The sequence below is a fragment of the Pyrus communis genome, chromosome 11 (assembly GCF_963583255.1).
Source record: "Pyrus communis chromosome 11, drPyrComm1.1, whole genome shotgun sequence".
NCBI classification, from domain to species: Eukaryota; Viridiplantae; Streptophyta; class Magnoliopsida; order Rosales; family Rosaceae; genus Pyrus; species Pyrus communis.
The window spans coordinates 5,772,938-5,905,454 of record NC_084813.1 but is presented as its reverse complement, the minus strand read 5'-3'; the positions used below and the strand labels follow the sequence as shown (position 1 = coordinate 5,905,454).

The following is a 132,517-nucleotide window of genomic DNA, read 5'->3' as shown; positions in this document are numbered from 1 at the left end:
TAAAGCTGCCTCTTTTTCCTCAAATCTTATTTCCTTTTCCTCTTTTAAATTCATGCACTGTTTTTTTTTTTTCTGTTAAAATTACCATTTTCAGCCAACCTGAATTGATTGGGCATACCAATTGGTATCAAAGCCTGTCGATTCAATGGGCAAAAACACGTACTCCACCATTTTTGATCCAGACGCCGTCGCTGTTGTGGCTGATGTTCGTCAAAAACACCTGCAAACACAAGTCGACAACTTGGGTGACTTAATCTCTGCCCTGGAAACACAACACACCCATCTCCAGAAATCTCTCGAAACCTTGACCACCTCTAACACAGCTTTTCAAAACAATATGACCTCATATTTTGTAGCTTTTCAATCCCTAATGCTTGATGAACTCTGACTCCTCAAATCGGGCCCTCTACCTTCCCATACCTCCACCCACATCACCACCCAACACACACCCAACCCCTCTTCATCACCCTTTCAACCTCAACACCAAACCACTTCATCATTTGGTCCCTGTCCCTGTAACTCTAACCCATCCCCTTCATTTCACTCAATTTTTGTGCCATTCAGTGCTCAGTCGTCAAGTATGAGCCTTTTCAACCCACTTTCCCCAAGCCTAGCCTTACTTCCCACTTACACCACCACCCCTCGACCTACCTCTGTTCCCACGACTACAACCAGCCGCCCCAACCCTACCTTTTATCAATATGGCTCTTCCTTACTTTTCACACTATACACCCCATCTTCTTTCTTAGCACACTCACAACCTTTCCACTTAATTCCCTTTACAGCACCCAACTCTTCACCACCCCCCTTCCATATTAAGTAACCCACCTCCCTAGAACCCCCATCCCCATTTTAAAGCTATTAAAATGAAACTGCCACGATTTAATGGAAATGATCCATACGGCTGGTTAACCATGGCAGAACGTTACCTTGACTACTATAAGGTACCCCCTCATCAATGAGTACTTGTGGCTGCTTGCAATTTTGGAGCTGATGCCTCAACCTGGATGAGAGGATTTGAGCAGCGGGTATGATCGAGACAAATGGAGTCTTTTTGTTGAAATGATGCTCCAACGATTCGGGGATGGTGATCTTGCAAATATTGAATCCCGGTTTACCCACATTCAGCAAAGGACCAATGTGGATGATTACATGGCATATTTCACACGACTTTCTTGCCGGGTAACTAATTGGACTGAAAACTAATTGAAACATGTGTTCTTGGGCGGTCTAAAAAAGGACATTCACTACGACATTCTTGCTCTTGAATCGGAATCTTTACACAAAGCTCAGAAATTGGCCAAAATTTTTGAAACTAAGCTTCACGCCAAATGTTATATCCACCACAATTTTCCTCGCCCTTACCCATCCACTAGCATCACTTCCCATTCCTCCATACATAACCCATCACAAAACCACAACAAGGAAAACCTCATTGCCTAAAGACCCCTTTAAGCACCTAACACCAGCTGAGGTGTATGATAAAAAAAGAAAAAAATGAATGTTTTGGTTGTACCAAGCCTTATACCCCTACCCACAAATGCAAAACGTCACTGCTTGTACTGCTTGACATTACTCTGTCTGAGGATGATTCCCTGAAATTCCATGATTGTTGAGATGAAACCACTGTCGACGAAGAACCCTCTTGTCACATGCTTGAGCTTTTTTCAATCCTTGGTATCAGTATAGGTAGACCAATGCGCTTGAAATGCTTAATTTCCTCTAAGTCCATCACATTCCTGATCGATTCCGGAGCCGCATGCAACTTCCTGAATCCCCACATTGTTGAACAACTGGGTTTGCCTGTAGAACTGATCGAGCCCGTGAAATTAACTACCGCATCACATGACCGTTATTCCTCCAAACGTGTCATGGGTGTGACTCTAAAAATACAAGATTATACGTTGTACGGGTCATTCTTCTTACTGAATATGCCGGGTTGTGATCTCATTTTGGGTGCAGAATGGTTGGAATCCTTGGGATTTATTGGTTGTCATTTCAAATAGAAAACAATGGAATTCTCGGTTGGAGGAAAAACTTACACCCTTCAAAGCTTGACACCTTCATCATCCTTGTTCCTACAAGCCACAGGGTGGACCATTTAATGAGCAATCCATACTCTCTCTTAGCCTCCATAACTTCACCAGATAAACCCACCCATGGACACTCATTTTGCCATTATATCCCTCATCCATTAATACAAACACATTTTCGCCACTCTATCAATCCTTCCACCCAAAAGATGAATAGACCACAAAATACCCCTACTGGCAAATACGAACCTTATCAATGTTTACCTATATTAGTATCCCCATTGTCATAAGGCTAAGATTGAAAAACAAGTGTGGGAATTTTTGAATTTGGGTGTCATCTGCCCAAGTTCAAGTCCATTTTCTTCCTTGATTATTCTTGTCAAGAAGAAGGATGAAACATGACGCTTATGTATTGATTATCGCGCCTGGAACACAATAACTATCAAGGACCGTTTTCCTATACCAGTAGTGGATGAACTTCTAGATGAATTAAATTGAGCAACCATTTTTTCAAAACTGGACCTCAGATCCAATTACCACCAAATACGCATGAGCACCAAAGACATTGCAAAGATAACTTTCCCTACCCATGACGGCCACTACGAATTCACGGTAATGCCTTTTGGCTTATCAAATGCACCTGCAATATTTCAATCTTTAATGAATTCTATTTTCCGTCATTACTTACGAAAATTTTTCTTAGTTTTTTTTTATTTTTTATTTTTATGACATACTTGTCTATAATCCTTCAATAGTATCTCACCTCTCCCATTTGGAGACAATTTTCGAGATTTTGTCTAATCATAGCTTGAAGGTCAAACTAAGTAAGAGCTTATTTGGCAAAGAACAAATTGTTTATTTGGGCCATACAAACTCTGGCAGTGGAGTTGTTGTCAATCCATCAAAGATAAAGGCCATTATAGACTGGCCACAACCAATATTGCTCAAGGGCCTTAGAGGTTTCCTTGGATTAACAAGTTATTACCGAGCATTACGGACTAATTGCCAAGCCCTTAGCAAACATGTTAAAACAGGGCAGTTTCTCATGGTTTCTTGATTCCCTTAAGGCCTTCAAAGCATTAAAGTGTGCTTTATCAACAACACCGGTGCTAGCACTACCAGATTTTTCAAAGCAATTTGTCGTTGAAACTAATGCATCATGCAGTGGTATTGGGGCTATTTTAAGCCAAGATGGTCATCCAATTGCATATCTTAGCAAAGCACTTTCAAGGCATACCATTGGCCTGTCCACTTACGACAAGGAAATGCTAGTAATCGTCTTTGTAGTGCAACATTAGCGTCCTTATCTATTAGGCTAGCACTTCCGCATCATCACTGACCATTAACCAATCAAACACTTTCTGGAACAACAAATTACAACTCCACAAAAACAAAAATGGCTGGTGAAATTGTTGGGGTACAACTACTTAGTCGAGTATCGGCCCGGTTCTCAAAACAATGCTCCAGATACTCTCTCCTGCCAACAAGAACTCATGTTCTTAATGGGCCTCTCCACCCCTATATTTGATTGCAATCCTCAGTTGCAATAGTCATATGCGCATGATCTGGAAGTGCAAAAAGTTTGGAACCTTTTAGTTCCAGCCCCCAACCCTTTAATCAAAATGTTCTCAATTATAAATGACGTGCTGCACTACAAGCAATAGTTCTTTGTCCCACTCACATCATAATGGCGACCTAAGCTCTTGGATGAATTCCATGCATCTTTCCAAGGTGATCATTAGGGCTTCCTTCGCACATACAAAAGACTCTCAAGATACTTTTTATGGCCAGGAATAAGGAAGGAAACAAAAAAATTTGTGGCTGAATGCATAGAATGTCATTACCAAAATATTGAGAATATACTCCCTCCTGGGTTGCTGTAGCCCTTGCCCATCCCTGCTGGCATATGGCAGGACATCGGTCTTAATTTTGTCGAAGGGCTCATTCTTTCCAATGGGTACACTGTGATCCTAGCTGTCGTCGATTTCCTATCGAAGTATGGCCACTTTATACCATTGAAGCATCTATACATAGCTGCCTCTGTAGCTGACACTTTTATCAAGGAGGTTTTCTGACTCCATGGCATGCCCAAGTCGATCGTTTCGAATCGTGACCCAATTTTCATCAGTAACTTTTGGCAAGAGTTCTTTAAACACCAAGGCAACAAGCTTTGCCTAAGTTTAGCTTACCACCCTCAAACGGAAGTCCTTAACCGCACATTGGAACATTATCTTCGATGTTTCTCAACAGACAAACCTACCAAATGGTCTTATGTCTTTCCATAAACTAAATGGTGGTATAATACAAGCTTCTAATCTGCCATCAAATTGTCTCCATATCACGCTGTTTACTGTATTGAACAACCAACCATTCACGTGTATATGCTCGGTTCCATGATGGTACACTCGATTGATGTTGCACTACAAGATAAAGACAAATTAATCAGTCTCCTGAGAACAAGTTTGCAGCTTGCACAGAACATAATGAAACAAGTCTATGATAACAAGAGAACTGAGCAGGAATTTAACGTGGGCGACTGGGTTTACCTGAAGCTTCAACCATACCGCTAACAATCAGTGGCTACTCGAACAACAAACAAGCTGGCACCTAAGTTCTATAAACCTTTTCAGATAACTAAGCGCATTGATTCCATAACATATCAACTTCGTCTACCTGCAGACTCCAAAATCCACCCCGTCTTTCATATGTCTCTCCTCAAACAAAAGATTGATAATGCTTCTCCTCCATTGTCATATTTGCCTTATATAGACTCCACTGAGTTTCTACATTGGCAACCAGAAAAAGTGTTAGACAAGGGCATGTTCAAGAAAAAAATAATAATAATAAGGCTATTACAAAATGGCTAATTCAATGGGTTGGCCTACCTACCAAAGACGCCACCTGGGAGGAAGTTGACGACATCTTGGCCTATCACCCCAACTTCATGTCTTGAGTTCAGGCATATTCTCAAGAGGGGGGAGTTGTTAAGCCCATTTACTTGAGCCCACTACATCTCCTTTTGCAACCGGCCCATACCAGCCTTCTTTCTTGAGGTCCAAGTAGCTAGGGTTTTTCCCTTTTATGAAGAGTATAAATATGTAATAATGAGAGCAGAAAATGACCATGAATGAAGAAATAAAATTGCCTCTTTTTCCTCAACTCTTCTTTCCCTTTCCTCTTTTAAATCCTACACTATTTTTTCTATTAAAATTACCATTTTAAGCCAACTAGAACCGATTGGGCATACCAATGTTGGAAGTCTTCTACGACTGTTGGCTCTAAAAAAAAAGGATTCAAGATCAAAGTTCTGATAATTCGAGAAGATGTGGGAACTGAAGTATTATTGTGGTAGACATGGCATAGTCCAGTCCTAGGCCACGAAGCACAGTGGTGACGAGTTCTTTGCTCTGGATGGGGAGTCAATGGTGGCTAGAGAATCGGCCAGGGTTTTAGTGTGTTGCAGGTAATTATCAATTGATTTTACCTGAGAATAATGGTTGTGGAAGAAATCCCATATTTGTTTGGAGGCATCAAGTCCAAAAGTGAGACCAATGACATATATTGGTGAAGGTGGTGGTGAGATAGCTCACCACGAGTTGGTCTTGACAATACAAGGCTATGCAGGAAGGATTTGGTGCAGTGAGAAGGGGAATCAGATTTCGAGGTAGAATCAAATTCTGTGGCTAGTAGAGGAGTGGTGGTGCATGGAAGATGAGGGTGAGAGCTGCTAACGAATTTCCAGAGATCTATGCCAATGAGGAAGGGTTTGATTTTTTTGGAGTCAGTGAAGGTAGTTATGTTCATCCACTTTGAAAAGTTCTTAGGTGTAAGAGAGAGAGAGGTGAGGGAAATAGAGGAGACAGTGACGAAAGTAGAAGAAAGAGTAACCATGATGATTGACAAGGATAATCAGAAATTCTTCATAAGAAGGAAATGAATGGTTGATACCATGCAAAATTATGAAGGATTTGTGATTGATCCTGGGCTATATACAAGGATGACTAACTATATTTAATCTAGTGCTTAATTGTGCATTATATATAATTAGGCTAATGGTAATTACAAATACAGAAAACCATGGTGGAGAAATCAAGGTTATGAATCAGACTTGTTTCTCTAACAATCTCCATGACAATTGTTGATCCAATTTCTGCCGTCTTCTCATTTGACGAAAATGCACCTGCAAAATAATAACACCTAAGATTAAGGCCAAAAGCCTCATGTGCCCACGATGAATGGGGGGCTTTGGCTGAAGAATCTCTGATGCCAAAGTTAGAATTTGAGAGAGAAAGTGTTTAGGAATTTTTAGGGAGAGAATGAGCTTAGCTTTTTGGTAGAGAAATGAGACTATATATAGGGATGTGGCTGGCCCTATTTGGAGAAATAGAGACCGGCCACTTATGGTGGTATTTTGAATATAATTGCAAGATATTATGTCAAATAATATCTTGCAATTAATTTGGTAATTAATCTCAATTTGAAAAGAATAATTGGGAGTTACCTCATGGGTGATGATTTGATAAGGAATGATGAGAGGATTTTGAATAAATACCATTTTGATCACCTTTGACTCTTCCTTGATTGAGTCGTTATTATCCGTTGCATGCGTGTGGGAATCCCGGTGTACCTCGAGGGTAATTTTGTCCTTTTTACCTTAAAGTACACGTGTTGCCTCCATAATTTTCTTGATTGTTTTTGGCTCCACAAATGCCCCTATACCTACTGGGCTGCTCGCAAGAAAAAGCAGCAGGTGTAGAGATCTCCAAGTTTGATGCAGATTCTCACTTGGACTTTGAATTAGATTATTCTATTCTTCTAGGAAAGGGAAATAAATCACCTCCAAAGCCTATTTAAGCCTACCTTAAGTAGGGGATTAAATCAACTTCGGAGTGTAATTATTTATCCCTACTCGGTTGGCAGGGGTCAATAGTCTGCTTGGCATAGGCCGAAGAGATGGTGTGGCAGCGGCCCCAACTTATGCTGCTCGGCTTGACTGAAGCCAAGGGCTGGCTCGGCATTAACCGAGGAAGTGGCGTGGCATGGGCAACGGTTTGGGCTGCCATGTCTGGGCTGCTTGCCAAGAATAAGGAAACTGCTTGAGTTTGATTTCTCAATTGCTATAGATAGAGTAATCAAGGATGAAGCTGCAAAGATCGGAGTTGTTGAAGATAAAGTGTCAAATGAATGAACTGTTGAGTGCGAAGTGGCTGCTGCCCCCTGACCATTTGCTGCTTAGCTGGCCTTTGAGTATTCGATCTTTTGAGGTGTAGCCTTCTCGCATTGGAGAACAGACCCAGATGGGTGTCGGGGAATTAATTTACCTTCTTGCAGTGGAGAGTAATTAGCTTATCCTCTTGCACCGGAGAGCAGATGCAGATGAGTGTTGGGGAATTAGTTTACCCTCTTGCATTGAAGATCAATTGGTTTATCCTCTAGCACTAGAAAGCAGACCCGGATGGGTGTCGAGGAATTAGTTTACCCTTTTGCACTGGGGAGCGATTAGTTTACCATGTAGCATTGGAAAGCAGACCCAGATAGGTGTGAGGGAATTAGTTTACCATCTCGCACTGGAGAGCAATTAGTTTGTCCTCTCGCACTGGAAAGCAGACCCATACAAGTGTTGGGAAATTGGTTTACTCTATCGCACTTGAGAGCAATTAGTTTACCCTCTCTCAATGGAGAGCTTACCCAGATGGGTGTCGGGAAATTGGTTTACCTTCTTACATTGGAGAGCATGGAAATCGTTGTTATGAGTGTAGCTGAGGAAAACCTGATTGCTAAACAACTAAAATAATCCTCAGCCTATGAGGTTTTGTTCGACGATTTACTTGAGACTTCGAACTGCTTGTGAAACCCATGTAAAGGTGTACGTGGGAAGTGCGGTGAGCTACTCCCAGACTTTCTTCAAGTATTACCCCATCATTAAATGTTTCGTCGTGTGCCATTCTGAGGCTTGGTTGGTGATCAGCTGAGAATCTGAATGAATTACAAGCTTTTTCACCTCTAAATCTTTTGCTAGCAGAGGCTGCTAATAAAGCCTTGTCTTCTGCTCCGTCATTGGATGCTTTGAAGTTTTAAGTGCTATGGGCTTGGTGCAATTAGAAGCAATAGGGCAAGACTGGCATGGCTGGGAACCGCGGTGCAAAATCGACACGGTTAGGAGCCTTGGTGACAGATCAAGGGCTACCGGGAGCCGTGGATTAAGTAGGCACATCTATGAGCACGGAGTTAGGGCCGGCTTGGGCTAAGTTGTGCACATCATGAGGAATTGGACCACTAAGTCTGTAATGTTCGGCTACTGTTGATGTGCTGCTCTAGTATTAAATTGTCTAGAGTGATATGAACAAGACATGCCTCTAGTTTGGGTTGGTGTGTCATTTTGGTACTTGTTTGCCCCCAGTGCGCTATTAGGCTGAGTTGCTGTGTTTGCCAGAACAGAAGTAGTTTTGTATCCGCCAGTGTATGTGGGAAAGAAGTAGTTTTGTGGATGCAAATTTCCGCCGTCATCTCCTTTGACATAAATGTACCTACAAAATAATAACACCTAAGATTAAAGCCAAAAGTTCATGTGCCCACGATGAATGAGGGGGGGCCCTTTAGCTGAAGAATCTTTTATGCCAAAGTTATAATTTGAGAGAGAAAGTGTTTAGGAATTTTTAGGGAGAGAATGACCTTAGTTTTTTGGTGGATAAATAGGACTATATATAGGGGTGTGGCTGGCCCTATTTGGAGAAATAGGGACCGGCCACTTATGGTGGTATTTTGAATATAATTGCAAGATATTATGTCCAATAATATATTGCAATCAATTTGGTAATTAATCCCAATTTGAAAAGAATAATTGGAAGTTACCATTGTGGGTGAGGATTTGATGAGGAGTGATGAAAGAGTTTTGAATAAATATCATTTTGATCACCTTTGACTTTTCGTTGATTTGAGTCGTTATTGTTTGTTGCATGGGCGTGGGAATCCCAGTGTGCCTCTAGGGTAATTTTGTCATTTTCACCCTAAAGTACACGTGTTGCCTCCATAATTTTCTTGATTATTTTTTGCTCCACTACAATTACTCAAGTACTTGGACTGTTGACCACTCGAGTTATTAGTCAAATTGGATATTGTGTTAGTTTGTTTGGAAGTTTACACATAGACATTGGAAATTTGTGATCTGTTCTATTTGTTTTCGTCATTGCTAGATATGGAAACCTTGTTCATTTAAAGATGAAGAGCATTTATATGCTTCTTTTAATGCATTCTAAAATGACTTTTATTTAATCTAACAATCACATAGTTTTATTTTTTAGTGATTTAGATATACATTATTTTTTACGAAATACTTAAAAAATAGACGACTATATAGTTGAAATACATTACCAAATATACCCTAAAAAATATGTCTCTGAATCCTAAAGTATACATATAGATAGTTGTGGATATGAAATAAAACTGGCCGAACACTTGTCGATTGTCGGGCACCCTTTAGTCCTAATCTGAAATGAAGTCGACCAAAACTCTTTAATAAAGTTTGAACAACGAATTGATCGGTTTTCTTTGTTTGAACAAATTATTTAATAGGGCGATGACAAAGATTCAAACAAGCAATGGGTTTGGTCTGCCTAATGGCGATAACGTGTAATTTCTCCACGTGTCTGGCTCTGTTTGACTTTGTTTTTAGGGGACGGTTTGACTTTGGTACCATAGCTGCCTGTCTCTGTTTAGTTTTTGCATTTTGAAAGGTTTTGAGGCTTTTCGTTTTCGTGCCGACCATAGAATAGCACCGATATCAGTATCAAGGCGCCACGTGCCTTACGGTATGTATGTTCTCTGCTCGACACAATTAAAAACACCAGGTGGCTCTGATCGGGTACAAATTGAGATTTCTCTGGAACTTTGTGTCCACAATTCAAAAAAGAGAAATTGTAAGTAGACTCTAAAAAATGAAACTTCCTATGAATTATCTTTCACTTTATGTTTTTAGTACAATTCTCGTACTAATAGTAATAACCATTATGCTAAATGACAGAAAGTTCATATATAATCTCACTTAGAGAGACTCTTCTTAACATTTCTCTTCAAGGATTAATAAATTTGGATTACTTATTTTATATCATGTGTGGAACAAAAAAAATCTCAAAAATCATGGAGCTGGCACGTGAATTATTTTTCAAGAAAAACAAGATTGCCCCTATTAAATGAACATAGAGCATTCTCATTCACCACGCACAAATGAGGTAGAGCAGACAGAGATCAACGACTGCTCGAGGCACTCTGCGCGTAGGAAAAGTCAAAGGTAGTTATGATAGGATAATTCCTTATTTTTATCATAAATACATTCCTAAATAGAGAAGACATCTTTCAAGTATGTAATCCTAATTCCATTTATTTATGATATTTACCTAATTACTCCGAGATATTTATTTACACAAATATCTTACAATATTCCCCTTTAAACACAAGCCTATTGCTGTCCACCCCTAAACCCTAGAGAGCGGCCCATTTCCTCCATCTTTCCTATAAATACTCACTTTATCTCCGAAGTTCAAGAGGATTTTTCTACTTGCAAACTTCTAAACACATTTTTTTTTTCTTTCAAAATTCTAACTTTGGCATCGGAGATTCTTTGGCCAAAAGCTCCCATTCATCGTGGGCACGTGAGGCTTTTTGCTTTAATCTTAGGTGTTATTATTTTACAAGTGCATTTTTGTCAAAAAAAAAGACGGCGGAAATTTACATCAACAATGTGGCCCACATTAGTTTATTCCACTGGTCCTTAGACTCCGAACACAGAAATCCGGAGAGAATCTCAGTTCATCCAATACAGTTTGATACAATTTGGAGATTTGCAAGTAGTTAAGAGATTTAAACGATTTGCTCTAGTAAGAATTTGACATTGTGTTTGAGATAAATGACGGACCTTGAACAAGAGTGGAGACGATTTGCTTTTTGCAAGTAATTAAATGATGGTTGTATTGCCAAGGGGTCATTTGATTATTTAACCATAGAGTGAATAAATGATCTTTATACACGGAGTTATTTAGATTATTTGAATATATAGAGTGAAGAAATGGTATAGTGTTAAGGGTTTTTTTTGTACCCGATTGAGAGGAGAATTAACTTTGGATTAAGTTATACCGAAGTTTCTTAAGTTCAGCCCTATTGAAGTTTTACTCGATTGAAAGGAGTCAAATAGAGGGTTATGTTTATGTTTTTTTGTTTGTTTTTTAGTGATGGCAAGGTTGCTTGAATTGAAACACTTGGTCCAAATTGGTTGAGGATTGGTTGGGTGGAGTAAGATTGTGCTTCGAGCCAGTTAAATTCGACTTTTCAGTCAAATTTCAGCCTATATATAATATCGGAATTGGTCCATCATGCTTCAAATATTCTGGGTTGGGGATTGGCCTAATGTTTTGGCTAATCGTAGAAAATAACTTTATCCTCCTCTCTAATGAGAATTTAGATCCTACAAGATGTAACTAAGGATAAAAAGGAAAAGAAAAATCTCCATGAAAGATACAGCTCAAATTACAAGCAATTGAATAGATTGCTTAGGGTTTTCTTAGAAGTACTTTTAAAATGACTGGAAGGGTTTGCTTAGAAGTACTTTTAAAATGTCTGGAAGTACTTTTGGTTAAAATGTTTTTGAACCAATCCTTAGAGCAAGTCCACCACTAACAAATGAGTTGGGCAATAGCCCATTTCCCCCTAGCCCAGCGCCACCCCCACCCCACCTCTAAAAAAAAAAAAAAAAAAAAAATCCATCCCACCCCATCCAATTAGCTGAGCCAAAGTAGAGGCTAGCTTTGAGCCCAACACAAAATGTATTGAGTAAGAAACCGGCATACATGGCGTCAGCATGTGGTCAGCCATGTGAATTTCTTTTTTTGCGGTTAGTGCGTGGGAAACACACACATGTGGGCGGGCGTACCAGCATTAAAAAAATGTCATAATCTTATAGTTGGCCACATGTCCACTTTTGGGTTGTTGGATTTCAATCTTTTTGAAATCTCATGGTCCAGATTAATTAACTTAATAAAAAAATTAAAAAAATTGTTTAAAAATACAGAAAAAAATAAAACGATTTTATTTTTTTTATATAAATACTAATCATCTTCCACAAAAAATTGTACTTTTAGATCACGTGGCGTGACAAGATTAGTTAAAAATCCTATCCGAAATTAAAAATAATTTTATTTATTTATTATTTTATAAAAATTAATAATATTTTAATACGAATTGACTAAGCTATTTAGATTAGGGATGGAGATGCACTTAGGAAATTACTATTCATTGCCGTCAATTACTATTCATTTGGGTGGATTGAATAGACTCTTGCCCAGCTTGGTTTTTAGAGGTGGAGTTGCTCTTAGTAAAATACCCAAGTGGATTATGGAAAAGCATTTAAGTGCTTTTTGCAAGAATGACACTTACAGTGCTTTTGGAAGTTAAAATCAATTTCACCAAAAATGCTTTCCCTCGTCACTTCCAAACTAGCTTTTAGAAAATTAATTCTTTTTTTTTTTATAACTATTTGTACCATCTCTACACGTGTCGGTGGGAATAAGTTATCCTGTACCCCAGCGACAGTGGAGCAAAATCCCGCTTGGTTGTAGCACTACCCCCTATAGTCCTTAATTAGAACTCCCTGTAATTTCCTTGGCCTGAGGATCTGAACTTACCTTGCACTCAAGAATTTTCTAGGATGCATGCAGGGCCAGCAAACAGCATCATCTCCTTGCTGGTAGTTTTGGAGTAATCAACTACAATCTTGAATCTTCCAAACCAGACCGAAATAATCGAGGTCTTCTATAATAAAACTTCACACACTTAATAATAGATGGTTGAGTTAGCGACAATATCGCTAATGTTAGTAGTGAGCCATGCTAGACCTAAAAATTTATCAAGTAATTTTTTTTGAAAATTATACATCCACAACATCAAATCCAAAGTTATATATATCCTTTTAAGGGACTATTGCACTATAAATTTTATAAAGTTTAAGGTAGCTTGGTAGATTATATTAATCAACAATGACTCAAGCTCAGCTGCCAGTTAGTTCTTGGACATATCTATTATCCGCAATGGTTGGACGACTTTTTTCAATAATTTATACGTTTGGAGTTTAGACAGACATATATAGATAAAGTAAGTTAGCCCTTCACATGGAAAGGATATTAGATTTTTAGTACTTATATACATATCGCAGCAGGTAGAATATATATAGATATATATAGTATAATGTATATCTGAGTGACCTAACCTTCTTAGTTCTTTTATTTCCTTTATTAAATATAAATCTTCGTAATTAAGTAGCAGTTCTTACTAAACATATATTCTGACAATTCATGCTGTGAGCTCAGGTCTTTTTCTTCATTATTCTTATAGGATTTCTCATGAAATAATACACAATTCAATCCACGTGATTATTTACTGGTGTGCCAAAACGCTCCTACCACCAAGTGGAATATTTAAAAAGGCACCAAAACATCATGGGAAATAATAAAATCCCTTAATTACATGGCCATGTGCATCTCACGAAACTCAATGACCCAATTTTCTGATATGGAGATGTGCTTGCTGTGCAGCATGCTGGGGGAAGAAGGAGCAAGCAGGAACGCTGGAGGAAGTCGCTTTTGGCACTCTTAAGGTCAACTGTGACACCTTGATGGCAGGAGGAGTTGGATGGATCGTTAGAGATAGCGTCGGGTGGTTTCAGATGGGAGGAGGGAGGGGGATCAGGTTTCCTTGTGCTTCTAGTTTTGTAGTGGAGGCAGAAGCAGATGCGTTGCATGTACGTATTGACTAATAAGGGTTCATGCACGTACGTAACTGTCGAATCAGATTCATCAACTCTCATACCTATGCTAGAAGGTGCCCGGTTGACATGTGTGTCTACTGGAGGTATATTCGGATGGCGAAAGAGTTTCATTTTCCCATTGTCGTTGCTGTAACGATGCAGCATACTCTATGACTTTATGTCTAGAGTCTCACAGACGAGACTCCATCTTTTTAGACTGGCTATATATACGGTTGTTTTGTAATGACTTAATGATACTATTCGAATTTAATGAATAAAACTGCTATTGTTTGAAGAAGAAAACAAAACAAAACCTGTAAAGGCTGTTATTATGAAGTTGATAATCTTACTAAGTATAGTGCCTAGTGGTATGAAATTTTTAGAATAAAAAATTGCATATAGATAATATATCGCACCATTGACATAAAATCGGAACAATCATGTCCCTTATCATCATTACAAATTTACAACCACTAATTCAATCGATTAAAAATAAAAAGAAAGAATCAAACCCATTAGGGAAATAAGCACCATACAATCATTTGATTAATTGCAAATCCACCATAGAAAGCATAACGAAGTACAGTAAGAAGGCAAACCCAGCCATATCCTTTTCTTTAGCCAGAAAAATCAAATCAAGAGGTGATCGATTAGCAAAAATAGAAGGGATTAAGATATAACTAACTAATTGAGCACACAAAAAAAACACTAATTAAGCATCATCACTAAGTAGTAGTGGTGGTGTTGATGTGAAATATGCGACCGCAGCTATAAACTGAGCAAAACGCTTGCAATGCCATCAATAGCAAGAGAAAAACGGCAGCCAGCAAAGCAAGAATTGGCCAGCAACCAACCACATAAACCTTGAAAATTTTTGCCATTTTAACCTTCCATCTACCGTTGTAATACTTGTTCAAATCTTCAATCGCCTGGTCCAAGAATGGCACTTTCGTCAACCGAATCGACTTGCTCATACCATTAAACAGATTGGCCACTTCTTCATCACTCTTCAAACGGTTCAGAATTATACCTTTTTCTCTAAGCAGCTTTGCGTCCTCCTCCGTGTCTATAATCCCGTTCATCATTTCAGTGTAGCGCGTAAAAACCAACTGCCCTGATGCATTTGATGCTTCATAAGCTACCAAGTTTCTCAGGATCACCTCTGTGTTCACATCTAAGCTAGTTGCGGGGAGGTAAAGTGTGACCGTTTTGGGATCAAAGGAGATGGATGAAATGCAACCCTTTGTTGGCACGAAACGGACCCCGGATTCCATAAGATCAGACGCAGAAGGGATTGTAATCTCCTCTACCAATGGCGGTTTGTTGACGGAACTTTCATTTTCCGGTTTGATTTCTTCTTTGTCTTGGGAGGAGAATAAATAAGCAACAGGTTGTTTCAAAAGTGCAAATCCAGGAAGGCTGGAGAGGATTGTCCAAGGCAATTTAAATATCACTTTAATAGGTCCGGATACGAGTATTCTTTTAAGGAGACGTACCGGGCCTTTGTTTAGTTTCGACAGCAGCTTCCATACTTCCTCAAGAAATTGTTTAACGTAATTCGGGCTCTTCGTAGATTTTGACTCCTTGTCTTCTTCTGTGCCTTCACCTTGATCTTCAGCTTCTACAATTTCAGAGGGCCGGCGTTCTAGTTTGGGGGTGATCATTTGGTACACAAAGTCTAGCAAGTGAGCACATTCTGAGACTGTGATCATTGGTAGGTCCTCATCCTTCATCTTGAATGGTGAAAGCTCTTTGCACAATCCCATCAACATTGAAAGCAGCATCTCGTCGGCGGTTTCCAACGATTGGAATCGAAACTCCAACATTTTTCTCAACACAAATAGTGGGATTTGGTTCTCGAGCATTACCAAGTCCCTTAGAATTGCATGGTGTGCTAAGTTCCTGCCTGAATAGTCAACCAAGCGTGACATCTTTGAGGAAACTCTTGTCAAAATCTTCCCTTCTTCGGCTCCATAGAGTTGGATCATCTCTAGCAAGAACGACGCATCAATCGCCATCATCCACCCTAGAGTCTCACCATTGAAATCCAGGTACTTGTGGTAGCAAGCACGAATCCGCGGCTCAAGGTTTATCAATTGGTCAACAAGATTTTGGAACTTAAGGCACTGGAGATTCTTTTGTGTTCTTTTAGCTGCAGCCACTTTGTACCTCTCCATCTCGTAGAGCTCCGGACGCAAATAATGGTAAGGACCAACTGCAACTTCTTGTGGGGTGTAGGAATCAGGATCACTGGCCAAAAGGGTTTTTGGGACACTGAAAACGGAAACAGGGATTTCGCTATCATCGTCGAGCTCTTCTCCGAGTGTTTTTCGGATTTGAATAACCCATTGGAACTCGTTGAAGTTCGAACTGGATTTGGATGAGAAGGTTTGTTGTAGAGAAGACATGTTTATGGTGTTGTTCTAGCTTTTTTAGGATCATAAACTTTTTTGGTGGGTTGAATGACAGTTTCTGATCAGATTGTGAGGAAGTTATGAGAAGAACTAAGGAGAGAGTCCCCATATTAATATTGTCATTAGGGACCTTTAAGAGTGTTTTTGAATTTATCAATTGTGAATGCGTTTTCCTCATGCTTTAATTGTTTAATATATGAAAGTTGTCTTTCACCTTGGTCATGACATAGATCTGAGTTGGCTACGGCATGTCTTCATTATATCAAATTCTAATCCTTCTAAATAATTGGTGTTAGCAAGAGTAGAAAGGATGTAGAGTGACGAGTATGAGAGATTTTTCAGTGTGTCGGAAACACGGTTCGGTATGCCACTGTAATAATATAGTTAGTTGGAAACTTAAAAAAAAAAAAAAATTAAACAATTGCGTTATAACACTTGGTGTGCCGAACCGTATTTCTGACACATTGAAAAATTTCTTGATGATTAAGAATAAATTAGGTCAAAAATTTGAAACCCTTAAATATAATGAAAAATATGTAATAATTCGTCTATTGGTGACAGGGAGTTATATGTTTGTTATTCCCACTTGGTGCAAGTAGGATTAATGTAGTGTATGATGATAGTGCCATGTTACATTTTCTCCATGGGTTTTGGAAATATATGTGTGTGTGTATTTGCTTTGTATTTTGTATACAAAGCAAACCACTTCAAAATTTTGAAACCCTTAAATATAACAAAAAATATGTAATAATTCGTCTATTGGTGACATGGCATGGAAATATGTGTGTGTGTGTATTTGCTTTGTATTTTGTATACAAAGCAAACCACTTCAAAATTTTGAAACCCTTAAATATAACAAAAAATATGTAATAATTCGTCTATTGGTGACATGGAGTTATATGTTTGTTATTCCCACTTGGTGCAAGTAGGATTAATGTAGGGTGATGATAGTGCCATGTTACATTTTCTCCATGGGGTTTGGAAATATATATATATATATATATATGTGTGTGTGTGTGTGTGTGTGTGTGTGTTGCTTTATATTTTGTATACAAAGCAAACCACTTCAAAAATTTGAAACCCTTAAATATAACGAAACCCTTAAGTATAACGAAAAATATGTAATAATTCGTCTATTGGTGACAGGAAGTTATTTGTTTGTTATTCCCACTTGGTGCAAGTACGATTAATGTAGTGTGATGATAGTGCCAGGTTACATTTTCTCCATGGGTTTTGGAAATAAATAAATAAATAAATATATATATATATATATATATATATATATATATATATATATATATATATATATATGTGTGTGTATTTGCTTTGTATTTTGTATACAAAGCAAACCACTCACTTGCCCTCATCATAATCATCGCTAGTTCCGTCCTATTTGGTATTAGAGCCAAGTGAGTGGTAATTGAGTTATCATCTTTATAATCACTGCATTATGTTTATCCTTCAATTTTCATTTACAATTTATCTTATTTGCTAACCTTTTAAGTAGAATTGTTTACTCTCAACCCAAATAGTAAGGCGTGTTCCAAACAATAAGTCCATAGGATTGGCATGAGCGGAGAGAGAGTTTAGCAAATACGCGAGGAAGGTAAAGCTAGTAAGATTTCTATATATTGAAAACCTGCATTTTGAGCATTATGAGTACATTATTTAGATCTAATTCAATGGCCAACACTAGCACCAAATCCAGTTTAATTGGAATTCTATACATAGTAAATGAAGAACAAAATTTAGAATTTCAAACAGATGACAGTGTTGACTTTGGAGATTGGAATATCCCCAAGGTTTCTAGTAAAAACATTTACAAAACGAAACGGTCAGTAGCCTCTTTCAGAAGTGAACATCACATCAAAACAGTTGAAAAAGCTTATTCTCTTAGTAAAGAACATGAAACTAGTCAATTATTCACATTAGAACAAATTAAAACTCGTAGAAAAGATGGTTACAATTACATTCACATTGGTCTAGTCCAAATAGCAGTCAAGCCCTTAACAAGAATATGCCTCATTACCTCTATTTTGTTATGCCTCCGAGATGCAAGATTCACTAACTTCAGTGATAACATTATTGGGATAATTGAGTCAAGTCTTTACAATGGACCAATTCATTTTGATTGTTTCCCAAATCTCAAGATAAGTCTTTCAGATCCCCACATGCTGAAAGCACTCACATTAAACATCAAAACTTATGGGTACCAAGTTCTTGAAGGAGCCCAACCATTAGCCTTAATCTTTAGAGTTTACTACAAAGTTACAGGAACAAACATGAATTTCCAAGCCTTACTTAAAAGTCCTAGAGACCACACGCTCTTGATACAAACCAATCAAGAAAATGCCAACTTCAAAATACCCAGAATTATCAAATGGTCAGATATCTTTCTACCTTCAGATTGGTGCTTGATCAATAAAAGCAAACCAGTAAGCATACAAAATAGCTTTGTCAACCTCGACAACAAAGAACAATATTTTGACGGAATAGTTAAAATCAACTTCAACCCTCCAGCCAGAAAATTTAGTGTCTACTTACACGAGTTAGCCTAGTCACACAAATGTTTAGAGTCAAATAGAAATTCTTTTTCTGGATCCACAACAACTGATATGTTGGGCCGAGATCAAGATCTCATTAATTCCTTAGTCAACAAAAATTTAAAATCAGTAGAAACCAGCTCAGTAGTCACCCAACAAGAATTGATCAATGATTTACTTAACATGAAGTTAAAATCAGTAGAAACAACCTCTCAGGTTACTCATCCAAGATACCAACCCAACACCCAAAATCAAAGAGAACAAACCTCTCCAACAGAATCCGATTTCGAAGCAAGTTAAGTCAACCACCAATTACTAGTCCTAAATTCCCAGAAGAAACACATTTAGGGAAAAATATACAAAAGAAAAAAAATTGGACATTTACAATAAATGGACCAATTTCATGAAAAAATGTAGATTTGAAATATTTTTCTTTGATTTCATTGAAAAACATTACGATTTTGAAAAGGAGTTAGAAGTCATCACCAAAGAAAATTGGGTCAAAGAGGACAAAACCATAGTCTCCTCTACTCACCCTCCACAAGAAACAATTTTAATCACAACCACAGACACACAGGTACCAACCACTCCTTTCAAACTTCCCAAAGAAGATGTAGGAGTCAAGCCAGTCATTGAACAAAATAATTTCACAAACCAGAGTCTACACTCCATAGGAAAATAGCTAGATAAAATAGAAACCAAAATAGATAGACTTTCATATCCCAAATCAACAATTAAGGAAAAACCCTTAGTCAACTTCCCAGAAGCCTTGTCTAGCACAACAGCTTTAAAATCTCCGCAAGTCAAAAAATAGATCAAATGTTACAAGAGTTAAAACAAGAAAAAACATTCAATGTTTTACAACACCCAGATGAATCTCAACAAGAAACAACTTTTGCAATATGGGATTCAAAAGGCGAGAGTGAAATAAATTCCATCAGAAAAGTAGAAGAAGTTTTTCAAAATCTTGAATTAAATCGTATCACAAACAAAAGAGTCAACCCGACAACTCTTACCAAAAAATTGGTATACAAGGCCAACACCTCCGGATATTCAATTTGAGGAAAGAAACATCCAAAACCAATTCTTAGTCTCAGCTGATAAACTCTATGAATGGAACATAGATGGATTATCAGAACAAGAACTTTTGAACAAATTACAACACATCTCCATGGTTGCTAATAGTTATATTACCAATCATAACCTCAATCAAACCCAAGTTGTCTACCTTTTGGTCATTGGATTTACAGGAATGCTCCATTCCTAGTGGGAAAAACATCTTACTGAACAATCCAAAAAAAAAACTTTAGTCATAAGAGATGAAGAAGGAACACCTATTTTTGACAAACGTATCGGAACAGGAATCCCAAATACGGTCAACACATTACTTTTCACTATCATAGAACACTTCATAAGGACACCTAGTAATGTCACCTCCAAGATTTATGATCAACTTAGTAACTTAAGATGTCTAACCCTAAGCGATTTTAGGTGGTACAAAGATGTTTTCATGTCCAGAATCATGCTTAGAGAAGATAGTAATCAACCATTTTGGAAAAAAAAAAATTATTAATGGATTACCAAATCTATTTGCCCATAAAATCATAAACATTTTAGTTAATGAAGAAGGTATCATACCATATCATACCCTTACTTATGGAAATATTATTAATATTATCCAGAAAGAAGGATTGAAAATGTGTATTGATATGAAAATTACAAAACAAGTCAACAAAAACAAGTCAATAGCCAAATACGAATTAGGAACATTAACAATACAGATTACCTCTTATTGCTCCATCCAACAAAAAGAAAAAAAAAATCAGAAGTCTACAATAAATCCCAAATAGGTACTTCAGTAGGAAACACCCCAAACATAACAAATTCAAAAATAAGAATTTTGAAACAAATAAATTTTACAAGAAAGCCAAGTCCAGCAAGTGGAATAGGAAACCCTCAGAAAAACTTCACTCCAAAAATCAAGAACAAAAAGGGAATTGCAAGTGTGGCAAATTCAGTCCTTATGCAAATAAATGTAGAGTCAAGAAAACAATCAACTAGTTGAAAGTCTCTGAAGAAGAGAAAACCCAGTTAATTCAAGTCTTAGAACTCAAAGACACAAACCATAGTCAATCCGAAGATGATTTAGGTTCATCTTCTTCCAGTCAATCCTCAAGTAGTCTCTCATCCCCTGACATTGAGATAGGATGCAAAGATGCTTGTTGTAATAAAATTTCAGTCCTCAATAAAATTAATCAATAAAGTTGAAGACCCTAAATTAAAATCATTTTATCTCAAGAAATTAAAAAAGCTAGTCTATCAAGAAGAAGTCAGTACTAGGCAGCCCCAAGTAACCCCAAAGATCAGTAGTACAACCCTAGAAATGTTCAGTAAAACTACGAAGGAAATTATAGTCAAGGATTTACAAAGATAAGTCAATAAAATCAAAGAAGAAATTAAGTTTCTAAAATTAGAAAACTTAGAAATTCGTTCACAGCTCAGTAACATTCAAACACAAGAGTTTTTTTTGGGGGGAAACGACATCCAATCCTCATCAGACGAAGAACAAAATAATTCTTCATTTGATCAACAATCAAAACCAGAAGAAAATTCAACACATAACTTAGTGTTAGGACTATTACAAAAAAATTAGGATCCAAAAATGGTATTCAAAAGTAAAAATAATATTTGAAGACTTCCAGTTAGAAACCATTGCCTTGATCGATTCAGGTGCGGACTTGAATTGTATTTAGGAAGGACTAATCCCCACAAAATATTTCCATAAGTCAACAAAAATCCTTAGTCCAGCAAACCAGTCTCCGATGTAATTAAAATACGAAATCCCAAAAGCATATGCTTGTCAAACTAATGTTTGTTTCAAAACGCCATTTGTTTTGATAAAAAAAATAAAAAAACATTTTAGACCCAGTCATTTTAGAACTTTCCTTCATAGCTTTCTTATATCCTTTTAGGGTTCATCATAAACACATAACCACAACAATGTTGGGTCAAAAAATCACATTTGAATTATGCACGGAAACAGATCTCAAAAAATTAAGACAATTACAAAAAGATAGTATCTCAAAAACCATCAATCTAGTCACCAAAAAATCACAACAAATTAATTTCTTAAAAGAAGAAATTAATTACAAAAGAATTGAAGAACAATTAACAAAAAAATCTTTGTTACAAAACATTGACAACTTTCAAAATAAACTTGTTAATGAAATTTGTTATGACATTCCCAATGCTTTTTGGCACCGAAAGCAACATATTGTTAAACTTCCTTACAACAAGGAATTTGATGAAAAGAAAATACCAACGAAAGCCATGCCAATTCAATTGAGTCAAGAAGTCATGAAATTCTGCAAAACAAAAATTCAAGAACTTCTCAATAAGGGAATAATTAGGAAAAGTAAATCACCCTGGTCTTGTTCTGCTTTTTATGTCCAGAAAAACGCTAAATTAGAAAGAGAAACTCCCAGGTTAGTCATTAATTATAAACCTCTTAACGAAGTCTTGGAATGGATATGGTATCCAATTCCTAATAAAAGAGATTTAATTAAGAGACTTAGTCAAGTTGTAGTCTTCTCAAAATTCAACATGAAGTCTAGATTTTGGCATCTTCAAATTCATGAGGACGATAAATACAAAACTGCATTTGTCACTCCTTATAATGGAATGTAATGTTATTCGGTCTTAAAAACGCACCCAGCGAATTTCAGAACATCATGAATGAAATATTTAATCAATCCAGTCATTTCTCAATTGTTTATGTTGACGATGTTATCATTTATTCCAAATCGATAGAGAAGCATTGGAAACACTTAAATATGTTTGCTAGGATAATTAAGTCAAACGGATTAGTTGTCTCAGCAACCAAAATTAAGTTATTCCAGACCAAAATTAGGTTTTTAGGATACAATATCCACTAATAAATCATTCAGCCAATAAATAGAGTAATTCAGTTTGCAGATAAATTTCCAAATGAAATTATTGACAAAACCTAATTACAGAGATTTCTAGGATCTTTAAATTATGTTGCATATTTTTATCCGCATCTTAGGCAGCAATACAAACCTTTGTTTGACCGTTTAAAAGAAAATCCCTCATCATGGTCTCATACTCATACTTTCATAGTCAAACAGATAAAGTCACATGTTAAGACGTTGCCCTGTCTTGGCATTCCATCTGCTATTTCATTCAAAATTGTTGAAATTGATGCCTCTGAAGTTGGTTATGATGGTATTCTCAAACAGTCAATTTCTTCTGGATCTCCTGAACAAATTATTCATTTCCATTCAGGAGTATGGAATCCAGCACAAAGTAATTATAGTACTATTAAGAAAGAAATATTATCTATAGTATTATGCATTAGCAAATTTCAAGATGATTTATTAAATCAAAAGTTTTTAATCAGAGTCGATTGCAAATTTGCAAAGCATGTTTTACAAAAAGATGTTCAAAACATTGCATCAAAACAGATTTTTGCATGATGGCAAGCTATATTAAGTATTTTTTTTATTTTGAAATCGAATACATCAAATGTAGTCAAAATTGCATCCCTGATTTCCTAACCAGAGAATATCTGCAGGGGAATAATGATAGCAAGAATACCTGACCAGAGGAGGCTTCCAGCCACTCTACCACCACCACCAATAAAACAAGAATCAAGCCCAAATTCTTCATTGGTCTTAGCCATTACCAACCCATTTACTCCCTTAGGTTCCACAATAGGAAACCTTTAGCCAAATTACCAGTCACCACATCCTAATTACCAAACGGCATTAATCGGTCAATATGATCCTTATTCAACCCCTACATACCAATCATCAACATCCCAACCAGTCAATTATACTAAAACATCACCGTATGTCAAGAAAAATCCCAGTGAATATCTTTTTAGCATCCATTTCAATCTTAATCAGGAACAAGCACCAGATAAATTAGCCAAAAACCATTTTCCCACCTAATTTCCATTATTACCCTACAGCACCACACAAAACATTAAAATATTATCAAGCCATTCTCAGTAAAACAGAGTTCATCTCTATCAAACCACTTTACAATAAAACCCGTGAAAACAAAATTCTTTACCATTCTCTTTACATTGGCCGGTTTTTAACCGAATCAGATTGGGGAATCCCCTTTTACAAAACCAAACATCTTCATACCCAATATGTCCACATTCCCAATAACCATTACAATTACTTTGATTACATTGATGCATGGACTAACATCTTTCTCCATTAAACAGAAGATTTTAGTCATTCATGGTTCATTAATTTTGACAAAAGTTTCAGATTGAATTTTCCTGCATGGTTCCCACAATGATGGTCAATCCACGGCCCAACAACCAGTTTCCTACCAGAAGAACTTATGCAGGTTCTCTCTGCCAGTTTCCAGCAAAAATTTAACATAAGCCGATTCAGTTACAGAATTATATTTCTCCCAATATTCATGGCCAAGCACAAAGTCCCATGGATCATGAAGAGGAATTATGAAGTCGAAACATGTGAGTTTATAGAGTCAAATTAGTCTAGTGGTGGGATAAATTTAACCATCAAAAGACCATTAGTCAGTTCCTCTCCGAATTTCTCATTACTTCACAGCCATCACTGCCAGTCATCTTGGAACAATCATTATCGGACATTAGTCCGTCTTCATCCCTCAAAGGAACAGTCCAGTCTCTCAAATCGTCAACCTTAAATAAGAATAAAGCCACTTAGCTTAAAGATTTAGCACAACAATTACTTGCTGAAGCAGCCATGCTCCACACTGAAAAAGAAGAAGCTTCAGACTCTGAATCTTCAGATGCATCACGGTAACCAGCCAATCCAATAAGTAAAAAAACACAGTTAACCAAGTGGGTCGACTACCAAGATTCGCAAGACCCTTTTGCATAAGATCATGTGAACACAGTTAATTACCTTGTGAAAATTCAGTCATTATGTGAACACAATGACAATTGCCACGTGAAAATTCAATCAACTTTCCAAGTTAGCATGGGAAGAGTTCAGACAATATTCGCATCAATAATTCTGACAAAGCATGGAATCATTCAGTCATCCACACATTCCACAGTAAAAGCAACAATTATTCCAACAAGTTCACTATTCATCAACAGTAAAAGTAAGTCATCATCCATCCGTATTTCAACAGTAAAGCAATCAATCATCCAAGTCTCTTTTCCAAGTCTATATGAAGAGGACTCAGAGGAAGAAAACATCAAGTTAATTTCTACATCTTATCTCAATCAAAATTTCTTTGAGTTCACATTGTATTCAAAGAAAACCAAATTGTAAACAATTTAAATTCTCAATTGTCAAGGATGCCTGCGTGCACCAATATCCTTTTCACCAATCAATTTCTTATTTGTTGACTCAATCGTCAGTAAATTAATTGTAAGTCCCAGTGTAAGTGTTGCAATAAAACTTATTTTCAAATTATTATACATCATTATTTTAAATTAATTACTTTCATAACTACTAATTTTGAATGGCATAAAATTCTTACTCACAGTCAATTCATCGAGTATATCAAATTCTAGGTAAACACAGATGACTCATTCATTTGGTTTTTCTTATTCACTTATAATAGTTGGTTTCATGGTTTATTCAATCCTGGCTATCCACCACATCAAATCTCTAATTCACATAATTTGCATCACTATTACCCTCATCATCATAATCATCACTAATTCCGCCCCCATTTGGTATCAGAGCCAAGTGAGTGGTAATTGAGTTATCATCTTTATAATCACAAATGACGATTATAAAGATGATTTTAATTTTTTGTGAACCGTTCATGCCATGCGATCCACTCATTTGGTATCAGAGCCAAGTGAGTGGTAATTAAGCTATCATCTTTATAATTACTAGTGATGATTGGCATGATTAAAACATGTATAAACAGAGCAACATTTCAACATATTGGATCAAAAAAAAGTGAGGCTGATTGAATTGGAACATCCATGGATGACAGATTATAACATGAAAACATAAAATTAGATTGAATATAGATGATATTTCCATGAAAATAATGAATTAAAATTAATGACGTAAATAGGTTTTGAAAATAAGTTTTTATTAAAACTTACTGAAGATTACAAACTGTGTTGCCTAATGGCAGATAAAGAACTTAAAACAACTGGAGCTCGCAGACATCCTTCATTATATGATAATAAGTGTTTGATTTTTTCTGAAGGTTTTCTTTGTTCTTTTGAATACACAGAGAATTCTGTTTGACTACAAGTCTTGCTTCTTCTGAGAATGAGTTCATCTTTTATGCTGCGAAGAGGAATGATTGGAGACGAGATAATTGAGCCGAGAATCCCGCTTGCATGTGTTGGTAGCTGGAAAAGGCTGGTGAATTATGAAAATTCACTGTGGATTCACGTTGTGTCATCAGAAAAGCTGGATGAACAGTGTTTTGTCTGCTTTTCACTGTTGGTGAATAGTGGCTTGTCAGGAATCTGAAATGATGACTGCTACTGCTGATGATGCTGTTTTGGATACGATCACATGAGAAATTATTACAACTCTGAAATTCAAAATTCAAATGGATCTTGGGCATCTGGAAGATCTGCCCACTTGGCGGGAAGCTAAGACGAAGCGTCCGAAGCGTCTGAGTCTGAATCTGAGCTTCCTCTTTTGTGAAGCATTGCTGCTTCTGCCATAAGTTGTTGAGCCAAATCCAGGAGTTGGGAAGACTTTGAAGATTTCTCTTTTTTCTTCGAACTGGAGGATTTGGAAGACTTAGGTTTTCCCTTAAGAGAGGATGATGGACTGATGTCTGAGAGAGACTGAATTGGTTGTAATTCTGCAAAAATATTATCTATTGTATTATGCATTAGCAAATTTCGAGATGATTTATTAAATCAAAATTTTTTTGTTCGAGTTGATTGCAAATCTGCAAAACATGTTTTACAAAAAGATGTTCAAAACATTGCATCAAAACAGATTTTTGCACGCTGTCAAGCCATATTAAGTATTTTTTATTTTAAAATTGAGTACATTAAAGGCAGTCAGAATTACATCCCTGATTTTCTAACAAGAGAATTTTTGCAGGGGAAAACCTAAGTCTTCCAAATCCTCCAGTTCAAAGAAAAAAGAGAAATCTTCAAAGTCTTCCCAACTCCTGGATTTGGCTCAACAGCTTATGGCAGAAGCAGCAATGCTTCACAAAAGAGGAAGCTCAGATTCAGACTCAGACGCTTCGGACGCTTCGTTTTAGCTTCCCGCCAAGTGGGCAGATCTTCCGGATGCCCAAGATCCATTTGAATTTTGAATTTCAGAGTTGTAATAATTTCTTATGTGATCGTATCCAAAACAGCATCATCAGCAGTAGCAGTCATCATTTCAGATTCCTGACAAGCCACTATTCACCAACAGTGAAAAGCAGACAAAACATTGTTCATCCAGCTTTTCTGAAGACACAGCATGAATCCTTTCATAATTCGCCAGCCTTTTCCAGCTACCAGCACATGCAAGCGGGATTCCCGGCTCAATTATCTCCTCTCCAATCATTACTCTTCGCAGCATAAAAGAGGAACTCATTCTCAGAAGAAGCAAGACTTGTAGTCAAACAGAATTCTCTGCGTATTCGAAAGAACAGAGAAAACCTTCAGTAAAAATCAAACACTTATTATTATATAATGAAGGATGCCTACGAGCTCCAGTTGTTTTAAGTTCTTCATCTGCCATTAGGCAACACAGTTTGTAATCTTCAGTAAGTTTTAATAAAAACTTATTTTCAAAACCTATTTACGTCATTAATTTTAATTCATTATTTTCATGGAAATATCATCTATATTCAATCTAATTTTATGTTTTCATGTTATAATCTGTCATCCATGGATGTTCTAATTCAATTAGCCTCACTTCTTTTTGATCCAATATGTTGAAATCTTGCTCTGTTTATACATGTTTTACTTCCGCACTCTTGATTTTATGGACGGTTTTACCGCCTGATCTAGTTCCGCCCCATTTGGATATATATATATATATAATCTACAGTTTTCTTTTCGTCAACTTTAAAACAAAGTCAAGTCTGCAAAAACGACTATTTATAAACATGTTTAATTAATTGAATGCAGTTGCTATTTAGTAATACGATTTATGACACACCCCGACCGAGATCGGAGCGTGCTGGCCGTCACACAAAGGTGACGTAGCCATGGGCACGTGCGGAAGCTAATAAAGTAGTAATATAAAAGTACGAATAATTAAAAACTAGCATACAAGGTACTAATATAAGTGCTAGTAAGTGAGATACAATTTCAGAGCAAGTCTATAGCAGCCCAAACGAAAAAGACAACAGTAGTACGCCCGAAGGCGACCCTACAATGGGGAGTGTCTGTCAGAAACGCCGGAAAGCCCTCAAGGGAAAACACCGCAACGGCTAAGCAACTAGAACCTGGAGGGGCGCAAAACAAAAGCGTGAGTGGGCAAAAACGAAGCTTTCGAAAACCATTTATAAATTACTTACTAACCCCTCGCCGTAAAACCTGTATACTTCCCAGAAAATATATATACATAATACATATGCCAAATATGCTCAGGGTATATCAATCATGCTCGATAATATGCCATGCCGAATTCTCATAACGATATGCAAGTGCCCAGGTATAAACATAATCAATATCATGTAATCTGGCAGCCGGAGTCACCTACGTGACCTGTACGGCTACATCTAGAGCTCAAATCTCAATCTCAATAACTAAACCTGCCCACGAGTCGGAACCACCTAAAGTGGTCTGTACGACAGGCCTGGGTGTAATACATATATACGCTCTAGTGCTACGATCACGTGAAGGCTGTGCGAATAATCGCGGGTCACCTACGAGTCGGAACCACCTAATGTGGTCTGTACGACAGGCCTATGCACCTAACTTGGATCCAAGCTGAGCGTGTGGTGCGGGAGGTGAACATCACGTGAAGGACTGTGCCCTACTCTGGGCGGGAGCACTAACACCGGGGGTGCAGGTTATGAGCTCTCTAAGCATCTCTAACCACTACTGAAATATAAACGTGACTAACACTTACCTGGCACTTACCTGTGCGTCCACAGCACCCAATATGCATATATATGTATGCCACTACTAATGCGTGCAATGATGCATAAACGATAATAATAACATGCATGGCATAAGGCAAATAACCCTTTTTAAATCAATTTCTGGGAATATAAATGTATATAGGTATATACGGAAAACAAAAGCCCACTCACTGGTATGTAGAAGGGTCGTAGCCCCCCTACCTCGCGTGTGCACGCTCGTCCTCGGGGTACGTGTCACCTAAATGCGAAACAACTATAAAAACGTTAACTTTAAAGCACATAACCAACTTCTCGTAATAACTTCTCATACATTGCTCAAAATGGACAAATGAATATACCAACGTGCTCTACACAACCTCAGGATCACAACCATATTTTTAGAATAATTTTCCTCCGCCGCACTCGCCCCCACGCGCCGGCCAAGGCACGGACCTACGCGCCCCCACGCGCGGCCACGTGCCATGCACACTGACGGTGTCAACAGACGCCGTCAGGAATATTCCGTTAAACTGACGGAATATTCCGTTAAACCTAACTGATGCCGTTAACGGCGTCAGGAATATTCCGTCAACTTTGACGGAATATTCCGTCTCCTTCTCCAATCAGTCCCCGACGCCGGCGCCGTCGCCGGAAAACCTGCAACTCACGATTTCTCGCTCGTTTTTCCACCTTTTTACACGTTTCTTGCACCAAAATCAACCCTAGAGCTAGTAGAACATGTCCCAACAAGTTTTAAGGCCTAAAATTACGAGATTATACCTGTCCAAATCTTCAAAACTCGGCCAACTCCACATCCAACGATCCTGACGTCCAAATTCACCCAACGAGCTACTCCCAAGCTCCTGGGAACCTCACAAACACAACTATAAGCTTCAAATGTCCAAAAACTCACTAAATTAATCTTGCATGAACAGTAACTAAAACGGACATGGCGATATCGACGTGAAAACGTCGAAGTTCTTACCTGAAAATGGTATATTCGTGCTCCCCTCGACCTCACGATCACAACTGCACCCTTGGTTTCCTCGATCTGCTATGGTTTGAGGGGTTTTGGAGTTTGTCCGTACGTTTTCAAAGAGGAAGAAAGGGAATGGGGCTCGGGGAACTCACAGAGAGACAGAGAGACAGAGAGAGACAGTGAGACAGTGTGTGTGTGTGGCCCTAAGCTTGCCAACACCACACAAAACAACCAAAAACAATAATACGAAAACCAGCTAGGGGTAAAAGGGTCATTTCCTATGCACGTTTCCGATATCTCCGGGACGGGATGTCACAATTTAATAGTATTTTTCTTTACTTGTAATTAAAAGGTTTTAGGTTCGATTCTCGCCAAAGGCAAATTTGAACCAAATTAGTGCTAACTAATTGTGAGACCCATTTCCTCCCCCTTATTGTAGATAATATTGTTCGTTAAAAAAATTAATTGAATGTAGTTGAATATAAAAATTAATTGGTGCATATGGTACTCTAAATCAAAAATCAATAATCAATACTTATATCGCCACCAGTTAACTCTTGATCCGTCTAAAAAATAGACTCACTCTTGATCTAATGATAAATCTTTTATCAATATTTAACAGGGTTTTAAAAATTGATAGGTGCTAGTCGGGCTGCGGGCAGGAGCCTAGAGTCTAGGCGGCCTAGACGGATTTATATAAATTTATTATATATCTTGTAAATAAGTGCCCATTTACATCTAAAAAAAACTATACTTGTATGAATAATAAAAGAATAATAAAATGCAAAAATAGAAGTAGAATTATATACATCCATAAAGTTCAATATTTAAAAAACAGTAAGCATATAATCATAATGAGGAGGATTTGGATGATAGACTAAATTCTTATTGTTCATAATCCTCGCATTGGATTGCATATATACTAAATTATTTAACCTTGTTGTACCTAGTTTATTTATTTTCTTTGTATTTATCCCCTTAAAAGTGCTCCAATTCATTTCACTATTGGATGAACTTGTAGTAAATCCATCATTTACAAATTAGGTACACCATTTCCATAAGTATACCACCATGAAACTAAAAAAGAAAAAAGCACACAATTAATCAAAAATTAAAAAATTTTAAAAAAAACTGCCTAGTACCACCTAAGCAACCGCCTAGCTCCAGACCGATTTTTCGAAACGATTTGCCCAAAATCGAGGCGGGCGTTCCCCGCCTAGCGCCTAGGCCGATTTTTAGAACACTGGTATATAAAAGAAGGTTTTATTTTATTTCATTTTATTTCAAAGTATTTAAAAGAAGTTAATTTGATGTGTAAAAGTAAACTTACTCTGGATCTAACTATGACTCTTTTATCAGTATTTGAAAGTTTCAAGTTCAATTTCAATCTCTAGTGATAAAAAAATAAAGTAAAAACCTGATTGATGTGTTCGATTTTTTATAGGTCTGCCAACAATTATTAGTCAACTATCACATTATGTCTCACATTAGTCAGTTTGTATTTAAAAAAAAAAAAAAAAAAAAAAACAACTGATGGCAAGTCATGGTATCCATTTTTTTCGGGCCGGTGAGGCTATATGAGGAATTTCATCCTGTCCATGGCCACAGTCAAGCGGATTCACTAGCTCGGAGTATCGAATCCGAGACCTTCCACATTTTTTATGTTTATTAGGGAGCCGCAATCCGCATTAATTCTAAAATGTTGAGATAATAGTTAGTGTACGTCATATTACTCATTTTTACACTAAATTCATATAAAGTACGAAAAAGGCGTCACATTAGTCATTTATAAAATGTTGAGTTAATAGTTTGTGTAGATCACATTACTTTTTTTGCTTTACAAACGGTAAGATAATTACATTTAAACTACAAAAAGATGCAAATTCAAACTTCGGTGTGGATGATAAAGTACACTGCTCTAATTAATTTGGCTAAACTTATATCTATTTAGGTCATACTACTCTTAATATTTTATAATTGTGGCGTGGGGGGCCTACATTTCATAATATTAGCATAAACCCTATCCTAACTTAATACTTCGTTAACTGGAATCGAATTACATCAGCATGGACAGAAGAGGACAACCATCTTGGTTCCTTCCCTAGCCGTGATTAATGGTTAGTTTAATAATTCTTTTGGCAGATTTGAGTTTAATAACTAAACACAAAGACAGAAGATAAGTCATGTACAATGCCAAGACAAAACACATCCGTTATAACCAAATTCTCTGTTAACTCTCTTTTTTCCATGAAGTTCCATGTTTGCAATTCGAATTACTTTTATAGGTAGCTCAAGTTTGCAATTTTAATTATGACCTTCTTGTAAACAAAGTATGACGTTGTGCCTGGATGCATAAAAAACACTCGAAATTCTCTTAAAAGTTAGAAATTCAGCACGCAAAAAGTATTTTTTTTTTCTCATTTAGTAACTTCTAACAAGAGAAAGGACAAATTCTATTCGCAACAAATAGTGGAGGGGACGAAGACTCCCTACTTCAATTTCTGTCAAAAGAGACGTAATTTCATAAATCTCACTATGATGGGTGTCACAAATTCCATGAGAGGGGAAATCTAGTGCAGCATTTTCCAAACTTCACGATAAAACTCTATAACTGTTCATAGTGTGCACCCGATTAACGCTCCAAGTTTCAATGAGTTGGCAACTTGCTAAAGAGCATGGCTAGTAATATATGACAATATGACTAGCTTAATATTTTCTTTTCAATTTGTATCCTTGTGTAGTATAACAATTTGAGAAATTATTTGAACATTAATGAAATTTGTAATTCTTGTCATTTTCTATTTTATGTATGCAATATCCAAATAATGAAATTTCAATTTACCAAAATTTAAAAAACTAGTGTAAACTGTAAACTCCCGTTATTTATAATTCTTTGAAAATTAAAAGCAATCAATCCATATAAAGTGAGAATTTTCTCAAAAGCTCCTATATTTTCCATTTTCTTAATCTTGAACATTTCCCCTCAAATCCTAAGGCTGGGCACGGCCCGAGTCCACAGGTCTTTTTTTTTTTCTCTCTTCTTCTTTAACTCTCTCGATCGTTACAGGAACCGAACCATCACCTTCTCCACAGAGGGTCTTCGACAATAAGGTCGTCCCCTCCGCTCTCGCCTTCAAGCTCATATCTTCCGTGTCGCCAACGAGATCGAGACCTGCTAAAGATCTTTAAGATTTACTGGGTTTTTTCAATTTGTCTAATTTCTGAGATTTGATGGGAGAATGGTTCCAGACCCGCAACAACGCCTTATTGGACTGCATCTTCCTCATCCTCAAATCCTCTACCGACGGCAACGCCGCCACCACCATCGACTGCCGCCTTAACGGCGACAACGACATCCCCTTGCGCTATAATATCCTCCGCTGACTTGGCCCTCACCCATCTCAGTCTCCAGAGTCCTAAATCCTAACTTCGATCACAACGGCCTCCAAATCCTGACTCTTTTCGACCTCGATCTCGAATTCTCCCAGCTCCGTCCGTTCATTAACTGTCCGACGTTCTTCTTCGTTTCAACAACCATTTCCAGCCTCCAGATCTCGACGCGAGCTACGCTGTCTAGCCATAGTGAGCAACACTGTTGAGTCATGAGTGTTTGATTGCGGTAGGTGCAGAGGAAGCCGAGCATGAGAGACATGAGTTTGGCCTTGGAAATGATCTTGAAGATGGCGTTAAAGGTGGGGCGGGTGTGGTGGAAGTCGGGCTGGCGGCCGGCCCAATCGAAGAACTTGAGGCAGGAGAGGACATCATGGTCGTTGCTACCGTAGCGGAGGACCTTGAGGAAGCTGAAAGTTTCCATGGTTGGGAGAGCCAATATAAGGCGGAAGAAGGGGGCTATAGTGAATAATTACAGACGGTAGGTCCGGGCCCCTTTTTCTATACATTTGGACCCGGCTTGCACCTAAAATTTCAAGGCCCCGCCAGTTTCTGTAACGTAAAAATTGGAACCGGCCCATATCCGTCCCAACCTATAGTTCTTGTACCCGTTTACCCACCCCTATTCTACCCTTCAAAGGAAACTGAATCACAAGCCAAAACCAAAAGAGTTTTGACTTTTGGGGACATTGAATGCAATTAGATTTGGAGAGAAGACATGTTTATGTTGTACTTTCCATTAATGCCATGGAAGAACTTTAACCGAATGCTTATGATCTTAAACAAAACAATGGGGGTGAATGCTTTTTCCTCATGCTTAATTTAATTGTGCTTATCCTTTCAAAAGTCAAAAATTGTCTTTCACCATGCGTAATTGCGCATTGACCGATTCGACGTTTACTAATACCTACCGGCTGCCACCAACCAATGTTGTTTCCTTTCCAATTAATCCTACTTGTGTTTCAAGAACCCTGTGGGAATGGAATGAAAGTTCCATGCTACTATTTCTCCACTGTAATTATTAAATATTCATATGATTTTGTATAATTAAAATGGGCCCTTTGTTTCCCTCGTTTTTGTATCCTGACTTGTTGCGTGTGCAAACTGTAAACATTTTTTGTTTTTGTGTTTGTTTTTGAAATAGAGAATGTACGATTATTTATAAAAGCATGAGATTACGGTAGACCTCTTACTTATGAGTGAAGAAGAATTTTGCAAAACTGTTGTACTGAATGATGAGAATAGTTATTTCATATCTTTTGTTGCTTTTATGTGAAAGAAAAATGTGAAGGAGAGAAGGGTGGGAGAAAACTTGGAAGAATTTAAATTAGTATAATTGTCGTTTCATTTTATTATGTAAATATTGTTTTATTGCAAGGATAATATAAGAAAACTGGTGACATGGTTGGTGTCTTGAGAAAGAGGTTGACAATCTCTCATGGAATTTTATCCTGCCTTTAAATTTTGCTACTTTACATTCCATCTAGATTTAACTTAGTAGTGTTAGTGTTGATGTGAAATATGCGACCGCAGCTATAAACTGAGCAAAACGCTTGCAATGCCATCAATAGCAAGAGAAAAACGGCAGCCAGCAAAGCAAGAATTGGCAAGCAACCAACCACATAAACCTTGAAAAATTTTGCCATTTTAACCTTCCATCTACCGTTGTAATACTTGTTCACATCTTCAATCGCCTGGTCTAAGAATGGCACTTTTGTCAACAGAATCGACTTGCTCATACCATTAAACAGATTGGCCACTTCTTCATCACTCTTCAAATGGTTCAGAATTATACCTTTTTCTCTAAGCAGCCTTGCGTCCTCCTCCGTGTCTATAATCCCGTTCATCATTTCCGTGTAGCGTGTAAAAACCAACTGCCCTGATGCATTTGATGCTTCATAAGCTACCAAGTTTCTCAGGATCACCTCTGTGTTCACATCTAAGCTAGTTGCAGGGAGGTAAAGTGTGACTGTTTTGGGATCAAAGGAGATGGATGAAATGCAACCCTTTGTTGGCACGAAACAGACCCCGGATTTCATAAGATCAGACACAGAAGGGATTGTAATCTCCTCTACCAATGGTGGTCTGTTGATGGAACTCTCATTTTCGGGTTTGATTTCTTCTTTGTCTTGGGAGGAGAATAAATAAGCAACAGGTTGTTTCAAAAGTGCAAATCCAGGAAGGCAGGAGAGGATTGTCCAAGGCAATTTAAATATCACTTTAATAGGTCCGGATACAAGTACTTTTTTAAGAAGACGTACGAAGCCTTTGTTCAGTTTCGACAGTAGCTTCCGTACTTTCTCAAGAAATTGTTCAACGTAATTCGGGCTCTTCTTAGATTTTGACTCCTTGTCTTCGTCTGTGCCTCGACCTTGATCCTCAGCTTCTACAAACTCAGCTTCTACAATTTCAGAGGGCTGGCGTTCTAGTTTGGGGGTGATCATTTGGTACAAAAAGTCTAGCAAGTGAGCACATTCTGAGACTTTGATCTTTGGTAGGTCCTCATCCTTCATCTTGAATGGTGAAAGCTCTTTGCACAATCCCATCAACATCGAAAGCAGCATCTCGTCGGCGGTTTCCAACGATTGGAATCGAAACTCCAACATTTTTCTCAACACAAATAGTGGGATTTGGTTCTCAAGCATTACCAAGTCCCTTAGAATTGAATGGTGTGCTGAGTTCCTGCCCGAATAGTCAACCAAGCGTGACATCTTTGAGGAAACTCTTGTCAATATCTTCCCTTCTTTCGCTCCATAGACTTGGAAAATCTCTAGCAAGAACGATGCATCAATCGCCATCATCCACCCTAGTGTCTCACCATTGAAATCCAGGTACTTGTGGTAGCAAGCACGAATCCGCGGCTCAAAGTTCATCAATTGGTCAACAAGATTTTGAAACTTAAGGCACTGGAGATTCTTTTGTGTTCTTTTAGCTGCAGCCACTTTGTACCTCTCCATCTCGTAGAGCTCCGGACGCAAATAATGGTAAGGACCAATTGCAACTTCTTGTGGGGTGTAGGAATCAGGATTACTGGCCAAAAGGGTTTTCGGGACATTGAAAACGGAAACAGGGATTTCGCTGTCATCATCGAGCTCTTCCTCGAGTGTTTTTCGGATTTGAATAACCCATTGGAACTCGTTGAAGTTCGAACTGGATTTGGATGAGAAAGTTTGCTGGAAAGAAGACATGTTTATGGTGTTGTTCTAGCTGTTTTAGGATCATAAACTTTTTTGGTGGGTTGAATGATAGTTTCTGATCAGCTTGTGAGGAAGTTATGAGAAGAACTAAGGAGAGAGTCCTCATATTAAATATTGTCATTAGGGACCTTTAAGAGTGTTTTTGAATTTATCAATTGTGAATGCGTTTTCCTCATGCTTTAATTGCTTAAGGTATGAAATGTGTCTTTCACCTTGGTCATGACATAGATCTGAGTTGGCTACGGCATGTCTTCATTATATTGAATTCTAATCCTACCTAGTAATTGGTGTTAGCAAGAGTGGAGAGGATGTAGAGTGTTGAGTAGAAGAGATTTTTCAATGTGTCGAAAATATGGTCTGATATGTTATGTATAATAATATAATTAGTTGGAAACTTGAAGAAAAAAAATTTAAACAATTGCATTATAATATTTTGTATACCGGACTGTGTTTTCGATACACTGACAAATTTCTAGATAAGTAAGAATAAATTAGGTCAAAAATTCGAAACCCTTAAATATAACGAAAAATAAGTAATAATTCGTCTATTGGTGACAGGGAGTTGTATGTCTGTTATTCCCACTTGGTGCAAGTAGGATTAAGGTAGCAGTGTGAGAATCATAATCATTGGGATCCATTTCACGTGTAGAAGACCTGTGGGATGACAGTGCCATGTTACATATTCCGCATGGGTTTTGGATACATACATACATACATACATACATATAATATAATATATATATATATATATATATATATATATATATATTCTGCAGTTTTCTTTTCGTCAACTTCAAAACAAAGTTAAGTTTTCAAAAACGACTATTTATAAACATGTTTAATTACTTGAACGTAATTGCCACTTAATACTACGATATAGTAGTATTTTTCTTTATTTATAATTAAAATGTCTTATATTTGATTCTTATCAAAGATAAATTTAAACTAAATTATTACTAATTCATTGTGAGGTTAACCCATTTTCTCTCTCTTATTGTAGATAATATTGTTCATTAAAAAAATTTAATTGAATGCAGTTGAACATAAAAGTTAATTGGTCTATATGGTACTCTAAATCAATAATCAATACTTATATCGCCACCAGTTAACTCTTGATCCGTTTGAAAAAACAAACTCACTATTAATCTAATGATAAATCTTTTATATGTATTTAAAAGAAGTTTTTTTTTTTTTTTTTTTTTGGACAAAGTATTTGAAAGAAGTTAATTTGATGTGTAAAAGTAAACTAACTCTGGATCTAACTATAACTCTTTTATCAGTATTTGAAAGTTTCAAGTTCAATTTCAATCCCTAGTGATTAAAAAATAAAGTAAAATCCTTATTGATGTGGTCGATTTTTCATAGGTCTGCCAACAATTATTACGCAATTATCACACTATGTGTCACATTAGTCAGTTTTAATTTTTTTTTTTTTTTTTTAAATGAGAACAACGGGTAGTAAGTCACATGTCACATCCCAGTCTCAACTCCGTCATAACACGATATCCCAATAGATCACCTATCCTGGGATTGCTCTCGTCCAAACTTACTTAACTTCGGAGTTCCCATGAAACCCGAAGCCAATGAGTTCCCAAAATGTCTCATGCTATATAGAGTTGGGCATGTACATATAAGGCATATCACCCATTCTCTATTAGTCAATGTGAGATGTTACACCACGGTTATCCACTTCTTTCGGATTGGTGAGACTATGAGGAATTTCATCATGTCCATGACCACAGTCAAACAAACTCACTATCTTGGAGTATCGAACCTGAGACCTTCCATATTTTTTTGTTTATTAGGAAGCCGCAATCCGCGTTAATTCTAAAATGTTGAGATAATAGTTAGTGTATGTCATATTACTCATTTTTACACTAAATTCATTTAAAATACGAAAAAGGGCGTCACATTAGTTATTTATAAAATGTTCAGATATAAAATGTTGAGATAATGGTTTATGTACATCACATTACTCTTTTTGCTTTACAAACGATAAGATAATTACATCTAAACTACGGAAAGATGTAAATTCAAACTTCGGTGTGGATGATAAAGTACATTGTTCTAATCAATTTAACTAAACTCATATTTATTTAGGTCATATTACTCTTAATACTTTATAATTGTGGCGTGGAGGGCCTACATTTCATAATATTAGCATAAACCCTATCCTAACTTAATAATTCGTTAACCGGAATCGAATTACATCAGCATAGACTAAAGAGGACAACCATATTGGTTCCCTCCCTTGCCGTGAATAATGGTTAGTTTAATAGTTCTTTTGGCAGATTTGAGTTTAATAACTAAACACACAGACAGAAGATAGTCCTGTACAATGCCAAGACAAAACACATCCTTTATATCCAAATTCATTGCCAACTCTCTTTTTCCATGAAGTTCCATGTTTGCAATTCGAATTACTTTTGTAGGTAGCTCATTTTTAAAAGTCAGAATTTCAGCATAGACGAAACGTATTTTCTCTTCTTTAGTAACTTCTAATGAGAGAAAAGATAAATTCTACACGCAATAAATAGTGGAGGGGACAAAGATTTCCGACTTCAATTTCCGCATAAAGAAACGTTATTTCATAAATTTCACTAAGAAGGGTGTCACAAATTCCATGAGAGGGGAAATCTAGCACACGTTTTTCCAAACTTCACGTGAAAACTTTATAGCCGTGTCATAGTGTGCATCTTGTTAACGCTCCAATTTTCAACAAGTTGGCAACTTGCTAAAGAGCATGGCTAGTAATATATGACAATATGACCAGTTTAATGTTTTCTTTTCAATTTGTATCCTTGTGTATATAACAACTTGAGAAATTTTCCAAACATTAATGAAATTTATAATTCTTGTCATTTTCTATTTTATTTATCCAGCATTCAAACAACGAAATTTCAACTTACAAAATTTTAAAAACTAGTGTGAATTATAAACTCCCGTTATTTATAATTCTATGAAAATTAAAAACTATCAATCCATACAAAGTGAGAATTTTCTCAAAAGCTCCTATAGTTTCCATTTTCTTAATCTCGAATATTTCCCCTCTAATCATCTACCCTACAAAGTAATCTGAATCACTAGCCAAAACCAAAAGAGTTTTGACTTTTGGAGACATCGAATTCAATTAGATTTGGAAGAGAATGCTGGTTGGAGAGAAGACATGTTTATGTTGCACTTTAGATTAATCCTGCCATGAGGAACTTTAACTGAATGTTTTTTTATATTAAACAAAACAATGGTGGTGAATGCGTTTTCCTCATGCTTAATTTAATTGTTCTTGTCCTTTTATAAGTAAAAAATTGTCACCATGCGTAATTGCGCATTGACCCGTTCGATGTTTACTTAAACCTACTGGCTGCCACCAATCAATATTGTTTTCTTTCCATGGTGCGTTTGTTGTATCGGATTATTTCGGATTAGATTAGTTTTAGGGACTAATCTGGATTGGTTTAGACTAGATTAACCTGAACTAACATAGTGAAGCGTTTGATACAGTATCGGACTAAAAAGTTGGATAATAACATATTCTAATATTATATTATTTAATTCATATTTATTAATATTTTATATTATTTAATACATATTTAGTAATATTTTATTACTACTACTGTCTAGTTTTTTCATTCTAGAAACCTCCTATCTCCTCTATTCCCAATTCTTTTTCGCTAATCCCCCTTTTTCTTCCTTATTTTGCTCCGTCCTTCTCCCTCTGTTTCTTCCAAATTTTTATTCGTCCATCTCCCTCTTCATCTTCGTATTTCTCTCCGTTCATCTTCCTCTTTTCTTCCTAATTTTTCTAGGACACAATTGGCGAATCAGAACCCAAATTAGAGTCTAAGTCATTTGGGTATTTATGGATCTGCTTCTCCAGCATCAATGGCGAAGGTCTGCGATCAGGGAGTCTGGACTAGGTGCAGTGTGATTAGAGTGACTGTTGTGCATTTCAGACGCACAACGATTTTTGTAAAAAAAAAAAAAAAAAGAAATTGGCTTTTTTGTTTAGAATTTTAGATTTTAATATGGTTTTGAAAGTGGAAATATTGCAGAATTTTTTGCCTATTTTGCTTCGAATTTTGCCGGATCTGGATTTGGAAATGGTAGATGAAAGGGGCGAAGCAGGCATAGTTTATATATGGGACCTGGGTTACGAATCTTGCGAGGGACAAGTAGATGGGAGGGGCAAAGTGAGGAGGGACGAAGCAAGGAGGAGTTGGCTTAGCAATCCGGCCGATTTTGAGGGGTCTCGTTAAGACCCTTTAGTGAAGTGCTTAGTCCCGTTTAGTTGGGACAAGTCTTATTAAAGCTTGTCCCGGTTTGTATCAAACACAGGACTAGACTACCACTTAGTCCAGTCCAATGTAGTGAATGCTAGTGAGTGCAAACAAATGCACCCATGTTTCACATGTTGCTTCAAGAACCGTGTGGGAAGGGGATGAAAGTTCCATGCACTATTTCTCCACTGTACTTATTCAATATTCATATGATTTTGTATGATTTAAATGGGCCCTTCGTTTCCCTCGTTTTTTTATCCCGACTTGTTGCACGTGTAAACCGTGGAAGAATGTACAATTATTTATAGAAGTGTGAGATTATGGTGGACATTTTACTTATGGGTGACGAAGAATATCACAAAACCATGAAGGGTGGAAGAAAAGTTGGAAGAATTTAAATTGGTATAATTATCATTTCATCTTCATTACGTAAACATTGTTTTTTTAACAAACTTTATTATCTATGTTACGGGGTTGGGGTGTAGGCTAAGCTTCATAATGGGCTAGCAATAATATAGTTCAAATTCTCCTTTGGGAATAATTAAATCTAAGACCTCTCACTTACAAGTAAAGAAAAATAATACTAGACTGTAATACTAAGTAACATTATGTATATATTGTTTTACTGCAACGATAATATAAGGAAATTGGTGACATGGTTGGTGTCTTGTGAAAGAGGTTGACAATCTCATGTGGAGTTTCACGATACTGACCTTGTTTAGGAGCTCGAGTTATATTAACTATTTCAGTCATATAAGATAAATAGTCACCGTATAATACTAGCTAAATTAGACATGTCGTTTGATGCAGTCTCGGATTAAAGATCGACTATTAGTACTGCGTTTGGTACCCTACGGAATAAGTACTACTGCTAATTTTTTTTTTTATAAAAAAATATCCATATTAGTTTTAAGAAAAAATTTGATAATAAAATAATTAAAAAAAATGGAAAAATAATGCGCAAAGGGCTCTGCCCTTAGAGCAGCTCCAGTGGGAGCAACTGCTCGAGGGACAGGCTGCGGAACAGTGCCTGATTGCCAGAGGGAGGAAGTCCAGCGTTGGTTGGCGAGCGAGCCCGAGCAAGCCCGAGCTCCAGGCCGGTGTATTCCTGCCAGCCCAAGCGCCCGAGGGCTGTCTGACGTGGGCTGACGTCGTCGTCCTCTTCTTCGTCATCGTCGTCCTCTTCGCCCTCATCCGCGTCGTCGTCCTCGTCGGCGTCCTCCTCTTCTTCGTCTACGCTGTCGTTAGATTTGGACTCGGACTCGGACTGCGACTCGTACAGCTCCAATTGCTCGGCGGTCAAAGGCTTAACTTCTTTTTCCTCCACAACTTCCTCCATAGCCTTCATCCTCTCAAAGCTCACACAAATTTGCAGAGAAAATCTCCTCTTTGTATTCTTGAGAAAACGAATTGGGATTGGATTTGGGAAATTGAATGAGACAGAGGGAGGGAGGGACGAAAGAGGGGCTGCCAATTGGGATTGGATTGCAAATAAAATTATTTTATAAATAAATAAAATATTAATATTTTATTACCAATTACCGGGGCTATTCAAGTGCAACGGTGGAGATACAAAAGGTGATTACTGTTTATTAATGGTAATTACTGTTCATGAGGTGGATTAAATAGTGAATAGCCAGGGAAAGGGATCCTACGCTGGAAGTGCTCTTAATTTTTCGTTCATCATCTGCACCAAAACCAATTTCGTTTTTCTGCAGACAACACGGATCAGTTATGGGTGTGTTTTCACGGCAAATCGAGGCTCTGTGAAGGTGCGGGTTTCAAGCAGAGACGACGGTCCAGCCACGTCGGCGAGGATTGACAGAGCCCATGTCTCTTGAAGTTTTTGGGAATAGTTAAGATTCTGCTCCAGATTCCGGCGAAAGGGCGGCCGCAGGTCATCAGGTTTAAGATCCTGTCAAGGAAATCGATTAATTGGATTTCCGTAGTGGTGGGTCGTCGCATATTGAGCCAAGAAGCTGTATGAATTTAGAGGAAGCTTCGTCGTCCAACCCTAATTAACTTCACAGAATTTTATAGAAACAGAGAGAAGAAGAAGAAGAACGACGGCTGAACGACAAGAACACGAATGAGTCTTGCGAATGATGCTAGAGAGAGAAACGCGACGACAGAGGGACATAAAGAGCAAGTGGGAGAGTTGTTTCATACCGATTCAACTGGTTTGGTATTGCTAGCTTTGAAAAAAACCTGTTTGTCCTAAGAATAAGCAGCTGTGAAATAAAGCAGTAAAATATTTGCTAAAATTTTTTGTAAAAGTGTTTTTGAAAAAAAAACATTATTATAGTATTTGGTAAACTTTTATGTAAAATAAATATGAAAAAAAATCGGTTTTTCAAAGTTAGGTTTTGCCGCTTCTTGTTTTTGGCTTTTTTTCACCCAAAACTGGGGAAAAAAAATGAAGCCGAATGTTTACCAAACACAAAAACAGTTTCTAGCTTTTTTTTTATACCAGTTTTTTTCAGAATCATCTCAGTACCAAACCAGATCTAATAATCCTTAGGTTTTGGGGGTGGATAAATTAGCAGGTGTGCACCGTATAAAACATATGGGGTCAATGCAATTAATCCGGGTGCTATTTAGTACGAAGTTGTGCTAAAAACTTGGGTCTGTATTATCTATCCTATCCAATCCTTTATTTATTGCTTTTCTCAAAATTTATGCTTTGATTCTTATTGGGTTTTGTGTGTTTTTGTTTCTGTTTCTTGGTTTACCATATAGGATTAATTCATTAACTTGGTTTTCGGAAATTATTGTTCTGCCTAAATTTCTGTCATCTGTGAGTTATGGCTTGCTGTTTGAATTTCTTATTCCTTTTTGAGCATTTGAATTGGTTTTATTTGTGTTTCTGATTTGTTCTGCAACTGGGTTCGTTTCCATTTGCATTTTCGGGGCAGGCCGTGATGGTTTTCGAGGTTAGTTATGGGGTTTTGAACTTGGAAAGTTTCACTTCACTGCTGACGTTATTGCTAAATAGTACTTTAGCCATTGGTTCAATCTCTTTTAGTGTTTTGCTTAATATACATTGTTGGTCAATTTCAAACAATTTGAGCTTCTGGGGTTCTAGTGGATGTATGTCTAACTTTCTTTGTAATGCCACAAGGCCTATATGTTCTCTTTGTTCTATCACCATTACATGGTAGTTTTCTCGTCTGACTTTTCTTTTCTGTGAATAACAAGTCCAACTCGTAAACACTTTAGACGGTGGAAAATTGGCAATCTTTGTTTTGAAATTCCCCCTTTTCCCCTTTCTTGAGTTAACTTGAGTAGTTTTTTGTTTGAATACCTCAGTATTTAGAAACTGATCAAATATTTTTTGCAAATGCTTTCTTCACAGTTTCAGATAGTTATGTTGCCTTATGAAATGGATATTGGTGTTTGAAATTTGTTTGCCACCATTAGTGTGTGAGGTCACATTAAGCACGCATTAGCTACTCGGGTTAGTAGGGCACCCCACACACTATGAGTGGGTAGCAAACAACAAAACTGAGAATCGACTTAGAAGAACATAATCAACCTAAACAAAACACAAGAAATAAAAGATAATAATGAAAAACAAAATTGACACCACCCTTAATTCTCCGAACGACATTTTAATAAATTGAAATATATATCCAGAACTACTTCAACCTATTTGACAAATCGACGTGCAAGACAAAAAGAGAGTAAGGAAAATGTCACACTCAAAACATTGGCAAAACCCCAGCAAGGAAATCTCAAAGGGTAACCAGCTCGAACAGGCATAACACGTTACAAAATCCAAATTGTGAAAGTTCAAGTCAGTTCGTTTCCAGCTTCCCAAACACAAGTTAAGCAAACAAACACACCACAAAAATGCATCGAGGTTAAGCTACAAGAGACCAAATAGGCAAAGTGGTAGAGAGAGAGAGTTACTATAACGACCCACTTCGAAATTTGCGTTATAATTAGTAAAATTAAGAAAATGCCCCTAGTGACGGAAGCATTGACTTTCGTTCGTTGACGTATTAGAATTTTTCATTTATTTTATTCTCGTAGTTCTCATCGACACGAACACGTTAGCGCAATCAGAATCTAGTTTGGAGCTAAAACGAAGCTTTTAAGATTTTTGAACGTTAAGGGCATTTTGGTAATTTCACAAGGGGAGATATTTCCCCACTTTGGGCCTCTACATGGCCGATGTGTGACGATTTCCCACCCCATTTCTGGGGTGTTTTCTTCCCCACCCGTGAACCCTCTCTCTCGAGAACGCTCTCCTTTCTTTCTCTTGTTCTCTCTTTCCTTTCCTTTCTGGCGAGAACACACACACACACACACATAGATACATACACCTAGACAACAACCACCACACCACCATCACCACCACTAGGACTTTTCCATTTTCTCTCTCACCCCTCCCTCAATCTCTATTTTCCTTGCACATACTAGAGCACAGTCACTGTGCTTGCATCTCACCGGCAAGTAGTACAACTAAGGTAAGCCTCTTAGGACCCTTTTAGATCACGTTTTAGGTTAGATATGGGTAATTTTGAGAACCTTGGTGCAGGAATAACTTGGGGAAGCATTCTCCATATTTTCAAGCGAACACTGTTGGTTGCAAGCCATTTTTCGGTCAATCTCGACCATGACACAACCTCATTTTGGTATGAATCTCTTCCTCTCCTGTTAAGCTTCATTTTGGCTTTTGAATCATTGCAAATGGTGTTGATTTGAGCTTGAACAGAGCTCGGGAAGGTTTACCCAGATTTTGACTGAACCCACGACCTAGAATCAGGTCAAACCCGACCCGAAACCCCAAAACTAGCCTAATAACTAGCCTAGCCCAAATTAGATCCAACCTATTTAACATAGGCCCAACCCACTAAACCTAACCTAAGCCCAAATCAATATTGGCCCAACCTATTAGGCCCAAAAACCCTTGGCCTAATCCAGTTACCCATAACCCAACCAAGCTCATTGGGCCGGCGTGTGGCCTACGCATGGTGAGTGTCATGGCCGGCGCGAGGAGCATACACACCTCCGCTGGAGGTAATGTGCTTCGCCGCTGTACCGGTGACTTTTCTAGTGACCCATCTCAGCGCATGGGGGACCTGAGGTCATTTCATAGGTTTTCCGACGTTCCGAATCCAAATTCGTTGTCCGTTTCCTGAAATTCCATCGTTTTAGTAGAGTTTTATTAAATGTACTCTTTTTGTGTATAGGTGCATCGAGTGGAAGTGATCTAGTCCTCCCTAGTTCGAGTGACTCTTTTGTAGTGGAATACTTGTGAATGGACCCCTTCTAAACTTACATATCTTTATAAAGTTTTAGCCTAGCATGCATTACACACTTCATGATTTGAATATGTTTTATATTTTGTTTTCCAGATTTCTATATTTACGGTTTATGAAATAATTATGATTTATCGCAATTACGTTTTATCAAAGGATTATGAATTATTAGATTCTCATATATGAAATTATATGGCTATCGAATATGATTGATATTATGGATTTATGAATACAGTTTATCCTAGATTTTATGAAATAAGGCTTTGAATTTTTGAGCTACTGATTTGGATTTACGAGATGAGATTTTGAGATATGTTTTCGGTACGTATCTAGCGGGTTATCATACAACACATCCACACAATTGGGTATGTAAACGTCTATGGCAATATGACACATTTGAAGAGATTTATGTATATATCTCTTCTCCGGCGTAACCCGGAGTCGTATCATCTTCGAGTGATGGACAAATATTGCCTTCGGGCGAATGAGAAGTTGATGATATACCCCCAGCTTCACTATTCCAAGGCTAGTGTCGGTGTGTGATGTTATGCATCTTCTTCTCCGTTGTAACCTGAAGTCGTATAGCTTCACTTTTGGGTGGTGGACCATGGTTTCTTCACTAGCGTAACCCAATGTCGTACAACTTCACCTTCGGGTGATGGACAGGTACTGCCTTCGGGCAACTATGATACCCCTAGAGAGTACAATATTGATGAGACTTATGGATTTGCCTTTGGGCGGCAATATTCATTTCTGAGCACTATTTTATACGTAATGATTTTGTGAACGTTTGCATGGCATAAGGAGTTTTCGGAAAAACCTATATGTAGCGACGAAGAGTACGACCCGAGTTTCGAGGCATTCCCCCCCCCCCCCCCCCCCCCCCCCGGTGCCCTTGCATCCCTCCACATAAGTATGACTTCTTTTTATGATCTGTTATTATTTGATGCTTTACCTTTCTTTAGCATTTTTATTTAGTAATATGCTTTGGACATACCCGTATATCTTGATTCAGATTTGTGAATGTTGAATACTCTATTCCTTTTATGTTTGAATTGGTTTACAGTTTCTATTGCTTTGTACTGTTGCATCTCCTTATGAATGTTGTTTCTTGCTTAGTTTTTGAATTACTTGTCCTTTCATATCCTCATAGATTCATACACTTATGGCTTTCGTCACCCTTGGGTGTCGGCCAGCACGTGTCATCCAGGTGTCATTTGGATATCTGGGTTGGGGCGTCTTAGTTACCATCAGTCAAAAAAGTAGCACGCATCGTTGGGTGGTAGAGGAGAGGGTTGAGGCAGAGAGGGTTCCTTGTGTGAGAGAAGAGACGATGTAAAATCATATGGAAAACGAAGGTTTGTGTGCTTTAAGAGTGATTCTGTGTAGGAAGGACCACAATAAGCTCTTGACCTTTCTTTTTGTTTTTTTTTTTTTTTAAGAATTGACTTAAAGGGTTCCAAACGTAATCAAAGGGACTTAGGGTCACCTACTACTCGATTTTGATTCAATGATAGAGCAAATCAAGTCTACAGAAAGGGGAATGGGTTTAAATTCTATCAAATTTGACGAAAACTTAACCTAGTTAATTGGAGATTCCATAATCTAGGTTCAATAGGTAAAATGATCAAGTGAAACAGTTGAGACTCAATAAATTGAACACACAAATTCAACTCAAACCTATGGTGATTAATGTGTTATGTGTTGATGTGTAGCATAAACTATGCATTTAATGACATTGCTTTCTTAGCATTAAGAGGAATTTAGGCAGAAAATTCTTAGTCGGTGTCGCCTATGTGAGGGTAAATGTGGGGTCACATTTATGAGAATCGTAAAGAAGCTAAGCTCTCATGAAACCTAGGATATGTTCAAGACCAAAACGAACAAAAACGTATAAACTATTATCTGTTAAGAAGCGAAACATGTGAGGCATATTGTCTTAGTATACTACAACACTAAATAATTCAAGATCAACTATATCCACTAGACCACCATGTCAATTTGATATGTTTTCACTAGGCAAAGTTCAACTCCAAAGCATATCATTTATTCATCCTCTTGGACCATTTAGCATTTAAACTCTTATTTTCTAAGAGATATGGTCGATATGAGATATTTTAACATGCCTCCTCACGTGGGACTCAATTAGTGTGTCAGGTGATACAATCGACACGGTCTAGTGATATTAATCTTCACATTTAAGTGAGAGATCTTATATTTAATTCTTATCAAAGGCAGATTTGAACCACATAATTGCTAACCCTTATTGTGAGGCTAAAAACATCTCTCCCCTTAGACTTAGATAATATCGCTAGTTTTAAAAATTAAAAAAAAAAAAAAAATCATTTAGGACATGACATTGCATCATCTGCAGTCCTCAATCTCAATACCAAGTCAGTTTACTTCAATTTCGTTTACGAGAATCATTTTATAATTGCTGTTCATATTCAAATTATTCAAATATACATATTTATAGAAATAGATTATCAAATTCCTACTGTGTTTAATATACTGTTGTTACATTAGTTTGCATCACTGATTGCTGTTTTTCCAACATCTATCACTCAAAATTACGTTATAAAAGCCACCCCTCAGTGAAAATATATCGTTGACAAAAACAAAGTTAAGTTGTTGACAAAGGCTATTTTGTTAATCAATATAATAGATATTTAATAGTTGAATCTAATGACATATTTACGTACAATGAATAAGAATTAGAATCTATTTGATTTTAGAATTAAAATCTATTTGACTCTTGGTTTGTAACTTAATTGGTTAAGAATATTTACCCTTGCATCCGAGATTCCATGATCGAATTCCGCTATAAATTAATAAATTATCCTATAGTTTGTAAAAAACAAAAATAATAATAATAAATAAATAAAATAACATACAGAGGAGGAAAATGCAAACAAAACCCTATGGGGACAAAAGTTCGAATTATGAAGTACAAAGAGAAAATTAAGGGGGCTATTAATGCGAAGTACAAAGAGAAAAGTAACAGGATTTGGTAATTGGACCCTGAACATAGCGCAGCCAGAGCTTTAGCTTGACAACAATGGCTGCTGCTCCTGCTAGACTCCAACTCGACGCTAAACCCTTCAGCTCCTTTCTCTCTCGCAACCCCATTTCCAAACACACCCTGAAAGTGGGTAGGATCAGTTGCTCCGCAGCCTCACCCTCTAAACGCTACTCCATCACTTTGCTTCCCGGCGATGGCATTGGCCCCGAAGTCATCTCCGTCGCCAAGAACGTCCTCAACCTCGCCGCCTCCATCGATGGTTTCTTTTATTCTGCTTCCTTTTTTTCCTTTCGTCAATTTTATTTCGATTTCACCCCGTTTGGTGTCCGAGAAACGGTGGGAAAATAGAAAAGGAAAAGTCTTTTACTTTTCCCATCTCAGGGTCTATGTTTAACATTTTGAGCTGCTCCGTCTGCTGTATAATCGAATAATTCTGCTGGGAAATTAGTAATTTTATAACATTTGGGTGTCTGTATAACTAAATGTGTTTGCATAAACCAGGGATTGAGTTTAAGTATGAAGAAGTACCTATTGGTGGAACTGCCTTGGATTTGAATGGAGTTCCATTACCTGATGAGACCCTTTTGTCAGCTAAGCAGTCCGACGCAGTTCTTCTAGGAGCAACTGGGGGGTAGGTCGTGATTGTCCTTCTCAATCCGTTTTATTTCTTAGTGACTTTCGTTTTCAAGTGATGTAATTTAGTTAATTTGATTGTTGGTGTTTAAGGTACAAATGGGATAAGAACGAAAAGCATTGAAACCAGAAACTGGGTTGCTTAAACTTCGCAAAGGTCTTAAAGTGTTTGCGAATCTGAGGCCTGCAACTGTTTTGCCGCAGGTGAATATTGAATTTGATTTATTATCTTAAAACTAGTTGTTCTTCATTTCAAATTTGAGGCCTGCAACTGTTTTCATATGATCTGTTATCGACTGAGTAACTATAGAGTTCACATAATTGATTTATTATCTTGAAACCATTGTTTCTATATTTCTAACTTATCATTTTACGTTAATTGCTATTTAAGTTAGTGGACGCTTCAACTTTGAAGAGAGAAGTAGCTGAGGGGGGTTGACCTTATGGAGGTTAGTGTACCAAATTTAAACTAGCGACCAACTTCATGAACTTGCTCGTGTTGAGTTTTTTTTTTCACTTGAATTAATGAAGTCATTCTTGTTTTTGCTGGAAATAGGTATATATTTTGGATGTCCTAGGGGTTTTGGCACCAATGAAAATGGTGAGGAGATTGGCTTCTGTACAGAGGTGTATGCTGCCTATGAGGTAGTTTCCTTTGTTCCTTTCAGAAAGTTATGCGTTAAGTTCTGGTTTTTCTGATGATACTGGCAGCCATAAATGGTTCCTATAAACCCAAAGAATTTCTCTTTATGCACCCCCAAAGACCATTATTCCTATGGTATCACCTCAAGGTCTTTTCTTTTATTTCTATTTCTTTTGGGAAGTGGTTCATCAAATATGCAATAACATTGTGAGTTTGTGTTGACTTTGCTCTGCGAAGGATTCACAAGCATTTCACTGAATTGGGACTACTTGCCAGTTCCAACCATTAGATGATTTCATATTTGAAATTGGAACTTGAAAATTGTTAGGTTTCTTTTAAAAAAAATTCCGCTCAGAACTTTCTGTGAGTTTCAGAACTTTAAATTTTTCTGGCCTGTTGTTATAAACTGTATTCAGAACTTTATAATTGCAGGTCTGTGTATGAGTGGTTATTTAACATGAAATAATCTTCTTGCCAGATTGATCGAATTGCTCGTGTTGCATTTGAGACTGCTCAGAAGTGAAAGGGGAAGCTCTGCGGTGTTGACAAGGCAAATGTGTTGGAGGTACTTTTCAATAGAAGAACTTTTATTTCTTTTGTTTTCCTTTTTCTTATTTGGAAAGTTGTCAGGATTTATTCGAGATTTTGCCACAGTAGAGGCATAGAACATTTTCTTTCTGGTTATAATGGCGTTACATGCTATGAGCCTAGCTATTCTGCTTTACAACTTCCCAATCCATTAGTTGACTCTTTAATTGCTCTCGAACAGATGACAATAAGCTTTACAAGTCAAGCATCATCTTTTGCCTTGAGTTAACCAGTTGTGCCCCTTAGGCACTGTTTCAATAAAATCATTCAATTGTAAAAGGAACTTATGGGTGCTTAACCTGGTTTTTACGAACATATGATGTCTGACCTTTATATTCTAACCTTTTGTAATCCTAATTTGGTTGTTGATTAAAGTGGAACCAAATATTTCATACTTGTATACCCTCATTATTTGTATGTGATACAAAAAGAGGCGCAAGCTGATAACTTTTTGTGCTAAATTCATGACAATCTAAAAACAGTAAGTACCAAGGATAATAAGATATGTGTGATATTTTGGGTCTGATAACACCTCCTCCTTATAAGGTTTGAGGGTGAGTGGGTCCAATTCCTGTTTAGTTTGTGCTATTGGCTTAAAGAAAACTAAAGGGAGATTATATGATTCTACCATTTGTGGTGGTTTGCCTGAATGTCAAATCAGAGTTAAGGATGCACTACTGATAATCAGCTCATAATATGTTCGGGTATTTTGAAACTGTTTGATGGATACACATGCTTGTACAATGTCTTCGATGTCATCATTGATTGATCCAATCAATCAGATTGAGCCTTTCAAGATCTACTAGCCAATCTAATTCACCGAGTTCAATAGTGTTAGGGTTTTAATTAACACAGTGCTGGCTATATTTAGATTTTCCCACAATGCTGTCAGTTATTCTTTGTGAAAAGAAATGCTAGAAAACAGTATGGCAGAAACATGTGTTGTTTTGTGTTTCTTGCCTTTTCTTCTTTCCGTTGCTTAAGTTCTATTTTACATTTATAATGTATATTTAATTCAATGGATATCCAGGCATCAATGTTTTGGAGGAAAAGAATCATGGAAATAGCCTTGGAGTATCCTGATGTTGAACTCTCACACATGTATGTTGATAATGCTGCACTGCAGCTTATTCGTGATCCGAAACAGGTTTGTCTAAGGCCTACTAAGGAGAAAATTTTAGGACGGAAGGAACAAGTTTTTAAAGCGTCCTAAATGATTATTGCTAGTCTCATGATGTTTGCCTATGAAATTGCAGTTTGATACGATTGTAACGAACAACATATTTGGCGATATATTACCTGATGAGGCTTCAATGATCACTGGAAGTATTGGGATGCTGCCATCTGCTAGTCTTGGGGAATCGGTAATGCAAAGTTTTGTCTGTCACTGGTCAAGTTTCGCTCTACATGTGTTAGGAATGTTATTCTGATGGGAATTTCCAGTTGTTTTTGGTGTTCTAAGGGTAAGTTTGAATTCTTTTGATCTGACTATATTAAAATTCCCATTGGTACAGGGTCCTGGACTTTATGAACCCATACATGGTTCTGCTCCTGATATTGCTGGACAGGTTGGTTTGCCTACACATCAAACTATTTCTCTTCGGTGGTACGATGCCATTTATTATGGAATATAATGGTCTAACATGCAGGATAAAGCAAACCCATTAGCGACAGTTCTCAGTGCTGCTATGCTTTTGAAGTACGGTTCAGGGAAGAAAAGGCTGCCAAGAGAATTGAGGATGCAGTTCTAGATACTTTGAATAGGGGGTTTCGGACTGGTGACATATATTCCACTGGAACTGTATGTACATTTTTTATTTTTTCACATGCGCCTTTTTTGTTTCTTTCACTTGGGTTGGAAAACGTGATCGCCACAAAATATTATACTGCTCTTTCCTTTGTTGAAACAAAAAAATGTTATGAGAGCTGCTTTCTATCTTCTCCTTAAGTCCTCGTGAAATAGCATCTCCTCCTCGTAATTTTTGTGCATCCTTTTAAAAAGTCTTTGAGGAAGCAAGGTAACTTATCGTGTTAAAATTCTTTGGTATGATCGTCTTTGAATTAGGTGGAACTATTTAAATTGAATCTACGGGTTCCCTGAGTGAAACGAGTCTCTATAGTAAAATGAAGTAGGAGAAAAATGTGTTTTGTTCTAGTTGTGGTCTACGAGAAGATTCAGTTGAAATTCTTGAATCAAACTTGATGTCTCATTGATTTGTGCAGTAACAGTTGCTTATAATTCAGTGTAAGCTTCTCCTAATATGATTGATTGATGACCATTGATTGCTGATATTTGCTTTATACAGAAATTGGTAGGATGCAAAGAAATGGGTGAAGAGGTATTGAAGTCTGTTGATTCCCAAGTTCCGTCTCCAGTATGAACTGATGCATCGGTCAGCATGGACAAACGAGGGATCGGTAGGGCTATTCTAACATGATCTCTGGAGTGAAGAATGTAAGAAGTAATTTAAAAACAAGAAGTTACTAGGATCACAGATAAAACATAAATAATTACAATAAACCAATCAAACAATTATCTTCCAAAGCGGAGAAAGAAGAAGCCAGGATTGCTAGGGTTTCAACAGGAGTCTTCTACACTCAAGCAGCTGATAATCCTTGCTATCAAATAGACTTTTTAGCACGAGATAGGATAATTTTGTAAGTGCAGGGACCTCCTAATATATAGATGCTCATCCCCTTAATCCGGCCTATTAACTGATTCAAGGAATATTCCAAATCAACTAGGATTTCATTATAGTCCTAAATGGTAATGAATTCTTTGCCAACTAATTAAGGTTTTCATAATTAATTGCACTAAATAAGGACTCCTAAACCTAACCAAATAAGGCTCCATAATTTTCTCAACTATTAAGTCGGATTGACCAAGTTACTTGTATGTCGAGAAATAGTGAGCACATGTTCTTTGACACTCACAACTTAACATTCTCCCACTTGAGTGTCCAAGAACATGATCATTGTTTGGCCAAGTGGTAGGTGATCACTAATGGCACGTTTACGTAAGGGTAATCAGAATAAGGAAAGGGAATTGAATTCTAATTATGGAGTATTCCGGTGTTTACTAAATATTAAGGAATAAAAAAAGTGGTGGAGCCCACACGAAACAAGGAATCCAATTCCTAAAATTGGAGGAACGAGATTCCCTAGTTTTGTGAGGTATTTGAATTCCCTAAAAGCAGTTCCACCGGAGGTGGACTTACCCAGCACCCTGTCCAAAACACAGCCTGGCACCATGTCCAAAACCTCCAGCCCGCAAAACAGCCTGGCACCCAGCCCAAGCCAGGCAACAGACTAGCCCATTTCGGACAGATTCAGAAGCCGGCCTATTGGGCTGGCGCGTGCACAACACTTGCGACTGGGCACGAGTAGGAGACAAGGTTGCAGGCGGCAGGGCCTGCGTCTTAAGCCCACTTGCATTCCAACAGCTGAGGGCTACGTGGCCTTCCTTAGAGTCGTTGGATTTCCAACGGTAAAAAAAATTTAAATTTGACTTTTAAAATGGACCGTCCGATCACAGATCAACGGTTCACGTTTTTTTCACCCAAAAAAAAAAAAAAAAAAAAAAAGGCCCAACGGTCAGAATTTTGACCATTGGCCACGTGCCAGCTAGTTGGCTGTTGGATTTGATTATTTTTCAAATCTAACGGTCCAGATTAATTACAACATTAAAATTTATTAAAAATTAATTAAAAATTGTGAAATTATTTTAAAAAATACAGAAAAATTTTAAAAAATTATTTTTTTTTTCTATAAATACCTAACCTTCATCTTCCACCTTACACCACATTTCAATATTTTCTACACTTTCTACATTTGAATAATTTGTACACTTTGAGAGAGAAAAATGACTTCGTGGAAGCTCATTGAAGATGTTACGTTGTGTGAATGTTGACTTCCACCTTACTCAATTACGGGTAATGAGATGGATAAGCGAGAAATGTGGAGTAAAATTACGAAATCGTTTTGCGATGTACATGGAAAAGATGCCATATCTAGTCAAGGTCTTCAAGGTCGTTGGAAAAAACTCAATGCATCCTTTACTTGTTGGAAAAACGCCATCTCTCATGCTTCTGGTAATCTGCGTAGTGGGACAAGTTTAGCGGATCTGGTAACAATATTTTTATTTATTTATATGCATTCCACCCACATCAATATTTTAATTTATTTAATTTCTTATGTAATTTCTTATGTAATTTATATGCATTCCACGCCCATCAATATTTTAATTTATTTATTGGTGTTACACCCGTATTTTTTAATACTATCTTATCCCACATTTTTATAGACATTACAAACACAAGCATTCTACAATGCAAAGAACCGTAACAAATCATTTAACAAATGGGAATGTTGGCAAATTGTCAAAGATTGCCCTAGATACAAAATTGTGGCAACCGATCCAGAAGTTGTCATGCACAGTATGGGTCTACACAGTTTGCCAGAAGCAGACACGGCCGAACAAGAAGCCAACACATTTGAAGACACGGAAGGGACGCCTGAAGAAGTGCTGGAGACCCAATCGACTCGTCAGTCCCTCAGGCCTCAAGGTAAAAAGGCATCAAAGAAAAAATGTAGTTCTTCCAAAAATGACTACACTAAATATATGGAGGAACTTGCTCGCCAAGGTGAACTGAACATGACATGGGAAAAGGCTAGAGATGAGGAAAAAACTACTGCTATGGTAGCAATAATAGCAGCTACTGAGGCTCGTGTTTTTAGAACTTTATTTAATTTCTTATGTAATTTTTGTACTTTATTTAAATATTTGAATAAGATTACATAAACTCACCAAATAAACATTTTAAAAAAAAAACACCAAATAAAATTACATAACCTCACCATATAAACTTAAAAAAAAAAAAAAAAAAAACACACTAAATAAGATTACTTAAAAACAATACACTTTATTCTTCAACCACAAGCCTTATTTTAATTATCTTCGCCTTCGTGCAATCCCCACTGGTGGTCAATCATGTCATTCTGGTGGGTTATGTGCCAGTATGGCTCTTGCAATGAAGTGTACCGCTGAACGATCAATTCATTGTAACGTTCATCCCGTTCCAACGGCTCGTGTTCCACGGAATCTTCGGTCTGGTCATGAGCATAGTAGATTTGTGTTCTTGAGTTGTTCATCGGATCCGGCTCGTATTCATCGATGACATCATAATCATACTCGTCTTCAACAATCATGTTGTGGAGAATAATACACGTCATCATGATGGATCGAAGAGCCTCGACATCAAACATTCTAGCTGCAGCCTTGACAATCGCCCAACGAGCTTACAGGATACCAAAATAACGCTCGACATCCTTCCTACACCCTTCTTGACACTTTGCGAAGTGTTTCTCTTTTTCACTATGCGGATGTGGCACTGTTTTGACAAATGTTGATCACCTTGGGTAAATACCATCTGCAAGGTAGTATGGTCCCTCATATTTATTACCATTAACCCAATATGTGCATCTTGGCATATTTCCTTGTAGCAGTTCGTCAAACACTGGAGATTGGGCAAGGACATTTAGGTCATTCTGAGCTCCTGGAACACCAAAAAAAGCATGCCAAATCCATGTATCAAAAGAAGCCATCGCTTCCAAAATGATGCTTTTGGCTCATTTTCTGTCGCCATAAGCTCCTTGCCACGCACTTGGACAGTTTTTCCATGTCCAGTGCATGCAGTCGATGCTTCCAATCATGCCAGGGAAGCCTCGCATCTCACCCTTCCTCAGAAGCCTTCACATGTCCCTTGGCGTGGGTTTTCGAAGGTACTCATTGGTGTAGAAGGCTTCAATGGCAGAGCAAAACTGCATCAGAGACTCCAGAACTGTTGTTTTTCCCATCCTTGCGATCTCATCCACTTGATCTGCAGATGCTCTATATGCAAGCATTCGCAAGGTAGCCGTAATTTTTTGCTCAGGAAGAAAACCTAGAACATGAAAAGCATCATCTTTTTGCACAAAATATGGATCATGGTTGCAAACAGCACTCATGATTTTATCGAACAAACTTCGTTGCATTCTAAAACGACGTCTAAAAAGATGATCAGGGAAAACGCTGTTGGGAATACGATAATCTTCCAAGAGATCTTTACTTCGTCTTTCCCTTCTTCTATCGATGTTTACCGCACGTCTAGGTTTGGCTATCTGACCCACAACTTCCATGATACGGCGGGAATGTGAGGCCCTCCACCTTCTATGGTGATCATCCTCATCCTCCTCCATTGCGAATGCCTCATCTCCACCTTCACTTTCGTCAAGATTGACCAATTCTTCTTGTTGTGCCAACAACCTTTTCTGCTGCTCTTGCAACTGTTTATACACTCTCCTTGAAGAAGACATTGTAAGAACTCAAGATTTGAAAACGATAAAGAAGAATTCTGAGCTAAAAAAAAAGGATTGAGTTTAGTGTGAGGATGGATGTAGGGATGTAGGGTTTATATGGACAAAAAAAAAGAAGATGAGGTTCTGGACAATGCCACGTGGCACTACGTGATTGGTTGAAAATCTTATCGAAATCTTGGCTAAATTATTGTAAACAGGAAGTGACACGTGGTGTGTCGGGATTGGTTGAAAATCTTATCAAAAATCTATCTACAAAATAGTACGTTCGGATAATGACACGTGGCGTGACAAGATTGGTTGAAAATTTTATCGAAATCTTGCCTAAATTATTGTAAACAGGAAGTGACATGTGGGTTGTCGGGATTGGTTGAAAATCTTAGCGGAAATCTATTCAAAAAATAGTATGTTTGGATAATGAGACGTGGCGTGACGAGATTGGTTAAAAATCCTATCCGAAATTAAAACTATTTTTTTAATTTATTATTTTATAAAAAAATTATTTAATATTTTAAATGGACTGGGTGCCAGCACATTTTTTTTGGGGTGGAGATGCTTTGGCCTATTACTATTCATAAGGGTCTATTACTGTTCATTGAAGTAGATAAATGGGTTGGGTGCTGGCGCAAAGTCTTTAGGGGTGAAGTTGCTCTGATGGTAAGGGAATCGGGAATGCATCTTTTATTCCTATTATGCCTTCACTTGTTTCTTATTATCCCAACATTGCCCTTCATTTGACACTCATTATGTCATTTTTAAAAAATAAAAAAACCTATTTATATATTTTTATATAGATAATTTTATTATATAAATTTAATTAAGAATTTAATTTAATTAATTAGTATGAAAATAATTTATATATGTAAGGGCAATTTAGTCATCAACTTAGTTTTCATTCCGATTGAAGTGAATTAGTAAACAACTCAACATCATTCTTGCCATCTTTTAATAAATAAATAAAACCCATTTATATATGCTTATATAGATGAATTTTATTATATAAATTTAATTAAGAATTAAATTAATTAGTATGAAAATAATTTATTTATGTAAGGGCAATATAGTAATCAACCTAGTTTTCATTCCGATTGAAGTGAATTAGTAAACAACTTATATGGACTTAACATCATTCCTATTCTGATTCCTGACAGTTTTAGTAAACAACTTTAACATGAATCTGATTCTGATTCCATCTCATTTCAATTCCTCCTCAATCCAATTCCTCTCAATTTGATTACGGATTAGTAAAGGTGCCATGAGTCCCACAAGGTTTGCAACTATACCATTAACAACTTGTCACTAGTAGTTTAAATATAGTATTATAGAAAATAATATGTAATTGCTTCTACATGTTTACTGTATTACCACAAATATCAAATTACGAGCACAATGTTGCCTCACATCATTCGTTAATTCAGGTTGTTAAGCAAACGATCAACTCTTGAACTGAGCCTCATGCAAGCATGGCTCATATTTTCTATCAATTAAAACATAAAAATAAGAGAAGATGCAAATGCAATATACTGTTACAAAATTAGTCTGTTATCAAGATTTATGAATAAAAGTTTACTATTAAACCATTTTCCACTAACAGTTCAATTCAATAAAACAAAAGCAATTTTTAACTCCCATTAATAAACACACATACGTCTTAAACACTCCCACTGATCAAGCATTAATCAAGGATTTATTATTACGAATTTTGAGAATTCAACATCAACTACTAATGTTTTTTTTTTTTTTTTTTTTTTTTTTTTTTTTTTTTTTCTGACTTCATCTCTATGTCAAATATTGCAAAGGAGTGAGTGACTGAAAAACTATATAAAAGTATATGGTCAGTTTTACTCATCTAAAATTTGACAAAAACAGAAAACTTTAACGGAACGTTTTCTTATTTCAACAAAAGCATATAATTCCATAATCATCTTTGGACAGAATCTGATTATATTAGGTTTTCACAGCTAAAATGTAAAATGCAAGGGCAAACGTATATAGTTTCAACACTTTTGAGCAGATGAAGTATATACGATCTTGTCAATTCCATGTTTAACAATTCATTGATTTATGGTTGGACTGAATAAGAAAACACTTTTGAGCATATTAATTATTCATCAATAACATATAAATCACTATTCAATTTCTTGGACAACAAACAAGAATTAATAAACAAAACACTTTTGAGCAGAATATATGTGACATCCTGTCCCGGGATTATTAGAACGCACGTGTGAAATTACATAATTGCCCCTAGTTCATTTTCGTCACGTGTGTTGGTTGTTTTGTGTATTGTGGCAGGTGTTGGGCCACACACACACACACCTGCACACTCACTGTCTCTCCCTACCCTTCCTCTGTCTCTGTCCCGTGTCTCTCTCTCTCTCCCTTCTTTCTTCTTCTTCCTTCGACGTACGAACAAACACCAAACTCACCCAAACCTTAGCAGATCGAGGGAACCAGCTACACCATTGAACTCGTGAGGTCGAGGGGAGCACAGCCATACCATTTTCAGGTGAGAAATCCTTCGTTTTCACGTCGATTCGACAATGGCCGATTTGAGTACTGTTCATGCAAAAATTATTCATTGAGTTTTTGGGATTTCTAAGCTCGTAGGTAGCTTGGTGGTGTCCCAAGGAGCCTAGGAGTGCTTCGTTGGACAATTTTGGACGTCGGGATCACCGTGGTCGAAGTTGGCCGAGTTTTGAGATTTGAGACAGGTATGATCGCGTAATTTTTAGCCTTTAAAAGTAGTATATCATGATTCTACATGTTCTAAGCTTCATTTTGGTCAAAGAATCATGAGAAATGGTTGAGAAACGAAGGAGAAAACAAAGTTTGAAAATTTTCCAGTTTTCCGGCACCGGCGACGTCGCCGGAGTCTCGCCGGAGAAGGAGACGGAATATTCCGTCAATTCTGACGGAATATTCCTGACGCCGTTGACGGAATCTGTCAAAACTGACGGAATATTCCTAACGGCGTCAGTTGACGCCGTCCGTGTGCGCCACACGTGCCTACGCGTGGCCGGCGCGTGTGGCCTTGCCTTGGCTAGCGCGTGGGGGCGCGTGCGGCGGAGGAAATTTTTTCTAAAAATATGGTTGTGATCCTGAGGTTGTGTAGAGTACGTTGGTATATTCATTTGTCCATTTTGAGCAATGTATGAGAAGTTATTACGAGAAGTTGGTTATGTGCTTTAAAGTTAACGTTTTTATAGTTATTTCGCATATAGGTGACACGTACCCCGAGGACGAGCGTTCGCACTCGAGGCAGGGGGGCTACGACCCTTCCACTTATCAGTGAGTGGGCTTTTGTTTTCCGTATATACCTATATACATTTATATTCCCAGAATTTGATTAAAAAGGGTTATTTGCCGTATGCCATGCATGTTATTATTATCATTTATGCATCATCACATGCATTAGTAGTGGCATACATTTATATATGCATATTGGGTGCTGTGGACGCACAGGTAAGTGCAGGTAAGTGGTATTCATATTTACATTCAGTAGTGGTTTAAGATATTTAGAGAGCTCATAACCTGCACCCCCGGTGTTAGTGCTCCCGCCCAGAGTAGGGCACAGTCCTTCACGTGATGTTCACCTCCCGCACCACACGCTCAGCTTGGATCCAAGTTAGGTGCACAGTCCTGTCGTACAGACCACTTTAGGTGGTTCCGACTCGTAGGTGACCAGCGATTATTCGCACAGCCTTCACGTGATCGTAGCACTAGAGCGTATATATATATTACACCCAGGCCTGTCGTACAGACCACTTTAGGTGGTTCCGACTCGTGGGCAGGTTCAGTTATTGAGTTTAAGATTTGAGCTCTATATGCAGCCGTACAGGTCACGTTAGGTGACTCTGGCTGCCAGATGTTATGCTATTGATGTGATTTATACCTGAGCACTTGCATATCATTATGAGGCTTTGACATGGCATATTGTTGAGCATGATTGGCTTACCCTTGAGCATGATTGGCATATTTATACATACGTATATATGATTATTTTCTGGGAAGTATACAGATTTTACGGCGAGGGGTTAGAATGTATTTTTGATAAATGGTTTTCAAAGAGCTTTGTTTTTGCCCACTCAAGCTTTTGTTTTGCGCCCCTCCAGGTTCTAGTTGCTTAGCGGTTTCGGTGGTCTCCCAGAGGTTTCTTCCGGCTTTTCTGACAGACACTCACCATTGTAGGGTCACCTTCGGGTGTACTTTTGTCGCAATCTTCTTTTGGACTGCTGTAGACCTGCTCTGAATTGTGTTTCACTTATGCTAGCACTTGTCTTAGTATTTTGTATGCTAGTTTTTAATTTATTCGTACTTTTATATTACTACTTTATTAGCTTCCGCACGTGCACATGGCTTCGTCACCTTCGTGTGACGGCCAGCACGCTCCAATCTCGGTCGGGGTGTGTCAATATACTCATTAACCCTTCTTGAATTTCCTGCAAGATTAGTTGCATATATATATATATATATAACAATAAAATATAAACAAGTATCATAATGTACGTTTTATCTACCAAAACCATGATCATTAAGCATACAAAATTAATGAATGTGAAGCCCATAATACATTATTTCTCCCACTTAGACAAACACTCAAAATTGCAAGATTAAACACTAGAGAAATTGGTTTTCATATAACAAAATATAGGCTCGTGTTAATGTCTAATTAACAACCAAAATGCAAGTAAGTTGAATCAATAGATCAAATCCATAAACGTTTCCTAAAAGTAGGTTAGAATTAAAAAGTTCCATAAATAAATAAAAAACTTATGCAATGACTACAAATTTTCTTTTATTTTAGTGCATGAGAGAAAACTCACATATGTGTTAAAAAAAATATTAGGTCATAAAAAAAATGAAACCCAATAAGAGAATCCAAACTCAAAATTTATGTTTTAATTCTAAAAGAAAGTCGATTAAAATAAACACTTAGTTTAGATATCTCGATAACATCAATTGTTTTTAACAATAATTTTAATCCAATTTAGAACTCAGAGAAAATTAAGGCAAAAGATTTACAAATTTACCTATTCATTCTCGATTCTACAAGATTCATTAAGGAAGTAGTCAAGGTGTGGATGATTAAATCAACTGCAAATTGCATGATTGTTACACCTTTGGGTAGAAACAAATCATGCAAAGTAAATACCTGCATAGCTAGCCAAAGCATAAAACATACAAAATACATGTACTTTCAACAACTTTGGCCAGATGAAAATATGTTAGAAGTATTTTATGATTTGCTATAATACTAATTTATAGTCGATGAGTGATTTCCAGAAATTCCTTATGGGACAAAAGTACTCACCATATAAATTAGAATTCTGATTTTTCAAAACAATCATTTAGAACAATATTAAATAATCCATTTTATTGGATTATCAATGATTCTCAAAATATTCAATCAGATAAAGAGTATGTCGTTATTGACATTGAACAATAAAGTTCTTGAAAGAGGAAACATGATTATTCAGTTATTCGATAGGGACCAAATGATCAATTAGTAAACTGATGCCACTTTCTAATTTTTTTCTCAAAAGACAATGATCATCATAGTCAAAATTGCTGACCAAATAAAACATTAGTTTGAGCAAAATAAACCAAAACACTTTTCAACCAAAATTTAATTAGTATTACTAAATAAAATTCATTACTATTGAGAATTTGCATAAAATAAGGACAAATTGGTACAATAAACTTGTCAAATAATCAGTATTGTTAAATGTTCACAAATCAGTGAAAACAATATTTAAGAACATAATCAATTGTTTCAAGTCCTAATATTCATCAATATGTACCACCTTAGTTTGTAAATTCACTAAAAATTCAATTCTTATTACATTGTCATGAAAAGTTTCTTATGTGAACTAGACATATATGGCTACTTTTTCCCAAAATTTTATGATTATTAAATTTTTACAATTGAGTAAAAAATTAATTCGAAAAGAGATGTGCTGCATAAACTGCAGAAAATCTGTGATGCAGACCTAAGATTAAAAATTCACTAAATACTCATTTTTCATTCAATATGCATGAAAATTTCCAGAAGTGAAGTAGATACATAAGGCTGAAATATCACATAATTTTTGAGATTTTATAAGTGGACTAAAAATAAAATCGAAATGGAATGTACAACAGAAATTCTGCACTATATACCCGATACTAAAAAATTCACCAATAATTCATTTTGCAGCCAATTATCGTGAACATTTCCAGATTTAAGATAAACATATCAGTGTATATCATACTAAAATTTCATGAAATTGGGAGTTGCATAGGTATATCAAAAAATATCACAAACAGACAATGTTGCAGAAATTTGAAAAATTTCAGTAGCATAATCTCCTTTTAAATTTTACAATAATTTAATTTCATGTCAAAATGATGCGAGAACTTTTAATTATAAAAAACATATACTAACATAGCATGATAAAATTACATAATAATTCACAATTGACCAAGAGTAGTTTTAAAATAACCTTTAGCATGTCCATAATGTATCAAAATCTGCCTTTAAGATAAGAAAACAATTAAAAAAATGAAACCAAAATGGCCACGGCATTAATATGTGTACATAGATCAAGCTCCTTACGATCGCAAGATCTGGGAATTGAAAGGGTTCTCAAACCTTTCTAATTTCTGCAGACTGAGTTCACACATTCATCTAAGATATGAATGAACATGTGTGCCTGCATAAAACATGTTAGTGCTATGGTATCCAAGTCAGTATCCATATTCTCACCTTTGAACGGGATATGCTCATTAGGGGTTTTGGGCGAGTCCTAGGAAACCCAGCACTAACACTACCATTCAAATTAAAGCAAGATATGCAAATCTCGTGAAGCTCTACCCAAAATAAAGCATGGCAAATAATTCATTATGCAAGACTTGGGAGCAAGCTTTTCATAATTGAGTTCAAGCTCGATGCATAAACCCTAGTACATGGGTAATGAACCATGGCTGCTTCAATCATGACGGGGAAATCTTCAGCATACTGGAGCTCTCTGATCCTTCGACCAAACAAATTTACTCCGTCGGAGATATCATGTGATAGAAAAGGATAAAAAGTAATGGCATGATATTAGAACGTTACCATTATATTCAAAACCAACCATGATCAAAATTCCGAATCCTAGACAAGTTGAGAGGCTTTGATACCATATGTAAGAAGTAAATGAAAAACAACAAGTTACTAGGATCACAGATAAAACATGAATAATTACAATAAACCAATCAAACAATTAAAGGGAAATAAACTTATCTTCCAAGCTAGAGAAAGAAGAAGCCATGACTACTAGGGTTTCAACAAGAGTCTTCTACACTCAAGCAGTTGCGAGTCCTTGCTATCAAATAGGGTTTTTAGCACAAGATAGGATAATGTTGTGAGTGCAGGGACCTCCTAATATATAGACTCTCGTCCCTTTAATCTGGCCTATTAATTGATTAAAGGGATATTCCAAATCAATTAGGATTTCATAATAGTCCTAAATGGTAACAAATTTTTTGTCAACTAATTAAGGTTTTCATAATTAATTGCACTAAATAAGGACTCCTAAACCTAACCATATAAGGCTCCATAATTTTCTCAACTATTAAGTCGGATTGACCAAGTTACTTGTATGTCAAGAAATAGTGAGCACATGTTCTTTGACACTCACTACTTACAAAGAAGTCATTCTGGACGTCGGAAAAGAAAATTCGAAGCCCTCATCTAGTACGATGTTCCTTTGTTCGTAATTTGGAGGGCTTCTTTTATTCAGGTGAAATAAGCCCATTTTACTGTCTTAGAAATTTTATTTTATTTTACCTTTGGGTTGCATTGGAGGGTTGACACACCTCGACCCGGAATGTCCACTATGATTCCGAATTGAGATGTGCTGGCAGACACCTGGAAGGTGACAAAGTCATAAAGTGCAGTGATGTGGAAAATGTGAATAAATTTAAACCTAAAAGTGCCTAAATACAAGAGTGAGCTATGAGCGGGAATGAACCAAATTCACACGTGATGACAGAGTATAAGTACAGTACAGTAAAATAGGATGAGAAATTATACCATCGAAGGTAACCGTCTACCCCAAGATTTGCCAACAATCCTCGTGGACACGAGAGCACAACTACTAAAACTTGGAGGGACGAAAAATAAGGGTGAGTGAGCCTGAAAATAAAGTTTTATAAAAAAAACCTTTCTGAAAACATCATAACCACTCGCCGTAAAACAAGTATAGTTTTCATAATATACTTACTATGTATAGTATAAAAATACTTACCGTAACTTGCGAAATTTCAAGAATTCATTACGGCATAATATTCCGACAATAATATAAGTAAAAACAGGTGCTTAATAATCTATGCTAGCACACTAGTCGGAGTCGCCTAATGTGACTTGTACGACTGAACTAATTTGCTCATCCATCTATACTAACACACGAGTCGGAGTCACCTAATGTGACCTGTACAACAAGACTAGATGTAATAATATACGCTCTAGTGCTACAATCACGTGAAGACTAATGTTATTCGCTGTCACATACGAGTTGAAATTGCCTATTGCAATTTGTACGACAGGACTAGCATCTACTTGGATCCAAGGCGAGCGTGCGGTAGTGATGTGGAAAACACGTGAAAGACTAGCATAGCCCTGGGCTGAGCACTAACACCTGGGTATAGCAATGATGAGCAGACTATATGAATATAAGCATGCCATAACCATTCAATAATTTTAATCAACATACTATCATAGCTGTAAACATAATTATGACATCAATAATCATACCATACCTGTGCATCCTGTAGGATGTAGCATATTTCATAAGTTCTGTCATTTCACTAATTCTTATAAATTTTAGTCAGATCCAGACATACGTAAGGAATTCTTTTTCAATTGCATAAATGGAAACTATCAATCACACACACACACACACACACACACACACACTATAAAAAGGAAAAGACCCACTCACCTGAAGTCCACGTTACAACTCCCAAGCATAAATATCGAGGCGTCACGAACGATCGTCGCCTAGAACCAATATCAAATCAGGTCTTAGAATTCTTATCAATAGAACACGTAGCTTACCTAAAACACATCCCCAAGGATGTTCTAGAATGATTTGAAAGCCATTTACCAAAAATCAACCATCGGTCAAATGTCGACGGTAGGGTCCACAACCCTACATAACTCGATCTGAAAGATCCGCATCTCAGATTTTCACAGTACAGTAGAAACAATTTTTTTTTAAAAGCACAACAATACCAAAGCAACAGTTTTTTTTTTTCGAAGCCAAAATTAGTTTCAATAAGAGCGCTTTCAGTTATTTTACGAGCACTTCCAAACTAGCTTTTAGAAAACTAATTCATTTTTTTTAAACTATTTGTACCATCTCTACACTGTCTATGGGAATAAGTTATCCGGTACTCCAGCGACAGTGGAGCACAATCCCGCTTAGTAGTAGTATTACCCCCTATTGTCCTTAATTAGAACTCCCTGCAATTTCCTTGGCCTGAGGAGCTGAACTTATCTTGCACTCGAGAATTTTCTAGGATGCATGCAGGGCCAGCAAACGGCATCATCTCCTTGCTGGTAGTTTTGAAGTAATCAAGTACAATCTTGAACCTTCCAAACCAGACCCTCATCGAGGTCTTCTATGATAAAATTTTACGCACTTAACAATAAGTGGTTAAGTTAGCAACAATCGTCAATGTTAGTAGTGAGCCATGCTGAACCTAAAAATCTATCAATTAATTTTTCGAAAATTATACATCCACTGCATCAAATCCAAAGTTATATATCTTTTTAAGGGAGAAATGCACTATAAATTTTATAAAGTTTTAGGTAGCTTGGTAGATTATATTATTCAACAAAGACTCAAGTCTTAAAATAGGGAAGGATTGTAGAATATTTCAAGAATATATATACATATGCCTATTATTTATTTCAAGAATATATATATATATATATATATATATATATATAAATATAATAGGCATATGTATATGTGTGCGTTTTGAGTTAGTAGAAAAGAGTTGGGTTCTTTGCCCAATAATTACATCTTTTCAAGAAAAGCCATGCAGCTTTTCATTATGGCTAACAGACATACCCATTGACCAGGTATCTAACCGCATGCTTTATAACGTATATGACCTTTGGGTAATTGTGTTTTGTATCAGATATGTCTATTGGATATACTACTGCAATAAGTTGTATCCCATGGTGAAAAGGCATACTCAAACCAAATGATGTGTCTAACGAGTGCAATACTCCCTCCCAATATATTGGTAAAATTGGCATAAGAGAAGAATCATTCAGAAATTTGTTGTCTACATAATTTCTTTGCTTTCTCTTCTCTCTCCATCACATTCATATAATTTTTTTCTAGTTATTTATAAGGGAATACAATTCAGTTTTGCTAATCGAATATTTCATACATTGTTGTATCCTGAAAGTGATTTGCCAAAGAACCCTTTAGCAAACTCATTCGAGTGAGGACAAATAACACTTTAAGGAAACGATTCAAGTCGTACCTCAAAATCATCATTCGAATTATTCTCCATAATTCTACATTTACTCTGACATCAAGCTCAGCTGCCAGTTAGTTCTTGGACATATCTATTGTCCGGAATGGTTGGACGACACTTTTCAATAATTTATACATTCAGAGTTTAGACAGACATATATAGATAAAGTAAGAAAGCAAACCCAGCCATATCCTTTTCTTTAGCATGAATAGAAGGGATTAAGACATAATTAACTAATTAAACACACCCAAAAAAAACTAAATTAAGCATCACCACTAAGTAGTAGTGGTTGTGTTGATGCGAAATGTGCGACTGCAGCTATATACTGAGCAAAACGCTTGCAATGTCATCAATAGCAAGAGAAAAACGGCAGCCAACAAAGAAAGAATTGGCCAGCAACCAACCACATAAACCTTGAAAAATTTTGCCATTTTAACCTTCCATCTACAGTTGTAATACTTGTTCACATCGTCAATCGCCTGGTCCAAGAATGGCACTTTCGTCAACCGAATCGACTTGCTCATACCATTAAACAGATTGGCCACTTCTTCATCACTCTTCAAACGGTTCAGAATTATACCTTTTTCTCTAAGCAGCTTTGCGTCCTCCTTCGTGTCTATAATCCCGTTCATCATTTCCGTGTAGCGTGTAAAAACCAACTGCTCTGATGCATTTGATGCTTCATAAGCTACTAAGTTTCTCAGGATCACCTCTGCGTTCACATCTAAGCTAGTTGCGGGGAGGTAAAGTGTGACCGTTTTGGGATCAAAGGAGATAGATGAAATGCAACCCTTTGTTGGCACGAAACGGACCCCGGCTTCCATAAGATCAGACACAGAAGGGATTGTAATCTCCTCTACCAATGGCGGTATGTTTACGGAACTCTCATTTTCGGGTTTGATTTCTTCTTTGTCTTGGGAGGAGAATAAATAAGCAAAGGGTTGTTTCAAAAGTGCAAATCCAGGAAGGCTGGAGAGGATTGTCCAAGGCAATCTAAATATTACTTTAATAGGTCTGGATACAAGTATTTTTTTAAGGAGACGTACCGGCCCTTTGTTTAGTTTCGACAGCAGCTTCCATACTTCCTCAAGAAATTGTTTAACGTAATTCGGGCTCTTCGTAGATTTTGAATCCTTGTCTTCGTCTGCGCCTTCGCCTTGATCCTCAGCTTCTACAATTTCAGAGGGCCGGCGTTCTAGTTTGGGGGTGATTAATTGGTACAAAAAGTCTAGCAAGTGAGCACATTCTGAGACTTTGATCTTCGACACGTCCTCATCCTTCATCTTGAAGGGTGAAAGCTCTTTGCACAATCCCATCAACATCGAAAGCAGCATCTCGTCGGCGGTTTCCAACGATTGGAATTGAAACTCCAACATTTTTCTCAACACAAATAGTGGGATTTGGTTCTCGAGCATTACCAAGTCCCTTAGAATTGCATGGTGTGCTGAGTTCCTGCCTGAATAGTCAACCAAGCGTGACATCTTTGAGGAAACTCTTGTCAAAATCTTCCCTTCTTTGGCTCCATAGAATTGGAGCATCTCTAGCAAGAATGATGCATCAATCGCCATCATCCACCCTAGAGTCTCACCATTGAAATTCAGGTACTTGTTGTAGCAAGCACGAATCCACGGCTCAAACCTTATCAATTGGTCGACAAGATTTTGGAACTTAAGGCACTGGAGATTCTTTTGTGTTCGTTTAGCTGCAGCCACTTTGTACCTCTCCATCTCGTAGAGCTCCGGACGGAAATAATGGTAAGGACCAATTGCAACTTCTTGTGGGGTGTAGGAATGAGGATCAATGGCCAAAAGGGTTTTCGGGACATTGAAAATGGAAACAGGGATTTCGCTATCATCGTCGAGCTCTTCCTCGAGTGTTTTTCGGATTTGAATAACCCATTGGAACTCGTTGAAGTTCGAACTAGAATTGGAAGAGAAAGTTTGTTGGAGAGAAGACATGTTTATGGTGTTGTTCTAGCTTTTTTTAGGATCATAAACTTTTTTGGTGGGTTGAATGACAGTTTCTGATCAGATTGTGAGGAAGTTCTGAGAAGAACCAAGGAGAGAGTCCTCGTATTAATATTGTCGTTAGTGACCTTTAAGAGTGTTTTTGAATTTATCAATTGTTTTCCTCATGCTTTAATTGTTTACCATATGAAAGGTGTCTTTCACCTTGCTCATGACATAGATCTGAGTTAACTACGGCATGTCTTCATCATATCAAATTCTAATCCTTCTAAGTAATTGGTGTTAGCAAGAGTAGAGAGGATGTAGAGTGATGAGTAGATGAGATTTTTCAATGTGTCGAGAACACGGTCCCGTAATGCCAAGTGAAATAATACAACTAATTGGCAACTTGAAAAACAAATTCAACTAATTGCATTATTACACTCAGTGTACCTAGCCGTATTCTCAACACTCTGAAAATTTTCTCAAAAAATACGAATAAACTAGGAAAAAAGTTCAAAACACTTAAATATAATGAAAAATATGTAATAATTTGTCTATTGGTGACAGTGAGTTATATGTTTGTTCTGCCCACTTGGTGCAAGTAGGATTAATGTAGACAAGGGCTCCATTAATGCGATTAGTGTGTGTGACAATCATAATCATTGGGCTCCATTTCACGTGTAACCTGTGGATGATAGTGCCCTGTGGGATGATATTCTGCAGTTTTCTTATCGTCAACTTCAAAACAAAGACAAGTCTACAAAAAGGACTACTTATAAACATGTCTAATTAATTGGATGCAGCTGAAAATAAAATTTAATTGGTGTATATGGTACTTACTTAATCAGTAATCAATACTTCTATCACCACCATCTAACTCTTGATCCATCTAAAAACAGATTAACTTTTGATCTAATGTTAATTCGTTTATCAGTGTTTGAAAGAAGTTATTTTGATATGTATAAAAGTAAACTAACTCTTGATGTAACGATGTTAAGATAACTCTTTTTTATCAGTATTTGAAAAAAGTTCCAAGTTCAATTTCAAGCCATAGTGATTAAAAAATAAAGTAAAATCCTAATTGATGTGGTCGATTTTTTATTTTTTTATAAGTATGCCACCAATTATTACGTAACTATCTCATTATGTGTTATATTAGTCAGTCTAAAATGTTGAGATAATAGTTAGTGTACGTAATATTATTAATTTTTTTACACTAAATTCATCTAAACTACTAAAAAAACGTCACATTAGTCATTTATAAAATGTTGAGATAATAGTTCGTGTACATCATATTACTCTTTTTACTTTACAAATAATAAGATAATTACATTAAATTTATGTAAACTACAAAGAGATGTATATTCGAATTTAAGTGCAGATAATAAAGCATACTACTCTAAACTCATATCTATATACGTCATATTAATCTTAATATTTTATAATTATGACGTGGAGGGCCTACATTTCATAATATTAGCATAAACCCTATCCTAACTTAATAATTCGTCAACTTGGATCAAATTACATCAGAATAGACGAAAGAGGACAACCATATTGGTTCCTTCCTTAGCCGTGAGTAATGGTTGGTTTAATAATTCTCTTGGTAGGTTGCAAGCTGATGAGTCTGCTTGACTGTGGTTAGGAAGATGCTGAAATATCTCTGTGAGTTTTTTCGATCCCCGAAAGAGGTGGATAACATGGTTTGACACTAGTTGTCCCTTTTTTTTATAATAAATAAATAAATAAATAATAATTCTTTTGGTAGATTTGGGTTTAATAACTAAGCAAAAAGACAGAAGATAAGTCTTGTACAAAGCCAAGACAAAACAGATGAGGTCTAACCCCTTATAACCAAATTCTTTGCCAACTCTCTTTTTCCAGAAAGTCCCTTGTTTGCAATTCGAATTACTTTTATAGGTAGCTCAATTTTGCAATTTTAATTATGATCTTCTTGTAAACAAAGTATTACACTGTGATTGGATGCGTCAAAAAAGCACGAAATCCTCTTAAAAGTCAAGATTTCAGCAGGCGAAAGCTATTTTATCCTGTTTAGTAACTTATAATGAGGGAAACAACAAATTCTACACAAAAAAAATAAACAATGGGGGGATGAAGATTCCTTTCGCAAATTCCACGAGAGGGGAAATCTAGCACGCCATTTTCGAAACTTCATGTTAAAACCTTATAGTTGTGCTACACTGTTCACCCTGTTAACACTCCAAATTTCGACAAGTTCGCAACTTGTTAAACAACATAGCTAGTAATATATGATACTATGACCAGTTTAATGTTTTTTTTTTTTTTCCAATTTGTATCCTTGTGTAGTATAAAATTTTTAGAAAATATCAGAACAATGAAATTTTGTAATTCTTGTTATTTTATTTTCTTTAACTAGCCAACATGCAAACAATGAAATTTCAACTTACGAAATTTTAAGCACTAATGTAAATTGTAAAATCATTTGTAATTCTATGAAAATTAGAAATTCTCTGTCCAAAGACAGTTAGAATTTTCTCAAAAACTCCTAATACTTTAGATTTTCTTAATCTTGAACTTTTTCAAAATCCTTATCACTAGCCAAAAGAGTTTTGATTTTTGGGGACATTGAATGCAATTAGATTTGGAGAGAAGACGTGTTTATGTTGTACTTTCCACTTATCCTGCCATGGAAGAACTTTGACCGAATGTTTATGATATTAAACAAAACAATGGTGGTGAATGCGTTTTCCTCATGCTTAATTTAATTGTCCTTATCCTTTCAAAAGTCAAAAATTGTCTTTCAGCGTAATTGCGCATTGACCCATCCGACGATTACTAATACCTACCAGCTGCATCCAACCAATATTGTTTTCTTTCTAATTAATCCTACTTGTGTTTCACATGTTGCTTCAAGAACCCTGTGGGAATGGGATGAAAGTTCCAAGCTACTATTTCTACACTGTAATTATTCATTATTCATATGATTTTGTATGAATAAAATGGGCCCTTTGTTTCCCTCGTTTTTGTATCCCGACTTGTTGTGTGTGTAAATTGTGAACATTTTTCGTTTTTTTGTTTTTTGTTTTTTGAAGTGGAGAATGTACGATTATTTATAAAAGCATGATATTACGGTAGACCTTTAACTTACAAGTGAAAAAAAAAATATCGCAAAATTGTTGTACTAAATGATGAGAATAGTTATTTCATATCTTTTGTTTTTTTATGTGAAAGAGAGAAGGGTGGGAGAAAACGTGGAAGAGTAACAAACGATATTATTTCCACTAAGGGGGTGAGTTTAGCTTCATAATGGGCTAACAATAAAGTGGTTCAAATTTGTCTTTGGCGAGAATCAAACTTAAGATCTCTCACTTACCAGTGAAGAAAAAGACAACTAGATAATATAAGAAAATTGTTGACATGGTTGGTGTCTTGAGAAAGAGGTTGACAATCTTTCGTGGAGTTTCATTCTGCCTTCAAATTTTTCTACTTGACATTCCACTGTAAATTTAACTTCTTAGTTGGAGATTAAGAAGCCAAAATCACGAACCTTACAACCCTAATCAAACATATATAATAGGAAGGGAAATTTTGTTTAAACCCATATTTTGTATCTCAACACCCAACTTACTTTTTATGTCCACATTGTATTTGATTTATCTATCATTATATATTTACACCCAATATTATTTCTGAAACCGCCCTTACTTATCAAAACTCAACTCAATCAAACTTCTTTTTACACCCAACTCAATCTACTTAAAAATAAAAAATAAAACCCTAACCAGTCCATCATCTCCAGAGAGCAAATTGTCACATCCCGGCCCGGGCAGGACCACTTCCCGGGCCCGACTCCACCGTAGCACGATATTGTCCGCTTTGGGCCCCCAGCACACCCTCACGGTTTTGTTTCTGGGAACTCACACGAGAACTTCCCAGTGGGTCATCCATCATGGGAATGCTCTCGCGCGCTACTCGCTTAACTTCGGAGTTCCGATGGAACCCAAAGCCAGTGAGCTCCCAAAAGGCCTCGTGCTAGGTAGAGAGGGGAATATACATATAAGGATCACACCCCTGGGCGATGTGGGATGTCACAATCGACCCCCCCTTAGGGGCCCGACGTCCTCGTAGGCACACATGCGGTCAGGGTTAGACTCTGATACCAAATTGTCACATCCCGGCCCAGGGGGGACCACTTACCAAGCCCGCTCCACCACCATAGCACGATGTTGTCCGCTTTGGGCCCTGACCACGCCCTCACAGTTTTGTTTCTGAGAACTCACACAAGAACTTCTCAGTGGGTCACCCATCATGGGAATGCTCTCGCACGTTACTCGCTTAACTTCGGAGTTCCGATTGAACCCGAAGCCAGGGAGCTCCCAAAAGGCCTCGTGCTAGGTAGAGATGGGAATATACATATAAGGATCACACCCCTGAGCGATGTGGGATTTCACACAAATCCCCTTCTTTTTCTCTTTAAAAAATCCTTCCATCTCCCATGGTTGTCATTCTGCACCCCCATCTACTCCTCCGTAGTCATCTAAACCTCTTCCTTTTCCTTTTCTTCATCATTTGACATCTCTAAATTTCTAGAGCACTAATTGGCTTAATAATCGATATGAGCTTCTGGTTAGAGTGTTTAATGAGTTTGGTATGTATCAATTAAACGAGAATCTTCTAGCCTCTATATTCCTATATGTGGTAGAAAAATGGGTACCTCCATGATAACTTTTGGTAGATCAATGAATATTTTTAACCGTGGATATTTATTGGATACCAAAGTTGCGGACAACAATTCACATTACATTGAAATGTGGCTAAAAAGTATATCGCCTTGCACATTTTATGGGCAAACTCATAGCTAAGCAGTTTTATTGTGGAGCAAAACTTCGGGAATTGATCTAACATGGATGTGTAATTGAGTTTATGCATTTTAATGATTAAACTGATAAATATTTCGACCATATATGGATTTAATATCGTAGTATCTTTTAGCCTCTATATGCCACAAAATTTGCGGACAAAAATTCACAATACATAGAACTATGGTTAAAAGGTATATCGCATTTGCACGTTTTATAGGTGAACTCATAGGTAAGCAATTTTTATTGTTGGCCAAAACTTCAGGAATTGATCTAACTTGAATGTATAATTGAGCTTATGCATTTTAATGATTAAATTCATAAATATCTCGACCACATATGAATTTAATATCATATTGTCTTTTAGCCTCTATACTGGTATCTGTAACAAAAAAATGGGTACCTCCATGAGAACATTTTGTAGATCGATGAATATTTTCAATTTGGATATTTATTAGATACCAGAAATTATAAGTGTATTCGTGAAAGTCCAAGTCAATACCACGAAAAATATTTGTTAAGACATATTTAGGAAACTATTATTAGCACTCCAAAAATCTCATTCTACACTCCGCACAAATATATTTTTCTTTCTAATTATAGAAAGTTTGGAGTGCCAAATGAGATTTTTGGAGTGCTAATAGCAATTTTCTATATTTATATACCTTTTATTTTAGTTTGGAAGTTGACTTCCTTTTTTTTTTTCTTTCTTTATCAAATTGGGAGTATCACTGACTGTGACCCTGTGCAACTAATTATTGATTCGTTTTGAATAATCAACATTATTTCTTACAATGTCTTGGGTGTACGAATAACAAAAGGAAAACGGTCATGATACAAGCTGAATAGTAGTAATACTAATTAGTAAACAACTTGTGCATGATGTTTGCTTATAACCAAGTGGCATGAAGGGAAAAATGTGTAGGTTTCATCCATGACTTGGAATAGTATTAGTAAATGCATGATGTTTGCTTATAACCAAGTGGCATGAAGGGACAAATGTGTATGTTTCATGCATGATTTGGAATAGTATTAGTCGTCGGGAGATTTTGCATCAATTTGTTTTTGTTTTTAATATGTATATATTAAGTTCTATTTTAATGGGATTGCTCACCACCCCTAAGTTGTGATAATGCCTTTATTTATCGTTGTTATGTGAGTTTAATTAAAATTTGAGATTGTGTTCATCCACTACATACATTTCGATTTTTTTATTTTTTATTTTAGTCGAGCGATAGCTTTAGTAAGTTAGATGTTAGATTAGTCACTAACAGAATTCAAACTGACACACCCCGACCGAGATCAGGGCGTGCTGGCCGCCACGCGGAGGTGACGTAACCATGTGCACGGTGCGGAAGCTAATAAAATAGTAATACAAATAGTACGAATAATTAAAAACTAGCATACAAAGTAATAAAACAAGTGCTAGCGTAAGTGAGACGCTAAGTTCAGAGCAATAAGTCTACACCAGTCCAAAAGAAAAATGATTCGACAACAGTACACCCGAAGGTGACCCTACGCTGGTGATCGTCTGTTAGAAATGCCGGGAAAGCCCTCTGGGAAACCACCGAACCTGCTAGACAACTAGAACCTGGAGGGGCGCAAAGCAAAAGCGTGAGTGGGCAAAAACAAAGCTTTTCGAAAACCATTTAGTAAAATACATTCTAACCCGTCGCCGTAAAACTTGTATACTTCCCAGAAAATAAACATATATACGTATGTATAGATATGCCAATCATGCACAAGAATATGCCATGCCAGAACCTCAGAATGAAATGCAAGTGCTCAGGTATAAATCATAACAATAACATATAATCTGGCAGCCGGAGTCACCTAACGTGACCTGTACGGCTGCATCTAGAGCTCAAATCTCAATCTTAATAACTGAACCTGCCCACGAGTCGGAACCATCTAAAGTGGTCTGTACGACAGGCCTGGGTGTAACATATATATATATATATATATATATATATATATATATATATATATATATATATATATATATATACGCTCAAGTGCTACGATCACGTGAAGGTTGTGCGAATAATCGCGGGTCACCTACGAGTCGGAACCACCTAATGTGGTCTGTACGACAGGACTGTGCACCTAACTTGGATCCAAGCTGAGCGTGTGGTGCGGGAGGTGAACATCACGTGAAGGACTGTGCCTTACTCTGGGCGGGAGCACTAACACCGGGGGTGCAGGTTATGAGCTCTCTAAGCATCTCGAATCGCTACTGAATATAAACATGAATAACACTTACCTGGCACTTACCTGTGCGTCCACAGCACCCAATATGCATATGTATATATAACCAATTGATAATGCAACTAACGATGCATAAACAATGATAATGTAATGCATGGCATATAACTAATAAACATTTAAATCAATTTCTGGGAAAGATATAGTATATAGGTATATACGGAAAACCAAAAGCCCACTCACTGGTATGTGGAAGGGTCGTAGCCCCCCTGCCTCGAGTGACCACGCTCGTCCTCGGGATACGTATCACCTATATGCGAAATAACTACAAAAACGTTAATTTTAAAGCACATAACCAACTTCTCGTAATAACTTCTCATACATTGCTCAAATTGGACAATTGAATATACCAACGTGCTCTACACAACCTCAGGATCACACCCAAATTTTTAGAATAATTTTTCACCACCGCGCGCGCCCCCACGCGCCGGCCACGCGCAGGCACGTGCCTGGCACGCTGACGGCGTCAACTGACGGCGTAGGGAATATTCCGTCAGTTCTAACGGATTCCGTCAACGGCGTCAGGAATATTCTGTCAGACTTGACGGAATATTCCGTCTCCTTCCCCGGCGAACCTCCGGCACCGTCGCCGGCGCCGGAAAATCGCGAAAACTTTAAACTTCGATATCTCGTTCGTTTTTCATCCAAATTTCATAATTTTGGCACCAAAATGAAGCCTAGGACTAGGGGAATGCAACCATACAACTTTTAAGGGTTAAAAACCATGGAATCTCACCTGCAAAATCGATCCAACTCCGGCCAACTTCGAACCCAACGATCCCGACGTCCAATTCCTTCAAACGAACTACTCCGAGTCTCCTTGGGACCCTACCAAGCTAACTACAAGCTTCATTTTCCTTAAAACGTGAGAAATCACGTGTGCATAAATAGTACCCAAATCAGACATCGTCGAATCGACGTGAAAACGATGGAGTTCTCACCTGAAAATGGTACGGCTAGACTCCCACGAGCCTCACGAGCTCGAATGTGTACTCAGTTCCTTCGATCTGTGGAGATTTAGTGTGCTTGTGTGTGTGTCCGTACGTTTTCGAAGAAAAAGGGAAGGAATGGGGCTCGGGACAGTGCAGAGAAACAGGGAGAAAGGTGGTGGTGTGTGGGAATATGTGTGTGGCTCCAAACATGCCAACAAAACCCCAAAACAAACAATAAACGTAAGGAAATCGAATCAGGGGCAATTTCTTCTTTTCACACGTACGTTAAAACGATTTTGGGACGGGCTGTCACAACCTACCCACCTTAATAGAATTTCGTCCCGAAATTCCAAATACCAACCCCTAATGGTCAAAGAACAACCGAGGATACATATCCCTCATCCGATCTTCTGTTTCCCACGTAGCTTCCTCGACTGAATGATTCCTCCACAAAACTTTCACTAAATTCACCGTCTTGTTCCTCAGAACTTTTTCCTTCCAATCGATGATCGTCACCGGTTCCTCGTCATACGTCAAATCTGGATTAATTTCTAATGGTTGAGGAGGTATCACATGAGACGGATCAGCAACATAATGTCGAAGCATAGACACGTGAAAAACGTTATGCACTCTAGCCAACTCCGGAGGCAACTCCAACCTGTAAGCTACCTCACCCACTCGCTCTGTGACCATGTATGGTCCGATGTACCTGGGACTCAACTTACCCTTCTTTCCAAACCGCACGACACCTCTCCATGGTGAAAGTTTCAGAAATACCCAATCGCCAACCTCATACACTCTGTCCGTAGCATGCCGATCTGCTAAACTCTTCTGCCTGTCCTGGGCTGCTTTCAGGTTAGACTTAATTACCTGAACATTCTGAGTAGTTTCCTCAACAATCTCCGGACCCACAAAGACTCTTTCTCCAACCTCTGACCAACACAACGGTGTGCGACAAGATCTACCATACAATGCCTCAAATGGCCCCATGCCGATACTCGAATGAAAGCTGTTGTTGTAAGCAAATTCCATCAAATCTAACCGCTGGTGCCAAGCATCACCAAACTGTAACACCAAAGCTCGCAACATATCCTTTAAAGTTTGAATAGTTCTCTCTGACTGTCCGTCCGTCTGAGGATGATACGCCGTACTATAAAGTAGTCTCGTGCCCAAAGCTTCCTGAAAAGCCACCCAAAACTTAGATGTAAATTGCGGATCCCGATCCGAGACAATACTCACAGGGACACCATGGTACTTCACAATCTTCGAGATAAACAGCTTCGCTAAACGGCCCAAAGAATACTTCTCTCTTACTGGAATAAAATGTGTCGATTTAGTGAGCCGATCAACGATCACCCAAATGCCGTCAAATCCATTATGTGTACGCGGAAGCTTGTACACAAAATCCATAGTGATATTTTCCCATTTCCACTCTGGAACGGGAAGCGGCTGCAACAACCCAAACGGCTTCTTCCTTTCCGCTTTAACTTGCTGACAAACAGCACACCTGCTCACATACTCAGCTATCTCCCTTTTCATACCTGACCAATAATAAAATGGTCGAATGGTATGATACATTTTAGTAGCTCTTGGATGCATGGTGTAAGCCGAGATATGTGCTTCATCGAGAATTTCTTTCTTCAAATCCAAATTATTAGGCACGAACATCTTACCCTCTTGCATCAACATGCCATCCGAATCACGAACTCTGAGGTTTCTCCTCCTTCCTCGATCTCGAGCTTGAATCAATTCTTGAGTCTCCCTATCAGCTACCTGAGCTTCAAGCACCCGATCAACTAAAATTGGCCTAACTTGAAAATTAGCAAGTAACGCCACTTCTCGATCTTCTGCTTCTAACCTCACTCCCGTAGAACGTAAGTCTGCCAAAAGAGGAATACGACTAGCGTACAACGCATTGATACGGCCCTGAGACTTTCTGCTGAGTACATCAGCCACTACGTTTGCACGACCAGGGTGATAATCAATCGTGCAGTCGTAATCGCTGAGCAACTCCATCCACCTCCGCTGACGAAGATTAAGTTCCTTCTGAGTAAAAAGATACTGAAGACTCTTGTGATCTGTAAAGATCCTACATTTCTCTCCATAAAGGTAGTGTCTCCACAACTTCAACGCAAAGATAATAGCGGCCAACTCCAAATCATGTGTAGGGTAATTTAACTCATGAGGTTTCAACTGTCGTGAAGCATAAGCAATCACCTTACCATGCTACATCAACACACATCCCAGACCATTCAAGGAAGCATCGCTATAAACCTCGAAATCACCACTGTCGTCCGGGAGTGCCAAAACAGGTGCATGAGTGAGACAATGCTTCAACTGCTGGAAACTCTGCTCACACTTATCATCCCACTCAAATTTAACATCTTTCCTCGTTAATCTCGTCAGTGGTAGAGCAATCACAGAGAAATCCTTAACGAATCTCCGATAATACCCCGCCAAACCAAGGAAACTTCTCACCTCAGTGACGGTTCGCGGTTGCTCCCAACTCTCCATAGCTGCGACCTTCTGAGGGTCCACCAAAATACCCTGAGCTGAAATGATGTGCCCCAAAAACGCAACTTGGTCTAACCAAAACTGGCACTTGCTAAACTTAGCATACAATTGGTGTTCCCTCAACCTCTTCAACACCAAAGTAAGATGTCGAACATGTTCCGCTTTGGACTTGGAATACACCAAAATGTCGTCGATGAAAACAATAACAAACCTATCCAAATATGGCTGGAATACCCGGTTCATTAAATCCATGAAAGCAGCTGGTGCATTCGTCAACCCAAATGGCATAACCAGAAACTCGTAATGACCATAACGAGTCCTGAACGCCGTTTTAGGAACGTCATCCCTACTAATCTTCAGCTGATAATATCCAGATCTCAAGTCAATCTTAGAGAATACACAAGCGCCTCGAAGCTGATCAAACAAATCGTCAATACGTGGCAATGGATAACGGTTTTTAATCGTCACCCGATTCAATTGCCTGTAGTCAATACACAGCCTCAAAGTTCCGTCTTTCTTTCTCACAAACAATACTGGAGCGCCCCAAGGCGAAGTACTAGGCTGAATAAACCCCTTATCCACCAATTCCTACAACTGAACTTTCAATTCCCTTAACTCAGCGGGAGCCATACGATAAGGAGTCAAAGAAATAGGATTAGTACCTGGAAGCAACTCAATAGTAAACTCCATGTCTCGATCTGGTGGTAAACCAGGTAAATCCTCGGGGAAAACATCGGGAAAGTGTCTGACTACTCTCACATCCTCAACTCTGCTAGGAACGGCTTCATCCAACACCACATGAGCTAAGTACCCCTGGCAACCCTTAGACAACAACCTTTTTGCTCGCAAAGCCGAAATAACGCCATGTCTCACCCCACTCTGCTCACCCACAAAAGTAACCACAGGTAGTCCAGGACGATGAAACGTAACTATTTTCCCGTAACAATCAATATTGGCACGATAGAAATGCAACCAATCAGTGCCCAGAATCACATCAAAGTCAACAATATCTAACGGGATAAGATCAGCTGGCAAAACAACACCCTCAATTATCACTGGACATCATGGGTACACGCGATCTACAATACATCTCTTTCTTCTAGGCATAGCGAACTCTAAATCGTACCCTAGAGGTGTGGGGCGAGGTTGCGTCACTTGAGCAAATGTATGAGAAATCACGGAATGTGTAGCTCCACAATCAATTAATACTCTAGCAAAATAACTAAGGATATTTAACGTACCCATAATCAAATCCGGATTGTTCTGACCTGCAGAGAAATATTGTGAATACGCCCCTGGCCCTGCTGTCGTCCGCCGCGACCTCTGCTCGCCTGACCACCGCGATTCTGAGTACCACGCCCCTGACTGGGCTGACCAGACTGCCTCGAAGACCCCGCACTGCTCGTAGCAATCTCTCCTGGCTGAAACTGTCCTCCCTGAAACCACTGAGAACCGCCTGCTGAAGCTGGAGGATAAGGCATATAGCTGCCAGGATACGGAGGATAACCACCCTGAGAATACGAGTCCTGGGGATACTGATACTGTCCCGGGGCATAAGGAACAACATCACCCTGGTAGTGGTAGGCACCACCTCGACCTGCCTGTCCATAACTACTCGGACCCTGAATCTGCTGAATCGGTGCAGGTGGTGGCATGAAAGTCTGCTGCGGCTTCTGCTGCTGACTCTGGGGACAATTCGCAGCCCGATGTCCCATCCGCCCACACGTAAAGCAACCACTGCTGCCACGCCTGCACTCACCAAAATGCCCGTTATTACATCTGCGGCAAACTGGAGCTCTGCCTCTACCACCATCACCTTGTCTCTGGCCTCGAGCACCACCAGTAAATCTACCTCCACGTCCCTGACCAGTGGCACTGAAGCCACCCCTAGAGGAACTCGAACTGGTGTCACCCCTCTTGAAGTTCTGAGTCCTACGAGGCCCGAGCGACGCTTGACCTTTACCTTTATCATCTTTCTTCTGATTACCATCTTTTTCTTCTTCCTCACTCTCGCTCGGCATGTTCTCTGAGTCCTCAATCCTCAACAATATCTCGTAGAAATCCTGGTAGGTCTCACAGTGGGTAGTAGTCGCCATCGAACGCCACTTCTTCCTGGTGCCTAAGCGGAAACGACGAAGCATCTCCGCCGGATTACCAGCAACGTCAGGATGGTAACGAAACAAATCAGTAAACCTGCGATAGTACTCATTAGCCGTCATCTTCCCCTGTCTCAGCTCGATGAACTCTTGCTTCTTACGATCAACATACTCAGGAGGCACAAACCTCCTCTTGAACAACTCTTTGAAAACGTCACAATCAGTCCTCTCAGCTGGAGTCAAACGACGAAGCTCCTGCTCCCACCAGGCTGCAGACTCTGTACCTAGAAACCATGAGGTCGTCTCGACCCACCTCTCAACAGGAAGGTTCCCCTGATTGTGCAACACACGGAAGGTCTTCTCAATGTGCTCTAACCATCGTTCTGCGCCCTCGTGACCCTCATTACCTTCGAACTTATCCAATTTCATATTGTACATAGTCTCCAGATGAGTCCTCTGGGGAGGGCGGATCGCTGACTGAATAGCGGTAACAATAGCTTCCCCCAGCTGAGTAATATCGGGGAAACTAGACTCATCAGAGCGACGTGGTTCTCGACGAGGCGGCATAATTCTGACAGAAGACACCAAAACCATTAGAATACTCACACAAAAGCACAGGACTGCCAAACCTAGGCTCTGATACCAAACTGACACACCCCGACCGAGATCAGGGCGTGCTGGCCGCCACGCGGAGGTGACGTAACCATGTGCACAGTGCGGAAGCTAATAAAATAGTAATACAAATAGTACGAATAATTAAAAACTAGCATACAAAGTAATAAAACAAGTGCTAGCATAAGTGAGACGCTAAGTTCAGAGCAATAAGTCTACAGCAGTCCAAAAGAAAAATGATTCGACAACAGTACACCCGAAGGTGACCCTACGCTGGTGATCGTCTGTTAGAAATGCCGAGAAAGCCCTCTGGGAAACCACCGAACCTGCTAGACAACTAGAACCTGGAGGGGCGCAAAACAAAAGCGTGAGTGGGCAAAAACAAAGCTTTTCGAAAACCATTTAGTAAAATACATTCTAACCCGTCGCCGTAAAACCTGTATACTTCCCAGAAAATAAACATATATACGTATGTATACCAATCATGCACAAGAATATGCCATGTCGGAACCTCAGAATGAAATGCAAGTGCTCAGGTATAAATCATAACAATAACATATAATCTGGCAGCCGGAGTCACCTAACGTGACCTGTACGGCTGCATCTAGAGCTCAAATCTCAATCTCAATAACTGAACCTGCCCACGAGTCGGAACCACCTAAAGTGGTATGTACGACAGGCCTGGGTGTAACATATATATATACGCTCAAGTGCTACGATCACGTGAAGGCTGTGCGAATAATCGCGGGTCACCTACGAGTCGAAACCACCTAATATGGTCTGTACGACAGAACTGTGCACCTAACTTGGATCCAAGCTGAGCGTGTGGTGCGGGAGGTGAACATCACGTGAAGGACTGTGCCCTACTCTGGGCGGGAGCACTAACACCAGGGGTGCAGGTTATGAGCTCTCTAAGCATCTCGAATCGCTACTGAATATAAACATGAATAACACTTACCTGTGCGTCCACAGCACCCAATATGCATATGTATATATAACCAATTGATAATGCAACTAACGACGCATAAACAATGATAATGTAATGCATGGCATATAACTAATAAACATTTAAATCAATTTCTGGGAAAGATATAGTATATAGGTATATACGCGCAGGCACGTGCCTGGCACGCTGACGGTGTCAACTGACGCCGTAGGGAATATTCCGTCAGTTCTAACGGATTCCGTCAATGGCGTCAGGAATATTCCGTCAGACTTGACGAAATATTCCGTCTCCTTCCCCGGCGAACCTCCGGCACCGTCGCCGGCGCCGGAAAATCGCGAAAACTTTAAACTTCGATATCTCGTTCGTTTTTCATCCAAATTTCATAATTTTGGCACCAAAATGAAGCCTAGGACTAGGGGAACACAACCATACAACTTTTAAGGGTTAAAAACCATGGAATCTTACCTGCAAAATCGATCCAACTCCGGCCAACTTCGAACCCAACGATCCCGACGTCCAATTCCTTCAAATGAACTACTCCGAGTCTCCTTGGGACCCCACCAAGCTACCTACAAGCTTCATTTTCCTTAAAACGTGAGAAATCACGTGTGCATGAATAGTACCCAAATCGGACATCGTCGAATCGACGTGAAAACGATGGAGTTCTCACCTGAAAATGGTACGGCTAGACTCCCACGAGCCTCACGAGCTCAAATGTGTACTCAGTTCCTTCGATCTGTGGAGATTTAGTGTGCTTGTGTGTGTGTCCGTACGTTTTCGAAGAAAAAGGGAAGGAATGGGGCTCGGGACAGTGCAGAGAAACAGGGAGAAAGGTGGTGGTGTGTGGGAATATGTGTGTGGCTCCAAACATGCCAACAAAACCCCAAAACAAACAATAAACGTAAGGAAATCGAATCAGGGGCAATTTCGTCTTTTCACACGTACGTTAAAACGATTTTGGGATGGGCTGTCACACAAACCGACGCCGTCATGCAAAAGCACGACACGTTTTTACCACTGTGGTAAAGGGCCACTTTCCATCAAGTTAATTGGCCTGTGTGACTTTACTAATACTATTCCAAGTCATGCATGGAACATACACATTTGTCCATTCATGCCACTTGGTTATAAGCTAACATCATGCACAAGTTGTTTACTAATTAGTACTACTCTTATTCAGCTTGTATCATGACCGTTTTCTTTCTTTTATTCATATGCCCAAGACATTGTAAGAATAATGTTGATTATTCAAAACGAATCAACAACTAGTTGCACAGGATCACAGTTAGTGATACTCCCAACTTGATAAAGAAAGAAAAAAAAAAAAAAAAGGAAGTCGACTTCCAAACTAAAATAAAATGTATATAAATATAGAAAATTGTTATTAGCACTCCAAAAATCTCATTTGGCACTCCAAATGTTCACGAATAGACTTATAATTTCTAGTATCAAATAAATATTCAGATTGAAAATATTCATTGATCTACAAAATTTTCTCATGGAGGTACTCATTTTTTTGCCACAGATACCAATATAGAGGCTAAAAGACATTACGATATTAAATTCATATGCGGTCGCGATATTTATGAATTTAATCATTAAAATGCATAAGCTCAATTATACATTCAAGTTAGATCAATTCCCAAAGTTTTGGTCAACAATAAAAACTGCTTACCTATGAGTTCACCTATAAAATGTGCAAAGGGGATATACTTTTTACCACAATTCTATGTATTGTGAATTTTTGTCCACAACTTTTGTGGCATATAGAGGCTAAAAGATACTACAATATTAAATCCAAGTGGTTGAAATATTTATTAGTTTATCATTAAAATGCATAAACTCAATTACACATCCAGGTTAGATCAATTCCGGAAGTTTTGCTCCACAATAAAAACTGCTTAACTATGAGTTCACCTTTAAAACGTGCAAAGGCGATATACTTTTTAGCCACAGTTCAATGTAATGTGAATTGTTGTCCACAAATTTTGTATCTAATAAATATCCATGGTTTCGACAAAAAAATAAATAAATAAATATCCACGGTTAAAAATATTCATTGATCTACCAAAAGTTATCATAGACGTACCCATTTTTCTACCAAAGATAGGAATATATAGTCTAGAAGATTCTCATTGAATTGAAACATACCAAACTCATTAAACACTTTAACCAGAAGCTCATTTAATCGAAAAGAAAAAGGAATCAATACCTAAAAATTGAACCAATCGATTGAACACATACCAATTATTAAGCTAATTAGTGCTCTAGAAATTTAGAGATGTCAAATGATGAAGGAAGAGGAAGAGGTTTGGATGACTATGGAGGAGTAGATGAGGGTGCAGAATGGCAACCATGGGAGATGGAAGGATTTTTTAAAGAGAGAGAGAAGGGACTTTGCTTCATGGAGAAGATGGACTGGTTAGGGTTTAATTTGTTATTTTTAAGTAGATTAAGTTGGGTGTAAAAAGAAGTTCGATTGAGTTGAGTTTTGATAAGTAAGGGCGGTTTTAGAAATAACGTTGGGTGTAAATAGATAATGATAGATAAATCAAATACAATGTAGGTATAAAAAGTAAGTTGGGTGTTGAGATACAAAATATGGGTTCAAATAAAATTTCCCTAATAGGAAAGGCTGATATAAATGTGTCGGATGAAACATAAAACCAAAAAGTGATAACCGGTAATTATGTCAAATTAACAATTAAATTAATTAAATTAAAATTTTAATGTGTCGGATGAAAGTTATCAATTTTTTGTTTACATGAGAGTCGAGACCTAGATGGCCCGTTAGGCGCCCGCCTAAGCGGGTCTACACACAATTTCTTAATTTTCAAAGGCATGGAGACTAATTGGGGACGTGACCGGCCACCTAGCGCCTATGCGGGAATTTTTAGAACAATGACTTCAAGTGAAGAAGAATATCGCAAAACCGCTGTACTAAGTAACAAGGATAATTATTTCATTTCTTTTGTTTTTTTATATGGAAGAAAAACGTGAAAGAGTGAAGGGTTGGAGAAAAGTTGGAAGAATTTAAATTAGTATAATTGTCGTTTCATCTTTATTATGTAAATATTGTTTAGGAAATTTTTTGAAGTATCATATGAACTTATACACCTTTTTTAAATTTGTCATATGAACTAAAATTTTAAGCAATTTGTCATATCAATTTTCTAAAATCATTAATTTGTCATATCACTCTAACTCCATTATGTTTTGCATCCAAAATAAGCCATATGGCTTGCACATGAATTATTTTCAAGGTTATTCTAGACATTTCAATTCCCCACTTACCTTCAAGATTATTTCGAGAATTTCAATGTTATTTTGGACATGTCAACTCCTTTGTTTTTTATAGAAACAAATGACAGCATTTGTCACATCCCGGCCCCGGGCGGATCACTTCCCGAGCCCGCTCCACCACCGTAGCACAATATTGTCCGCTTTAGGCTTACCATTCCCTCACGGTTTTGTTTTTGGGAACTCACGAGCAACTTCCCAGTGGATCACCCATCATGGGATTGCTCTAGCCCCCTTCTCGCTTAACTTCGGAGTTCCTACGGAACCCGAAGCCAGTGAGCTCCCAAAAGACCTCGTGCTAGGTAGAGATGGGAATATACATTTAAGGATCACTCCCCTGGGCGATGTGGGATGTCACAATCCACCCCCCTTAGGGGCCCGACGTCCTCGTCGGCACACACGCGTGCCAGGGTTAGGCTCTGATACCAAATTGTCACATCCCGGCCCGGGGCGGGACCACTTCCCGGGCCCGCTCCACCATCGTAGCACGATATTGTCCGCTTTGGGCTTACCATTCCCTCACGGTTTTGTTTTTGGGAACTCACGAGCAACTTCCCAGTGGGTCACCCATCATGGGATTGCTCTAGCCCCCTTCTCGCTTAACTTCGGAGTTCCTACGGAACCCGAAGCCAGTGAGCTCCCAAAAGGCCTCGTGCTAGGTAGAGATGGGAATATACATTTAAGGATCACTCCCCTGGGCGATGTGGGATGTCACAGCATTGAATTCTCAAAACTTGCAATTAGTTAAAATTCATGTTAGTGAGCCTAATGTTGTTGACAATAAGTTTTTAAAATGAACCTGACATGTTCTTTTTACCAACCAAAAGTTTTTGGTTCGTACTAAAGAAAAGCAGAGAACTTGTGAAAAGGAGGTCAAAAGTCTTAAACTGATTTATTCCCCCCATCCCATGTGTAATATATCTATGTATAAGAATAAAAACTAAAATATAAAACTTGTGAGTAACCCTGAACACAATTTATGTGTGTTGTTTTATTTTTATGAAAAACTAACGGATGTTAGATGAAAAGTTAATGATTTTAGATAATTGATATGACAAATTAAAAAAAAATGTATAATTTCATATGACATTTCAAAAATTTTCCCATAATATTTTACTACAAGGATAATATAAGAAAATTGGTGACATGGTTGGTGTCTTGAGAAAGAGGTTGACAATCTCTCGTGGAGTTTCATTCTGCCTTTAAATTTTTGCTACATGACATTCTACTATAGATTTAACTCCTCAATTGTTTTTGGTCAAATAGTAGATTTTGTCAAATTAGATGTTAGATTAGCTATCTACGGATTCAAACTCACACCGTCATGAAAGCACTCAGCTCTTTTCCACCACTGTGGTAAAAGGCCACTTGCGATTTAACTCCTTAGTTGGAGATGCCAAAATCACAACATTCATGGGGAACACGGAAGCACATTTGCTGGAGGGCCGCTTATTTGTGCTGCAGCCTTTGCCGTTTTGGACAAAATCTCAAAGCCTGAGTTTCTATCGAGCGTCTCAACCAAAGGTCGGTATTTCAAAGAACTGTTAACAAGTACGCAGGGAACAAATCCACATGTGAAAGAAGTACGTGGTTTCGGGGCTCATTGTTGGGGTAGAGCTAGATGTATCTGCTTCGGGCTTGTGGATGCCTGTCGAAATTCTGGCCTGCTCATAATAACACCGGGAAAAGGAAATGTTCTCAGGCTTGTGGCCCCATTGATTATCTCTAAGCCAGAATTGGAGCATGCGGCTGACATTTTGCTTGAATGTTTGCCAGTCCTTAATGCCTCAGATTGAAGTTAAATCACCATTTAGTTTTGAGAAGTGATTTTCTCACTCTGTTTTTCTCCTCTACTCTCTTCTCTTTCGTCCTAGCCTTTGATTTCAATAAATCAAAGGAAAATCAAGGGACAAAACCAAGTGGAGGAGTACAGAAGGAGAAATCCTAAGCGTATGTGAAAATCACTATTCTTATCCACATACTACTAATGTAAGGACAATACATGACAAATATAAACATTGTCATAACTTCCTAACCTAGGAGACATGCTACTGAGGCGAGGGTGAGAAAAAAAATCTCATATGATGCTGGTCTTGTTAGGTGACATTGTTGGGTGGTAAACAAACAGTTTATAAGATGGATGCACTCAAAGTTGATGAACACACGTTATCTTTTGACTAAACTATTTTGTTACTCATCACTAACATATTACAACTTACACTTACATATGACAACTTACATGAACCTGCATAGGCATCACCGACATATTACAACTTACACTGACATATTACAACTTGCATCAACCTGCATAGGCATTAAACAATTTCTCCAGAAAGCCTTGCTATGCTGCCGAGTTGCTATTTGCAGAGCTTTTTGTACCCTTCAACCAAAAACCTTAAGATATAGGGTAAAAAAATTGCAAGGTATATGTAAGAAGATTTTAAATTAGTCTGGTCAGTTATAGCCGCAATGGAAACACCATAGGTAAATGACATAGAAAACAAGGCAACCCATATCTCCAGATAAAATGGAAACTTATACACAAGATATGAGATCACGATTGTGGATGAAGAAAACGCTGCCGAGTTGAAGAAAAGGAACAAAGTGAAGGCGTGTCCAGTACTATCCCAAACTGACTTACCGGCTAAGTGGTCATCACTCGTGGTGTTAGCTTTACCGTAGTCGGTTTCTTGCCAAACACCACCAGGAGGATTCAATCCCGCTGTGAAGGTTGCTGCAGTAATCAGGGCCGCCACCACTAACAGAACGTTTCTTACGTCGGTTTCCGAGTCTCGTTCTGGATTATACTGAAAGTGTTCCAGCAGTTTGGAGGCAGATTCACGAGATGACCGGGACTGTTCAACGTTCATGGCAGCCATTGAAATTTATTCGCACTAGCAGAAAGCAGTCACTACCATATAGCAAGTGTTAAGAAGAGGAAATTTATTAGGACAACTACTTGAGAATGAGATCTATCTGCCTCCCCCTCACCCTCTTTAATTTAAGGGGGAAGTTGATATAAGTTCAATTTTTTAAGCCAATAGTAAGAATAGTCTAGTTTATTAAAATAAGTCTAATTTGTTATATTTAATTATTTAATTATCAATAATTATTTGTTCAATGATAATATTTATTATAAAAATCAAATTGCTTCCCAATTATCTCTTTGTTTATTTCTTTTTATTTATCTTTTTGTTATTTCTCGTTATTCTTCCTGCTTTAAACCCCATTTATAGATTTTATTTTTAACTTTTATAATCAACCTATATCACAAGTTAATTATATTTATCTACCTATATGACAGATTCTTTTTTTATTGTTGACCAAAACTTCGGGAATTGATCTAACTTGAATGTATAATTGAGCTTATGCATTTTAATGATTAAATTCATAAATATCTCTACCACATATGAATTTAATATCGTATTGTCTTTTAGCCTCTATATTGGTATCTGTAGCAAAAAAATGGGTACGTCCATGAGAAAATTTTGTAAGTCAATGAATATTTTCAATCTGGTTATTTATTAGATACCAGAGATTATAAGTCTATTTGCGAAAGTCTAAGTCAATGCGACGTACAATATTTTTTAAGACATATTTGGGAAACTATTATTAGCACTCTAAAAATCTTATTCTACACTCCGCACAAGTATATTTTTCTTTCTAATTATAGAAAGTTTGGAGTGCCAAATGAGATTTTTGGAGTGCTAATAACAATTTTCTATATTTATATACATTTTTATTTTAGTTTGGAAGTCGACTTCCTTTTTTTTTTCTTTCTTTATCAAGTTGGGATCACTGACTGTGACCTTATGCAACTAATTGTTGATTCGTTTTGAATAATCACCATTATTTCTTACAATGTCTTGGGCGTATGAATAACAGAAAGAAAACGGTGATGATACAAGCTGAATAGTAGTAATACTAATTAGTAAACAACTTGTGCATGATGTTTGCTTATAATCAAGTGGCATGAAAGGACAAATGTGTAGGTGTCATCCATGACTTGGAATAGTATTAGTAAATGCATGATGTTTGCTTATAACCAAGTGGCATGAAGGGATAAATGTGCATATCTCATGCATGATTTGGGACAGTATTAGTCGTCGGGAGATTTTGCATCAATTTGTTTTTGTTTTTAATATGTATATATTAAGTTCTATTTTAATGGGATTGCTCACCACCCCTAAGTTGTGATAATGCCTTTATTTATCGTTGTTATGTGAGTTTAATTAAATTTTGAGATTGTGTTCATCTACTACACACATTTTGATTTTTTTTTTTAGTCGAGTGATATCATTAGTAAGTTAGATGTTAGATTAGTCACCGACATAATTCAAACTCACGCCGTCATGCAAGAGCACAACACGTTTTTACCACTGAACACAAGTTATGTGTGTTGTACATGATTTATTTTTATGAAAAACTAACGGATGTTAGATGAAAAGTTCATGATTTCAGATAATTGATATGACAAATTACTTAAAATTTTAGTTCGTATGGCACATTGAAAAAGAATGTATAAGTTCATATGACATTTAAAAATTTTTCCCATATTATTTTATTGCAAGGATAATATAAGAAAATTGGTGACATTGGTGTCTTGAGAAAGAGGTTGACAATCTCTCGTGTGGAGTTTCATTCTGCCTTTAAATTTTGCTACGTGACATTTTACTGTAGATTTAACTTCTCAATTTTTTTTTTGGTCAAATAGTAGATTTCTAGGGAAATTTTATTTAAACTCATCTAACATATTTATACACCCAACTTACTCTTTGCACCTATTTGATTTTTAACTAAACTATTAATATCTCTTTAAACCCAAATTTAATACCTAATATACCCCTATAAACTCAATTCAATATGTAGATTTATTTTTACACCTATTAGATTTTTAACTCAGAAACTGCCGCAGCAGCTTGTGCCACTTGACTGCTGAATAGTTACCGCCAAATAAGCTCATTGATTCTTCAACAGATGTAAGATTGAAATCGAAGAAGAAGACTAAGAAGATGAAGAGAAAATGGGGTTTTGCGTGTGAGTTTTGGAGATTGATTTTGGGTTTAAGCTTGGTTTATGTGGCGATGTGCGGGTTTTATAAGATGGTTTCGGGTGCATTGAAACCAATTCTGTCGCCGGAGATGGTGAGAAATGTTAGTTAAAAATCTTGGGTTGTGGATGATATGAATGGCAGGCTAAGGTTCTTGTAGAAAGAGATGTGGGGTCTTGTTCCTGGGAGGGTTTCGAATTGCAGCTATCCTAGTTCTATATAGGACATAGTCAGGTACTTGGTAATCAAACTTCTGCTTTACAAGTTTAATAGCAATTCAGCATTATTCGGTGATAAACTTGAAACGTCTGTTCCAAAATTCACAAACTTGTTAATGATGAAATGTTAGGATGGTTTGCTTTTAAGCTCACATTGCACATTGTATAAATCTGCAATTGAGGAGGTGTGGATGTGGGGATGGCCTTTGCACACCGCCGGGTTGCTCACGAGTGGGTTTTCTCTCAGCAGATGTCCGGACCTCATATCTTGTGAGAAGCTTCGAAAAAATGTCCCCTTGTTATGTTGTATTTGTGGAACCCGTTGAGCTTAATTGTTATCTGATCTCGAACTGTATACGTTCGCTAAGGTGTAATGTAATCAGGAAATTGTTGCTTTCCTGATTATGATTAACTAGCAACAAACTACGTTTTGTTTGGCATTAGGAATCCAGGTAGATAGTAACTCAAACTATCATAAATGAAAAAGCTTTCGCGTTGTAGCAAACGAAATATCTTTTTCAACACGACTTGTACCTGAAGAGTTTTTACCTCTGAAAATACTACATTTGACCTGTAAATTTCTAGATAATACAATTCGTGGGAAGTGTCTGTAAATATTAGAGGCCACATAAGCGTTAATCAATAAAAGTTAGTCATCAGCAAGAACATTAGACCAGATCATTGGGATAGTTTTCTGATTGATTGAATTGAACGAATTTGGCGTTCATATTTTAGTAAGTAGAATGAGATTTAATCTCAAATGGAGAATAAGTTTACCAATAGTCTTTACAAGAAGAAAAACCATGTTTGTAGTGGTGAAACCTAGTCCTATCTATGAGAGCTATTAGGGTTTTAACCAGTATAAACGTAGAATAAACAAAGAATGATTGTAACGTTTAATTATAATGTTTGGGTTTATTGATAAATTTGAGTTTTATTATTAATTTCATTTTGTACTTAATAATAATTATGCAATAGGATAAAATAGACAATTAAAATTCAAAATTTTAAGTTGGGTATAAAAAAAGAAGTTGCATGGGTTTAAATAAAATTTTCCTTTGTCAAATTAGATGTTAGATTAGCTACTTAGGGATTCGAACTCACACCGTCATGAAAGCGCTCAACTCCTTTTCACCACTGTGGTAAAGAGCCACTTGCGATTTAACTCCTTAGTTGGAGATGCCAAAATCACAAACCTAACATCTGTTAACAATTTCAAACACATATAATAGGAAAGGTTGATATGAACGTGTCGGATGAAACATAAAACTAAAAAGTGATAACCAATAAAATTCTATCAAAATTAATAATTAAATTAATGGAAAGGTCTGCCGCTTAGTTGTACGCTCTAGTCATATGCCTCTCTATTAACAAATGAAAAGTCTTAATTTCGACTCTTGAATAGCAAGTCCAATAATAAACCATTATGGCTCGCCTATTGTCTCACTGAGGCTAAATCCTCCACCACTTAGTGTAAAAGAATTCGATAAAAATAAATTATTAAGCCTTTAAAATGCAAAAACATACTACAATCTAATATTATTCCTATTCACATGTAAATGAAAAGTTTTATGATCGAATCTCATAAATGATGAGTTTATAACCAATTTATTTTCTCATCCGCTTAGCATATAAAACATCGCAGTATAAATAAATAAATAAAATTACACCCACTCTCAGTGGGCTATCTATTTCTGCCCCACTTAATGGTTCAGATGTGGGCTTTGGCCCATCATCTATTCTAAATCTGAATGTCACAATGCCACATGGCCCATATGTATTACGTACTTTTGTTACACCCTAATACACGTGATCATAACTTAGTTCCTTCTAACCTGCCGCTCAAAACCTATCTTTCCTTATAGAGCTGGGTTCGAAAAATTGAAAATCGAAGAATATCGGACCGAAAACCAAATCGAGGTAGAAAAAATCGAATCGAAAAAAAAAATCAAACCAAAACTGTTAAATCGAACCGAATCGAACTGAAGTGTTGTCAAAACGTTTTATATTTATTACTAGAAGCGGCGTTTCGTTCAGTCTGAAAGTTTGTATTGGTATTGGTCGACGTCGTTCAGTCTGAAACCCTAAGGCCTAAACATCGATCCCTCATCCCTGATCCCTCTGTCTGTACTCTGGAGTCTGGACGCTCTCCTTCCCAGCCTCCGCCGCCCCGCGCACCCTCTCTCAACACAATCAGTCTTCGTCTTCCTCCTTCCCAGCGACCTGCGACCCGTCTCACTCTCAGTCAGTCAGTCTCTCACATCTCGCCGATTTGCAAGTGTCGCCGTCTCACTCTCAGTCTGTCGCCCCCGTGACCCGCGACCCGCGACTTCCTCTCGCCGTTTCGAGTCTCCACCAACGACTTCCTTTGCAAGGTTAGTCTCATGTTCTACAGATTTTCTTTTCAATTTCATGGGTTTTGCAGATTTTATTTTCAATTTCATGCGTTTCTGCAGTTTTTCAATTTCATGGCTTTTGCGATTTTCTTTGATTTTTAGTGGTTTTTGTTGTTCCTATGATAGTAATGCTTACTATTATTGTCAACTAGAAGAATCTGATTGAAATGGTAAGAATAGATATTTTTCGTACTGTGAAGTTGAATGCTAAGAATACAGAGGTAGGAAGGCTATTTGTGAGAGTAAAAATATAGCATAGAAAGGGACTAGAAGTAGACGGTTTGACAAGAAGCTGAATATATATTCTTAAAAAATGAGATGAGAAGTAAAGGAAAATGATATTATGTTGATAAAGGGGTCGATTCTGTTGGATGAGGAGCAGAAAGACTGATGGAGTATAGGAATGAAAATAACTTTTAAGGAAATTTTCTTGTTGAATGATAATATTCAAATGACATGGAACTTTTGAATGATTCAGAATTGTGGGAGAGGAAGCTTAGAGTAACTTAAAGCTATATGATGATGTCCACATTCTTGAATTACAATACAAATTTTTCTTTCAATGGTGTATGTAATCCAGTATGATATGTTTAATCTAGTTTGTGATTTTTATGTTTTAGTAATTATTTTTTCTTGAAAGTTAAACATTAGAATGTCAGTTTTGGTTAGGCACTGCCACAGAAATGTAGTTCTAGAAGGCCACTGAATGTAGGCATGTAGAAGTTAATCAATAAATAAGTAGGCTGAGATGGCATGGAATACAAAACATGTTTGAGTGTTGAAGTTAGTAAACACTGATTTGTGGTAGTACTACTGTGGCTTTGATATTTACGTTCATGTGCAGTGTAGTTTTGATATATATATATATATATGTGCAAATGCATAAAGATATCCACGCTTTTTTTATATTTGTTTTAAATTTTCAAAAGCTTAATGTTTTCATATAAACCTCGTAATAACATATAAATGTGCCAAAGAAAGGGTGATAAATATTTAGTTATTTAAAACGTGGATCATATGGATAATAGATATTTTTCGTACTGTGAAGTTGAATGGTAAGAATACAGAGGTGGGAAGGGGATTTGTTGAATGATAATATTCAAATGACATGGAACTTTTGAATGATTCAGAATTATAGGCAATACAGTTCCATTCTATTGTATTCGCTGGGGTTAAAGTTCATTTCAAAGATATGCATAACTTATTTGATTATTCAAGGTTCATAAGCACAAAAGGCTAGTAGTTGGGTTTCATTTGGCTGTGCATTATTTCTCTGGATGAACATATGATCTGGCTTGTTGATTGGGCGGAGGGATTTGATGAACTCATTGGATGGACAGCTTTATGTACAGTTTTATGTTATGTAATTGGTCTATGGGAAAGCTTTATGAATCGTGATTTTTTTTGTTCCCTAATTGAATCTTATTATATGATTTGTATCTTAATTAGATGAAGTTCGGACTTTGGAAGACTTGATTGATAATTCTAGTTGAACTTTAAATGTTTATTTTCATTGGCTTTGATTCTAGTTGGAATTCTTATGTTATGATTGTGTTGAAAAAAAAAAAAAAAAAAAATCGAAGCCAAACTGAAACCGAACCGGAAAAACCCCAGCCCTACTTCCTTCTTCTTCTCTTTGCTTCCCACCCTGCGCTGCCGTACACTCCATCTACTCACCTCATAAGGCTTCTCCTCAGTTCCGCCGTATTCTTCCTGTTGGTAAGCTCGATAGCTTATTTTCTTTTCGTGTTAATATAATAAAAAGAATAAGAAATATAGTATTTATTTATTGTTTTTCTCAAAATTTATGCTTTGATTCTTGTTGGGTTTTGTTTGCTTTTGTTTCTGTTTGTTGATTTACTACATAGGATTAATTCATTAACTTGGTTTTTGAAATTATTATTCTGCCTAAATTTATGTCATCTGTGAGTTATGGCTTGCTGTTTGAATTTCTGATTCCTGTTTGAGCATTTGAATTGGTTTTATTTGTGTTTCTGATTTGTTCTGCAACTTGGTGAGTTTCCACTTGCATTTTCGGGGTCGGCCATGACGGTTTTCAGTGTTAGTTATGGGGTTTTGAACTTGTCGTAAAGTTTCACTTTACCCTAGCACAGATACATATGTTTCTCGTTGTCATTTGGAGCTTTGAATCTGAATTCACTTCATTGTTGACGTTATTCTAAATAGTACTTAAGTTAAGCCGTTGGTTCAATCTTTATTAGTGTTTTGCTTAATTTACATTGTTGGTCAATTTTTCAAACAACGTGAGCTTCTGGGGTTTTAGTGGATGTACGTCTAACAAGGTATCAGAGCCTTTGGATTTCAGTGCTCAACAGTTATTGTATAGATTTTCCTAAAACTTGGACTTAGTTCAGTTATGTTTTCTTTGTTCTATTGCCATTACAACTAACTAGTAGTTTTCTCATCTGACTTTTCTTTTCTGAGAATAACAATTCCAACTCATTAAAACTTTAGACGGTAGAAAACTGGCAATCTGTGTTTTGAAATTCCCCCATTTCCCCTTTCTTGAGTTAACTTGAGTAGTTTTTTGTTTGAATACCTCAGTATTTAGAAACTGATTAAATATTTTTTGCAAATGCTTTCTTCACAGTTTCGGATAGTTATGTTGCCTTATGAAATAAGTTTGTATTGGCTTTACTATAACATTTTGTGGTTTGTATTGTGCTTGGATGGTGGTTTGGGAGTTGTTCATCTTTTTGTGCCTTTTGCTTTTGTTTAACTAATGTAACTCAACGGTTTTGCATACTTTTTGTCGAAGAGTATATCAAGCATACATTTCAAGAGTGATTAAGTTTCTGCCAAATAAATATGAAAACGATTGACTGAAATATTCTGTGATTGTTCTGGGAAGCCATGCTCCACTGGTTGTGTGCCTCTTGAAAAGTGTTTAAATATTAATGAATGGTGCTGTGTTTAGGAATTATCAGCAGTACAGAACCTTAGGTGACATAACACGGACAAAGATGAGACCTTTAGACGAGACTGAGACCACGACAGTGTTTGAAAAGCTGTTCAAGTTTACAGGCAACAACCTCAAAAACATTGTCGAGAACCCTTCTCATGAAGGCCCAGACCCCGGTTCAGGTCGTTACTGCTTTCGCCTCCACAAGAACAAAGTTTACTATGTTAGCGAGTCACTAGTAAAGCGTGCTACAAATATAGCTCGGACCCAGCTAGTCTCTCTTGGCACCTGTATCGGTAGGTTCACTCATGGAGGCAAGTTCCATTTAACTGTTCAATGTCTGAGTTTATTGGCATCAAATGCTAAACACAAGGTCTGGCTCAAACCTACCTCCGAAATGTCGTTCTTGTACGGAAACCATGTTTTGAAAGGTGGTTTGGGGAGGATTACAGAGAATATTGTGCCAGGTGATGGCGTGGTTGTGTTTTCAATGTCAGATGTGCCTTTGGGTTTTGGGATTGCTGCCAAGTCTACTCAAGATTGTAGGAAGTTGGACCCCAATGGAATTGTGGTGCTTCACCAGACTGATATTGGAGAGTACTTGAGGATGGAGGATGAGCTTTGAATAATTAGACGGGTTTTCAGTGGTTATGACAGATGTGTTGGTGTCTTCCCAAGATTTGTGCGGGTCATGTAAGTCGATCTTCAGCTTTTGATCAATATGAGGATATGGATGATTTTGTTGAACCTTACTTTCATTAGAGATTTTTAGTTTTGATATAAATTCTATATTATCAGGAACTTCTGCAAGATTATTCTTACTTCAATTGTCATACTTTTTATAAAGTTGTTTTTGTCGTTCTGATTTTGGTTTGATGTTGCTGCTATCGAACTGCTGTAGGACCAAATTTCACAACAACCAAATTGTTATTTGCGAATGCACATAAACCAGCTAACTGTTAACCTCACTATAACCTATCGAAATGGTTGAATTATTTATTGTAAGTCCATGGTAGCCAAAGGAATCTCTTACAGCTTCACGTAGCTCGACATCAATTGGAGATAAGCTTACATGGCACGGGTACACCGCAACGTTGCGTCATTGGCACGGGAGGCAACTGTGATGGTGTACTCACTCCAGGAAAGTTGTGGTGTTTGCAGTCGAAGCTGATCAAGAAGCTACTGCTTCTCTATGCAACCCACTTCCCTTTTGAAACTTGCTCTTACGTTCCACCTCTTGATTTTTATTTTTATTTTTCAAAGTTTTCAAAGAGCTCCTGTGCTCTTGCTACCTTAAAAGGAACTCCGAAACGTTTTGGGCCTAAAATTTGTATTCTGAACATGTACCAAAAGTTGGCTTTTGTATCATAGGGGTGGAACGGATAGGATTGGATTTTGTATTTTGGACTGGTTAGGCTAGGATTATATTGGACAGGTTCGTTTATTTGTCTACTGTTTTGTGTAGACTCCATCCATATGATTGGGTTGAATTGAAAACTGAAAAGGTGAAACTGACGGGAAGGAATGACCAATCCACGACGCAGATTGCGACAACCCAACGGTGCCGCCGCTCCTGAAGGTCTGGTGACTCGACCACGGCGCTCGTGATGACCCACCCCGACCCCGAAGACATCGCTCGCGGCGATTCAACGACCCTGCTCCCAATATCCGATGAGAGAGGTACTAGTACCCATGGCAACTGATGGGTTATGAATCTTGTGCTATTCTGGACCTGCATCCAAAATAGAAATCCTGTGCATGATACGTGGTAACGGCATCAAACAATGGCTTGGGATTTGAGTCCATTTAATTGATCATAGCATGTCCCATCCGGCCCAGTGTCCAAGACTAGACCATATTTACGAGATATTTGAGTGAAAAATTATGGCATTACTTATCAGGAAGTGGAACATAAAATAGGGAAATGTTATTGGCACTTCAAAAATCTCATTCTACACTCTTCATAAGTGTATTTTTCTTTCCAAATATAAAAAGTTTGGAGCGTAGAATGAGATTTTTGAAGTGCTAATAACAATTTCCCATAAAATATATGTACCATTTATATTTTTGACATTTCATTCGCTTACTAACACAAACAAAAATAAAAGTGACAAGTCTTAAGTTTAAATCTCATTAATGACGAGTTGGATAACAATTTATTCCTCAAACCCATTAGTGTAAGTATATCGTTATATCAAAATAAGTAAACTAAAATGAGTGAGTTCCATGCTGAAAATGTGTTTCACTTCCAATTTCAGCAAGGTATCATTTTCATTTTCCACTTTAATCCCACAATCGCTTGGAGGGAAACTAATCATGACTCAGAGAGCCTCAAACGCTTGTGAGATCTAAAGTGAAAGCGTCATTGATTCGTCGAAATGACAAGGAATCAACACAAACAAACACCAAGAAGATAAAGATCTCACCGTGACGAAAGAGATGACAGGGGTTCAACCTTGAAAGGCTGCCGAATGGAGGAGATCCGCCACCAATGATGCTCTGTTCTCATGAAATGATGTTGCTGAATAAGTTGGCAAGCGAAGAAAAAATTAAAACTTAGCGACACTTGTAAGACAAAAATGCTCAGCAAAATAGCTAACATGATTCATTCATAATTCAAGATACATCGTCACGGAGAACATGATTCATAAGAACAATGTTCATATTATGAATCGTGTGCCATCATTTTCGTACAAATATCACTACGATCGTAGTGAGCTATTGTGTGCAGATCCATATTGGAAGAGTCTTTACTGTGTGCCATAGTTTTGAAATAAACATCATTCTTTCGCTGCTCGTAGTAAGCTCTTGCGCGTGGCTCCATGTTGGTGGTGTCCATACTCATAATTCGGTCATCATGCTCTCTTTGCTCCCTTTCATTTGCTTCCTCCATCACCTTTACCTTTCTTTCTGCAATTTTCGCCTTTCTGTCATCTGTTTCGGCCAATTGTTTGGTAAGCTTCTCCATCACGTCACATAAACGAGAATCCAAAGTTTCTACTACCTTGCTTCTTTTGCATGCTTCTTTTTCAGCTCTTCTTCTGGATCGTTTCCTTTTAAGAAATTCAGCTGTATAATATGGATCTTTGTCAGTGTCATGTGAGACGAGAGTGTCAGACTCCTTTGATTGTGAAGAGAATGAGGAATCATTGTTCGGGTTTGTCGCAATAGAATGAGGATCAGACCTCTTCGGTGAGGAATTGATGTTCAAGTTTGCAGCACCAGTAGGAGGATCTGACCTCTTGGGTGAGGAATCAACATTTGTGTCTGTAGCCATAGTACGAGTACCAGACCTCGTCGGTGAGGAAGTGATGTTCAGGTTTGCCACAATAGGAGGATCATACCAGTCTGTAACCATAGTATCAATATCAGACCTCTTTGCCGGTGTCAAACCTTTCCATTTGATGCTATGCTGCAAAATTTCCCAGCAATGATTGAATGCAAAACGTTTCTTCTCAAGCTTCAAGTACAATATATTTGCTTGAAGAACCTAGACATGATTTTAAGAAGATAGCTATTTAGGGAAAATTATTACTAAAAAAGAGAGAAAAGTATTTAAGAAATACTTTAAAGAAGGTGAAGGAAAGTACAAATTCTCACCTTGTTAGATTCTGTCAATCCACTTTGTTTCTCTTCTATTTTGGTAAGACATTCATGAAACTGATTGCAACTTCCAAGAATTATTTTCCACCTAGACTGGACAGAACATCGTGATCGCTCATTTTGATCACCAGTTATCTCAACATATTTTTGGTATATTCGATCCCAGGAAATACATTTTGATTGCGGAACAACATTGAGCAGATCCTGAGAGACACTTAACCGAGCATTGCAAACAGCAACATCTTGATCCAACGTGAATGATTTTCCCCTTGTCATTGGTTGTCGAGTGTCATCCAATTTCAACAAAACTGGAGTAATAACAAATAAAACACAACAGCAAAATGAACATAAACTGGCAGGCTGATTTCGACAAAAGAGTAAAACACAACAGCAAATCACAAGACGGTCAGTAGCCTCCTAATTTACAAAATTTTACAAGAACAAAGCACAAACAAAAAACTAGAGCATGATCTTATTTACAAGTTTCAGAAAATGTGCATTCTCTTCCAACCGCTTAACAACTTTTTGAGTTTTGAAACGCTTTAAAATTTGGTAGCCTTATGGGAAGGATACTGCATAACTCACTGAATATTCATGCAAAAGTCCCGTGTATCTACCCTAAGTTCCAATTAAGCTAACAGATCACAAGAAGTTGAGTGTAACGCCTTACTAATACATACGCATTTTCAGTCCCTCAACTTCCTCTTCATATGATTATATATCATTTGCAGTCTTGCAGACTCAATATCAGCAATAATCACAAACACCCCCCAATCAAGCAAACATGACTCCATGCAATCATTTAAATTTCTTTTTGTGTAATTCCCGAAGTTTACATAGAAATTCAAGTGTCAATAAATCAAAAATAAAATAAAGACAGAAAATTCTATATGAATTCACAGTTTTACGCACTAATTATTTCTTATCTAAACAATTTGATCTGCAATATGGCGGATGAAACTTAACACAGAGCACACTAGAAATCGTCTAAAAAACCTTCTTCCTCCATTGTAAACACTTCTTCACTAGACCCTGCATAGATAACGTTACTAGCATTACTAGTTACATCTTCTGCTTTTCGCCTTTTCGCCTTTTCTCCTGGACTCTACAAGTTAACCAGTTCAAGCTATATCCTAGGCTAGCTGACAGAAGACAAAAATTTCTAATTAAAATTTGTAGTCCATCAGCCCAAGTTTCCATCTTTAGCACACTATAGAGGCTTCAGTCTCCCGCCCCTTGACAATCCACACACCCCCGCCCCAAAACCCACCACAAACAAATTCCCAGCTCCATTTACTAAGACACTGTATAGTAACCATATTTACAATGGTTAGGGTTACAGGCATAGTCGTTAGGTACACTTCTAACCACCACAATTGCAGATGGAGGAAGTGAAACCGATACAGTTCCACATAGACAAATATCAGAGTTTCCACAGGACTATGATCCAAAATTGAACTCTCACACATTGTAATCGGAAGTGGAAGAGAAATAAACTTACTAGTAGCCAGAAACTGCAATTAAACCTCCTTAGTTCAAGAGCCTTATACTAACTCAACTGGCAAGTCTGCAACCATAAAATTACAATTAACAAAATTAATTAACAGTTCAAAACAAAACTTGATTAAAAACTTACAATAAACAACGTATGAAATAAAAGTAAAAGTGTAAACCAACAATAGTGATCGGAACATTAAAGATGAAACAGAAAATACAGTTAACAGAGGCAAACAAAATCAAAAATACAATTAACAGAACAATTACATCAACAGTGGCACAGAAGCACACAACATGAAATGTAGAACCGCAAAGAATCTCTTTAGTATTTCTCCTCACAACAATGGAATACAGAAGGCTTTTCAAAAGCATTAAACTTTCTAGTCTTCAGTTATCTCTGTCTTAATTAGCTATGTACGCCTGAAAATACTTTCCTAAAATTACGGTGTTACTTGCACTTTCCACTTCATGACGTCTATTTATACTTTAAATAGTATTTCAAGTTCTTAAAGATGCATCTCTCTTCCATGATACTGGAGTAAATATTAAACATGAGATTATTACAAAGAAAGATGAGAATAAATTACTGCACTCCGAACTCTCTCCTTTATCACAATTAAGTCAGTGGAAATGCACGAAAGAAATAAAGCCAAAATTATAGAATTCTTAAAATGCAAAATAAAAAGAAATAAGTAGCAGCACATGAAATTAAGAGCAGAATCAACTTAGCCGAGCCTATAAGCGTGGGCTTGTAGCCAAGTAGGGCACCCACCATTTGGTGTGTGAGGTCACATTAAGCACGCGTTAGCTACTCGGGTTAGTAGGGAACCCCACACACTATGAGTGGGTAGCAAACAAAAAAACTAAGAATCGACTTGGAAGAACGTAATCAACTTAAACGAAACACAAGAAATAAAAGATAATAATTAAAACGAAATTGACATCACCCTTAATTTTCCGAACGACATTTTAACAAATTTAAATATATACACAGAACCATTCCAACCTATTTGACAAAACGAGCATAACAGTACATAAAAGCCCTTACCATTCCAACCCAGATGAGAAAAGAGATGCAAGACAAACAGAAAGTGAGTAATTTAAAGCAATATGGGGGGAAAATGTCACACCCCAGCAAGGAAATCTCAAAGGGTAATCCGCTCGAACAGGCATAACACGTTACGAAAACCAAATTGTGAAAGTTCAAGTCAGTTCGTTTCCAGCTTACCAAACACAAATTAATTCAAACAAACAAAAAGAACACACCACACAAATGCATAGAGGTTAAGCTACAAGACACCGAATAGGCAATGTGGTAGAGAGAGAGAGAGAGAGAGAGAGAGAGAGAGAGTTACCATTAGTCAAAAGAGTAGCAAGCGTCGCTGGGCGGCAGAGGAGAGGGTTGAGGCCGAGAGGGTTCCCCTGTGTGAGAGAAGAGAAGATGACAAATCATATGCAAAACGAGGGTTTTTGTGTTTTGCGAGTGATTCTGTGCAGGAAGGACCACAATAAGCTCTTGATTTTTTTATTTTTATTTTTATTTTTTTAAGAATTGACTCAAATGGTTCTAAAACTCTGTAATCGAAGGGACTCGTGTTCACCTACCGCTCAATCAGGATTCAATGGTAGAGCAAATCAAGACTACATAAAGGGGAATAGGTTTAAATCTTGTCAAATTTGACGAAAACTTAACCTCGTTAATTAGAGATTTCATGATTTAGATTCAATAGGGTAAACATGTTAGGTGATACTCAATAGGTTGACATACAAATTCAACTCATACCTATGGTGATTAGTGTGTTATGTGTCGATGTGTAGCATACGCTATGCATTTAACGACATTGATTTCTTAGCATTAAGAGGAATTTGGGCAGAAAATTCTTAGTCGATGTAGTATAAATGTGGTGTCCCATTTATGAGAATTATAAAAACTCTACTTTCTATAAAGCTCACTCATGAAGCCTAGGATATGTTCAGGACCAAAACGAACAAAAACATATAAACTATTATTTGTTAAGAAGTGATCCGTGTAAATTTGATGTTCACTAGGCCACCATGTAAATTTGATATGTTCTCACCAAGCAGAGTTCAAGTCCAAAGCATATAATTTATTCCTTATTTAGCGTTCATTTGCATTTAAATTTGCATTCAAATGTGGGTTTGTAAAATGTTTGAATAGATTTTCAAGTCAAATGTGGGGGTATGTTATGTGTTTGAGCCATGAAGGGACTAAGATGGCCTCAATGTTGAGACTTGTCTTAGTGTTGGGACTTTAAATATAAATAGTTTAACTCGGAAGACGATCATCAGAGACGAAGCCATGAAGGGACTAAGATGGTCCTAGGCTCATCCAGGAGGACTTTTCATCTGGGGCTCGAATGGCCTGTCTCCTCTTTGGAAAACCTTTTGGAATGCAAAAATCCCTGGAAAAGTGAAGTTTTGTATTTAGAATGCCTGCACCTATATACTTCCTTCGCGAGAGAATCTGGTGAAAATGCTGTGAATATGGGCACGACTTGTGTTTTGTACAGTTCCTCTTCGGGATCGGTGCTGCACATCTTCAAGGAGTGTTCATATGCTAAAGCTGCCTTCTTTTCCTCTTCCTCCAACTCCGGATAAGCAGCTTTCCTCATTTTGACTTGGCGGATTGGCTCCTTAATTAGTTTGTTGCCCTCTATGCCATAAGGTCACTTTGTATTTCTTATGTTTTTAACGATTGAAGTATGGCGTGCTCGTAATTCATTACTGTGGGGTGGTGTGTACACGGATCCCTCTTCGCAGTTGCAGGATATTTTTGCAGTGCAATCAGTTCCTACATCTCTACCGCTGTTGTCCCCGTCATCCTAGTCTCCTTCCCCTCCGCCATGGATGAACGTTAATGTTGATGGGGGTCTTCATGGCTCAAACAAAACAGGGAGCATTGGGGTGGTTTTTTGTGACAACAATGGTGAGTTTGTGGGAGGTTTTGTCGCAGATTCTCAGACATCTCCAACTCTAATCATGTGGAATTTTCGGCAGTTAGGGAAGGTCTTCGGCTGCATTAGAACACCGTTTCTCCAACCTGCTGGTTGAAAGTGATTCATTCAAACTTGTGCAAGCTGTGAGCTCTATCCGCCGGAATAACTGTGGCTCCGCTCTCCTAATGGTGCGGGAGTCTCACATGCTCGACAGTCTGCCAATTCAGTGGCTCACAGGCTAGCTCGTATGGCCATATTTTTCAATTTGAATTCGTGTTGGTTCGGTGAACCATCGGCTTTAATCCATGATGTCTACTTTCTGATTGTACTCGTGTTTAAATGAATAAAGGCGCTATCATTTCTAACTCAAAAACTTTTGATACAACGATTAGGGGATAAATTGATTTCGAACTCGTCATTCATGAAATTTGAACCTAAGACCTCTCAATTATAAGTGAAGGGGAATGTCATTTGACCGGAGTACTAACTAGCGTTTATAATAAGGTTAAGTTACGTCCATATGGTCTACATGTAATATGTATTCTTCTGGAGTCATAAGTGGAAGGTCTTAAACTCGACTACGTAAATAGTGAGTTCGAAACTAAATTATTATGGCTCATTGTATGACTTATCCTATCCACCCATTTACATCGTTGCATTAAAAAAGTTATGTGCATAAGGTTAACATCGCCATTTCCGCACATATTTTGTTGACAAAGATTATTTAATCAATAATATAGATTTTAACGGTTGAATATAATAACATATTTACTTACAAAGAATAAAAATTAAAATCTATAACTGTTGGCTTGTACCTAAATTGATTAAGTAAATTTGCCCCTTCATCCGAAATCTCGTGTTCGAATCCCTCTATAAATGATCCTACAGTTTGTTTAACAAAAAAAAAAAAAAAAAAAAAAAACACTACAAGGACAACAGAGGTGGAAAATGCAAACAAAACCCTACAGGAACAAAAGTTAAAATTTAGGTAAATTACAGGGACTATGAATGCGATTTAGCCAAAATATGACGTAAAAACAGAAAAGTAACAGGCTGTGGTAATTGGACTCGTGCGAGAGAACTGGGGTCTTTGAACAAGGCGCAGTCAGAGCTTGAGCTTGACAACAATGGCTGCTGCTCCTGCTTGTCTCCAACTCAACGCTATACCCTTCAGCTCCTTTCTCTCTCCCAACCCTATTTCCAAACACACCCCGAAAGTGGGCAGGATCAGTTGCTCTGCAGCCTCACCCTCCAAACGCTACTCCATCACTTTGCTTCCCGGCGATGGCATTGGCCCCGAAGTCATCTCCGTCGCCAAGAACGTCCTCAACCTCGCGGCCTCCATCGATGGTTTTTTCAATTCTACTTATTTTCTTTATTTTCTCAGTTTTATTTTACCTGTTTGGTGTCCGAGAAACGGTGGGAAAATAGAAAAGGAAAAGTCTATTACTTTTCCCACATTTTCTCAGGGTTATTGTTTTACATTTGGAGCTGCTCCGTGTGCTGTATAATCGGGTAATTTTGCTGGGAGATTAGTAATTTTATAACATTTGGGTGTTTGAATAATTAAATGTGTTTGCATAAACTAGGGATTGAGTTTAAGTATGAAGAAGTACCTATTGGTGGAGCTGCCTTGGATTTGACTGGACTTCCATTACCTGATGAGACCCTTTTGTCAGCTAAGCAATCCGACGCAGTTCTTCTGGGAGCAATTGGGGGGTAGGTCGTGATTGTCCTTCTCAATCCGTTTTATTGTTAGTGATTATCGTTTTGAAGTGATGTAATTTAGTTATTTCGACTGTTGGTGTTGAAGGTACAAATGGGATAAGAATGAAAAGCACTTGAAACCAGAAACTGGGTTGCTTAAACTTCGCGAAGGTCTTAAAGTGTTCGCGAATCTGAGGCCTGCTACTGTTTTGCCGCAGGTAAATATCTGTTATAATCATTACCGAGAATTCAATTTATTATCCTAAAACTAGTGTTCCTTTATTTCAAATTTGAGGCCTGCAACTGTTTTCTTATGTTATCAATTGAGAAACTATAGAGTTCACATAATTGATATAGAACCTTGAAACCGTTGTTTCTTTATTTCTAACTTATCATTTTATGTTAATTACTCTTTAAGTTAGTGGACGCTTCAACTTTGAAGAGAGAAGTAGCTGAGGGGGTTGACCTTATGGTTGTAAGAGAGCTCACTGGAGGTTAGTGTACCAAATTTAAACTAGTGACCAACTTCATGAACTTTCTCGTGTTGAGGTTTTTTTTTTTTTTTTTTTTTCACTTGAATTAATGAAGTCATTCTTGTTTTTGCGGCAATAGGTATATATTTTGGAAAACCTAGGGGTTTTGGCACCAATGAAAATGGCGAGGAGATTGGCTTCAATACAGAGGTGTATGCGGCCTATGAGGTAGTTTCCTTTGTTCCTTTCTGAAAGTTATGTGTTAAGTCCTGCTTTTTCTGATGAACTGTCAGCCATAAATGGTTCCTATGAACCCAAAGAATTTCTCTTTATGCACAACCAAAAACCATTTATCCTACGGTATCACTTCGTGGTCTTTCTTTTATTTCTATTTTATTTCTGAAGGGGCAACAATATTGTGAGTGTTGACTTTGCTCTGTGATGAATTCACAAGCCTTTCACTGTATTGGGACTACATGCCAGTTCCAACCATTAGATGATTTCATAGTTGAAATAGGAACTTGAAAATTGTTAGGTTTCTTTTAAATAGATTCCAATCAGAACTTTCTGTGAGTTTCAGGATTTTAAAACTTTCAGGTCTGTCGTTATAAACTGTATTCAGAACTTTATAATTGCAGGTCTGTGTATGAGTGGTTATTTAACATGAAATAATATTCTTGCCAGATTGATCGAATTGCTCGTGTTGCTTTTGAGACTGCTCGGAAGCGGAAGGGAAAGCTCTGCAGTGTTGACAAGGCAAATGTGTTGGAGGTACTTTTTCAATAGAAGAACGTTTCTTCTTTTCTTTTCTTCTTTCTCATTTGGAAAGTTGTCAGAACTTGTTCGACATTTTTCCAGAATAGAGGCATAGAGCATTTTCTTTCTGGTTATAATAGCATGTAAGCATTACATGCTATGGGACTAGCCATTCTGTTTTACAACTTCCCAATGCATGATCCATTAGTTGATTGTTTAATTGCTCCCGAACTGATGCCAAGAAGTTTTACATATAGTCAGAAATGATATCATTGGTTTCTACACATGTTAATTTATCATTCATGTGGTTTGACTAGTCAAGCTCATCTTTTGCCTCGAGTTAACCAGTTGTGCCCCTTAGGCACTGTTTCAGAAGAATCATTCACTTGTAAAAGGAACTTATGGGTGCTTAACGTGGCTTTTACGAACATATGATGTCTGATTCTAACCTTTTGTAATCCTAATTTGGTTGTTGATTAAAGTGAAACCGAATGTTTCATACTTATATACCCTCATTATTTGTATGTGATAGAAAAAGAGGTGCAAGCTGATAAATTTTTGTGCTAAATTCATGACAATCTAAAATCAGTAAGTACCAAGGATAATAAGATATGTGTGATATTTTGGGTCTGATAACACCTCCTCCTTACAAGGGTTTGAGGGTGAGTGGGTCCAATTCCTGTTTAGTTTGTGCTATTGGCTAAAAAAAAAACTAAAGGGAGATGATATGATTCTACCATTTGTGGTGGTTTGCTGGAATGTCAAATCTGAGTTAAGGATGCACTACTGATAATAAGCTCATAATAATGTTGGAAAATGTGGGGTATTTTAAACTGTTTGATGATGTGCATGCTTGTACAATATCTTCATCCAATTAATCAGATTAAGCCTTTCAAGATCTACGAGCCAGTCTATTTCACTGAAGTTTAATAGTGTTAGTGTCTTAATGATTCATTAACACTATGCTGGCTAAATTTAGATTTTCCCACAATGCTGTCAGTTATTCTTTGCGAGAAAGAAATGCTAGAAAACATGTATAGTTACTTGAAAATGTGACATATCAAGTTAAGAAACATTTGTTGTTTCGTATGTCTTGCCTTTTCTTCCTGGCAAACATGTATTTATGTTTTAATGTATATTTAATTCAATGTATATCCAGGCATCAATGTTTTGGAGGAAAAGAATCATGGAAATAGCCTTGGAGTATCCTGATGTTGAACTCTCACACATGTATGTTGATAATGCTGCAATGCAGCTTATCCGTGATCCGAAACAGGTTTGTCTTAGGCCTACTAAGGATAAAAAATTTGGACGGAAGGAACAAGTTTTTAAAGCGTCCTAAATGATTATTGCTAGTCTCATGATGTTTGCCTATGAAAATTGCAGTTTGATACGATTGTAACTAACAACATATTTGGAGATATATTATCTGATGAGGCTTCAATGATCACTGGAAGTATTGGGATGCTGCCATCTGCAAGTCTTGGGGAATCGGTAATGCAAAGCTTTGTCTGTCACTGGTCAAGTTTCGCTGTACATGTGTTAGGAATGTTATTCTGATGGGGATTTCCAGTTGTCTTTTGTGTTCTAAGGGTAAGTTTGAATTCTTTTGATCTGATTGTACTAAAATTCCCATTGGTACAGGGTCCTGGTCTTTTTGAACCCATACATGGTTCTGCTCCTGATATTGCTGGACAGGTTGGTTTGCCTACACATCAAATTATTTCTCTTTGGTAGTACGATGCCATTTATTATGTAATATAATGGTCTAACATGCAGGATAAAGCAAACCCATTAGCGACAGTTCTCAGTGCTGCTATGCTTTTGAAGTACGGTTTAGATGAAGAAAAGGCTGCCAAGAGAATTGAGGATGCAGTTCTAGATACTTTGAATAGGGGGTTTCGGACTGGTGACATATATTCCACTGGAACTGTATGTACATTTTTTATTTTTTTCACATGCTCCTTTTTTGTTTCTTTCACTTGGGTTGGACAACGTGATTGCCACAAAATATTATACCGCTCTTTCCTTTGTTGAAACAAAAAAAGGTTATGGAATATGAATGTAGCATAGTATTTGGAGAGCTGCTTTCTATCTTCTCCTTAAGTCTTCATGAAATAGCTTCTCCTTCTCGTAATTTTTTTGCATCCTTTAAAAAATTCTTTGAGGAAGCAAGGTACTTCTCGTGTTAAAATTCTTTGGTATGATCGTCTTTGAATTAGGTGGAACTATTAGATTGAATCTACGGCGTGTGACAGTTCCCTGAGTGAAACCAGTCTCTATGGTAAATTGAAGTAGTAGAAAAATGTGTTTTGTGCTAGTTGTGGTCTGCAAGAAGATTCAGTTGAAATTCTTGAATCAAACTTGATTCCTCATTGATTTGTGCAGTAACAGTTTCTTATAATTCAGTGTAAGCTCCTCCTAATATAATTCATTGATGACCATTGATTGCTGATATTTGCTTTATACAGAAATTGGTAGGATGCAAAGAAATGGGTGAAGAGGTATTGAAGTCTGTTGATTCCCAAGTTCCTTCTCCAGTATGAACTGATGCATCGGTCAGCATGGACAAGCGAGGGATCGGTAGGGCTGTTCTAACATGTTCTCTGGAGTGAAGAAGTCATTCTGGCCGTCTGAAAGCAAACCTGAAGATCTCATCTAGTACGATATTCCTTGTTCGTAATTTGGAGGGCTTTTTTTATTCAGATGAAATAAGCCCATTTTACTGTCTTAGAAATTTTATTTTATTTTACCTTTTGGTTACAATGGAGGGTTTCGAGCTGGATCTAGTTTACTCTTACTCATCACCCTACACCGATCCTCACCACTGGGGTTGGCTTCCGGAATTTTTTTTATTTTATATTTCATTTTGACCTTTTGAATTGTGTTATGTCCTAGTCTATTATCTTTGTTTAAAATATTCATATCCTTCGAAAATTGTTGTAGCATAAAAAGGACTAGGATTCTCTTCCCCCCTCTTTACATCCTCTTTCATTCCCTCCTCTCACATTCTCTTATTTTGTTCTTATTATAAAAAAAAAATTAATATAAGATGACATGGCTTAACCGTGACCGTTCAAATAAGAGGGGGGTGAAGAGGGGATAGAATCCTACTCTGCATAAAAACCTGGCCGTGGGTTTGCTCTTCCCCGTTTGGCGTCTCCTACATGTCTCCTCCTTAATTACTTGACATGTGTCCACTTAACTCAAAATTTTCAATATATTTTAACCAGAAAATTTAGGTTTTAACTGTGAAATGGTTTTTCTGCTCTAATCAAAATTTTAGCTTGACATTATCAAAGAATGAATATAGGCTAAATACTTTCAAAGTAACTTGTCTAAATAAAAATTATGTAGACTATTCTAATTTAATTTTACAAACATTTTAACCTCAAAATATTCAGATTTTGGTAAATATTAAAAACTCCTTAGTTTTATTACAAAGAAAGAACAACACACCAACACGCTTAATTTTATTAAAAGGAAAGACCAACACGCTAGAATGGATAGACCATCAAGCCCTTGCTCCTTCTCGGTGCTAAATATGCTTAACCAAATAATTTGTTTACCCGTTTGATTGAGCAAAGAGCTGTTGGTGTGGCTGACAAACCCTCGTGGGTGGGCCCGTGCACTGTTAGCGCCTTTTGCGTTTGGCATGTAGGGTGAATCATCGTCATGCGTCTGCCCTTTGTTGGACGCGTGTACGTGCATAGGTGGGCAAGGCCTTTACCTTGGTTGGTTTCTTGAGTTAATTTGTCCCAAAAATCAGTTTTAATCAAAACTGATTTTTGGCCAAGAGTTGGAGCAACTTGTGGGATACCTGAAAACAGATGTAAATGAATTTTATTGTAGAAAGCAAAATTATAATAAGATCAGAAAAAGAAGGAGTGCAGATACACTTGGCAATTGCCAATTGGCATCACAAAGTCAGCTTCCTTGTAACCCAAGTCTACAAAAACCTTGGAGCTCAAGTAACGATTCCCCCATAAAAATCCAGTGTTCATCCCCTGTTAGACAAATAAGGAATATGGTTGGAGTCCTTGTGTAATTGTATATAATATTATTATTGGAAGAATAAGCCGTCCTACAGCCGTCAAGCCGTCCTACAGCCGTCCTACCTTGTCCTACCTACACACTAGGACGGCTACCTTGTCCTCTACAGCCATCCTACCTTGTCCTACCTACACACTAGGACGGCTACCTTGTCCTACCTACACATTTGTATCATGTATATATATCCTTGTAATCTTGTAGAGAAACACAATGAGAAAAAAAGCATTCTCTTCCATTTCTCCACATTCACGTATCAATAACAAATATATTTTTTAGCCTACATACCTTTTTCTACATGGTATACAGAGCAGGTTTATAACCCTAGCCCTAATTTTTTTTTTCGGCAGCTTTCTCTGCCGTTCCCATGGCTGACTCTTCTTCTTCCGATGGTGTTTTTTCCCTTCATCATTCCGACCACCCGAATCTTGTCCTTGTATCCAAGAAGTTGAATGGTGATAACTACACATCCTGGGCCCGTGGCATGCAGCTTTCCTTGAGTGCCAAGAATAAACTTGGTTTCATCACTGGCGATATCCAAGAACCTTCTTCCTCCGACGACCCTGATGCTCACGCGGCTTGGCGTCGTTGCAATGACATGATTCTCTCTTAGCTTCTACATTCCTTGGAACCTGACCTTCAAGAATCTGTGTTTTTTTCCACCTCTGTCCAAGCTGTATGGGATGATCTTCGCGAACGCTTCTCTCAGAGTAATGCTCCATGCATCTTCCAACTCAACCGGGAACTTGCTACAATTTCTCAAGGTTCTTCTTCTATCTCCGTCTATTTTACTCGCCTGAAAGCTCTCTGGGATGAGCTTGCTTCTTATAATGATGGCTGCACGTGCTCTTGCACCGCCAAGCATGACCGTCAACAACTCATGTAATTTTTAATGGGCCTCAACGAATCCTTTGCTGTTGTTCGTGACCAGATTCTTTTAATGAATCCCCTTCCCACTGTTCGTCAGGCCTGTTCCTCGGTGTCTCAAGCTGAAAAACAACGCTCCCTGGGCGTCCTCCGCTCTGTCGATCAACCTGCTGCCATGGCTGTTCGTGGCCCGTCCCGTCCCTCATCTGCTCATCCTCCCCTCCACTGCACCTACTGCAATTTTGATTATCATACCCGAGACACCTGCCATAAACTTCATGGCTATCCCGTTGGCCATCCCCTCCATGGCCAACCGTGACGACCACCGCGCCGTGCCACTGCTTCCAATTCTTTCCGCAGCCATGCACCTTCTAGTCCTCCCCGGCAGCCACGATTTTCTGCTTCCTGGCCCCATAATTTCACCCAGGCCCATCACGTGCAAGGAACCCAGGCCCCCGCCTCCTCTTCTACTCCAGCGACCCACCAAGTGCACGAGGCCCAGCCCACTTTGCATGACTTGCAGCTTGCCATGCCTGACCTCTCTGCCGAGCAGCACTCCCGTGTTCTAGCTGCTCTACGTGACACCACCACCCCTCCTCAGGCCAATGCCGTGTTCACTACTGATTTTGCCCAAGGTTTGTTACCTGTCACCTCTCGTCATGGTCAATGGATTCTTGACAGTGGTGCTACGGATCATATTACTTCTTCCGCTTCATGTTTGGTTAATCGTTCTCCTTCACATTTGCCGCCTGTTTCTTTGCCTAGTGGTGCTTCCGCTCCCATTACTTTTACCGGCACTCTTCCTTTAAATTCATCAGTTATTTTGAAGGATGTTTTATGTGTCCCTAATTTCCGAGTGGACCTTTTATCGGTTGGTAAACTTACAGATGGATTATCGTGTTCCATAACCTTCTTTCCTTCTTGGTGTGTTTTGCAGGACTTGGTTTCGAAGGCGATGATTGGTGTGGGTAAGCGATGTGGCGATCTGTATTACCTTGTGGCCCTTACCTCTTCTCTCCCCACCCGTCAACCTCTCTGCAACATCATTACCATCCCCTCCTCCCTCTGGCATAGGCGTCTTGGTCACCCCTCCTCCACTCGTTTGCAAGCTTTAGCATCTAGCTCTCTTAATTGTCCTTTTGATTCTAGTCATATTTGTGATGTTTGTCCGTTGGCAAAACAAACTCGTCAACCTTTTCTTTTGAGTTCAATTTCATCAACTTTCCCTTTTGCTTTAATTCATTGTAATATTTGGGGCCCAAATCGTCAATCTTCTCTTTCTGGTGCTCATTATTTCTTAACCATTGTGGATGATTTTTCTCGCTTTACGTGGGTCTTCCTCATGAAACATAAATCCGACACTCAACAATTAATTAAGGATTTTTTTGCTTATGTCACTACCCAATTCCGCACTACCATCCAATGCATTCGTATTGACAATGGTGGTGAATTTTTATCTCTTCGTAGTTTTTTCTCTGATCATGGGGTGCTTTTACAAACTTCTTGTGTTTATACCCCCCAACAAAATGGCGTTGTTGAAAGAAAACATCGTCATCTTCTTGAAACCGCTCGCGCCCTTCGTTTTCAATCCCATCTTCCTATCAAGTTTTGGGGGGAATGTGTTCTTACCGCTACTTATCTCATCAATCGTCTCCCTACCCGTCTTCTCCATCATAAATCCCCATTTGAGGTTCTCTTTTCGAAAACCCCATCTTATGACCACTTCCGCGTCTTTGGTTGTCTGGCATATGCCACCTCTGTCACTCCCACCGCCAAATTTTCCCCTCGGGCTCATCGTTGCATTTTTCTCGGTTATCCTCATGGACAAAAGGCTTATACCCTTTACGATCTCGACAATCACCGCATTTTCACTAGTCGAGACGTCATCTTTCACGAAACTACTTTCCCTTATGCTGTTTCTCACCCTCCTATCCCATCCTCTTCGCCTACCCTACCCATCCCACCCCCTCTGGACTTTACATATAACCCACCCCTTCCTGCCTCGACGCCTCACCCTCCTCCACCTCTCACCCTTTTACCCACGGACATCCCTACCCCCCCCCCCCAACTACCTACCAATCCTCCCATTCCCCGCACCTCTTCCCGTGCCCATAAACCTCCATCCTATTTAAAAGACTACGTTTGCTCGCAGGTGATTCTGCCATCCCACCCATCTTCGACTTCGCAACCCGGTTCTACGCAAGGTACGCGATATCCACTTTGTAATTTTCTCTCTTATCACCGTTACTCTCCCAGGCATTTTTCTTACATTAACTTTGTCAGTCGGACTGTGGAGCCTTCCTCCTTTGCCGAGGCTGCCACTGACCCTAATTGGCAACGTGCTATGACTGAGGAGCTTCAAGCTTTACATGCTAATGGTACTTGGACTTTAACTTCCTTGCCCCCTGGCAAAATTCTCATTGGTTGTAAGTGGGTGTACAAACTCAAGCACAATTCCGACGGCTCTATTGACCGCTACAAAGCTCGTTTGGTTGCTAAAGGCTTCACTCAGGCTGAAGGTATTGATTATCATGACACTTTTTCTCCTACTGCTAAGATGATTACGGTGCGTTGTCTTCTTGCTCTTGCTGCTAGTCAGTCTTGGTCTCTTCATCAGCTTGATGTTAATAATGCTTTCTTACATGGTGACTTACATGAAGAAATCTATATGTCTCCTCCTCCTGGTCTTCGGCGACAGGGGGAGAATCTTGTGTGTCGCCTTCACAAGTCACTTTATGGTCTTAAGCAGGCTTCTCGCCAATGGTTTGCCAAATTCATTAGTGCCATCATTTCTGCCGGTTTTCAACAATCCAAAGTTGACTATTCATTGTTCACTAAAAAGTCTGGTATTTCTTTCACAGCTTTGCTCATTTATGTGGATGATATTGTGATTACAGGCAATGATGCTAGTGCCATTAATTCTCTGAAGTCTTTTCTCCGTGATCATTTTCGGATAAAAGACCTTGGAGATTTAAAATATTTTTTGGGTATTGAGGTTTCTCGTTCCAAACAAGGGATTTATATTTCTCAACGCAAGTATGCATTAGAGATTCTCAAGGACTATGGTTTTTTGGGAGCACGACCCATTGCTTTTCCTATGGATGACACAAAATTATCTGATAAAGGAGAACTTCTCAAGGATCCTGAAAAGTATCGACGATTAGTAGGTCGGTTAATATATCTCACTATCACTCGGCCGGATATCACCTATTCTGTGCATGTTCTAAGCCGTTTTATGCACGAGCCAAGGATATCTCATATGGATGCTGCGCTTCGTATTGTTCGTTATTTGAAGGCTACTCCAGGTCAAGGTTTATTATTTCATTCTGACAACCAGACCAAGTTAACTGCGTTTTGTGATTCTGATTGGGCAGGTTGCCCTATCACTCGCCATTCGACTACTGGGTATTGTGTATTCTTGGGCGGTTCTTTGATTTCTTGGCGGACGAAACGACAGAAAACCGTTTCGCTCTCTTCAGCAGAGGCGGAATATAGGGCCATGGCAGGTGCTTGTTGCGAGATAGTTTGGCTTCGTTTTTTGTTGAAGGATTTGAACATTCCTTTGGATGGTCCTTCCATTTTATTTTGTGATAATCAAGCAGCGTTACATATAGCTGCCAATCCTGTTTTTCATGAACGAACTCGTCACATTGAGATGAATTGTCACTTTATACGAGATAAGATTGTAGATGGCACAATAGAGACCAAGCATGTGGGTACGGCACAACAGTTGGCAGACTTGTTTACCAAACCTCTTGGGAAAGAAAAGTTTTCGGGTATGTTACGCAAGTTGGGAGTTCTTGACATCCACTCTCCAACTTGAGGGGGAGTGTTAGACAAATAAGGAATATGGTTGGAGTCCTTGTGTAATTGTATATAATATTATTATTGGAAGAATAAGCCGTCCTACAGCCGTCCTACCTTGTCCTACCTACACACTAGCCGTCATACAGCCGTCAAGTCGTCCTACAGCCGTCCTACCTTGTCCTACCTACACACTAGGACGGCTACCTTGTCCTACCTACACACTTGTATCATGTATATATATCCTTGTAATCTTGTAGAGAAACACAATGAGAAAAAAGGCATTCTCTTCCATTTCTCCACATTCACGTATCAATAACAAATATATTTTTTAGCCTACATACTTTTTTCTACATCCCCATCGATTAAACCCTTGTATACTGCAACCAAAACCCTAACCCTAATCCCAAATCAAGACCGACAAACTCATAGCAATGGCTCATCCAAGTCTTCTTGGTCCTCCAGAGCTCAGAAACCCAAACCAATCAGCAACATCTCAACCCCAATCGCTGCCCGCTTCCGGCGATCCATTCATCGATCTCATGGTCGCCAATTTCAACGACGCTACCAAGCCTCCAGTGGCCGTCCATCCCCCAATGGGCTACACTGAGAACGGCTCGGCCACATTCCTCTACTCCGGCAACCCCTGCGTCGATCTCTTCTTCCACATCGTCCCCAACACCCCAGCCTCCTACTTCAACACTCAGCTGCCGCTGGCCTAGGCCCACAACGACCTAACCACCCTCAAGCTCATCTGTAACCTGCGCGGCGTCGGCGGTACTGGAAAGTCCGACAAAGAGGGCTTCTACACGGCGGCGTTTTGGCTCCACAAACACCATCCCAAGACCCTTGCCTGCAACGTTGCCTCCCTTGCCGAGTTCAGGTACTTTAAAGACCTTCCGGAGATCCTCTACAGACTCCTTGAAGGCGAAGACGTGAGGAAGACACAAAAGGCAGAGTGGTTTATGAGAAAAAGTGGCGCTAGTAATAGTAGGACGGCGGCGTTAAATCCTATGAGTGTACGCCACGGCGGCGTTGCCAAACCACCGTACAGGCGGGGTAGCAAGGGGGCTCGCGGGTCAAGCAATTGGTTAGCGGTTGAGCAGTCCAAAGGGGCGAAGGTAAAAAGGGCATTGGAAAGAGCGCAGTCGGAAAAGGAAAAGGCGAGCTGTTTGAGGAAAGAGAAGAAGGTTGCCATGGCCAAGAAAGCAATGAGAGGTACCAGCTTGACCCCGATTTTCGATTCTTGTACGAGCGAGTTTCGGATCTTTTCGCAGAGTGTTTGAAGTCAGATATCGAAAATTTCAAGGTCAATCAGTACAAAAAGATAAGCCTGGCAACCAAGTGGTGCCCTTCTATTGATTCATCATTCGACAAAGCTACACTGTTTTGCGAAAGCATCGGCAAGAAGGTCTTCCCACGAGAATTGTATCCAGAATACGAAGGGGTTGAGGAGGCGCATTATGCTTATAGAGTCCGTGACCCGCTGAGGAAGGATGTGTTGGTGCCGTTGAGGAAGCTATTAGAGTTGCCGGAGGTTTACATAGGTGACAACCAGTGGGGTGCCATTCCTTACAACCGAGTGGCCTCTGTTGCAATGAAGTTTTACAGGGAGAAGTTTTTGAAACATGACCAAAAGCGGTTTATGAAGTATCTGGAGGATGTCAAGGCCGGCAAGTCCACCATTGCGGCAGGTGCTCTGCTTCCACATGAGATCATAGAGTCTGTGAATCATAGAGATGGCGGGCAGGTGGCTGAGCTTCAGTGGAAGAGAATGGTGGATGATTTGTTGAAGCAAGGGAAGATGAAGAATTGTTTGGCTGTTTGCGATGTGTTAGGAAGCATGAATGGGACTCCCATGGAGGTGTCCGTGGCTTTAGGATTGCTAGTGTCCGAATTGAGTGACGAGCTGTGGAAGGGGAAGGTCATTACTTTCAGCCAAAATCCTCAGCTCCATTTGACACACGGCAGTGATCTGCGGTCGAAGTGTGACTTTATTAGGAGGATGGAATGGGGCATGAACACTAATTTTCAAAAGGTTTTTGATTTGCTACTTGATGTGGCGGTGAAGGGGAGATTGAAGCCAGAGCAGATGATAAGGAGGATCTTTGTGTTCAGCGACATGGAGTTGATCGGGCTTCGAGTAGTAGGCGTTGGGAGACTGATTATCAGACAATACAGAGGAAGTATAGAGATGGAGGGTATGGGAATGCAGTGCCACAGATTGTGTTCTGGAATCTGAGGCACTCAATGTCTACGCCAGTGCCTATCACGCAACCAGGGATGGCATTGTTGAGTGGCTTCTCCAAGAATTTGATGAAGTTGTTCTTGGATAACGAGGGAGAAGTTCGCCCGGACCTTGCCACGGAAGCAGCCATCTCTGGGGAAGAATATCAGAAGCTGGTTGTGCTGGATTGATCAGCTCATCTGATTGTCATCTTATGTTTTAGTTGATCACTTTTCCGAACGTAAAAAGAAAAAATTTTATGCTAGGCTAGAATTTGATTTCGGTTTCTCAATTTTGTAGCAAAAAATGGAAGTGAAATGAAAATTTAATCGTGTTTTTGCTCCAATATCTATGTGGATTATTGTTTCTGCAATTTGGATTGATTGAGCTGACGTTATATGTATCGATGGTAATTTGGATTGATCTTACAACTTTAAAGTTGTAAGAACAATTACAACAAGCTAAGAGAGTTTGTCTGCAGAAACTACAAGAGCTTTGCACAAAGCGTCTCAGGTTCTGTCTAATAATTTCAGAGGACGACAATGCAGCAAAACAGTTCGAGTTCAATCCTCCGAGGATGCAATCTGATCATACTAGTTACGTTATTATTTCTTGCAACTCGTATGCGCTTGGCCTCTCACTTTTTCTCGTTGCAGTAAGTGGTGCTTCGTTTTTAACCCCTTTTTGGAGCAGTCTAAGCCTCTGGTTATGTTGCTTGTTGCAGTAAATGATGCTTCATTTTATTGCTTGTTGCAGAATTCGATAGGCCTTGGCAAGTGATGCTCAACAGGCCTTGGCTGCACGCCACGCCTTGGCAATTGATGCTCGACACTAGCCCTTCGAAGTTGTTGTATAGAACTAGGAAGATAATAACATGTCCACTAAGTGCTCGACTAAATACCTCAATGAAAAAATTGAAAAGTTTTGGATACGCACGCGCTTAGAACTTCTACGCTACAACCCCCACAAGGTTAAATTCCTTGATCCGCCATTGCTCGTGGGGATATATAGAGAGCTCCTCTGACCATTAATCTTCACAGTGAAAGTTCTTGAAGCATGAGGGTTAGAGTTTTAGCAAGTAATTGGAAGATGTCATACTTAAGGCATCATCAACATGCATTGTTCTTGCACTATTCGACAACTTTGCTAAAATAATATTTTGAAAAATCCGGTCATTTAAAAAAAATTTAATTTGTACTCGAATTTAAAATATATTTTATTCAGTAATATGGAAAAGTACATATAGAATGTGTAAGTTTTATATGTATTGAAAAATAAGTAAAGATAACGTGTTGTTGTAAAGGTGAATGATACTATCAACTTTCATGTATAGACAAAGTCAAGAAAAGTGGATGAAGATGCACACAATTTTAAGGATTTCTATCAAACCCTCCTCAGCAGCACATCTCACAATTTCTATACAAGGGCCTATTAGCTTACAAATGTAAGAGTAGTAGTAGAAGAGAAGATACGAAAGAAAGAAAAGAAATGGAGAGAAAAAAAAGGTTAGAGAGATAGAGAGTAAATAGTGAGAATTACTTTTTATTTCTATTATTTCAGATAATGAGAGAAAGTACTATTGCCTCCGAGGACGTAGGGCACATTTATCGAACCTTGTTAATATTGTGTCTTATTAACTTTATATTCCACTGCACACATATTCTTAATTTCACAACATGTGTTTAAACGAAAAAAATATTTATGTACGTGTATTACACTTGTATCGTACTACGGAATTAAAAAAAAAAACATGTAACCCATGAATCATTAGTACACGTATTATACACAAATTTACTAAGTATAATATGAATAAAGGTAATGCTAGGGAGACCAAATTTCTAAATCAAATTTTGTAACCCAAATGATGTGGATATTAATGATTGAATTATTACTTAAACGTTAATTAATGTCCTTATATCATATTAGTGACACATGATTTGATTTGCAAATTTAATTTAAAAATAAGTCTCCCTAACACTAGCATCCGAATAAACTCAAAAAACGTATTAAAAAGGGTTCAAGCTGATCCAAGCCGTTCATCTAAATCCTGCGGCTAAGGTCAAATTTTGTTTATTTTAACTGCGTTTCACCCGATCGACGCTAATTGAAACTCTTGTTTCTCCCACCGCCCGTCCCCTCTGGCCCTCTCTTCCTCATAGAGCGCCATTGCGGCAAGCCAAAATGTCCCGCTAAACTCCGGACTGTCATCATCTACTACCTCCATGTCACCGAGTTCGAGCACAGCTCATTCCGGAGCCTCCCCTGACGAAGTTTTCCGGTCGCCGCCTTCTATCTCCAGCGATTTCAGCGACTCCTCATATTCCTCCATCTCCAACATCACGCAGGCCTTTCCTTTCTCTTCTGGAAACCCTAGAATCGAAGAGACCAGAGGCATCATGCTTCTCTACCGCGACGACGCCGATGCCGACGTCATCCCCACCTCCCCGTCTAATCTCCCCGTAAGCTTATTCAATTCAAGCCAGTAAATTTAGACTGTTTATGTAAAATTTGAGAGATCGATTTACTTTTTCAGTTTCATGGTAAAAATACGTAGAAATTAGTAGAATTGGAGCTTGACTGGACCGTGTTCGTCAATTGTGAAGCAAAATATTGTGAAATTTTAACAGTGAATACAAAATTTTCCGGAATCGAGTAATGTGGAGTTGATTTGCCAAGAAATTGATATGGAAACTTTAAGTAACACGCTAACGTTTGTGTAAACTTTTAGCAATTAAAGAGAGAAACTACACATTTTCGACATCTAGAAGAGGTTCCTTTGTTCAAGATATGTTGAACTTAGGTTTCTTAAGAAGACTTCTTCCGGTAAAGTTTTTATTTGAGAACCTTTAGAAGTGTTGAATCTCGTTAAATTCACTTGAAGACCCTGAGATAAAGCAAGAAATACGATGCAAGATTTATGTGGATGTCGACTTTATGTAGGTTGGAAGGAAGCCACTTGTTTGTGTGCTTGGAGTTCCGAATCACATGACATATGCGGACTTCTGCCAGTTTTGTGGTTCATTTATTCAGCATATTTTGGAGATGCGGATTGTCAGGTTCCACCTTTGAAAGTATTTTCAGTTCTGGTCCTTTTATTTCCTTTTGTCGTGTTGTTGGATTTCATCTTTATTTTGTTTTCTTGTTTTATGTTTAGGAATGACGGGATGGAGGATCGTTACAGCATTTTGATAAGGTTTGATAGTCAGGACTCGACAGATAATTTTTACAAGCATTTCAACGGGGGACGATTCTCGTCGCTTGAGGTTACTTTATACTCTGTTGTCTGTACCTATAGACATAGATACATGCTGCATTGAATTGGCAGGAGTTGTACAAAAGTTCCACATATAACACCATTTTAAGCTTTTTATTGTTGTCAATCCTATTTATCTGGGGTTTGATACAGGTGGAGGTTTGTCGTATTCTTTTCACGGTAGATGTTCAATACACTGGTTCGATAGAACATGCGCAAGCATCATCAGGAAGCTCAACTGAGCAGCCATCATGTCCAGTTTGTCTTGGTATGTACAGAAGCACACAAAATGGATCTATGTGAAAATGTGAATTGTGTATTTATGGTTTATTATTTTTTTTCTTGTGTCTTCAATGCGTAGATTTCTAACTTAACCTTATTTTACAGAGAGACTGGACCAAGATATGGAAGGAATCCTCACGACTATTTGCAATCATTCATTTCATTGTTCCTGCATTTCAAAATGGACAGATTCTTCATGTCCTGTAAGTATTTTTGCAAGTTCTTTCAACTTTTTATTTTTTTCCCCTTTAATATGTGTGTATTTGTGCCTGATTGTGTCCTGTAAGTAATTTTGGAGTTCCCTCTTTTTTTCCCTTTTCTTTTTTGTGCAAGTAATTTTTTACCATGTTCAGAAGTTAGCACACTAAATAGATTGGACCTCCTTTTCTTTTCATTCCCCTTCCCTAGCATGCTATATCACATGCTTGATTCTAGGATTATAAGACTCGCAATCCACCCTATGTACAAAGTGATGGAACTCGATCAAAGTTTTCCAGCATTATGCATTGTTCCCTGTGAACAATGTATGTTTAGATTATCATTTGTATATAATGCCCTTGACATAAAGTTCATAGGTTCTTTCCACTTCATATCCTCTTTTTCATACACCATGAATTTCTGCTTCTGCTATGGGGAATTATTTCTAGGAGGGGGAGAGATCATGAGTAAAAATCAAGTTGGCAACCATCTTTCACAATGTTAAAATCCTCATGTTGATAAGTGCGTATATTGTATTTGATTCATGGAAGTTGAAACAGATGACTATCAAATCTCCTCTCCCAGGGTAGTTAGACCCAGGCTAGGGCTCCTGTTGCAGTTAGTTCTTCAAAAGGACTGTAATTGGTGAAAGTTTAATCTATGAAGGGGTAGTATCAAACAAAAAGATATGAAAATCTACTGATGTATGCATGGTCCATCATATAATTTCTATGAAACGGTTTCTACCTTCTTCAAGGGGAAATGCATATTCCTTTTTTTTTTTGCCTAGCACTCTAGTAGTAGATAGACAAATATGCTAATGGAAGATGTCTCTTTCTATGCCTCTGTAATTAGACTGTCTTTTGCAGGCCATCTTCCCTCTTCAACCCTCTTATGAGGGTTACAATAAAATAAAAGTTAAAGGTCCTTACCCTTAGGACCCATCTAGAATTGCTTTTGTTGCTTTGACCATGCACAGTGAAAGGTAAAAAAATCAATTAACTTATATAGTAGTAATATATGAATTCTTTGGGAGTTTACCGTGTATATCACACCTGCCAATTTTCCACCTCTGCTGGGTATTTATTCCCCAGTTATGTACTAGCCCTCTCTATTATTGACAAAGGATCATTCACAAAAGTCAAAAGCGGAAACCAATGATAGTAGAAAAAAGCAAAAAGATTACAGTGAGACTCTATAATTACAGTAGGACCTTATAATTACATTACGAAGGATGCTTATAAAGAAACCAAATCGTGCAAGTGATGAAGCAGTTAGAGCCAAAAAAAAATAAAATAAAGCACGTTGAGAAACTCGCTTATCCAAGTACGTTGTAAAAATCCCTGAAAATAGATGTTCCCATTTGTGATAGATAAAAGGTAAAGATCTGCATGAATCCTGACTTGTGACAGGATACATCTAACCTGTACTGATGCTTAGGAGGTGGTGAACCTATATGATCAGTTCTCTTTGTAGCCAAGCCATTGTTAAATTACAGTCTATGATTTAGCTACAGCTTTCTTACTACAGATTTGTTGCACTTTCCTGTTAGATTTTGCTTGGTTAATAAATAGTTGCAAATGACTTTACAAGGTACGTACTAAATATTTATCGACTTGTCTACCACATGTTATGACAGGTATGTCGATATTGTCAGCAACAGCCTGAAAAGTCCAACTGTTTTGTTTGTCAAACTTCTGAGAATCTCTGGATGTGTGTTATCTGTGGCTTTGTTGGCTGTGGGAGGTAACAATTCTCCACTCGACCATTACCCTCTTATTTTTCTTATCACTTTTGGCCAAAAAAATAAAGATTTCTAGCTCAGGTATGTATCTTCATCATACATTTGCTTGCTCAAAAATTTGATGTAGGTATAAAGAAGGACATGCAATAAGGCATTGGAAAGAAACAGAACATTGTTATTCTCTTGAATTGGAAACACAACGTGTGTGGGATTATGCTGGTGACAATTATGTTCACCGCCTAATTCAATCCAAAACTGATGGGAAATTGGTTGAATTGAATTCACCTTTTATTGGATGTCAAAGTTGCGACTGCGTAGATTCTGAATACAGTGAGGCACTTTTGAACAGTAAAGTAGAAGCTGTAATGATTTTACCCTTCATGTCACTTAATACAGGCCATAGTTTTACCATTATGTTCTTTGTAATTTGAATTTCTCACATTGTGTACCATTATATGCAGATTGTTAATGAATACAATGAACTGCTTGCTACTCAACTTGAGAATCAAAAAGTGGTAAGCTGAATTTTCTTATTCCTTGCAAATAGTTTTCTGTTTAAACTTGTTTAAGGTGACATTTAATGTTTCACTGTACACGGATGCTATTTGGATTTCAGTATTTTGAGTCGTTACTTCAAGAAGTTAAAGAAGGAACTGAACGAGAAATTTCTAATGCTGTGGAGAAGGCTGTTCCACTAAAGAAATTGCAGGCCAAGCTGGACAGGTGCGTAAAAGAGAAGAAATTTCTTGACGATGTAAGTGTAAACTCTTGTACTTCTAGAGTAGACTTGAGAATCTCAATGTGCTTTTTAGTAGGTCATTTTTTCAGTAATCTTGCAATCTAAAAATCGTTTTTCTTCTGCATGCAGCTTAATGAAAACCTTTTAAAAAACCAGGAGATTTGGAAAGCAAAGATACTTGAATCTGAAGAGAGGTATGGATATATCCCCCTTGTTCTTGTTTTCTTTATTTTATTTACCCATCATCGTAAGTTCAGTGACTTGATGTGATAGTAAGCAATTTGACCTTTGATTTGTTTTTACTTTGACCTGGATATACATCTTCAAGTTTATTTTCTCTCTTTGGATTTTATGCCTTATTGTCATTGATATGAAGCCAAAAACTTTCGCATGGTTGGATGCCCCACCAATTTTGAATGGCTCCGTTTTATATCATCGGAGTTTTAAGATTTTCGCACTATCAAAATGGAGGCAACGTAGAGATCCGGGTTATATTGTCCACAAATGGTTGTCTGATCACAATAAGGAGACTATAAAGATTGTGATCCCATGGCCTACCCTTTAACATCTCACTAAATTTGCTGAACCATTTTGTAGATGTTCCCAAGATAGTGTAAATTTGTATGCTGTTGTTTTTCTGCTATTATTGCGTAATTGGTCCCAATGCTTGTACTTTCAGGGGGAGAAAGACTTTGAAACTAAAGGATGAAAAAATTAGCGACTTAGAAGAGCAGGTGATATAAAATTTTCACCTTTCGTTTTTTATATACAATTTTTACTGCTCGATAGCTTTTGGTTGTGTCCGGCCTTAATATTTTAGATTATGCCTTAAACTAATGCGACTTCCATTGTTAAAATTTCACCATTTTGCAGCTTGGGAATTTGATGATGTACCTTGAGGCTGGGAAGACGGTGGAGCAGCTATCAATATCAGATGAAATAAAGGATGGGACTGCCTTGCCCGTATCGGTGGAGCCACCACAGCCATCAGTACGGAATGAAATTGGTGACACCACTGTCACTTCTCCAGAAGTTTCCAATGAACGTATAGAAGAGGGCTCAAAGACTAATAACAGGAGGAGGAGACGCTAAGGTTGAAGGAACGACGCGTTACTCTGCTTCCATTTCATAGGTTATGTGTCAGCTAGGGTGGCCGGTTTTTTCTGCTCTAGTTTTTTAAGGCCAAGTTGTGTACGGTAAGGTGGATACCGGCTTGCTTGGTCGCAAAATTATGTTGATGGGTGATGGTTATTGAAAATTTCTGCACTCTCATTCCTCCAAAACAATGCTCAAACGGTCCTTTACCCGGCTTTTGATGGCGACCGGTAAAGGGGGATCGATACTTGTACAAATGATGTTCAGAGGATTTGTATTACAAATTTGTGTATATATTTACTCACAACACTAGTTAAACGCCCACTTTGTCCAAGTTATCGTAAAGTTTGGTTTTAATAGGGGTGGTTCTTTGACACCATTTTTATACACAATTTTTTATAAACGTTTTTGTGGGGTACATTCTATAAAGTATTTTACCGATGTTAAAAGTTGTATAAATCGTTGAAGTGCGTAACTGATTAACCGTAATAAAAACGAGTGTCAAAAGTTGTGATAAAAAATGGAACCACGGGCTTTTAATTGCAATAAAAATAAAAATGCGCATCAAGATTCTTTCTTAGTGAAAGAAACAAGTGTTTATTTTGCATGCATGCATGCCGGACTATTGACTACTTACACGGGAAGCAAACATGTAAATTATAATGTAATTTTTGTTGTCATCCTCAAAATTATAAGGAGAGAGATCCGACTTGAGTGCACGAAACGAACACATGTTTGTTGTTTTTCCCTTGGTAATAGGTGTCAACCACTTGAACCATCCAGAATGACCTACCACTCTTTTGTGATGTTGTGAGCAACCAACCCCACAGGATTTGGATCTTCTGAAGCCAATTGGCGATCAATATCAAATTATCAATAAAAAGGTTTTCTAATTTCTGTACCGACCAAAAAATGAAGAGAAGAAGAAGAATGGTTAGATTTCCATCTTCCTCCGCCTTCCTTAATCCTTAGCATCATCATCATCGTCATCCTGTCTCTCCGCTTCTGTCCAAATTATATGGTAAGATCTCTTACGTTTCGTCTTAATTCCTCGGAGATTAACCTTAATTAAGCCGATTCTTTGAAGGAAATTAATGTGTCCCCCTTTTTATGGATACCTTGTATTGTTCGATTTATTGTTTATTTGCTTGAATCTGTCTCTCTTCTTGTTTTATTGTTCTTGCATTTACATGATTAACGGTTAATTGCCATATTATTTTGATATATATTTTTTTTGTTTAATTTGTGAAAACTATGTGGGTTGTCATTGGTCTTATGGGAGATGGCATTCGATCAAGTAGTGGAAGTATAACTTTTTATTTTATGGGTTTTCTGAATTAATTAGGGACATCAATAATTTGTAGGACATGGAAGTTCTGAGCTGAGCAATCATCTTTGGGTGATTAAATATTTTGTCGTCCGATATTGGTGAATTTGCTTTTTATGGTTGGTTGATTCGTCGATCGTGGACAACCGGTTTGTTGGGTTTCCCTTGATTTTGTTCTTGAGTCCGTAAATTCTAAGTATGAAACTAAAAACTTCGTATCATATAATTGTTAGTTTTTTGTTATTTCGTTACTGAAACTGTGTTCGAAGAACCTAGTTTGTTGGTATCTGTGGTTTTTGAATGGCTTCTGTGTCAGTCAGGGTGTTTGGATGAACTGCTTGCATTTTCTTTTCAATTCATCAAAAAACGGGAGAGCGCACATGTGAGAAATTCTCATCAGTGTTTATGCAAATTCAGATTTTCATTTCAAGTTTTTGAAAGAAAGATATCATGTTGTTTCAACCAGCATCTACCGAGGTTTTATTATATGCATTCCTGTACCAAGTTACCTTTGTCTCCGTATTGGACTAAAATTTATCGTATTGGTTTTTGTTGTGATATCAGGTGGTGCAAATCTATTTTAAAGAGGGAAATTTGTGAGTTTTGATGGATTTTCTGCCGGACCAGTTATTATGGGAGATCTTGAGCAGGATTAAGAAAACCACTGACCGAAACTCTGTTTCTTTGGCATGTAAGCGCCTGCACGGATTGGATAATGAGCAGAGACAATCTCTTCGGGTTGGTTGTGGATTAGACCCTGCAAATGAAGCTTTGACATCTCTCTGCAGTAGGTTTGTGAACTTGACAAGGGTTGAGATAACTTATGCCGGTTGGATGTCCAAACTAGGAAAGCAGTTGGATGACCAAGGGCTTCTTATTCTTTCCAACTACTGTCCTTCTCTGGTGGATCTCACATTAAGCTACTGCACATTCATCACGGATGTGGGTATCCGTCACTTGTCTTCTTGCTCAAAACTTTCAGCTTTGAAGTTGAATTTCAACGCAAGGATAACTGGATGTGGCATATTATCTGTTGTTGTGGGCTGCAAGAACCTCACTACCCTACATCTTATCCGATGCTTAAATATTAGCAGTTTTGAGTGGCTTGAATATCTTGGAAGGCTTGAAACTCTGGAAGATCTCTCCATTAAGAATTGCAGAGCTATTGGGGAGGGTGATTTGATTAAGCTAGGTTCCAGTTGGAAAAAATTAAAATGCTTGCAATTTGAGGTTGATGTTAATTACAGATATATGAAAGTTTATGATCGTTTAGCTGTGGATCGATGGCAAAAGCAGTGGGTCCCATGTGAGAATATGGTGGAACTTAGCTTGGTAAATTGCATCATCAGCCCGGGGCGGGGGCTTGCTTGTGTGCTGGGGAAGTGCAAGAATTTGGAGAAGATTCACTTGGACATGTGTGTTGGGGTAAGGGACTGTGACATCATAGGCTTAGCCCAAAAGTCAAAAAATCTTCGCTCCATTTTCCTTCGCGTTCCGTCTGATTTCTCACTTCCTCTTTTGATGAATAACCCATTGAGATTAACTGATGAATGTCTAAAAGCTTTGGCGCAAAACTGTTCTATGCTTGAATCTGTCAGGATATCTTACTCGGACGGGGAGTTCCCTTCTTTTTCCTCATTTACATTAGATGGAATCCTCAATTTGATTCAGAAGTGCCCTGTGCGGGAACTTGCTTTCGACCAAGTGTATTCCTTTAATGATGTTGGTATGGAAGCTCTTTGCTTGGCTCAGCATCTGGAGACCTTGGAGCTAATCAGATGCCAAGAGATAAGCGATGAGGGGCTGCAGCTCGTGGGCCAGTTTCCCCGGTTGTCCATTTTGCGTTTAATCAAGTGTTTAGGGGTTTCTGATGATGGGTTGAAGCCGCTTGCAGGGTCATACAAATTGGAATTGTTAGCTGTGGAAGATTGTCCTCTAATTTCTGAAAGAGGAGTTCTTGGAGCTGCGAAGTCCGTATCTTTCAGACAAGACTTGTCATGGATGTTTTGAGCTTGTTACCGCCTGAGCGGATCACATTTGCCGTAAGTATCAAGGTCGGTATCGGCAGTGTGGTTTCTGCAACCATTAATTTATCCAGATTCCAGAATCCAGATGTAATATTGATATATTTATATGGCTTATTACTGTAAAGTGTTCCAATTGTGAATGTTATGTTTGTAATGAACTCGATGAATTGTTGGCATAAATTATTGCTCTAAATCTCTGATGTATTTGCCTTCACTGATAGCCAAGTTATGACATTTCGGTTGTGAGATGCATATTGTGGTACCATTTGGACAAGTGCTGTTGTCCTTGCTACAAGGCAAATGTCCGTTATAGTCATTCAATTTATGGGCAAATTGCATTGATTCTCCCCTGATGGAGCTGAGACTTTTACGACATGAATTCACTGCTATCGTAACGTCTTTAGTTAATATAACAATGCTATTGTGACGCCTTTAGTTAATAGAATAAGTCAATATAGAGGGAGTCGTACAAATGGCTTTGTATCAGTAGCAAGGTCTCGAGTTGCAGCCTTGCATTCACTAAAGTACGACTCAGGTAGCAATCATCGAATGGTGAAGATCGTTCACCGGGGGTTTGGGCAAGGCTAAGGCGGCGCTTGGACCAAGTTATTGGTGGTTGTTTAACAGTGGGATGAGGGTTTAAGAAGAAACACCACGATGCTGGATGAAGGTCTTATAAAACTAAGGGCAACATGTCTTTTTAACTCCAACTTTGATTAGTTTTATAAAAAGTAGAAAATATGGGTTATATTTCAATAGGTAGTCTTTAAAATGGCTACCTTCCAAATTTCCCTATAAAAGCAGTGTGAATACTCACATGAAGACTTTGGACATGGTAGGTTGGTCACATAACTTTTGTATTTAATATTATTGGCTAATGGAAATGTGGGGCCGAATATAGAAAAGATGGTTGGCCATTTGCCTATAAAACGAAGAGGAGAAGAAGTAGCAGAGGACGTAGAAGAGGAATATATTAATAAGTTATAAGATTAGAGAAAAGAAAGAAAAATAATGAGAAATATTTTTATATGACCAACCTACCATGAGGTAAATGTCCTTGCTATGAGGGGAAAGTGCTTTTGTCCTTGTTATGAGGTAAATGTCCATCATAGTCATTCAATTTATAGGCAAATTGCACTGGTTCTCCCCTGATGGAGCGAGACTTTTATGACATGGATTCACTGCAATCATGACATCTTAAGTTAATAGAACAATGCAATCATGACGCCTTAAGTTAATAGAATAAGGCGATGTAGAGGGAGTCGTACAAATGACTTTGTATCAGTAGCTCGGAACGATACAGTGACTCAGATGCAGCAAAAAAGAAGGTGGTCTCGAGTCGCAGCCTTGCACTCACTCAAGTACGACTCAGATAGCAATCATCGTGTGGTGGACATCGTTCACTGTGGGGTTGTGGGCAAGGCTAAGGCGGCGCTTGGACCAAGTTATTGGTGGTTGTTTAACAATGGGATCAAGCTTTAAAAGAAACACCACGATGCTGGAAGAAGGAAGAGTTTTAAACTAAGAGCAATAAGTCTTTTTAAATCCAATTTTGGTAAGTTTTATAAAAATTAGAAAATATGAGATATTTCAATAGGTAGTCTTTTTTTTTTTGTTTTTTTTTGTTTTTTTGTTTTTTTATGCAAAGAAATTCATTAAAGCACGAAACCTCTAGTACAACCGTTTCCAATACAATCAAAATTAAAGGTAGGAAAAGCGACATCAGGTAAACAGAAATCCCAATAATGAGGATTTGAGAGGGAGAGGCCAAGGTGAGCTAAAACATCCATAACAAAGTTTGTCTCCCTGAAAATGTGCTTCCAGTCAACATGACTAAAAGACCGAGCCAAGATACGAATATCATTGATTATAGAGCTGACTCTCCAAGGAATCCCCCAATGACCCTGCACAGCTTTAATGATAAGCTTAGAGTCCCCCTCCACCATCACTTTAGTGAAACCCTTGCCCCTAGCACACTGGAGCCCTTCTCGCAAACCAATCGCTTATGCTATCGAAATAGTAGCGTCATCAAGGTTAAGAGCTTCCGCCCCAATCACCTGTGAATTATTGTTACAGAGCGCAAAGATAGTAGCAACACGGTTGTTTGAAACTAAACCATCAAAATTAATCACATGATGTCGGTCAGGAGGATGCCATTTAATAAAGGAAGAGATAGGTA

At 38.0% G+C, this 132,517-nt stretch overlaps 8 protein-coding genes and 2 pseudogenes across 11 annotated transcripts; 6 read left to right on the top strand and 4 right to left on the bottom strand.

The window, feature by feature from the left end:
* Positions 1-14,549: 14,549 nt before the first annotated feature.
* On the bottom strand, positions 14,550-16,232 carry LOC137749439 (putative UPF0481 protein At3g02645). The gene has a single exon (XM_068489534.1). It carries the CDS (start codon positions 16,230-16,232, stop codon positions 14,550-14,552), a length of 1,683 nt encoding a protein of 560 aa, XP_068345635.1.
* Positions 16,233-34,475: 18,243 nt separating this feature from the next.
* Positions 34,476-36,526, bottom strand: LOC137709523 (putative UPF0481 protein At3g02645). Its single transcript, XM_068448609.1, has one exon. The coding sequence runs from the start codon at positions 36,374-36,376 to the stop codon at positions 34,661-34,663; it is 1,716 nt and encodes a 571-aa protein (XP_068304710.1). The 5' UTR covers positions 36,377-36,526; the 3' UTR covers positions 34,476-34,660.
* A 12,401-nt stretch (positions 36,527-48,927) lies between these two features.
* Positions 48,928-53,648, top strand: LOC137708603 (3-isopropylmalate dehydrogenase, chloroplastic-like; annotated as a pseudogene).
* A 13,773-nt stretch (positions 53,649-67,421) lies between these two features.
* On the bottom strand, positions 67,422-69,823 carry LOC137708851 (putative UPF0481 protein At3g02645). The gene has a single exon (XM_068448007.1). It carries the CDS (start codon positions 69,646-69,648, stop codon positions 67,966-67,968), a length of 1,683 nt encoding a protein of 560 aa, XP_068304108.1. The 5' UTR covers positions 69,649-69,823; the 3' UTR covers positions 67,422-67,965.
* A 24,537-nt stretch (positions 69,824-94,360) lies between these two features.
* LOC137708853 (uncharacterized) lies at positions 94,361-98,674 on the top strand. 2 transcript variants are annotated; one of them, XM_068448010.1, is made up of 2 exons: positions 94,361-94,788; positions 97,758-98,674. In XM_068448010.1, exon 2 carries the CDS (start codon positions 97,794-97,796, stop codon positions 98,355-98,357), a length of 564 nt encoding a protein of 187 aa, XP_068304111.1. In that variant the 5' UTR covers positions 94,361-94,788; positions 97,758-97,793; the 3' UTR covers positions 98,358-98,674. The 2 variants fall into 2 exon arrangements, with proteins under 2 accessions (XP_068304111.1, XP_068304110.1); XM_068448009.1 differs by having other exon boundaries at positions 94,366-94,788; positions 97,748-98,671.
* A 1,654-nt stretch (positions 98,675-100,328) lies between these two features.
* LOC137709337 (uncharacterized) lies at positions 100,329-104,298 on the bottom strand. 2 transcript variants are annotated; one of them, XM_068448422.1, is made up of 4 exons: positions 104,188-104,298; positions 102,837-102,902; positions 101,333-101,643; positions 100,329-101,222 (listed from the first exon to the last, which is right to left on the bottom strand). In XM_068448422.1, the coding sequence occupies exons 3-4, from the start codon at positions 101,609-101,611 to the stop codon at positions 100,398-100,400; spliced, it is 1,104 nt and encodes a 367-aa protein (XP_068304523.1). In that variant the 5' UTR covers positions 101,612-101,643; positions 102,837-102,902; positions 104,188-104,298; the 3' UTR covers positions 100,329-100,397. The 2 variants fall into 2 exon arrangements, with proteins under 2 accessions (XP_068304523.1, XP_068304524.1); XM_068448423.1 differs by having other exon boundaries at positions 100,329-101,144.
* Positions 104,299-106,843: 2,545 nt separating this feature from the next.
* LOC137707477 (3-isopropylmalate dehydrogenase 2, chloroplastic-like) lies at positions 106,844-111,690 on the top strand. Of its 2 annotated transcripts, XR_011064711.1 has the most exons (12): positions 106,844-107,139; positions 107,379-107,508; positions 107,603-107,714; positions 107,915-107,990; positions 108,109-108,197; positions 108,654-108,740; positions 109,885-110,001; positions 110,112-110,219; positions 110,370-110,423; positions 110,505-110,657; positions 111,197-111,386; positions 111,497-111,690. XR_011064711.1 is itself a non-coding variant. In XM_068446354.1 (11 exons), the coding sequence occupies exons 1-11, from the start codon at positions 106,917-106,919 to the stop codon at positions 111,269-111,271; spliced, it is 1,224 nt and encodes a 407-aa protein (XP_068302455.1). In that variant the 5' UTR covers positions 106,844-106,916; the 3' UTR covers positions 111,272-111,690. The 2 variants fall into 2 exon arrangements, 1 of the variants encoding a protein (XP_068302455.1); XM_068446354.1 differs by having other exon boundaries at positions 111,197-111,690.
* Positions 111,691-117,877: 6,187 nt separating this feature from the next.
* Positions 117,878-120,006, top strand: LOC137708861 (uncharacterized; annotated as a pseudogene).
* A 1,785-nt stretch (positions 120,007-121,791) lies between these two features.
* On the top strand, positions 121,792-127,367 carry LOC137708062 (BRAP2 RING ZnF UBP domain-containing protein 2). Its single transcript, XM_068447045.1, has 12 exons — positions 121,792-122,132; positions 122,614-122,729; positions 122,828-122,936; positions 123,080-123,194; positions 123,314-123,411; positions 125,046-125,152; positions 125,278-125,512; positions 125,612-125,665; positions 125,767-125,904; positions 126,019-126,083; positions 126,569-126,623; positions 126,763-127,367. Exons 1-12 carry the CDS (start codon positions 121,896-121,898, stop codon positions 126,979-126,981), a joined length of 1,548 nt encoding a protein of 515 aa, XP_068303146.1. The 5' UTR covers positions 121,792-121,895; the 3' UTR covers positions 126,982-127,367.
* A 387-nt stretch (positions 127,368-127,754) lies between these two features.
* On the top strand, positions 127,755-130,550 carry LOC137707926 (F-box/LRR-repeat protein 14). The gene is made up of 2 exons (XM_068446869.1): positions 127,755-128,005; positions 128,876-130,550. The coding sequence occupies exon 2, from the start codon at positions 128,918-128,920 to the stop codon at positions 130,319-130,321; it is 1,404 nt and encodes a 467-aa protein (XP_068302970.1). The 5' UTR covers positions 127,755-128,005; positions 128,876-128,917; the 3' UTR covers positions 130,322-130,550.
* Positions 130,551-132,517: the final 1,967 nt, after the last annotated feature.

What these genes read in the sequence shown, in the direction of transcription:
- LOC137749439 (XM_068489534.1), bottom strand. Translation starts at nt 16,232, where the DNA reads ATGTCTTCTCTACAACAAACCTTCTCATCCAAATCCAGTTCGAACTTC.
- LOC137709337 (XM_068448422.1), bottom strand. Translation starts at nt 101,611, where the DNA reads ATGACAAGGGGAAAATCATTCACGTTGGATCAAGATGTTGCTGTTTGC. An exon ending in GATTGACAGAATCTAACAAG is followed by an intron (nt 101,223 to 101,332) that starts GTGAGAATTTGT and finishes AATCATGTCTAG; the next exon opens with GTTCTTCAAGCAAATATATT.
- LOC137707477 (XM_068446354.1), top strand. Translation starts at nt 106,917, where the DNA reads ATGGCTGCTGCTCCTGCTTGTCTCCAACTCAACGCTATACCCTTCAGC. An exon ending in ACAAGGCAAATGTGTTGGAG is followed by an intron (nt 108,741 to 109,884) that starts GTACTTTTTCAA and finishes ATGTATATCCAG; the next exon opens with GCATCAATGTTTTGGAGGAA. An exon ending in TTATCCGTGATCCGAAACAG is followed by an intron (nt 110,002 to 110,111) that starts GTTTGTCTTAGG and finishes TGAAAATTGCAG; the next exon opens with TTTGATACGATTGTAACTAA.
- LOC137708851 (XM_068448007.1), bottom strand. Translation starts at nt 69,648, where the DNA reads ATGTCTTCTCTCCAACAAACTTTCTCTTCCAATTCTAGTTCGAACTTC.
- LOC137708062 (XM_068447045.1), top strand. Translation starts at nt 121,896, where the DNA reads ATGTCACCGAGTTCGAGCACAGCTCATTCCGGAGCCTCCCCTGACGAA. An exon ending in GGACAGATTCTTCATGTCCT is followed by an intron (nt 123,412 to 125,045) that starts GTAAGTATTTTT and finishes ATGTTATGACAG; the next exon opens with GTATGTCGATATTGTCAGCA. An exon ending in GGCTTTGTTGGCTGTGGGAG is followed by an intron (nt 125,153 to 125,277) that starts GTAACAATTCTC and finishes AATTTGATGTAG; the next exon opens with GTATAAAGAAGGACATGCAA.
- LOC137709523 (XM_068448609.1), bottom strand. Translation starts at nt 36,376, where the DNA reads ATGTCTTCTTTCCAGCAAACTTTCTCATCCAAATCCAGTTCGAACTTC.
- LOC137707926 (XM_068446869.1), top strand. Translation starts at nt 128,918, where the DNA reads ATGGATTTTCTGCCGGACCAGTTATTATGGGAGATCTTGAGCAGGATT.
- LOC137708853 (XM_068448010.1), top strand. Translation starts at nt 97,794, where the DNA reads ATGAGACCTTTAGACGAGACTGAGACCACGACAGTGTTTGAAAAGCTG.